This window comes from Peromyscus leucopus, chromosome 18 (assembly GCF_004664715.2).
Source record: "Peromyscus leucopus breed LL Stock chromosome 18, UCI_PerLeu_2.1, whole genome shotgun sequence".
In the NCBI taxonomy this organism is placed as follows: Eukaryota; Metazoa; Chordata; class Mammalia; order Rodentia; family Cricetidae; genus Peromyscus; species Peromyscus leucopus.
Genome location: NC_051078.1, coordinates 3,321,597 through 3,460,190, shown reverse-complemented (window position 1 = coordinate 3,460,190; position 138,594 = coordinate 3,321,597). Strand labels below are relative to the sequence as shown.

The 138,594-nt window shown below is 49.6% G+C and overlaps 6 protein-coding genes, 2 long non-coding RNA genes, 1 other non-coding gene and 1 pseudogene across 20 annotated transcripts in view; 5 read left to right on the top strand and 5 right to left on the bottom strand.

Moving 5' to 3' along the window:
- Cdk4 (cyclin dependent kinase 4) overlaps nt 1-2,475 on the top strand; it is a 3,481-nt gene extending 1,006 nt beyond the window's left edge. For both annotated transcript variants that reach the window (XM_028886282.2, XM_037196712.1), the window contains exons 3-8: nt 56-191; nt 306-473; nt 626-735; nt 1,352-1,402; nt 1,541-1,676; nt 2,126-2,475. In XM_028886282.2, coding sequence (XP_028742115.1) covers nt 56-191; nt 306-473; nt 626-735; nt 1,352-1,402; nt 1,541-1,676; nt 2,126-2,218 — 694 coding nt within the window. In that variant the 3' untranslated portion in view covers nt 2,219-2,475. The remainder of the gene's footprint in view (nt 1-55; nt 192-305; nt 474-625; nt 736-1,351; nt 1,403-1,540; nt 1,677-2,125) is intronic.
- A 2-nt stretch (nt 2,476-2,477) lies between these two features.
- Tspan31 (tetraspanin 31) lies at nt 2,478-5,509 on the bottom strand. The gene is made up of 6 exons (XM_028886284.2): nt 5,305-5,509; nt 4,583-4,750; nt 4,153-4,233; nt 3,736-3,867; nt 3,378-3,491; nt 2,478-3,294 (listed from the first exon to the last, which is right to left on the bottom strand). The coding sequence occupies exons 1-6, from the start codon at nt 5,365-5,367 to the stop codon at nt 3,220-3,222; spliced, it is 633 nt and encodes a 210-aa protein (XP_028742117.1). The 5' UTR covers nt 5,368-5,509; the 3' UTR covers nt 2,478-3,219.
- A 4,093-nt stretch (nt 5,510-9,602) lies between these two features.
- Nucleotides 9,603-27,168, top strand: Agap2 (ArfGAP with GTPase domain, ankyrin repeat and PH domain 2). Of its 4 annotated transcripts, none has more exons than XM_037196710.1 (19): nt 9,603-9,891; nt 16,700-16,758; nt 17,512-17,599; nt 17,780-17,865; nt 18,009-18,156; nt 19,770-19,904; nt 20,204-20,313; nt 20,871-21,029; nt 21,187-21,273; nt 21,366-21,470; nt 21,871-22,033; nt 22,198-22,317; nt 23,075-23,203; nt 24,062-24,121; nt 24,362-24,510; nt 24,616-24,706; nt 24,836-25,058; nt 25,177-25,432; nt 25,558-26,590. In XM_037196710.1, exons 1-19 carry the CDS (start codon nt 9,732-9,734, stop codon nt 25,798-25,800), a joined length of 2,571 nt encoding a protein of 856 aa, XP_037052605.1. In that variant the 5' UTR covers nt 9,603-9,731; the 3' UTR covers nt 25,801-26,590. The 4 variants fall into 4 exon arrangements, with proteins under 4 accessions (XP_037052605.1, XP_037052606.1, XP_028742114.1 ...); XM_028886281.2 differs by lacking the exon at nt 9,603-9,891 and adding an exon at nt 13,214-15,112 and having other exon boundaries at nt 25,558-27,168; XM_037196711.1 differs by lacking the exon at nt 24,062-24,121 and having other exon boundaries at nt 9,604-9,891; nt 25,558-27,168.
- Nucleotides 27,169-30,067: 2,899 nt separating this feature from the next.
- Os9 (OS9 endoplasmic reticulum lectin) lies at nt 30,068-63,246 on the bottom strand. 2 transcript variants are annotated; one of them, XM_028886278.2, is made up of 15 exons: nt 63,047-63,246; nt 62,442-62,618; nt 61,643-61,706; nt 61,440-61,516; nt 61,126-61,224; nt 34,700-34,910; nt 34,491-34,592; nt 34,223-34,320; nt 33,988-34,042; nt 33,062-33,150; nt 32,590-32,853; nt 32,205-32,394; nt 31,193-31,357; nt 30,936-31,048; nt 30,068-30,802 (listed from the first exon to the last, which is right to left on the bottom strand). In XM_028886278.2, exons 1-15 carry the CDS (start codon nt 63,206-63,208, stop codon nt 30,677-30,679), a joined length of 1,992 nt encoding a protein of 663 aa, XP_028742111.1. In that variant the 5' UTR covers nt 63,209-63,246; the 3' UTR covers nt 30,068-30,676. The 2 variants fall into 2 exon arrangements, with proteins under 2 accessions (XP_028742111.1, XP_028742112.1); XM_028886279.2 differs by lacking the exon at nt 31,193-31,357 and having other exon boundaries at nt 63,047-63,245.
- On the top strand, nt 35,604-35,707 carry LOC114704832. The gene has a single exon (XR_003736318.1). It is a non-coding gene; the product is annotated as a U6 spliceosomal RNA (small nuclear RNA).
- Nucleotides 43,469-43,962, top strand: LOC114704812 (annotated as a pseudogene).
- A 20,722-nt stretch (nt 63,247-83,968) lies between the features above and the next one.
- On the bottom strand, nt 83,969-108,508 carry LOC119086182. Its single transcript, XR_005089403.1, has 4 exons — nt 108,467-108,508; nt 102,579-102,638; nt 93,220-93,328; nt 83,969-84,322 (listed from the first exon to the last, which is right to left on the bottom strand). It is a non-coding gene; the product is annotated as an uncharacterized LOC119086182 (long non-coding RNA).
- A 12,996-nt stretch (nt 108,509-121,504) lies between these two features.
- Nucleotides 121,505-123,685, bottom strand: LOC119086183. The gene is made up of 2 exons (XR_005089404.1): nt 123,611-123,685; nt 121,505-122,296 (listed from the first exon to the last, which is right to left on the bottom strand). It is a non-coding gene; the product is annotated as an uncharacterized LOC119086183 (long non-coding RNA).
- Nucleotides 122,290-130,218, top strand: B4galnt1 (beta-1,4-N-acetyl-galactosaminyltransferase 1). Of its 4 annotated transcripts, XM_028886268.2 has the most exons (11): nt 122,472-123,150; nt 123,633-123,851; nt 124,410-124,574; nt 124,672-124,778; nt 125,168-125,208; nt 125,352-125,532; nt 127,459-127,557; nt 127,684-127,874; nt 128,504-128,644; nt 128,809-129,049; nt 129,533-130,218. In XM_028886268.2, exons 2-11 carry the CDS (start codon nt 123,634-123,636, stop codon nt 129,748-129,750), a joined length of 1,602 nt encoding a protein of 533 aa, XP_028742101.1. In that variant the 5' UTR covers nt 122,472-123,150; nt 123,633; the 3' UTR covers nt 129,751-130,218. The 4 variants fall into 4 exon arrangements, 3 of the variants coding, with proteins under 3 accessions (XP_028742101.1, XP_037052604.1, XP_028742100.1); XM_028886267.2 differs by lacking the exon at nt 122,472-123,150 and having other exon boundaries at nt 123,383-123,851; XR_005089402.1 differs by lacking the exons at nt 128,504-128,644; nt 128,809-129,049; nt 129,533-130,218 and having other exon boundaries at nt 122,290-122,546; nt 122,948-123,150; nt 127,424-127,557; nt 127,684-127,775.
- Nucleotides 130,219-130,291: 73 nt separating this feature from the next.
- Nucleotides 130,292-137,926, bottom strand: LOC114704804 (solute carrier family 26 member 10). 4 transcript variants are annotated; one of them, XM_028886262.2, is made up of 18 exons: nt 137,548-137,926; nt 136,973-137,083; nt 136,000-136,157; nt 135,661-135,825; nt 135,264-135,416; nt 134,466-134,548; nt 134,173-134,320; nt 133,956-134,069; nt 132,647-132,724; nt 132,460-132,555; nt 131,906-132,012; nt 131,737-131,806; nt 131,536-131,652; nt 131,415-131,448; nt 131,253-131,335; nt 131,113-131,167; nt 130,896-131,002; nt 130,292-130,454 (listed from the first exon to the last, which is right to left on the bottom strand). In XM_028886262.2, exons 1-18 carry the CDS (start codon nt 137,894-137,896, stop codon nt 130,416-130,418), a joined length of 2,067 nt encoding a protein of 688 aa, XP_028742095.1. In that variant the 5' UTR covers nt 137,897-137,926; the 3' UTR covers nt 130,292-130,415. The 4 variants fall into 4 exon arrangements, with proteins under 4 accessions (XP_028742095.1, XP_028742092.1, XP_028742093.1 ...); XM_028886259.2 differs by having other exon boundaries at nt 131,415-131,445; XM_028886260.2 differs by lacking the exons at nt 130,292-130,454; nt 131,253-131,335 and having other exon boundaries at nt 130,911-131,002.
- Between the last annotated feature and the right edge of the window lie 668 nt (nt 137,927-138,594).

The following is a 138,594-nucleotide window of genomic DNA, read 5'->3' as shown; positions in this document are numbered from 1 at the left end:
GGAGCGGGGGGCCTGAGAGAAGACTGACCAGCTGGGGACCGCTTATTTTTGTCAGGCTGATGGATGTCTGTGCTACTTCCCGAACTGACCGAGACATCAAGGTGACCCTGGTGTTTGAGCACATAGACCAGGACCTGAGGACGTACTTGGACAAGGCACCCCCACCGGGATTGCCTGTTGAGACCATCAAGGTGAGTGGGGCGGACATTGAGAGGCGGACTGGGATCTTTGCAGCAGAACTTGTTGGGATTTTTGAGCATGTGATTAGGTTTCCAGCGTTACGTGCTTTCTTCTTCAAAAACCAGGATCTGATGCGGCAGTTTCTAAGCGGCCTCGATTTTCTTCACGCCAACTGCATTGTCCACCGAGACCTGAAACCGGAGAACATTCTGGTGACCAGTAACGGCACAGTCAAGCTGGCTGACTTTGGCCTCGCCCGAATCTACAGCTACCAGATGGCCCTGACACCTGTGGTCAGTACAAAGATGGCAGCCCAAATAGTTTGGGGTTGTGGGTGGGACTTGATTTCCCATGGCGGCTGAGGGGTCTCGTTCTTGATGTGTTCAGAGCCACGCGGCTACGATTGGCGAGAAGGACCCTCCCTCCTTTCTCCTCTTCCGTTTAGGTTGTTACGCTCTGGTACCGGGCTCCTGAGGTTCTTCTCCAGTCTACCTATGCAACGCCCGTGGACATGTGGAGCGTGGGCTGTATTTTTGCAGAGATGTTTCGTCGAAAGTACGTGACTTGAAACGCGCTGTTTTTGAGGCTACAGGTTTCTCCTTGTCGCCTTAGCTATCCTGGGACTCCTCCTGTAGACCAGGCTAGCCTTGAACTCGGAGATCCGCCTGCCTCTCTGCTCCTTAGTGCTGGGATTAAAGGCGTGCGCCACGGCCACCACCCCCGCCCCGGCTCAGGTCTTGGAACTCTTAAGCCGCTCAGTTCCACAAATCTTTTGCTGTAGTTTATGGTGGGAGAGCTTGGAATCAGAACTACATGTACACTGGACAAATGCCCTAAACCACCAAACTACACTATACACCGGAGTCTTTAATAAGATGTGCCTTTTTTGATCATTCTTGTACATATGGCGCTTGTACATATGACTCCCAATTTACACCCTCACGTGTTAGGCGTGTGCCCTGCCACCCAGCCATCCTCCCAACCTACCCTGTTCATCTTGACCCTCTTGCCTAAAACCAGAAATGATACAGACAGGCAAAACTCCTGAAGTGTCTTGGGATTAGGAACTTCACATTCCTTTATCCTCCGGCCTCTCTAGTCTGAGCCACTTCATGGTTATCGTCCTCCTGTTTTTGAAATAATATAGACTTGGAATATTTTTCCGCCGCAGGCCCCTCTTCTGTGGGAACTCTGAAGCCGACCAGTTGGGCAAAATCTTTGAGTAAGTATCCAATGAGGAGGAAGGAAACTTCCCGTTCTGGATCGTTTCTGCCGAACTCCAGGTGGCGGCTGGCCCTCGCCCTGGACGTGAAAACTAAGGAAAGGCCCCCCCCTGACCAGAGTTGTCCTGTCCCCACAGCCTCATCGGCTTGCCTCCAGAAGACGACTGGCCTCGAGAGGTGTCTCTGCCTCGAGGGGCCTTTCCCCCCAGGGAGCCTCGGCCGGTGCAGTCGGTGGTGCCGGAGATGGAGGAATCTGGAGCGCAGCTGCTGCTGGTACTGGGCGCGGGCCAGGATTGGGTTAAGACACAGCATGGGCTGGGGAGGTGGCTCCGTGGGTAGAGCATAAGTGTGAGGACCCGAGTTCAGATCCCCAAAACCCACGTAAAAGCTGTGTGTGGCGGCAAGCTCCTGTACCACTCTCAGAGCAGGAAGGGAGGTGGAGACAGAACCCCACGGGCCAGATACCCTGGTAAATACAGCACTGACGGCTCCCAAACAAGGTGGAAGGGAAGGGCCAACAGACTGTCCTGACCTCTGTGGGCACTGACGTACGTACGTGTGCATGCCCACATTTTCATACACAAAGACAAAACACAACAGTTGTTCATGGCCCAGTCCGTTGTGGGACCAAGCTCTGGGTGGTGGAGGTTGTAGTTCTCACAGCTGTGTCGGGGTGGGCATCACCCGCTCCAGCTGTTGCTGACCTCTGCCTCTCCCCTCAGGAGATGCTGACTTTTAACCCGCACAAGCGGATCTCTGCCTTCCGAGCCCTGCAACACTCTTACCTACACAAGGAAGAGAGTGACCCAGAGTGAGAAGAGCGGCCGCCTTTCTTCGCCTCTGGACACGTGGAGTGGCCAACACCTCAACCTCTGCCTTCCTCTGGGGCCGTGGAGAGTCCTCCACTTTTTTACAGAGAATATTTTAAGCCTTAATGACATTCCCCCCTCCTCTTCGTGAGGCCTGCCCTCTTGCCCTCCCGTTTCTCTACACTAAAGGGTGGGTACCTGTCTCCTTCCCTCCCTCATTTATATTGGGATCTTTTTTATACAGCAAAACAAGACAAAAGAAATATGGCCTTCTTTTTTCTTTAATGTTTTCCTGGTTGGCTTTGCCTTTGGGAGACTGAAAGCCTGCTTGAAAGGTTTCCTGCAACCTCTGTAGACTCTCACACAGGACCTAGACAGGCAGCTCAGCTCTTTGGCTGACAGGATGGGAAAGGCCCTTTCAATTCCTTTCTGAGTACTCAGTTAAAATGGCTTCAGTTTTAAGTTTGCTGCTTCCCTCCAGATCCTGCCTTGACTAGACTTCTGGGTGAGGCTGGGGCTGTAGTTCAGTTTGTCCTTGGAGCCAGGCTAAGGTGTCAGTCAAAAGGAAGGAAAAGAGTTCTGAAAGGCTTCCAGCCCCTGTCCATGCGTCTAGGAGTATGTATATTCTATTCTCCTAGGGAGAGGTATAAGGTTCTTCTTTCTATATCTTGTTCCATCAAAATATGTAAAGACAAAAATCTAACCATCACTTACTTGATCAGTTTTGGGGAATGAGGCACAGGGGCTCTTTTTCTTTAAAACAAAACAAAAACCTGATGTGGGGTGGGAGGCACCCTAGGTTTTCAAGAATTTAGGGAATTATAAAAAGGTGGGAGAGCAAAGCCGAGTCAGAAGGATCCAGAGACTTGAGTGTGGTGACACACACCTGTAATCACACCGCTTGGACGCTGTGGCAGGGGGATCCAGAACTCAAGGTCATCCTCGGCTACATAGCAAGTTAGAAACCAGCCTAGGACTCATAGATCCTATCTGGAAGATCAAAAGTCTCATAGAAAGGCACTGGGGTTTGCGCGGGGGTCTTTTTGATTCCGGAATCTCATTGCCAGCCAAACACCAAGGATCTACAGGAAAGAGAGAGAACACGTTATTTTTGAGTCTTCGGGTTTATTATGGGTGTCCACATACAAGAAATGGGAATAATTACCTCCGTGAAGCTAAAGAAAAGGCCAACACCACCTAGGATTTTCAGGGCTTTGTCCGAATGCTTAAGGAACTTCTCACCACACAACTGGCACACCGAACTCCTGGTCTTGCACATCTGAGGATAAATGGAATAAACAGTGCAAAGCTGCTAGTCTGCCCCATCCAAGCAGCTACAACGGATGTCCCTAGACATTACTAAGTGAACAGTTCCAAGGCTGGAGTCCCAAGTGGCTAAACCCTTGCAGCCCCTGTTTCCTTAGCACAGCCCGGTTCAAGACCGACAGCTCGCTAAGGCCACGTCTTTGGGCATGGCCCTTAACCCATTTCCTCCCAGCTGGGTTCTCCGCCCTTCAGCTTACCGCATCGCAGGAAGTGTTGTCCTGTAGGTATGGCGCTGTAAGGTTGAACAAGCCACAGCAGTCAAAACTTCTCTCCAGTTCATGCTGGGTGCTGTTGCTCATGACCCACCAGGACGCATTGATGACATCTATCTAGAGCACACAGGCAGAGGAACCTCAGTCTCCCTACATCTTGCTCTCAGTTCACATGCTTCCACGTCCCTATTCTAGCAAGGGCAGTCAGCATCCCCCAGGAACAGGATGGCAATGTCATGATCACAGACAATGTCAGGTGTCTCAGATTCTGACTACATCTTGGAGAATTAACTATACACGTCAGAGGAAACATCTCTGAAGTAGTGGACCTAAGGATGAAGGTACGAAAGGGTCAGATTAATAGAGCTTTAAAGGTACCTGAAAAGGGCATCATCGCCGTACCTGTTTGTTTCGGTTAATAGCCAGACAGGAGCAGGAGATTCCAAACTGGAAGACGAAGACCAGACCAAGGATGATCATGTACTGAGAAGTTATGGCAAAAAGACCTGGTTTCCATTTGAGATATCTCACCCAGGGAGACAGGCAGGCAGGTCTGGGTGTGAGGGCCAGCCTGCTGTGAGTTCCAGGCTAGCCAGGATTATGTAGCACGACCCCATTTTTTTTTTTCCTTAAGATCTCACCCAGTGTAATTTGTAACTGTATTGTGGCAGAGTCCAAGGCCCTTCTCTGTTCATAAAACTAGTTTTTTACCAAGTTGCGAACAAAAACAACTTCTGTGAGTTACAGAAGAAGAACAAAGGCATGTCTGAGGTCCCCTGCCCTTTTGGGAAAAGCCTGCCCCCGGGACCCCAACCCCTCCAGGTCAGGATACAAAGAAGAGCAGCACTTGGTGGTGGTTAACGGCCCCCACCAGCCCAGCCACTGCGATGAGGAGGAGGAAGACCCCCACGGCGATGACTCCTCCGATGATGTGAATGCTGGACACCAGACCCAGGCCCTTGCCCCAGGCGGCCACGCCAATGAGCAGTAAGCCCACAAGCTGCAAGAAAACACAAAATAGAATACACTTCAGCCAGCCGGATGTGGTGGTTCACGCCTGCAATCCCTACAACTGCAGCAGAGCGAAGCTCCAGGCTAGCCTGGGCTAGCTACATAGACCTTGTCATCGCCAACGAACTCGAGCATGCAGCACGGCTATTCCCCGGGACGTGGACTAAACAGGGCGGCCCACGGAGGTGTGCATTCAGAACTAGTCATCCCTGTGCGCTCTTCCCAAGTAACTGGGAATAGCTGGCCTGGGGGGCCATGGCAGTAGCGTCTCAAGACAGACACTCCCCAGGCTTGTCCAGCATCTCTACTGTGCGAAGAAACCAGAGCCTAAGTGAAGACTGAACGACAGGCCTGCGGTCTTCGACCCACCCTCCCCACCCCCAAACAATCCCCCATATCACCGGAAGTCTCTCCTCTTCCACGGAAGAAGGTTCTGGGAAGCTTCCCGGAACCCCCAGTAAACCCCCTCTCCCACCGGAAGTCCCCTAGAAATTCTCCCCATTCTTTCCGCCCCCGGAGCTTTCCCCACCTCCAAAACCTCACCATATAAACCACGTTGAGAGCGCACAGCGCATTCTTGGAACAGGCAAATCCGCCGCAAACCATCTCCCCAGTTCTGGGGACCCAAATGGTCCCAAGGACTGGAGGGGAGGGTCTTGGGGACCGTCTCGTAGGACTCCCAACAGCTTCTATCGCTTTAAATCCAAGCCAGTCAAACCCGGTCTCTGCGCCTGCACCGTCCCACCCCTGTCTCTGGATTGGCGAAACTCGTGGCTAATCCAGGACAGCTAGTATTTCAGTGCCAATCAATCTGCATTACGTCACCAGCCCGCCTCCCAGTCCTTCCCTCAGTTTCTTCATTGGACAAAACTTAAAAAAAACCTGAAGACTGGGTTTCTAGACGGTTTTTTAGGGATCAGAGCCTAAACTTCAAAAGCCTGGATTCCTGTGCTCCGAGTTGCGACATCAGGAATCCGAGGAGAGACTCGGGACTCAGGTGAACAGACAAGAAAGGGCTTGTAGAGACCGGGGGAGGGGGCTCCGCCCCTCCAAGGATGACCCTTCCCCGCCGTTCTCTCCGAGTCTCACGATGATCTCACGAGGATGCCATCCTTTTGGTTGTTCGTGCGTCATACTCTGGAAAACCAAGAGGAGCCAAATACTGAGCTGTGTGGCCCCGCTGGGGAGGATCCAAGTCAGGCATAGCAACAGCCGGCACTGTGAAATGTGTCTACCAGTACGCATGTTCTGTTCACACTGTCCTTCCTCTGCAGTGTGAACATGCCAGAAAGTCGAGTGCAAACAGTGACTGGAGGCCAGTGCATTCCTGTCTGAGACAAAGCCGCAGGCGCGGGTGGACACGGGTGTACTCCACATCTCTAGAACACACACGTACCTGATCCTGGGCTGGCACAAAAGGACACGAGGTGTGGGGGCGGCACTGGAATATGAATAGAATAAGAGTATCCATACTGCCTTTTTAAATTTTATTTATTTTTACTTTATGCACATTGGTGTTTTGCCTGCATGTGTGTCTGTGCGAGGGAGTCGGATCCTCTGGACCTGGAGTTGCAGACAGTTAGTTGTGAGCTGTCGTGTGGGTGCTGGGAATTGAACCCCGCTCCGTCCTCTGGAAGAGCGGTCAGTGCTCTTAACCACTGAGCCATCTCTCCAGCCCTGACTCTTCATACTTTCACTCCAAATGGGGGAAAATGGATGGCTAGTCAATAACGGTATTGCATAAGTGTTTGGATGCAGTGCCCTTTGAACCGGAGTAAGAAATGGCACAATCCTTCCTTTCCTCCTGGACAAAGAAGTGGCCTCCTCCACCCCACACACCCCACCCCCATCAAGTCCACACCGGTGATTTGAGTCTGTGTGTGCTCACATCCTGTAACTGCCCACAGTCTAGTTTTGCAGCTTGATTCAAACTGCATGGGTTTTAACTTTGTGACTTACTATCTGTATGGACCAGGTAGCTAAACCCTCTGTACCTACTGCTTCATCCATAAAATGGGCATAGATGGCAACGCGTTTACCTCTACCAATACTTCGCTAACAACTTCTGTATTGTTGTGAGCACTGAATGAGCTAGACTATATAAAATGCTTGAGGGGTTGGGGATTTAGCTCAGTGGTAGAGTGCTTGCCTAGCAAGCACAAGGCCCTGGGTTCGATCCTCAGCTCAAAATAAATAAATAAATAAATAAATAAATGAATGCTTGAGTCAATACCCAGTACCTAACAAGACTCAGTTATTACTGTTTAGTGCATTTTTTATGGAGTCCAGTAATAATCCAAATTCAACCCCTTTATCTCCAAATATAAAAATGTTCACAAAGTTACCCTTCATAAACCATCCTCAAGAAAATATGCATGAGAGTCTAGAGAGCTGGCCCTTGAGTTCAGTCCCCAGCACCCACATGGTGGCTCACAACCATCCATAGCTTCAGTTCCAGGGGACCCAATACCTTCTTCTTACCTGTGGAGGCACCAGGCATGCATGTGGCACACATACATATGTGCAGGCAAAACACTCATACACAGAAAATAAATAAATTTTTAAAGAAAATAAATACTGGGGCCTGGAGAGATGGCTCAGAGGTTAAGAGCACTGGCTGCTCCTCCATCGGTCCTGAGTTCAATTCCCAGCAACCACATGGTGGCTCACAACCACCTGTAATGAGATCTGGCGCCCTCTTCTGGCCTGCAGGCATATATGCAGACAGACACTGTATACATAATCAATAAATTTTAAAAAGAAAGAAAGAAAATAAATACTGGCTGGTCCCTAATGGCACACACACCTTTAGTTCCAGCACTCGGGAGGCAGAGGCAGATGGATCTCTGTGAGTTCAAAGCTAGCCTGGTCTACAGAGTGAGTTTCAGGACAGCCAGGGCTGCACAGAAAAACCTCTGTCTTTAAAAACAATAAAATAAAAACAAATACTTCTAAAATAGTTTTTTTTTAAAGAAGCTATACAAAAGATAATTTGCTATCTCCAGATAGGTTCAATCTGATTTGAAACAAAACAATTAGGCCAAAGCTGCAGAGATAGGCTCGGGATGAAGTACTTGCTCAGCAAGTGTGAGGACCAGAATTTGGACCCCAGAGTTTACATAAAGGCCAGGCAGGTATGCTGCTGCCTGTAACCCTGGCACTCTGGAGATGGAGACGGGAGGTCTGCATGGCAAGCTGGCTAGCTAGTTTAGCCTGTCAGAAAGTTCTGGGCTTGCTGAGAGACCCTGCCTCGATGAGTAGATGTGGAGAGGAATGAAGGAAGACACACTGTCAACTTTGGAGTAACCCCCACAAAGGCACAGTGTCCACACACACCCATACACACGTGCTGTGAAGGGTGGGTAGTTTTAACTGTCTTGTCAGGGTTTAGAATCATCGCGGGAGAGGCTCTCAATGAAAGATTTTTGTCTACATGGGGTTGGCTTGTGGGCATGTCTCTGTAGGGGTGTCTTAATTAAATTAATTGATGTGAAAAGAACCAGTCCACTGTGGTGGCCCCATTCCCTAGGCAGGAAGTCATGGACCGTATAAGAGTGTCAGTGGAGGGTTCAACACCAGCAAACGGGTGAGCATATGACGTTCCCACAGCAACGGGCTATAACGCAGAACTGTAAACTGAGATAATCCTTGTGTTGACCAAGTTGTTCTTGCCAGGGAATTGTATCACAGCGAAAGAAACGAAGCCAGAGCACTCGGGAGCACACACGCCTCTGCGCACCATACACACATACACGTGACAAAAAAATAATAATTGAGCCAACTACCACTTACGTACGACCCACCCCCTCCAACTTAATCTCCATTTTCCCCTTGAAATCCTCATTTCTCTTCTCTATCAGGTCATGAATCAAGAGCAGAACCATGGTACTGAGGGACTAGCTGGCAGGTACCTCCACTGTGTGTGTATTAAATTAAAAGTACAATTAGGGGCTGGAGAGACGGCTCAGAGGTTGAGAGCACCGACTGCTCTTCCAGAGGTCCTGAGTTCAATTCCCAGCACCCACAGGGTGGCTCACAACCACCTGTCATGAGATCTGGCGCCCTCTTCTGGCCTGCAGACATACATGTTGTGTACATAATAAAAAGTACAATTAGCTCTTTGTTCACCTGTTATGGGCCTTTCTGAGCAACAGTTTGCACTTCTGGGTAATCGTGGTAAATTCTCCTACCCTTTGGGCTTGTCATTAATATATATGAAAGCTTGTCGTCGTCGATGATTAGTGTTATACACATGCTAATTACGAGGATAGGAACTGAACTTGGAGCACATAGTTTTATCTGGCTATAGGTTGTTTTCCTCCCCTAGAACCCACTCTTCCCATAACTACTTGGGTCCTATAAACAGGAGCCGGTTACAGTGAATAACCGACGAAGGGAAGAGAGAGGGGCAAAAAGTGGGACTTGAACTCTTGATGTTTAGAAGTGCGAGCCTTAGCTTTAATGGCTGAGCGATCGCAGCAGTCCAAAGTAGTGAATAACCGCACACTAGCATGCAGGCCTCTGGGAGGACAGGCCGAGGGCAGGTGGATTTCTGTGTGTGATTCTGAGACAAATTTACAAATCACCCAGAGTATGGGATCCTACCTGTGATCTCTGCTGGCCACATTCTCCCAGAACCAACACCCATCTTAATTAGCTACCTCCCACAGAGGCTGTGAGAACCCTTATTAAGGTCGCTCCCTGCACCCGACAGCAATCATACCCGGGGCTGGCTGTCAGAGCTGAAAGACCAACACTAGAGGGGGCAGGAGGTGTAAGAGGTAGTACCGTGTGGGTTGTGGGTTTGAAACTCACCAGCCAGGAAGTGAGGCCGACAGACGGAAGGGCGGGCAGGGTTGACGAGTTCTGGGGCACAGCAGAAGAGGCCTTCTGGAGTTTGGGGGGGCTGCGGGGTCATGGGCTTCGGGGCCAGAGGTGGTTGTTAGTCCGGGAAGGCAGGTCTGTGCAACATGCACGCCCAGAGGCAGCTGGCTCTCGCCACAGTAAGAGCAGAAATCAGGCGACATGAGGTGGCCAAGCAGGCTCTAAGCCGACTCAGGAAGCTGGCGGAGAGAGTGGGTGACCCTGATCTCCGAGATGGGATCCAGGCCTCGCTGGACAACATACGAGGTAAGAGCTGCATGGTCCCTAGCCTGGCTGTTTGGGGGACCAGCAGGGGACACAGAAAGGCTTAACTGTAGACATAACTGCTTGCTGCTCAAGCAGCCACTTCCTAGTTCTTAAGATGGAACCGAGACCCGGGAAAAGGACATTGGGGAGGATGGGAAAAGACCTGGAGGGAGGTATTATTATTTTTTATTTCTCTTTCCAAAATCACCTCTGAGCAGAATTCCAGTCACTGTGGAGCTGACCTTCTTGGCAGCAGAGAGTGGCAAAGCGCTGGAAAGACAGATCTTAGCAGGCCCTTTAGACGTCGTATTCCCTGTCTGGGGAGTCCAAGAGCAGGAAGCAGCCAGGGGCAGAGGTCCTGGGACTTGATAATGTGTTCATTCCCAGGACCCACTAAAGATCAGTGACCTCTTGTTCTCCAGCTGAGAGAAACACACACACACACACACACACACACACACACACACACACACACACACACGAGGAGGCGTGATATGTCAGGTTCCCGAGCACACTAACCCTCACAACTCCACGCTCGCTTTGTATAGCTGCCCTGCAGCGAGGTCCCCGGGACTTGCCCCGGGCCCCTCCCCTCCTGTGCCCCCGGGCTTGTCTTCCCCTCACCTCCTCAGCGCCTTCTTCCGTTCTACCTCCTCCATTAGAGCAAGCGATGACAACACAGAGAGGAAGTGCTGCCATGGCAACACCATCCGCCACATCCTCCTGGCCCTCTGTAGCCTTGGATCCTGTGGTGGGGCCCTGGCAAGCCTGTCCCTTCATCCCCGGGGCCCACCACTGAGGAACTGGGGGACTTAGGGTTCATCCATCTGCGGACGCCCAAGAGACTCCCAAACGCAGGCTCTCTTGCTTGCGAAGTGTGTCAGGTAGAAGCCCGTCTTCCATCGCCCCCTGATCATTCCAGTTATCAGTCCTTTCCGCTCTTAGCTACTTCTCCAGGGAGGGAGATGTCAAAAAAAAAAAAAAGAAAGAAAGAAAAATTTTCCATCAAGGGCACCACCTGACCCCATTTGGAGGAAGGATCGGTTGGTTTAGGTTGGTAGTAGAATGGTCCCCATCCCTTCCCATGCCCCTCTCTTCTCCTTACTCCTTCGGGGCTTAGTACTCTTAAAGTTCCAGCACCCAACCCTTTGAGGGAAGAACTACAGCAGCGTCTTCTCTGATATCCTAAGTGATGAAAACGGGGACTTCGTAGGGAGGAACTCTAGGTCCCACCACTGTCTGAGTCAGTGGAGTTGGGACCAAGCAAAGAAGCCCCGTTTAGTTCCAGAAAGGGGGAGAGAGCTGGTGTGATGGGGCACCCTAGTAATCCTAGCACTCTAGCCCCACAACTCAGGAGAATGGAGCAGGGCTGAGAGTCCTGGGGCAGCCTGGATCACATAGCAAGTCCCCAACCAGCCCCAGACTCAACTATATAATGAACAGGCATTTTTTAATAATAAAATAAAGTCTCAAAAGGAGGGTAGAGAGAGAATGGTTGGAGGCAGAGTAGACCTTTTCTCCATGTTTTTGTGTGTGGTGTGTGTTGCCGGAGATGTCGGGACCTAGGGCCTCCAAACCTCCTCCGTGCGTGCGGGCATGCTCTACCATTCACGTCTCAGCCCAATGCTGGTTTGTTATTATTGTTGTTGTTGTTTTGAGACTGGGTTTGGATCCTGCTGTCTATCTCAGGCTGGCCTCGAACTCACTGTGTAGCTCAGGCTGGCCTTGACCTTTCAGCAATCCTCCTGCCTCAGCTTCCTCAAAAAGGTGCACCACTCCACCTGGCAAAGCTCTACTCCAAGTAGTCTGTTGTACTCTGAGCGAGACGGAATTCTGCTCCCACTGAACACGAAGGAAAACCGAGACAGGCTCTCTGAATATTAAAAAGCTAACAATTCCCCCTTATCTTCTCCTTCACGATAGACTAGAGTGTTTCCTGTCCTGGTGTGTCATCCTAGTTCTGAAGGGCACTCCCTAAGAAACCACTGACCTCCAAGATAGGAGGATCTGGGAGAGAGTGGGTATGGGCCTCTGGAAAACAAAGGCTCCCCGCATGCCGGTTCAGCCCCCAACCCTTACCCCCACCGGGCCGAACACTCTGCTGGCTCCTGCCTCCAAGAGCCGCCCACGGCCCGCACTTATTATAGTCTCGGCTGCGTCAGGAGGGTGGAAAGCCGAATCAAAGGACCGCCGAGGCTCTCCAAACCCCGGGCAGGGGTCTCCAAGGCTTCAGGGAGAGACTTTCTTCCTTCCAGCCCCCCCACCCCCCTCCATGGGGACTCAGTCTGCCTTCTGCACGGACTTAACTGCTCGTGTGTCCCTGCCCCTCTGGAGGACAAAGCCTTGAACTCCAAAGCCCCTCAAGGGGTGGGGACCCAGTGCAAATACTGTCCATTCGCTCTGGCCTCCCCCTTTAACCTGCTCTGAGAGCCCAGCTACATAGACCTCAGGAGACTGAATGGACACACCTAAGAGGCCGGCTCCCGCTGCCTCCACTGAGGGGGTTCCTTGTGTCCAGATCCCCCGCAGGTGGGTAGCCAGGTGTGAGAGTAGCGCCTTCACTAACCCAGCGTCCCCTGATTGGTCCCCCACCCATCCTACACACTGATCCCTCCTCTCCGCTTATCCCCGCCGCAGCTTCTGAGGCACTCTTGGAGCTACGGTTGCTATGGAGACTAGATGCATTTTGGAATAGGGGGGTGTCAATTGGTAGATGTATTTCTTCCACCTTGAGCTGGGGCCTTTGACTCACGCTGCAGCTTGGGCTCAGGAGCTCTCTCCAGTCTCTCTCCTCTAGAGGCAAACCCCCACCCCCCACCCCCCCACCCTACCCCCACCCTACTAAGTTCCTTGTTTGTCCCCATCCCTGGGGAACAATTTCCAAGTTCACTTTGGGACAATCAGTTCCAGTCGCAGTGCTGCGAAAGTACTCAGTATGGGGTGGGAGTTGGGGTGGAAGAGGGAGCTGGGTGATGAGAACGGAAACTCGCCCAGGTACCCCGAGAAAGGAAAGAAAAGGGGTCCCAAGAAGGAATGTCAGGGCTCCTCATATTCCCATTTCAGTTCCCCAGAATTGACAGAGACCAAAGGAGTCCTGTTTCCTGTATCTGTCCAGCAATAGATCAGTGTTTTTACCTCTGTCCCTAAATGTCACACTCCACTTTCGTGTTCCCTAACCGTGGTGTGAGAAAGGAGGGGGCCGGGCAGTTGGCGGAGGTGAATCCAAGCCCCAGGAAATCCAGTCCAGGTTTTGGAAGGGAAATCCAGTCCTGGATTTTGTACCGCCCTAGCAGACAGCGGTGCTGGTGGAGGGGGGGGGGAGAGATGGGTTGGGGGGGCCCGCGGGCCGCCTCCTCCTCAATGTGAGGGGAGCGCCCGGACACAACGCGCATCCGGACCGAGCCGATCCCGGGCGAGGCCCCCCGGACTCTTCGCCAGGATCCACGCCCCTCCCCTCCCAGACCCCAGACCCGTGGGTTCCTACCCCCTCCCGTCCCCTCCTTCCTCCCCCACCGCCTCCAATATCTCCATCCCTAGCATCCTCCCCGTGCTCCTGCGAATCCCCCGCACAGACAGCCCCACGAGTCTCCTACCCTCAAGACCCCCCTTTCCCACTGCACCCGCGGCCTCTGCCCACTGAGTCCGCATTCCCGCCCCTGCCTTCCCCGCTCCCGTGCTTCTCCCCCCCCAGTCCTCTGTCCCCCTTTCCCTTCTTCCCCATTTGCCCCCACGACTGTCCTCGCCACCCTCCTCCGCCCATCTCCGCGCCCCCACCCAGGCCGGGGTGCACGGTCCGGCGCGCCTCCCCGGAGCAGCACCAAGGTCCCGGGGCTCCAAGGGGGTGGGGGCGCAGGGCGGGGAGCATGGGGAGGGGGCGCCCCATGTGATGGGAGGGGGCCGCAAGAGGAGGCGGCGGAGGCGGCGGCGACAGCGGAGCCGGGCTGGGGGCTCAGCGGGGTCCGGGGGCTGGGGGCAGCGAGCAGGGCGGCCCCATGGCCGGGCCCCCCTGAGGCAGTCCCGGGGAGTCCCCTCCCCTCCCCAGCTCGGGGGTCTCCGGGCCCCATGAGCCGGGGCGCGGGCGCGCTTCAGCGCCGGACAACGACCTACCTCATCTCGCTGACCCTGGTCAAGCTCGAGTCGGTGCCGCCGCCGCCGCCTTCCCCGTCTGCAGCCGCGGCCGGCGCCCCCGGGGCCAGCCGAGGCTCCGAGCCCCGAGATCCTGGCAGCCCCCGAGGCGCGGAGGAGCCCGGCAAGAAGCGGCACGAGCGTCTCTTCCACCGGCAGGATGCGCTGTGGATCAGCACCAGCAGCGCGGGCGCCGGGGGCGCGGAGCCCCCGGCGCTGTCCCCGGCTCCGGCCAGTCCGGCTCGCCCGGTCTCCCCGGCTCCGGGCCGCCGACTGTCCCTCTGGGCCGCCCCTCCGGGACCCCCGCTCTCCGGGGGGCTGAGCCCGGACTCCAAGCCGGGGGGCGCCCCCTCTGCCTCCCGACGCCCTCTACTCAGCAGCCCGAGCTGGGGGGGTCCGGAACCCGAAGGCCGGACGGGAGGCGGCGTCCCGGGCTCGTCCTCCCCGCATCCTGGCACCGGTAGCCGAAGGCTCAAGGTGGCGCCTCCTCCACCGGCTCCCAAGCCTTTCAAGACCGTGACCACTAGCGGAGCCAAAGCCGGCGGGGGCAAGGGCGCGGGCAGCCGCCTGTCATGGCCCGAAAGCGAGGGCAAGCCCAGGGTCAAGGGGTCAAAGAGCAGCGCCGCCGCGACCGGAGCTTCTGCCACGGCGGCCGGCGGGGGAGGGGGCGCTGCAGTCACGACCTCTGGTGGGGTCGGGGCTGGGGCCGGAGCGAGAGGGAAGCTGTCCCCTCGGAAAGGCAAGAGTAAGACCTTGGACAATAGTGACTTGCACCCAGGACCCACTGCCGGCTCTCCTCCTCCGCTCACCGTGCCAGCCACCCCAGTGCCAGCCACTTCGGTCACCGCCGCCTCCATGCAGCCCCTCGGGCCTGCACCCCCTATCACTCTGGAGCCACCGGCTCCGGGGCTGAAAAGGGGCCGGGAGGGCGGCCGAGCGTCCACTCGTGACCGCAAGATGCTCAAGTTCATCAGCGGTATCTTCACCAAGAGCACAGGGGGGCCTCCTGGCCCCGGTCCCCTTCCCGGACCCCCAGGCTTGTCTTCCAGCAGCGGGTCCAGGGAGCTGCTGGGCGCAGAGCTACGCGCCTCCCCTAGTGAGTAGGGAGGGTCAGGGCCGGAGACACCTGGACAGTTGATTTGGGGGGTGGGAGGACGCTGGGCAAGACCCAGGGAAGCTCTTCTCTGGGGTGGATGGAGGAGCTGGGCTCGCTCCTCGGCCCGGGGCTGGGGCAAAGACTAGGAAGAGGTCCTGGGGCCGTGAGACGTGACAGGAGTGGTTTTGGTACTTCCTGGGGGATGCTGGCCTTGGTTGATGCTTTAACTGTAGGAAATCCTCCCAGAGAAGCCTCAGTCAGACCCCAATCTCGGCCCTGGTTGGAGTCTAGAAGCCAGGCGATAGGGACTTGGCCTTGTGTGGAGGGACACTTGGAGGCGCAGGGGATGTGGACGCCTCAGTTTCCCCCGGAGTCATGGGCACAGGTGGTGTGGCCGTGACCTTGCAGCCGGGTTCCTCGCCAGAGACAGGTTTCCTGGGTTGAGAGCCGGCTGGTGGCTTTTCCATGCACTGAAGGTGGTGGATTGGGCGTTCTTGAGTGAGCGGGGGCTGGAACGCGCAGATTTAAATGTGAGCTGAGAGGGGGGCAGATAGGAAGCCTGGCTTCCCGCACTACCCACCCCCGCCCCACAGCGGCGTCGAACCCCGCTCGGGGCTGACCCCGGAGTGAGTCAGGGGGCGGAACTGCTGTAAAGACAATTCTTAGCCGTGGAGACTTGGGAGGCCATACAGGGAGGGAGCTTTATTTATTTTTTTTATTTTTTCCCTCCCGAGGGGTGCTTTTATTATTTTCTAACTGGTAGAGACAGGCGCGCGGGGGTGGGGGGTGGGTAGCGACCCGCGACTGGGTTCCGCTCACATTCCCCGGAGGGGAGGCGGGTCTGGAAGCGGGGGCGGCCCCGGGGGTTTGGCTTCTGAGCGGGTGGGAGCAGATGGCTCCGGATCCCCGAGTTCCCGCCGCAGCTGCGGCGCCCCGGGAACGTCCGGCCGGTGTCAGGCGCGGGGGCTGGACCCGGCAGGCGCAAGGAGAACCTTTTCTCCCTAGGCCTGTGGTTTCTCTCTGCCTGGGGATGGAGCCTTATAACCCCACGGTTCTTTCGGAGGCCATGGAGAGCTAGGCAGAGGAAAATCCAAGTTCTGTCCCCCCTGGGCGGTGGACAGGAGTTAGAACTACCTGTGCCACTGACCTTGAAAAAGGGCAGGGAAGCCCTCATCTTCGCTCCTGTGAAATGGAGATTGAGGAAGACCCACTCCATGCCAGGACTCAGGCCTTCCCCTTTGGATCTGCCCTGAGAATGTCAGGGGGACCCTCTTTCTCTGTGGTGGGAGGACAATCATTACTAGTTAAGTCGTCCTGATCTGGTCTGGGGCAAGGACCCGTGGTTGAGGATGTGTTTTAAGGGAGATGCCAACTGAAGTATTTTCGTCTTGCTGGCTCTGTTGCTAAGCAACCACTGAGCGGTGGCAACAGCTGTGGAAAGAGCGGCTGGGATGGGAGGACTGGGGACCACTCTCCAGTGCAGGCAGGGTCTTGCAGGTTAGGCGAACCCCTCAGAAGAGAGTGGCTGAGGGCTGGGAGTCCTCCTGGGCCACATCCTCCCTTCTTACTTCACTTTTCCCTTTGCAGAGGCTGTGGTCAATAGCCAGGAATGGACTTTGAGCCGCTCGATTCCCGAACTGCGCCTGGTAGGTAACCCAGGCCCTTGGCTTGCAAGCAAGCTTTACCTCCCGCCGGCACGCCCATTCGCTCCCTTCACCTCTCTCTTCTCGCTTTGAGAGCCAATCCGAGTTTAGCATCTTAGCGTCATGGCAGGATTGGGGGGGGGGCGGGACGACGTTGCTCAGTACATCCTCAGGACTTGAGCCTTCGTCCAGTCTCTTTCCATTTGTCCAGGCTTCCCATTTCTAGCATCTTAAGATTTTATTTACATTTATGTGAATGAACGTTCTATCTGCATGTACTCCTTTATTCCAGAAGAGGGCATCAGATCCCCACTATAGATGGTTGTGAGCCACCATGCGGTTGCTGGGAATTGAACTCAGGACCTCTGGAAGAGCAAGCTAGGACTCTTAACCACTGAGCCATCTCAACAACCCAGCATTTTTTTTTTTTTTTTTTTAAAACTCTTGGTGTTCTGTTGCTTAGAACAGGGTAAAACTTTCAACTAATGCCTTGGCCTATGCTCTACTACACACACAGGTTTAATGTGTTTACTAAACAACACACACACAAATGAACATTACTTACTTTGTGGTCTGTTTCAGCTTTGGGATCATTTCTTACCATACCATGCCCTGCTCCTCCCCTGGAGGGCCCTTTTGGGTAGCTTGACACTCCAGTCCCTGTGGGTTCCCTGGCATGAGCAGACCCAGCATCTTGCCCTTTCTTAACTCTTCTATCTCCGCTCACATCTCTCCTTTCTCACATCTCTCCTTTAGGGTGTGCTGGGTGATGTCAGGAGTGGGAAGTCATCCCTCATTCACAGATTCCTCACAGGTTCATACCAGGTGCTGGAGAAGACTGAGAGTGAGTTCTCGGGAGCCACAGGAAGCTAAGAGTGGGGGCCAGGGACCCACCAGTAAGATCAATGCCTGAGCAGGCACCAGGATGGGATTCGGGGGCATGGGAGCTAAAGTTAAGGGAATGTGGAAAGGTTTGGTGACCTGGCACCTCTGACCTATTAAGCTTTTTAACTCTTCTGGACAGGCGAGCAGTACAAGAAAGAGATGTTGGTGGACGGGCAGACTCACCTGGTGCTGATCCGAGAGGAAGCAGGAGCACCCGATGCCAAGGTGAGGGACGGAGGCAGTACTAGGCTGGCCAGGGTCAGCATTGGACATGGAAGCCTTCTCTGGCTTGCCAGGACCCCCTCTGAATGGTACCCAGAGTGGTGGGGCCTGTATGACCCTCTGTTTGCCCTCCCATCCCCTGCAAGTTCTCAGGCTGGGCGGATGCTGTGATCCTCGTCTTCAGCCTGGAGGATGAAAGCAGCTTCCAGGCTGTGAGCCGTCTCCACGGGCAGCTGAGCTCCCTCCGGGGGGAAGGACGAGGAGGTCTGGCCCTGGCTCTGGTTGGGACCCAAGGTAAGGAGGGGATATGGAAGCCTTGCTTTTAGGGGAGGGTGAAGGGTGCCTGTAAGTATTGCCCACTATGGTTGATAATTGGGCAAGGTGTCGAACTGGCTGTTTCGATTCCAGCAACCCTCTAGAGGGAGCCTGATGTCCAAATAAGGAAGTAATGAGCCAAACAAACTTCCCAAGGTCTCGGCAGAGAAAAGAGGACAGCCTGGGAGGAAAGGACAGCTGTAATGACCATCTCTGGAGATGTTGACTACCCTGTGTTCACTCTGCCATTTCTGACGACACTACCGTGGCATACACAGAAAATGTCAGGTCCTAGTGTGGATAGAGAGCCTTTCCCTTCAGCTGGGCGTCAGGCTGACGCTGTTGGAAAGGAATTTCTCTACAAGCAGGAAACAAGGAGATACTGGAGAAAGGAATAAGGAGAGAGCAGACAACTTTCAGTTCTTCTGGTAGGAGCTCAGACTGTACCACGACAGGAGGAGCGTAGTCACTGCCGTCTCTGTCCAGCTGGCAGGGCGCTCTCTGTGGCTGCACATGCTGCTCCAGGTGCAGCCTCCACCTGTCTCCCCTCCTGGTTTCTCTGACTGTAGGATGAGCAGCCCACCTGTTACATTATAGGCATTCAACTGTTCCCTGCTTCATGGCCCGGCTCTCCTCTCACACAGCTCGCAGGTTCAGTGAGTTTTCAGGGTGTTTGTCACCTGGGAGTCACAGCCCTTGTCAGGAACCTCCCCTCAACTTCGGGAGCATTGCCTGAAAACACAGACAGACACACACAGAGAGGCAGACAGACAGAAACATACAGATAGACAGACATACACAAAGACAGACAGACAGACACACACACACAGATACAGACAGACACACACACACAAACACACACACAAAGACACAGAGACACACACACACACAAAGACAGACACACAGAGAGACACACACACAGACACACAGACAGACACACACACAGAGGCAGACAGACAGAAACATACAGATAGACAGACATACACAAAGACAGACAGACACACACACACACACAGATACAGACAGACACACACACACAAACACACACACAAAGACACAGAGACACACACACACACAAAGACAGACACACAGAGAGACACACACACAAAGACACACAGACAGACACACACACAGAGGCAGACAGACAGAAACATACAGATAGACAGACATACACAAAGACAGACAGACACACACACACAGAGATACAGACAGACACACACACAAAGACAGACACACAGAGAGACACACACACAAAGACACACAGACAGACACACACAGAGAGGCAGACAGACAGAAACACACAGACATACACAAAGACAGACACAAGACACACACAAACACAAAGACAGAGAGAGAGAGAGACAGAGACAGACAGACAGACACACACACACACACACACACACACAGAGACTTAACTGGGCCCAGTACTCACAAAGGGGCCTATACACTTAACAGTCTACTTGAGGACAGATCTTCTCCCATACTCGATGACTCCAGGAGGTCTAGCCTGGGCTCCGAACACATGGTAACGGGAATCACGAACAGTGGAGGAAGGGCACCTCGCCAGTCCTGCCCCTTTGCTGTCCCCCCAGACAGGATCAGTGCTTCGTCTCCTCGAGTGGTGGGTGACGCTCGAGCCAGGGCGCTGTGCGCGGAGATGAAACGCTGCAGCTACTACGAGACCTGCGCCACTTACGGGCTCAATGTGGACCGGGTCTTCCAGGAGGGTGAGTGTGGCCGTCCCCAGCAGGCAGAAGGCCAGAGGTCCTGTGACATGGGAGAGGCCCAGCATGCAGTTCTGTGTTTCCCAGGGACAGGAAACTGGCCTCTGGGAGGGAGGAGGGGTCCGGGAGCCTATGGAGGGTTTGGTTAATTCAGAGGGTTTCTGGGCTGCTGGATCTGGCTAGGCCATAGGTGGCATGGAGGCTCTGGTGACGAGGAAGTTGGGGCTTTATTATCTCCTGGGGCTTGGTCTTGGGTATCATCTGTCCTGCTCCTGACTCCCCCCAATTCCCCTTCCCTCCAGTGGCCCAGAAGGTGGTGACTCTGCGCAAACAGCAGCAGCTCCTGGCAGCCTGCAAGTCCCTGCCCAGCTCACCAAGCCATTCAGCTGCTTCTACTCCCGTCGCTGGGCAGGTGAGTTTGGGGTGTCCGAGACCGATGTCCGGTTCAGAGGAAGTGGGGAAGTGAGTGGGAATAGAAAGCAGCAGTGAGGCCGGGCAGTGGTGGTCCACGCCTTTAATCCCAGCACTCTGGAGGCAGAGGCAGGAGGATCTCTGAGTTTGAGGACAGCCTGGTCTACAGAGTGAGTTCCAGGAAAACCAAGGCTACACAAGAAAGAAAAAGGAAGGAAGGAAGGAAGGGAGGGAGGGAGGGAGGGAGGGAGGGAGGGAGGGAGGGAGGGAAAGAAAATAACATTGAAGTGGAAGTTGGCCAGGCATGAGATGTCATTTGCAATGTCTAAGCAAGTCACCCTCTCTCTCTCCTCGGGTTATCTGCACCGCTGTATGGCCACCAGTACTCAGGGAGTCATACTTCGTAAAACTTAAAGCAGCTGGGCAGTGTGAGGGGAGACTTGTGTTGCTGGTGGCAATGAACGAATAATAATGACGTAGGGGATGCCACATCCTGGACGTCAGCTTAGCTTGGTTGGGTGTCCATGTTGAGCTCTGTTGACTCCTCTGTGCCTCCAGGCTAGTAACGGCGGCCACACTAGCGACTACTCTTCCTCCCTTCCATCCTCACCCAATGTCGGGCACCGGGAGCTCCGAGCTGAGGCGGCCGCTGTGGCTGGGTTAAGCACTCCAGGGTCCCTGCACCGAGCAGCCAAGCGAAGGACCAGCCTTTTTGCGGTATGGGACATGCCGGCCCCCCTTTTTTTCTCCTCTCCTGTGGCCTGCCTGTCGTCCTGAGTCCCTGGACTTCTCTGTGGGCTCTTCCTCTCTCTTTTCACTATTTCCCATCATTGCATCCTACTCGTCCTCTGGCTAATGCCCATAATCGTTCCAGAACCGTCGTGGCAGTGATTCTGAGAAGCGGAGCTTGGACAGTCGGGCGGAGACAACGGGGAGTGGGCGTGCCATCCCCATCAAACAGGTAAGGGGTTCGCTCGGGAGCTGGAGAGAGGTCTGAAGCGGCTGTTCTTAGCTGGCTTTTCCTCCCACACATCTTCCTTTCTGATCTTCCAGAGCTTCTTGCTAAAGAGAAGCGGCAACTCCCTGAACAAAGAATGGAAGAAAAAATACGTGACTCTCTCCAGCAATGGCTTTCTACTCTACCACCCCAGCATTAATGTGAGTAGTGGAGATGGTCCACCCTGGAGAACCTTGGAAATCCTTCTGGTTTTTCTTCCATGTCTCCGACAAGTCCCAGCATCATTTCTGGGGAGCGTTAGCCCTGTTCTCTTAGGCCCGTGAAGTTTATCTGTCCTGGGGACAGGAAGGTATCCATTGCCCCAGGAACTTGCAGTCTTGTGGGAGAGTACCATGGAGGGGCCTGTCCCCGGCCTGCCATTCAGGGAATGCTTCCTGGCCAACTCTGGCAGGTCTGCCCCCTACAGGGTCTTCCCAGTCCAGTCAGCTCTCAGGGCCCCTCTGTAGCCTGTTATTACTGCCTACTTCTCAGCGCTCTCAAAGACCGGAGGCCCCCCACCCCACCCCCCACACCCAGTCTCTCAACCCCGTACCTCTACAGGATTACATCCACAGTACACACGGCAAAGAGATGGACTTGTTACGAACGACGGTCAAAGTCCCAGGCAAGCGGCCCCCCAGGGCCATCTCTGCTTTTGGCCCCTCAGCCAGCATCAATGGGTTGGTCAAGGACATGAGCACCGTCCAGATGGGTGAAGGCCCTGGTAAGTGGGGCCCATGCCAAGTGGGCGGGGAAGGAGACCAGGACAGAGGAAAGGGCTGGGGGAGAGAGGAAGGAGTTGGTGCTACCCTGGCGGTGTGGGGGTGGGGGCTGATAGAGAGAGGACTGGAGAGGCTTCACTGATCCCTCTCCCTCTCCTTCCTGCAGAAGCAACTACTCCTATGCCCAGCCCCAGCCCCAGCCCCAGCTCCCTGCAGCTTCCGACAGACCAGACATCTAAGCACCTGCTGAAGCCAGACCGGAACCTGGCCCGGGCCCTCAGCACCGGTTAGTGGGGCCTACTACCTACCCCTCCATCTACTGGCTTCCAGCCCCAAATGGGATCTGGGTGGGAAGTGTAAGAAAGTGGAGGCTTGGAGCAGGAACACGTGTCTGAGGGAACACAGGGATGTCTGCTGGTGACTGGCACCGAGCCTCTGTGCTGTGTCTGCCGTGGCAGTGAAGACAGCTAGACGCCAGAGCCAATCTGTCTGCCTGAGCTAGGAGTCTAGTGTGCCTTGAAGCCACATGGGCAAGTGACTTGACTTCTCCATGCCTCAGTTTCCACCCTATCGGAAGTTTCTCCAAGGTTTAATTGAACAAACTGGGGACTTTGACCAACATATACATAGTCAGCTGTCAGTGTTTGAAATGTTTGGAAATTATATCTGTAAATTATATCATTTATATATTACACAGACATAGACATGAACAGAAAGTAGCACTGTAATGAATGTGTCTTAGAACAACTTATTGGGTCAAGATTATTATCCCCATTTTAGGGATGGAAAAAAAAAACTGAGGCTCAGAAAATAAATCGACTTGCTCAAGGTCTCCAGGCCAGTAAGTTGCAGAGACCAGAGCTGAGTAGAGATCTGATTCTAAAGCCCTCCTCTGCCCACCTCCCAGGAATGATCCTGGGGTGCCTTTTGGACAGGGACAGCTGAGGAGGGATACCCTAAAATGCCAGTTAGTTCAGGGCAGGATGCAAGCCATAAGGGAGTCTATGGAAGGGCCACTGAGGCACTGTGTCCCCCTCCCTAAGACTGTACCCCATCTGGAGACCTGAGTCCCCTGAGTCGGGAGCCCCCACCTTCCCCCATGGTGAAGAAGCAGAGGAGGAAAAAGCTGACCACACCATCCAAGACGGAAGGCTCAACGGTGCAGGCCGAAGGTGAGGTCGTGGTGGAGGTCCCACTCCCGCTCCAGACCCTCACCCCCTGAATACGAACCCCTGACAGGCTCTTGCAGAGCAGGGTACGCGCCTGAACTGAGTGCTTGACGGTCACCCCCACTGCGCATAACTGAGTGGGGGAACAGATGGCCACCACCCAGCTCCTGTCCCTCCCTCGCCCCCAGCCCCTGTTCTTTTCTCCTGGTTCCTGCCCTTATCTGCACTTCTGACCCCATCTTCTGCACCCATATCTAGCACCGCAGACCCTGAACTCGGTGTCCCCATCGACGCCCCAGCCCCTGCTCTTGATAACCTATGATTGGCAGGTTCCTCCAAGAGCCCTTGACCCCTGATCCCTAGATCTACCCCCCCCCCGCCCCCGCCCCAGCAATCTCTACTCCCAGTTCTACTGACTTCTGAGCCCCAGGGCCCTCATCCCAACCTCTCGGCCCTTTCCTACTGTTCACACAGATTCTGACACCCCTTCCCCCACAGAGACGACCAGGTTTCTTTCTGGTCACAATACCTGCCCGTCCCCGTCCCCCCCCCATCGTCCCCACCCCCGCCGCCCCATTCTTTGCCTGGTGCTCAGACCCGGGTTCCAGATCTGCCGACTCTCATGGCTCTTGGCTTCCGCTCCACTCTGCTCCGGGGCCACTGACTTTAGTTCTGCTTTCTCTCCCCATCTGTCTGTCCTGCTTTGTCTCTGGCACTCTGTCACTGTCTCTACCTCTCCGTCTGCCTCTTTCTCTTTCCTTGGTCTCTCTCTCTCTCTCTCTCTCTCTCTCTCTCTCTCTCTCTCTCTCTCTCTGTTGTACTCTCCACTCTGTCTCTATCTCCTTCGCTTCGGGAAACCAGCCAAGCGCAAAATGTGGAAACTAAAATCCTTTGGTAGTTTAAGAAATATTTATAAAGCAGGTAACACGCGGGAGCCGGGAGGGGTGCTAAGCTGGGGTGCAGAGGGGTGGGGGTGCCCCCCTGCTTCTCCCTGCATGTGCTCGGGCTTCCTGCTGTTTCCCACCTTCTGCTTCCCCCCACCCCCCACCCCACTATCCCACTCCTAGGGGCTCCAAGGACATCAGGGAGGAAGGGTTTGGGGAAGGCCTCCCGGCTTGAACTCTGTCCCTCACGACCTCTCCCACCCGCCCACCCACCCAGAGGAGAACTTCGAGTTCCTGATCGTGTCCAGCACCGGCCAGACGTGGCACTTCGAGGCGGCCAGCTTCGAGGAGCGGGACGCCTGGGTCCAGGCCATCGAGAGTCAGATCCTGGCCAGTCTGCAGTGCTGTGAGAGCAGCAAGGTCAAGGTAAAGGTTTGGAGGCTGCTGACGGAGGCTAGCAGGAGTGGCCGAGGGTCCCCCCCACCCCCACCCCGAGGTGCGGCTCTGAAACCTCACTACTTCTCTCTGCAGCTGCGCACGGACAGCCAAAGCGAAGCCGTGGCCATCCAGGCCATCCGAAACGCCAAGGGGAACTCTGCCTGCGTGGACTGTGGCGCGCCCAGTGAGTGCGGGGCGCGGGGCGGGGCGGGCGCTGCTGCTGCTGCGGGATCTGGGAGTCAGCGGGATGGAGAAAAGTGGAGCGCCAACCTCAGCTCACCGCTTACCGTTTCATCCTGCCCCCACCCCCCAGATCCCACGTGGGCCAGCTTGAACCTGGGGGCACTCATCTGCATCGAGTGTTCTGGCATCCACCGGAACCTGGGCACGCACCTGTCCCGCGTGCGTTCGCTAGACTTGGACGACTGGCCGCGGGAGCTGACCCTGGTGCTGACGGCTATTGGCAACGACACGGCCAACCGCGTGTGGGAGAGCGACACTCGGGGCCGGGCCAAGCCCACGCGGGACTCTTCGCGGTAAGGATGGAGGATCAGTGTGTGTGTGTGTGTGTGTGTGTGTACGGTTCCTGGGAGGTCCTGATTAGAAGTCCCCTACAACTCTTTCTCTTGGTGCCCCTGGTCCCTGGTCCTGCAGGGAGGAGCGTGAGTCGTGGATTCGCGCCAAGTACGAGCAGCTGCTGTTCCTGGCGCCTCTGGGTACCACGGAGGAGCCACTGGGCCACCAGCTGTGGGCCGCTGTGCAGGCCCAGGACGTGGCCACCGTTCTGCTGCTTCTGGCCCACGCGCGACACGGGCCGCTCGACACCAGCGTGGAGGACCCGCAGCTCCGCTCGCCGCTGCACTTGGCGGCCGAGCTCGGCCACGTTGTCATCACGCAGCTCCTGTTGTGGGTACGTAAGCGGAGAGGTAGGGGACGGGAGGCCAGAGGGTGGGCTTGGGGGCATAGAGTGGTCGGAGCGCGGGCGGAGGTCCCCTGGATGGCGCTGGGTCCCACAACGGCCTGTCCCTCCTGCAGTACGGCGCGGACGTAGCGGCCCGTGACGCGCAGGGCCACACGGCCCTGTTCTACGCTCGCCAGGCCGGCAGCCAGTTGTGTGCAGACATCCTCCTCCAGCACGGCTGCCCGGGAGAGGGCGGCAGCACAGCCACCACACCGAGCGCGGCCACCACCCCCAGCATCACCGCCACGCCCAGCCCGAGGCGCCGGAGCAGCGCTGCCAGCTTGGGCCGCGTGGACACCACGATCGCGCTGGTATAGTTGCCCAGCCGCGGGAGAGACACCACCTCCCCCTCCTACCCACCCCCCGCGCGCGGGCCGGGCACGACCACACCGGGTGGACCGCTGGACAGATGGCACCCACTCACCTCTCCAGTCCACACCCCGTCCCACGGGAGCACTTCCTACCCCCCACGAGGGCACAGCCCCGCACGCCTCCCAGGAGACACAGACTCACCTCCCTCTCCCCAGCGAGGCACGGAGACCCTAGCTCAACACGCCCCTACTCCACTGTTTCCACACTTGGATTGCCCTGGGTCTGTCTGCCCGCTGCCCTTGCAGCTGTACGCGCTCCAGGGCGCTCGGACTTGCCGGCTCGGGCCCGCTAGGGGCGGGTCAAAGATCCAGCCCTGCCTGCGTTCTACAATCTGGTGGCCGGAGCCCAAACCCAGGCTGGCTCCTGGGGCGACGCCACGCCAGAGGGAGGGGTTAGTAGTTGGAGGACTAGCCCTGGGACTTGGGACCAATATGGGGACCCCACCCCTTCCATGCTGACCTCACTGCCCAGTGAGGGGGAAGGGCAGCGAGGGGCAGGACCCCTGCTGCCCATGGAGGTGGAGGGGTCCCCAACCCTTTCCGTGAAAGGGTCCATGAGAAGTGGAACTCAGCTATCCCCTTCTGCCTGTCTATGAATGGAAGCTGAAGAGCCAGGGGGAGCCGAGAGCCTGGGTCCTTCCCCTTACGATCCTGGGATGGGGGAGGATGGGAACAGGAGGGGCCAGAGAGGGGTCTTGTAATTTATTGCTTTGTTCCCCAACATGGGGATGGGGTGGGTAGGGGCGAGGGGAGGGCATTTCAGGGTAGGGGAAGCCAGGGGTGGGCAGGGGTGGGGTGGGGTGGGGGTGCTCTCGGGTTGTGTCTGTGACCGTGACTGCGTACCTGTGACTGTGCAGCGCCCGTGGTGATCTGGGGTAGGGGGCCCCCTCCAGTGGGACCCCTCCCCCATAATCCTTTCTGTCCAGCCCCTCTCTCACTGGAGCAGCTCCAGATCCGTTTCTCTATCCTTTGCTCCCTCCCAGCCAGGGCTGAGAGGGTGTGCAGTGGCTGGGAGGGTGTCAGGGTCCTAGCCCCATCCCCAGAAGGGGGAGGTGGAATGGACTGACCTAGCCTAACCCTGCCTCCCTTAGTCAACCCAGGCTTTGGGCCGTCTGTGTCAGTGGTTTCCAGTTTTTAGTTTGTTTTTTTGTTTGTTTTTGTTTTTGTTTTTGTTTTTTTCCTGGCTAAAATATTTTGCAAAAGACCAGGTAATCGGGGAGTGGGGTGAGGAGGGGGCAGGGGGTTGCCCCCCTCACCTCCAAAGCAGGTGATGTGAATCTTAACAGCAATTAAAGAGGAAGTGATTTTTGTCTAGGGGGTGAGCTGCTGGTCTGTTATTGAAGAGGCAGGTGAGGGTACGGTCTTGGTGGATGTTGGGGGACTGGAGATGGGGAAGGGCCAGGCAGAGGTCCTTTCTGGGCTGGGGTTAGGACAGTACCCACAGGCACAGAGGTAGTTTCAGCTTTGGGATAGCCCTAGTAAGAGCAACAGTGGGGGGTCTGTGAACGAGTCAGGTGCATGAGAGATGCCAAACCTGGCAAAGAGTTGGAGCATGGTGTTGGGAGAAACCGAAACCGACAGGCCTGGGGAGTTAAGGGCTGAGAAGGTGGGGTGGTTCTGGTTCAAGAATGAGATTTAGTTTGGAAACCTGGCCCACTGTTCCCTAGCTGGGGGACACTGGACACGTGACCCCAGAGCCATACGTTGAAAGGGCACCTGTGACCCTCGAGAAGGTGCTGGATTAGTCTGCATACCTTGGTTAGTCACTAGGCGTCAGAGCTAGTGGGGGGTGCTAGGGACGGCAGGGGCGCAAGCTTTCCCTACCGTTTGCAGTGCCCTGGTGTCCACGCGATCCATGCCAGCATTTGCCCGCTCCTATTATGGGGTCACCCCAGGTCATGGTGGCTTGAGCCACAGTACCACCGCTGATTGCATGAGCAGCCCTGCTGTTTTTGTGTGTAGGAGCTGTAAGCATCAGGCCTGATGAAGGCTAGGCCAGTAGCCAATGCAGTTGGGTCCCCACGTGCTGTTATCTATCTTACAGAATCAGTGGGTGGTGTCAGCGTCTTTGGGTAGCGTTGATTCTAACCCCCCCCCCCGTGTCCTCTAAAGTTCTCACCTGTAAATGTGTCAGGGAACTGAGAAGGTCTGTCTGGTCATAGCTCCGGAGGCCGTTCTGCAGATCTCCAGGCTGGGTAGTCACCTCACACATCAGCATGGCCCCGGGGCGCGGGGGGCGCGGGGGCAGGGGGGGGAATGGACTTGAGGGCAGGGACAGACAGATGGACTTGTGTGGTCTGGGCAAAGGCAGGAAGACTGGCAGATGTCATTGCCTATCAGCTGAGATCCTTGGTCTGCTTTCCTCATCTCCACTTTCCTTCCTCATAGCAAAACTCACACCCTTCCTCAGAAGCTCGGAGTGTTAGATATGGGGAGGAACAAGGCCCCCGGACAGAATGAAGTCCCTTGTCAAGGGATCTGCAGGCCAGGGAAAGATGGTCAGGGTGTCGGCAAACTCTACCGCCAAGTAATTGATTCCTTTTAATGGGTTACGTCAGTCTCGTGGGACGAGAGGTGACGAAGCGCTCCAGGCTGTGGCAGAACAGGAAGGACATGCCTGGGTGGGCACGGGCAAGAGTGCTGCTGCCCTGTACCCAGGCAGCCCCACAACCAGCCATGAGCACTTGGGTTCTTCTTGTTCCCGAACTTCCCCACCCCCTTCTGGATGCCATCTGCCACACACCTGCTGTTCTAGTCCTTTTGTTTGCCTTAGCACAGCTGAGACGCGCTGACCTTCTTGGGAACTCTGCCAAAAGGCAGAAGAAAGGGAAAGGGGAACTTATTGAAAGTTCAGATTGGTCCAGTGCAGTGAGGGTTCTGTGGTTTCTGACCAAGCTGAGGTACCAAAGGTAACCTGCCCAGCTTCTTCCTCCTTCTCAGTCCAAGGGTGTCCCCTGTCACCCGACAGAAGCTTTTAGGATCCCCTAAGACTTTCCATATCCTCATCCCTTCCGAGCTCAGGCTGTGACAACCCCACGCTCACTACTGCCCCCTGGAGGCCAGTGCCGGATCAGCATCAGAAGGGCAATCACTCACTTAAGGGTCTACTGATGAGGTGGGTACTGGATTGAATGCAGTGCCCTGCCTACGGCCACTCAAGACAGCTAAGTTCTCACCCAGCTGCAGCATCTCCCCTCTCAAGACATTCACGGGGATGTGGGAAGCCGGACTTGTCTACATTTCAAAACGATTCAAGCATAGCACGCACAATCGGCCCTCATCCACATTCAGAAGAGGGCCAGATCCATGAGCTCCCTCAATAATCAGAGGCCTCTTCTGGGGATGGCAGTGTCCTCTGTCCCTTTCCTATCATGAACCTCCTTTGCCTCCAGCGAAGGCTACAAGGTCCCCTCTTGGCTGGGGACCCAAAGGAGAGACTTGACCATGATTGTCCCGAGGGTTCTCTACCCTGGGAGAGAAAACTGGGTGAGAGGTACCCACAGCTGTCCGCGGCAGTCGGGAAGAGATGAAGACACCAGGCCCCCACCTGTCTCTGGAATACTCTGAGGCTGGCATGTGGGCAGCCGCCCTGTCACTGGCTGTAGGTGGAGTTTTCCAGGGAACGGTAAATAACGGGGGGGGGGGGGGGGGGGGAGCTGGCTGGCAAGTGGAATGTGGAGCATGCTGCAGGAAGGAAGATGCCCTGTGTGGGCGTGGGAGGGTCTCTGCGGCACACCGCTTGACTTTCAGGATGTAAAGAGGGAGAGGAGAGGATCGCTACGGCTCAAGTGAAGCACCTGGCGGGCGCAGGTCGGCAGCCCGATACTGGCCAATTTTTATTTTCTAGAAATGAAGGGTAGGACTAGACTATGAAAGGAGGGATCGGGAGTCAGTTTTGCCGCAGCTTCTGGGACCCTCTAGGACTTGCCTCCAGATCCTCATCCTTCAGAGCTCTGACACTGGTGTATAAGTGCTGTCCTGCACAAAGCCTTGGGCTCCTCAGGCCTCTGGAGGCCCCTGCCTGGTCAGTTTACCAAGAAGGGAACAACGTTTCTCTCCAGGCTGGTGGCCTTGTCGGCTGGCCTAACCTCTGCCTGTGTAACCCAGGCACACCGATGCTCTCTGGGGGCGGGGGAGGTAGAGCAAACAGGGTCAGAGAACGAGTCTCCCATCCTGAAAAGACACCGAACCTCCCCTACAAAGGACTCCGCACTGGTGGTCCAGTTCTTTATTTAGAAACCTGAAGAACATGGTGGGTGGCTCCACATCCAGCCCTTTTTGCTGGGATTGTGTGTGTGAGGTGAGACGTAAGGTCTATTCCCTCAGTGACAGAGGTAAGGGCTCCTGACTCAGAAGCACAGATATCGGGACAGGGAGGAGGGGGGAATCCAGGGGAGGGGGGTGCGAGCAGCTCTCATCAGCAACAGGGCATCGAGGTAGGGTGGGGTAGCGTGGGGCCTGCTCTCCTGGAGTCTGATCAACTGCTTTTCCCACCATGCCCCCGTCACGAGATCTTACCACATCTCTGGGTAAAATGGGGTAAGAGCTAAGAAGTCGGGGACAGGAAAAGCCGAAGAGGCCAAGGAAGGCATGTTTGGGGCCTGGGGCCCATAGGCCTGGCGAGGCCTTAGGGTGGCTCTCCCTTGTTGGGCCCACACACACCCTCACACCCTCGGGGGCTGGGCCCCTGAAGTCCAGAGCTGGGCTCCAACCGGCCCGTTTGCCTCTGGGGACCCCCACCCCACCCCGAGGTGGGGGAGGAGGAGGAGGCGGAGCCAATCAGGACGATTCTGAAATCCTTGGAAGGCTGGCAGTGCTGGTTTCAGAAGTCCAACTCCTCCAGGTCCCCGGTGTCCTCGCCGCCTGGGGAGCCCCACACGCGGCGGTAGTTGGTCTCCAGCTCTTTCTGCCGCTGGCGCTCTTTATTGGCCTCCTCGGCTCCCTGCACCTGGGACGGGAGGGGGGATGAGCCGGAAGTGCTGCAGGATCTGGGGGGTCCCCACGGCTGGCGTAACCAGACCTTGACCTCAGCAGCACAGTGCGGGGAGCTGGGGGCCCAGGACGTGGGCGGGGTGCCTCACCAAGATGTTGAAGAAGATCTCCTTAAGGTTTTTTGTGTCTTCATCCGTCAGCCAACGCGTATCCTCCTCGCTCCCTTCAGCCCCGGGGCGCACAATTTTGATTTCGATCTTGCCTGGAAAGGTGCAGCATGGGTAGTGAGGAGGGGAAGGCTGGGCGCTTGTTAGAGGGTCCCCTGCCCTCCAGGTCCCCAGCCGGAGGTCACCAGTCCACCTTGACCCAGCCCTTCGGACAGCTGAGCCCCTCCCTCAGGGCCCACCTTCGGCGGCGAGACCCTCCCTCTCCAGCACGTCTGTCACCAGCCCCTCGATCTGTTTCAGCTGTGGGTTTTCCCGGTTCATCTCCAGGACAGTCAGATCCTGATTGGGGCCTCCGGGACGGAGCTTGGTGATTCGGACCCGGACTCTGTGCTCAGGCTCCTCCTCTTAGAGGGGAAGACACAGGGAGACACAAAGCAGAGCTGTGACTCCAGGGTGGAGGGCTGGGGGGGGGGGCGGGGGCTGCCTCTCTAAGCCGTGGGCTGGTGTGGGTAGATGCTCGCTCTCCCAGGAGTGTGATCCAGGGTTAAAAGACACGCCTTGCCCAACAGCAGCCTCCTCACACCATCCTCTCTAGGAAAGCAGTGTTTTGCTCGAAGGAGCAGGTTGGGAAGCCATGGTTTTGCACATGCTGAGACTTGAATCTTTTAGTGTTTACCAAAAGGTGGGATGGGAGGGTTTGAAACTGGAATGCTCTATCTGGAATGCCTTCTCTCTCCACACCAGTAGAATTCCATGAAATGAACATGAGGAGACGCAAGAAGGAATAACTGAAGTGTGTCCGGGCTGGGGGCAGGTGGCTGACGCCAATGGGCTTGCACACTCACACCGAGAGCTGGAGCCTTTCTTGGTGCTACCACACGCCACTGTTTGTCCACCCCCACCATGTTCGCTATGGAAACCCCCACCCTGGCTGCCTCCTGTTCCCCAACCTCCACCGACAGGGAGGTGGTGAAGCGCCCCTTCCTCACGAATGAGCGTTTTCAGCTTCTAGGCTCACGGTCGTTCAGTTACTGCCTGCGTGCCCGGCAGGAAGGCAGGACGCTAGACAGTGGGCACCAGAGCACACCAGAGACCAAGGCAGCCTCTTCTGAAGGAAGACTCTGAGGTGCCCGGGCAGAGAGGACCATGGAGGGAGGACGTTAACCCTGAGAGCAGGGCTCCCAGAGGTGGGAGGCACGGAGAGTTGTGCCCCCTGGAACCAGGACTCAGTGTCCCATGGACGGCCCTCACCTGTAGGGGGCGGTGACGGGGGAGGCTTCTGAGGGACAGCTCTCTTTTTCTTGTGCTTCTGCACCAGATCTGGGCTCTGGTTTTCCTGCAGCCTCTTGATGAGTTTGTCGAGAGTGGACGTCAGAGCCAGTATCGCCTGCTCCCGTTCCGACTCCTTCCTCAACCCGTCTGGGTCCAGTTCCTTCTCTGTCTGGAAGGCCCAAAGAAGGTGCCAGTTAGTGGTCTGGGGACGGGGATTAGGGGCACACTCTGCAGGGGAGTCCTTTCTGTCATTCACCCCCCCTTTTAGTTGAAGGAACAGCCACCACCTTGGGAGGTCCTGCCCCGTACCACAGATACAGGCCTCTGTGGCAGCCGCAGGAGTGAGCGAGAGAGAGCCGCTCACCTCCTGGATGATGTTTTCTAGTTCTCGCTCCATGCCAGCCTTAACCTCTGAGCGGAGCCGCTCTCGGTCTGAGGGAAGTAGCATCCCTTCCAGCTCCTTCTCGAACTCTCCTAATAACTGCCGCTCCTCTTCCTCCTCCTCTTCCTCCTCCTCGTCTTCCACCGCAGCCTGAGGTTCATCCGCCTTTTCCTTCAGCTCTGCTTCCCTCTGAGGAGTCTCCGCGGCGTCATCTCCAGGCTGCTCCTGGGCTGTGCTTGGCTTCCCCTGGGTCAGGGGTGGGGAGGAGATGGAAAGTTTGGAGGCTTCAGTGGTAACAGGTGCGTGTGGCACAACTCCACAGTGGCAGAACATGGTAGTGGCGGCCACAGGGATGCCAGCCCTGCTGGGCCCAGTCTGTCCCGGGGAAAGCTATCTCTTCCAATGCTCCCGGGCGGGAGGCAGGTCCCACCCGCCGCCGTGAGCAGGTCCTTACCTTCTTCGCTCCGCCTTTCAGTTCCTCTATCAATCGAATCAAGTCTGCAGGGCTCCGAATGACTTTGACCTGCACATTGTTCTGAAAATCTGAGACGGGAGAGAGAGGAGCTATGGGGCCTTTTGCATTTTAGGTCCTCTCTTGAGGCCTGAGGACAGGCACCACAGGCAGCGACCACCGTCTCCGCCTCAGGGAGGGGCTGGCCGCTGAGAGAAGGCCAACAAACCCCTCAGGTGGCTCATGGCAGCCGCATGAATGCCAAAGCACAGAGTCCCCTCCTTCTCCATGAACACCTGAATCTTTTTTTTTTTTTTTTTTTGCAAAACTCTATTTTTTAGGACCATAGAGGAGATTCAGGGCTAAGGGCTCCTTTTTAGTGGATCCTGCTTTCTTTTTTATTTGTTTGTTTTTTGAGACAGGGTTTCTCTGTGTAGTTTTGGTGCCTGTCCTGGATCTCGCTCTGTAGACCAGGCTGGCCTCGAACTCACAGAGATCCGCCTGGCTCTGCCTCCCGAGTGCTGGGATTAAAGGTGTGCGCCACCACCCTGCTTTCTACGATACTCGGCGTCTTCTCAGTTCTAGGCGCTCTACTGTGAAGTACAGATCCATTTCCATTCACCCTCCCAACTCTCTGGGGCAAACTGACATTACATGACACAGCCTGTGAGTGCAGAGTGAGTGAGCAGTGGGGCCCCAGTGCCCTTTGACCTCTGTACATGGTCTTCCTGCTGCTGCTCAGGAAGAGGCTGACGCAGCCAAAGTGAGCTCACGGGGCAGGGGGATGGCTAAGTGGTAGAGCATCAGTGTGCAAGAGTCTGGGCTCAGTTCTGGGCACCATGAGAAACAGAGAGAGGGAGGGATGTTGACCTCTGAGTGTTTAATGTCACTCTACCCCACCTAAGGACTAGAGGAGACAGTTGACTGACCATTAGGAGGGTTGGGAGCTGGATCTGCTGCAGCCTCAGGGTTCAGGTCCTGCTCCTGATGAGGAGAAAGGGCAGACTCAGGCATGAAGACTTGCTTATACCCTCCATGCTCCTCAAGCAATGTCCTTTCGTCCCTAGACACAGAGGTCGCCTCGTAGACCTCAGCTCGAGGGACCCTACCCCTCCCAAAGCCTGAGTCCAGGCTCCTCAGAGGTGGCTGGGAGGCCCTCCTCACCCCTGCCCGTGCCTCCTCTCCTCCGGCAGCCTGTTCCTCTGGCTCGTGTAGCGTCTTCCAGAACTCTGACTCCTTATCTTCCTTGGTTGGGCTGGCATCTGGGGCATAGAGAACAGAGGGGATGTAAGAAAAGGGAGAGAGGAGGAGGAGGAGGAACACTCCCTCTTTGGGTGCCAATGGGTTGGAGTCTACCCACAACTGTCAGCAGAAAGATCGGGGAAGGAAGGTGGGCGTGGCCAGTTCCTGGGAGGTCAAAAGCACACCCTACCTTCTTTCTTTGGGGGTACTCTAGCAGACTTGGTCTCACTCCACACTTGGTGATCTGTGTCTTGAGCTTCGTCTGTCATTTTCTCTTCCCGCTGCTTGGACTCTACCAGAAAAAAGTGTGCAAACAGAATAGGGGTCCGTTCCAACTCTGCGCCCGCCTGCCCCCATCCCCGTCTCTCCCAGGCTTTCCTCACGCCTGTGTGCACTTACCAGCTTGCTTCTGGAGGTAGGCCATGTACTCATCAGGCTGCAGGGCCGGGTGACAAAGAATGGCCTGTGGAGCAGCACTGGCTGGCGGCCGGAGGAGAGGGTGGGGGCAGAGCCGAGAAGTCCGAACGGTCAGGACGTAGGAGCAGGACAAGGGCTCGTCTACGCGATCGATGTAGTCCCCAGATAAACCCGCGCCCTCATCACACAGGAACTGCGGCAGGACAGGAGGGAGAGTCAGTCGTAAAAACCACCAGGCGACCTTCGGTTCCCGGAGCAGCTACCTTCCGCTAAGCGGTTCTTACGCCAGACACTGGGCATGTGACATGCTACACAGATTCGATTATTTGGTTGTCACAAAGACCCAGGAAGAGAGGCATTAGCATGCTAGGCAGTGGCACACCTTTAATCCCAGCACTCAGGAGGCAGAGGCAGGTTGATCTGAGTTCGAGGCCAGCCTGGGCTACAGAGCAAGTTCAGGACATCCAGGGCTACACAGAGAAACCCTGTCTCAAAAAACAAACAAAACAAAACAACAGTGAAAGGCATTAGCACCCCAGCTTTGTGGCCCAAGACATGAAAACTTATCAAATGATGCAATTAAGACATTTGCTCAGGTGACCAGCTGGTAAGAGGCGAAAAATGGAAGAGAAATTAGGCAACTTGACTGCAGACAGGCAATCAATCTCCATGTCTCTTCCTTGCCTTGTACAAACATGGCGTGTGGGGGCTGGCGAGAGGCTTGGTGGGTCAAGGTGTCTGCAGTCAAGCCCAACGATTTGAGTTTGATCCCCAGGGTCCCACACAGCAGAGGGAGAACCAGCTCCTACAGACTGTCCTCTGACACCCGAGTATGAGCTGAGGCACGGACTCGCACTCACATAATAGTAAATTAAAAAAAAAAGTGGGGCTCAGCTCAGCAGCATACACACTAAGACTGAAAGGATGCAGAGATTAGCACGGCCCCTGAGCAAGGACGATACGCAGATTCATGAAGTGTTCCCCATTTTTTTAAGTGTGTTTAAACATGGTAGAGCAAACCTATAATCCCATCACTCGGGAAACTAATGCTGGACAATTGCTATGAACTCAAGGCCAGCCTGGGCTACAATCCACCAAGTGAGCTCAGAGACAGGAACTATGTATGTGAGCTGGCTGCTGTGACCACAGCCCCGGGGAGGCTGAAGCAGGAGATTCTAAGGTTCAGGGCCAGCCTGGGCTACAGTGCAAGATCTTGTCACAAAAAGGAAAAAGAGAAGGGAAGAAAGAACATTTACACTTTAGTAATAAAAGATAAATAATCCAGTTTGAACATGTTAAAAGAGTTAAACAGACATTGCTTCAGGGAAGAGAAATCATCAACAAACAGACAAAAACACACTGTCAAGGAAGTGCCGATCAAAACCACAAGGAGATGCCACTCCACACTCACTACAAGGGCTCTGGTAAGGAGGTGACGCCAAGCCCTGGCCAGGATACAGAAATCGAAAATCTCATGAGCACTGGTGGGATTGGAAAATGGTTAAACCTCGGAAGGTTAAACAGGGATGCATGTAGTTCCTGGGACAGCACCGGCCGGCAAGCACAGGACCGACGTTCAGTCCTGAGCAGGGAGAGAAAGTCCCAACACTTAGACACCGTCAGAGCTGGGTGGTGGCGCACACCTTTAATCCCAGCACTTGGGAGGCAGAGACAGGTGGATCTCTGTGAGTTCGAGGCCAGCCTGGTCTACAGAAGGAGTTCCAGGACAGTTTCAAGAATACACACAAATAAACCCTGTCTCAAAAAAAAAAAAAAAAAAAAAAAAAACAAAAAAAAAAAACAACCAAACCAAAACAAAGACACTTTCAGACTAATTAAAAAAAAAAGATGAACAATATACTGCTCAAAGAACACATTTAAAACATAAAAACAGGAGGCTGGGTGGGGGCGTGTGGGTGAAAGATGAAAAATAAAATAACAGTAACTCAAAGCAGTTACTGTACTGTATCAATATCATACAGACAAAACACAGAATGTCACTCTAGAACACAAGCCTGTGGGGATGAAATTAATTTTAACATCCAAATTCTATATCTTGCCATTACCTGTCTCTCACAACTTACTGTGTGAATTATTATCTGTTCTTTACTGAAATATCACTAGCAACTAGCAAAGTCCATGGCATAGGGGATTTCATAAATATTAGTGAACTAGATGAATAAAGAGCCCATAGATCAGAGACTAATTAAAAATGATAAACAAATTGATACAGCAGGAGACAATCAATATGGACACAAAAGATCGGAAGAACACATCTGAAAATCATGACCTAGAATAGTAGGCAGCATGACCACGTGTCCTCTGTGTGCGTGTCCAGACACTGATGTATGTATACTGGACCACAGAACCAGACTCCGCATGGCCACGTGTGTCCTCTACATGCGTGTCCAGACACCAATGTATGTATACTGGACCACAGAACCAGACTCTGCATGACCACGTGTCCTCTGTGTGCGTGTCCAGACACTGATGTATGTATACTGGACCACAGAACCAGACTCCGCATGGCCACGTGTGTCCTCTACATGCGTGTCCAGACACCGATGTATGTATACTGGACCACAGAACCAGACTCCGCATGACCACGTGTGTCCTCTACATGCGTGTCCAGACACTGATGTATGTATACTGGACCACAGAACCAGACTCCGCATGACCACGTGTGTCCTCTACATGCGTGTCCAGACACTGATGTATGTATACTGGACCACAGAACCAGACTCCGCATGACCACGTGTGTCCTCTACATGCGTGTCCAGACACCGATGTATGTATACTGGACCACAGAGCCAGACTCAACACACCTAAGAGGACTCAAAATTAAACGGTGCACTTTTCTGACTGCAAGGTATTAAACAAAAAATCGATAAAAGATAAGCCACACCTGTAATCCCAGAGCTTAGGAAGTGGCAAGAGGGTCAGGACGTCAAGGATAGTTTGGGCTACAGGAGAAGTGTCTGAAAAAGCTCTCCACATCCCCCAAAACAGATAAATCGTGAACCTAGACATTGGAAGAAGAACCTTCTGGCAGAGCTGGGCATAACTCGGAGGTAGGATTTGGCCCTGGTTTGATTCTTAGTACAAGAAAGGAAGGCTGGTGGGTGTGTGCGCGCGTGTGTGCGTGCGCGCTCGCGCACACACACACACGCGCAGGAAAGAAGGGGAGAGAAGCCTCTTTTGGAAGGCATTAAAAACGGTGGTGTAGTGGGCCATGGTGGCGTGCGCCTTCAATCCTAGCACTCAAAAAGGCAGAGGCAGGAGAACCTCTGTGAGTTTGAGGCCAGCCTGGTCTATGTAGTAAGTTCCAGGCCTGCCAGAGCTACACAGTGAGACCCTGTTTCAAAAATAAGTAAATAAGTAATCAAAAAATTAAATAAGTCAGATCATACTTAAGTAGTTATAGGGAACACACATATGAAACAGTCTTTTGTCATGACAAAGGCTGGGGACAAACAATTTCATCTAGCACAGTAACGGAGGCGAGACAGTGGACCCATGTGCCCTGGGGTATTTACTACATAACTGCAAACTCATGGGAGCACTGGATACATTGCGTGGAAAGAGCTGTAAGGAAGAGTCAGGTGTGGGCTCACACAGCTGCGACTCCATCAGGACGGGGACGGGGACGGGGACGGGGACGGGGGTCCAGAACTCAAAGCCAGCCTGACTCAAAAGACAAGCCAAGCAACCGACAAGTATCCTGAACAAAGCACATCAGAACAAAGGACGAGGGGTTTCCTCACTGACCCGTGTGGGCAGAGGAAGGGGGAAGGAAAGAATCTTCACAACTAAAGAGGAGGAGGAGGATGGAAAGGGTTCCCACGGCGCGGGAGCAGAATGGGGTCTGAGCAGGTGTGAACAGCTCAGCAGTGCTGCCCAGGTGTGAGAATGTGAGTTCGAATCCCCCGAAGCCACCAAAAACCTGCAACCGGCTAGAGCGGCTGCTCAGAACTACACAGAGAGGCCGACGTGACCCAGGAGGGACGGCGGGATGAGCGACGACAGAAGTCAACATGGTTACCCTGGCACCTGACCTGCGGGGTGGAGGTCAGAGGGTCAGGAGTTAAGGCCATCTTCTCCTACACAGTGAGTTTAAGGAGGGCTAGAGCAACACGAGATCTTGTCTCAAAAACCAAACTAAAACAAAACAGAAGAATATAATTAACAACTGTACATTAACAAATCCGAAAAATCTAATGAAATGGAAAAATATCAAAAAACGTATCAGTAAAACTGGCAGCCAGTCGGTGGTGGAGCACACCTTTAATCCCAGCACACAGGAGGCAGAGAGAGGCAGCCAGATCTCTGTGAGTTTGAGGCCAGCCTGGGCTACAGAGTGAGTTCCAAGAACGGCGCCAAAGCTACACAGATAAATTCTGTCTCAAAAAACCAAACCAAACCAAACAAACAAACAAAAAAAACTAGCCCAAGTTGAAGTAGAAAATTTAAATATTCCTAGAACTAGTAAAGAAAACGAATCAGGAACTAAGTGTGGTGGCATACACATGTAATCCCAGGACTCAGAAGGATGAGGCAGGAGGACAATAGTGAGCTCAAGGCCAGCCTGGGCTGCATATCTAGACCCTATATATATAAAAAAAAAAAAAAAAAAAAAAAGAAAGAAAGAAAGAAAAAGAAAAAAAGAAACCGAATCAAGGGCTGGAGGCATTACTCAGAAGTAAAGCACTTGCTTCGTCTGCAAGCATGCGTGCTCAGGACCAGGGTTCAATCCCAGCCCGGGGTGGGGGTGGGAACCCAACCCAGTAGTTCAAAGTCTCCCAACAAAGGAAACCTCAGACAAAGAACACAACACAAACATCATTAGTCTCATCAGGAGACAGATCTCTGTGAGTTTGAGGCTAGCCTGGTCTACACTGCAAGCCGCAGACCAGCTAGCACTGTATAGTGAAACTCAATTTCAAAACAAAACACAAAGCAACAAAATCCTCGGTCAAGACTTTACAGATTAATTCTAGAAAACATTCAAAGAGTAAAAAATTCAAATCATACATGGTCTTGAGAGTATAGAAAAAGTGAGAGTATTTGAGTTTATTAAAAAAATTTATTTAGCTGGGCACTGGTGGCGCACACCTTTAATCCCAGCACTCGGGAGGCAGAGGCAGGTGGATCTCTGTGAGTTCGAGGCCAGCCTGGGCTACCAAGTGAGTTCCAGGAAAGGCACAAAGCTACACAGAGAAACCCTGTCTCGAAAAAACAAAAAAAAAAAAATTATTTAATGGAGAGATGGCTCAGAGGTTAAGAGCACTGGCTGCTCTTCCAGAGGTCCTGAGTTCAATTCCCAGCAACCACATGGTGGCTCACAACCATCTATAATGAGATCTGGTGCCCTCTTCTGGTGTGCAGACATAAATACAAACAGAACACTGTATACATAATAAATAAATAAATCTTAAAAAAATTCATTTAAAAAAATTTTAATTTTTTTACTGTGTGTGTGCATGATGTTGTATGCATGTGGGTGTGTGTGTGGAGGGCAGAGGGCAAAGACTATGAGAGTTGATTTTCTCCTTTGTCATGTCTTGGGGACTGAACCCAGCCTGTCAGGTTTGGCAACAAGAACTTTTTTTTTTTAATTTTTTTTTATTAAATTTTCTATTCATTTTACATACCAACCACAGATCACCCTCTCCTCCCTCCTCCTGACCCCCAACCTCTCCCCACAACCCACCTCTCATTCCCACCTCCTCCAAGGCAAGGTCTCCCATGGTACAGAGCCTGGAACATTCGGGTGAGGCAGGTCCAAGCCCCTCCTCCCATAGGCACTGGACACTGAACCATCTCACAGCCCTGACCTTTCTTTCTTTCTTTTTTTTTTTTTTAACTTTTCTGAAGTTAGCATAATTTTATCAACAGAATGGTAGAGGGACACCTGGAAACTTACTTGGAGGTCACCAGGAAGGACTACTACAGGTCAGAATTGCTCCTGAGCAAACCCACAAAAGTCCTGAAGAGACAGATCAATGGGTAAAGCATTTGCCATACAAGGGTGAGCACCTCAAATGGAAATCCCCAAAACCCACACAAAGCTCCTACAGCAAGATGGGAGGTGGAGGTCCCTGGAAGCCTGTGAGCCAGCTAGGCTGACATGCAAAGCATCAGTCAAAGGTAGCCTGTTATGGAACAGAATTTTAACTAGACAAAGATGTGTTACATTTGTTTCTGCTACCTTTGTTAATGATGTAAAGATGTGATACATTTGTTTATGCCGCCTTTGTTAAGGTCGGAAACATGTGTTACATTTGTTTATGTAAAGGTGTGATACATTTGTTTAAGCTACCTTTGTTAAGGACATAAAGATGTGATACATTTGTTTATGTAAAGATGTGATACATTTGTTTATGCTGCCTTTGTTAAGGACATAAAGATGTGATACATTTGTTCCACCTTGCCTGCCTAAGGCACCTGATAGGTCTAATAAAGAGCTGAACGGCCAATAGCTAGACAGGAGAGGGATAGGCATGGTTGGCAGGCAGACAGGATAAATAGGAAGAGACCAACGGAGAAAGAGGGACACGCCAGAGGCCAGAAGCCAAGCAGGAAAGCAAGGAAAGCAAGACATACAGAATGAAAGAAAGGTTAAAAAGTCCCCAGGCAAAATGTGATGAAGAGAAACAGGGTAATTTAAGTTATAAGAGCTAGCAAGAAATAAGAGCTACAATAAGGCTGAGCATTCAATACTAAGAAGTCTCCAAGTCATGATCTGGGAGCTGGGTGATGGCTCAAAAGAAATCCTGTTACAATGCCCTATTTCAAACAAGATAAAAGATGAGGACCAAGACCTGAACTTGCCCTCTGACCTCCACACACACCCCATGGCAAGTGCACATCCACATTCGATTAACAAACTGAGATGCATGTCCGTCATCACAGCCTTTGGAAGGCTGAGGTTGGTTCAAGGCCAGTATCCCCTATATATATTGAGATTCTGGAATGTGGGGACAATGCATGACCAAATTGACTGTCTCAAGAATGAAAGGTTAGGGCTGGAGAGATGGCTCAGAGGTTAAGAGCGCTGGCTGCTCTTCCAGAGGTCCTGAGTTCAATTCCCAGCAACCACATGGTGGCTCACGACCATCTGTAGTGAGATCTGGTGCTCTCTTCTGGCCTGCAGGGACACATGCAGACAGAACACTGTATTCTGATAAATCTTTAAAAAAATAAAAGAATGAAAGGTTGGTTCGATATTGGAAACCTATAAATCACGTAAGTTCAAACTAAAATAGCCTTAAAACATTAGGAAGGAGGGATTACCATGACCAAATCTGATACGGTGTGGGAATTTTCCCCTTGGGATAATGTGTGGCTAACTTGGCATGAAATTAGAAATGTGAACGATATGAGCGGAGCTTTGTTTTGAGATGGTAACTTAGACTAGGGATGTGGGCCAGTGACTGGCCTGGCATGGGTATGATCTCCCACACTGCATGACATCTCATTATGCTTCCCAGGCTGGCCTTGAACTCCGAGGCTCAGTGATCTTCCCGCCTCAGCCTTCCAAATAGTGAAGCTACAAGTGACCAGTCACTGCGCCCAGTACTGGTGAGAATACCCAAGTGAGTAACCAGAGAAACCACACTTCAAACACAAACATCCTCTAAAAAGCAACCGTGTGTTGGTACACACTTACAGTCCCAGCACATGAGAGGTAGGAGGAAGATTAGGAGTTCAAGGTCATGTCTGGCTTTATAACAAGTTCAAGACCAGCCTAAGCTACATGAGATCCTATGCTAAAAACCGCAAAGAACCAGTAGCCATTGCATGGGGTCATCCTGGAAGCCTGGGTGCCCAGGGCATCCACTGTGTCTCGGGTCTCACACTGAAGTGAGTGTGCCTGTCCGCTTAACCTAAAACTCAAGCTTGTGCTGTGTGGTGTGGCCTTGGGTTCTTTAGTGAGGCCTCAGTGTGCAAGCCTGGACTCGGGTCGCACAAGGAGGTTCCCTGCTGGGCTAGCCTGGTAATTCACCAAACGGCAAACACAAAGGGAACGAGGAGAGGCACCCACTACAGGTCCTCCAGACTTTTTAAGAACACACAGAGTTGGTTTTGGGCCACATATATGTGAACCTACAGGAAGGGTCGTAGAGACACAAAGGAAACAAGCACTGTTCAGCAAGGAACACTCCATACAGGTCCCCACGGCAAACCTGGGTCTACCATGTCACCCAGCATGCTGTTGGTGTTGTAAACAACAAGACAGACGAGCTTTTTGCCAAGACTATGAACCTGCAGATTGAGCACGTGAAATGTAATAGGCAGCTTCCTGAACTGGAAGGAAGAAGAAAAAAAAGGCCAAAGAGTAAGACACCTGGGTTCCACAGCAGCGCCCAAAGCAGCTCCTGGACTGACAGGAAGTGGCCAGTTCCTTGTCACTGTGGCTCACTGCGGGGAACAAACAACCCATATTGTAAACAAAGGGAAGCAAAAGACCATGGTCAACCCCACACAGATACCCAAAGTCTCAACAGAAAAAGCCATTCATGCCGCAAATAACTTAGAAGAGAACATCGATCTTGATCTTGCCGCGTCTCTGATCCCAGCACTGGAGGCCACGGTGACACAGTGAGATCCTGTCTCAGAGAAACAAAAACAAACAACAGCCTCTCAAACCAAGGCAAAGACATCAAAAGCAAAACACTCGTGTTTAGACAGACACTAAGAACCGAGTTCCGAAGCAAGGTAGAAATGGTACTGAAAATGCTTTTCGACAAGATGGCGCCAAAAGTGAGGAAGGAAGCCCCTGCCAAAGCCAAAGCCAAGGCCTTGAAAGTGAAGAAGGCGGTGTTGAAAGACGTCCACAGCCACAAAAAGAAGATCTGCACGTCACCCACCTTCTGGCGGCCCAAGACCCTGCGGCTCTGGAGGCAGCCCAGATGCCCTCGAAAGAGCACACCCAGGAAAATTGAGCTTGGCCTCTATGCATGCCATCACCAGATTCCCCTGACCACCGAGTCATCCATGAAGAAGAGAGAAGACAACACACTTGTGCTCATTGTGGGTGTCAAGGCCAACAAGCACCAATCGAACGGACTGTGGGGAAACTCTGTGACACTGATGTGGCTCAAGTCACCACCCTCATCAGGCCTGATGGAGAGAAGAAGGCATATGTTCGGGTGACTCCTGATCATGACGTTGCCAACAAAATTGGGATCATCTAAACTGAGTCCAGCTGGCTAATTCTAAATATACTTTTTTACCATAAAAAATTAAAAAAAGAAATAAAAAGAAATTATACTGAAAATGTACATACTAGGCATTGAAACTGGAGGATGCAGCCAAACAGTATTCTGACCAAAATGAATAGCTTTAAGTGCACAATTAGGAAAGAAGAGCCTGGAAATTAGTGAGGGACACATTCTGCTCAGGAAGTTACAGGTGACCCGGAAGTCAAAGCCACAGATTCAGTCCTCAGGACCACGGTGGGGAAAAGTTACAAAGCTAACAAGATGGTCTCTGACACACACACACACACACACACACACACACACACACACACACACACACCAGTCACCAGGAAAACGGGCAAAGAAGAAAGGTGTAAAGGAGGCGGGTGGTGGTGGCGCACGTCTTTAACCCAGCACTCGAGGCAGAGGCAGACTATGAATCTCTGGGTTCGAGGCCAGCCTGGTCTACAGAGTGAATTCCAGGGCAGCCAGAGCCACACAGAAAGACAAAAAACAAAGTGTAAAGGGGATACAAGACTCTTGTTTGCTTGTTTTGAGATGTAGCCCTGGCTGTCCTGGAACTTCTAATTTAAACCACTGATCTTCTTGCCTCTGCTAAGTGACTCAGACAAGAGACTCTTTTTGTTTTGTTTTGTTTTGTTCTGTTTTGTTTTTCGAGACAGGGTTTCTCTGTGTTGTTTTGGTGCCTGTCCTGGAACTTGCTCTGTAGACCAGGCTGGCCTTGAACTCACAGAGATCCACCTGGCTCTGCCTCCCGAGTGCTGGGATTAAAGGCTTGCGCCCCCACCGCCCGGCTGACGAGAGACTCTTAAAGACAAGTAAGCTTACAAATCTTTTCTTAGGAGAAAAGCAAAATGAAACCATTCTAAGAAAGAATTCTTTATCTGATGCATAGTCAATGATTAGCCAAACTCCAAAAGTTTAAAAATACAGCAGGCTGGCAGCAGGGCTGTGTAGACAGACCCTGGCATTCTTACTCGCCGAGGAGAGCAGTGCTCCTAAGTAGGGTAATTTGGCAGCACATATCCAAACCACACAAGTCTCCTTCCAGGAATACAATCTGCATCCACTCTATAGGTACAAGAAGACTGCTCACTGCAGCAGCCCCAGGTTAATAACAGGTGGAGGACAACCCACAAATCCACCCATAGGGAACCATTTAGTTAAATGATGATGCAGACGCATAACAGAAAAACAGTGTGTGGAGGGAGTCGCAGATACATGCCTAGACGCACAGTTTAAAATATGGCTGGAGAGATGGCTCAGTGGTTAAGAGCACTGGCTGCTCTTCCGGAGGATCATTTCGAACCCAGCATCCACATGGCACCTCACAACCATCTGTAACTCCCGGTCCAGGGGACCTGACCCTCTTTAAGCCTCTGTGGGCACTGCACACATGTGGCGCACAGACACACACACAAAACACCCATACGCATAAAATAAAAATAAAGCCGGGCGATGGTGGCATGTGCCTTTAATCCCAGCACTTGGGAGGCAGAGGCGGGCAGATCTCTGTGAGTTCGAGGCCAGCCTGGTCTACAAAGTGAGTTCCAGGACAGCCAGTGCTATACAAAGAAACCCTGTCTCAAAAGAATAAAAAATAAAAATAAAATAAAATCTTTAAAAAAAAAAACAACTCATAAAATAAGCAAAAAATATCCTGGGCCCAGCAGTAAAGAGCACTTACTACTCCAGGCTGTCTCCGTGGGCATCTGCACACACGCGTGCATGTACACACATAAATAAATTTTTTAAAAAAGGAAGTAAAAAATTATCCCCATGGGTTTTGTTGCACATTTGTTGAAGGAAGGGGGCCGCTTTACAGAATTCCACTCTTTAAGAATATCTATCTAACAAACTGTTCCAGGGAATCAAAGGCATGGGGCGGGGTCACTCAGACCCGGGAAGAGGCTTCTACAGGAGAACTGGACCAGTCAACCTAGAACAGCAGCAAAGCAGCAAGAGAGAGATGGGGGGGGACAGAGAGAGGGAGGGAGAGAGAAAGGGAGGAGGGAGAGAGGGAGGGAGGAGAGAGAGAGAGGAGAGAGGAAGGGAGGGAGGGAAGAGAGGGAGGGAGAGGGGGAGGGAGGGAGAGAGGGAGGGAGGAGAGAGGGAGGGAGGGAGGAGGGAGAGAGGGGAGAGGGAGGGAGGGAGGGAGGGAGGGAGGGAGAGAGGGAGGGAGAGAGGGAGAGAGGGGAGAGGGAGGGAGGGAGGGAGGGAGGGAGGGAGAGAGGGAGGAGAGAGGGAGAGAGGGAGAGAGGGAGGGAGGGAGAGGGAGGGAGGAGGGAGGGAGAGAGGAGGTCTCCCTCAAGAAGGTGGACAAGCTCCAGCTCCCAAAGCCGTCCTCTGACCCCCACATGCATGCATACTCTAGATCAATCAGTTAATTCATTTTTAAAAATCAGGTGTGCTCCTCAAAAGAGTTTCTGAAGTTAACATACATGGATGCCAAAACAAGGACAATACAAAAAAAAGAAAACTAAAGACCAATTTACTCATGAAAACTACACAAAAGTCAATTAAAATACACCATGCCATCAGACGGAATCGTCTGCCGGGTGAGGTGGGGCCAGCGAGAGGGCACGTGATCCAGGCCGACCACCTGAGTTCACTCCCGGGGGGTCCACAGTAGCAGGAGTTGTCCTCTCATCTCCACATGTGGCACACACACATATGTACGCACACACAATAAATAAAATGTAGAGCCGGGCGGTGGTGGCGCACGCCTTTAATCCCAGCACTCGGGAAGCAGAGGCAGGTGGATCTCTGTGAGTTCGAGGCCGGCCTGGTCTACAGAGCGAGATCCAGGACAGCCAGGGCTGCACAGAGAAACCCTGTCTTAAAAAAAAAAAAAAAAAAAAAATGTAGTTTAAAAAAAAACAGTGAAAAGACGACCCTCAGAATAGGATCTGTCAAGAGGTTAATATCCGAATATACAAGGAACTCACACAACAACAGCCAAAACCAGACGACTTGGTTAAAAATGAGCAACAAATCTAGCAGCATCCCCTAACTAAAAAAGAAGGAAAAAGGCAACAGGGCAAACTGACTATTTCACAAAAGCAGATAAACAAATGGCCAGCAAGTGTTTTTAAAAATGTTCATCGTCGCTGGGCAGTGGTGGCGCACGCCTTTAATCCCAGCACTCGGGAGGCAGAGGCAGGTGGATCTCTGTGAGTTCGAGGCCAGCCTGGTCTCCAAAGCGAGTTCCAGGAAAGGCACAAAGCTACACAGAGAAACCCTGTCTCGAAAAACCAAAAAAAAAAAAAAAAAAAAAAAAAAAATGTTCATCGTCTCTAGTTATCAGGGAAAGGCAAACTGAAACCACAGCCAGATGTCACCTCACTCCAGACGGAACCGTTTTAACAAAAGAAAAGGGGCCAACAGCTGGCCAGCTGTGGAGAACAGGGATCTTACACACTGCTGATGGGAAAGTAAATTACTGCAGCCATTACGGAAATTAGTGTGGAGATTCCTCAACAAATTACAAACAAGGCTGTCGTACGATCTGGTGATCCCACGTTGGGAAGGGAAGGTGCGCTGCCCATGGCTGCGGACGCAGCACAGGTAGGAGACCATGCCCAGCGACACAGAGCCGTACATTAGTGCCCAGGCCACATAAACAGGGCGTGGTGGGTCACACACTTGGGAGGGAGATGCAGGAGAGTTAGGAGTTCAAGGCCATCCTCAGCTATATAGTAAGCCTGAGGCCAGCCTACGCTACATGAAACCTGTCTCAAATGAATAAATAGAGAGAGAAAGCACGCTGAAGAGACACGATACAACACAGTCCTAACAGTCATGATATGGGTGTAGTCTAAGTGTCTATCAAATGATAGATGGACAAATGTCTGGCGTGAGGGGCTGGGGAGATGGCTTGTTTGGAAAGGTGCCCACACCCTGGGGGTTTGCTGGCCAGCCAGGACAGCTGAACCGATGAGCTGCAGAGTCAATGGGAGACCTGTCTCAAAAAACAAGGTGCAGGGGTCTGACGAGAAGGCTCAACAGGTCAGGATGCCTGTTATCAAACCTGACCATCTCAGTCCGGGCCCCAGGACCCCAAAGGTGGAAGGAGGGGACTGACTCCTGCAAGTTGTCCCGACTGCACATGCACACTGTGGCAGAGGACCTGGGTTCGGCTCCCAGCACCCACATGGAGGTCACAACCATCTGTAACTCCAGCTCCAGGGGATCTGATGGCCCCTTCGGATGTCCTTGGGTACTAGGCACACATGGTACAAAGACATACTGTAAGCCAAAACATATACATAAAAATGAAAATAAAGTTTTAAAAAACTGGTACAGAGTGATAGAATAAGACACTCAATATGGAAGCCAGACAGTGGTGACACACATCTTTAATCCCAGTACTCAGGAGGCAGAGGCAGGAAGATCTCTGTGAGTTTGAGGCCAGCCTGGTCTACAGAGTGAGTCCAGGACAGCCAGGGCTACACAGAGAAAACCTGTCTCAAAAAATAAAAATAAAAAGACAACCTACAAATACACTCACACACAGACACACACAAACGCACACATATAAGAATATTTTCATATGTATATACCACATACACAATGTAGCTAAATTGTACAACAGAATGCTATCCTGCCATAAAAGCCTAAAATTTTGTTGCTTGTAACATTGTGGATGAACTCCAGTTATTCTCCTAAGTAAAATAAACCAGACACAGAAAGACAGGTACCTCATGATCTCACTCACATGTTTAAAACTTAAAAAACAACGACAAACAAACAAAGAGAAAACACTGTAAACTGATCTTACAGAGGTGAGCATGTTAGAGTGGTTTTCAGAGGCAGGGGGAGCAGGGCAGAGGCAGGGAGATAAGCTGAGTAACAGCCATGGCGCTACGCTCAGGAGAACCGGGGTCTGTGGTCCACCGCGCAGCAGGCGGTACCGGCAGCAGCGATGTCCTGCGTTTGCTTCTGCTTTCTCATTTTGAGACAAGGTTTTCACTATGTGAATCACATGCCTACGTCTAATTTCCTCACTCAGACACCAGGCATGGACATGGCACGTAGCTACACATGCAATCAGAACACTCATACATAAAACAGGAAAATAAGTAAGTCCCAGAGGGCCACCTGCATCTTAGAAGTCTCTGCACAGCCAAAGAAACAGTGAGTGACGAGACTCAGAAAAAAGCCCACAGAGAAGGAGGAAATCTTTACTAGCTGACTATCCAACAGAGGAACAGTGGTGTCTACATTACACAAAGGACTCAGGAGCTACAACAAGAAAATCTAAAGCCTGGTGGTGGTGGCGGCGCATGCCTTTAATCCCAGCACTCGGGAGGCAGAGCCAGGCGGATCTCTGTGAGTTCGAGGCCAGCCTGGGCTACCAAGTGAGTTCCAGGAAAGGCGCAAAGCTACACAGAGAAACCCTGTCTCGAAAAACCAAAAAAAAAAAAAAAAGAAAAAAAAGAAAAAAGAAAATCTAAAAAAATGGCTAATGAGATGGGACGGTTCTCAAAAGATAAGGTTCAAATGGCCAGTGAACGTGAAAAAACATCCACCCCGGCAGCCCTGGGGAGCTGCAAATCAAACTCCACAAGACTCCATCCGACCCTACTCAGAATGGTGCCCATAAACAAGCGTCTGCAGAGGACTGCTGGTGGGAATGGAGACATCCAGTCACCACGGAAGTCAGAACGGAGGCTCCTCAGACTCTAAAAACAGCCGGGCGGGGTGGCACACGCCTTGAGCCCCAGCACGCAGGAGGCAGAGACCTGCAGATCTCTGTGAGTTCGAGGCCAGCCTGGTCTACATAGTGCGTTCTGGGTCAGCAAGGGTACACACTGAGACCCTATCTCAACAAACAAAATGTGTAAGTAAAAAATATATTATCTATGACCTAACCACACCACTCCCGGGCATTCGCCAGGACTCTAAGCCAACACACACTGAGATCCTTGCAGACCATGCTTGCTTCAGCTTAGTACACTACCGCTAAGTCCAGGTGTCCAAAACACTAGAGGAGTGGATAAAGACAATGTGGTTTGTACACACACGATTGAATTACTTTTCAGCCATAAAAAAAACAAAGATACAGGCTGGAGAGGAGGCTCAGAGGTTAAGAGCACTGGCTGCTCTTCCAGAGGACCCAGGTTCAATTCCCAGCAACCACATGGTGGCTCACAACCATCTGTAATGAGATCTGGTGCCCTCTTCTGGCCTGCACACATACATGCAGGCAGAACACTGTATACATAATAAATAAATCTTAACACACACACACACACATACCTGGCACACACCTTTAATCCCAGCACTCAGGACGCAGAGGCAGGACGATCTTTATGAGTTGGAGGCCAGCCTGGTCTACAGAGCAAGTTCTAGGAAAGATGCAAAGCTACACAGAGAAACCCTGTCTCTAAAAATAAAAACACCAAACCCCCAAACAAACCAAACCAAAAAACCAAACAACAACAACAAAGACATGCTGTGTCTTAGTCACTGTCCTGTTGCTGTGAAGAGACACCATGACCAGCGAAACTCTTATTACAGAAAGCATTTAACTGGAGGCTTGTTTGCAGTTTCAGAGGCTCCGTCCATCATGGCGAGGAGCATGGTGGCGTGCTGGAGCAGGGGTCAGGAGCTTCGCATCCTCATGCACAGGCAGTGGGCGCGTGGGCCTGGTGTGGGCTTTTGAAACCCAAAGTCCATCCCCACTTCCTCCAACAAGGCCACACCTCCCAGTCCTTCTAGTCCTTCAAGTAGTTCTACTCCCCGGTGACTAAGCTTCAAATACACGAGACTTTGGGGACCATTCTCACCTCTCATACCCCCACCCAGACAGGGTTTCTCTGCAGCCCTGGCTGTCCTGGATCTCACTCTGTAGCCCAGGCTGGCCTCGAACTCACAGAGATCCGCCTGCCTCTGCCTCCCGAGTGCTGGGATTAAAGGCGTGCGCCACCGCCGCCGCCGCCGCCGCCACCACCACCACCACCCAGCTGGCCATTCTTACTCAAACAACCCCATGCTGTTTATAGGAAAATGTATTCAACTGAAAGTAATCATATTAAGTGAATTAAGTCAGTCTCAAAAAGGGCAAATATCCCATATCTGCAGATCGCGGATTTTTATACGATACATGCGCTCATGTACATGCAGACATAACAGGAAAGGAGAAGAGGAACTGCCTATGAGGACAAAGCTGACTGGAGAGAGGCAGGCGTGGAAGAGGAGGGGAAGAGGAGGGGATAAAACACAGCGATGTCCTATGACACCTACCACGCACAACGAGTGTGTCAACTTAAAAACTGACCTCAATGTAGACCAGGCTGGCCTCGAACTCACAGAGACCCGCCTGGCTCTGCCTCCCAAGTGCTGGGATTAAAGGCGTGCGCCACCACCGCCTGACCCTTTATGTGTATTTAAACACGATTATGACCGTACATTACTACAGAAATGTAGCGAATAAACAAAGAGCTTTAGGATACAACTCAACTCACTATAGAAAAGAATCAAAGATGAAAAACAAAACGAACACACACGACACATGAACATGTTCCCGACTATAGGAGACGCCAGTGGGAAAATCCCACACCACCCATCAGCCAACTAGGAACAGCACTAAACCTCATTCTCCCGATAAAGGGCAGCTTAAAAACCAAACCAAAACAGCAAAAACACCTACAGGAGAACATGCTACGACTGAAACGTCCCCTAAAGTGGGCACGGGGGTTAGAGAGGTCGCTCAGCAGACACAAGCACTTGTCCTTTCAGGGGACCTGGATTTTGTTCCAGCATCCACATGGCAGCTCATAACTATCACTTCACCACCAGGGGATCCGGTGTTCTCTTCCTACCAGGCATGCATGTGGTACACACACACACACACACACGCACACGCACACGCACACGCACACACAAAGCATTCATACACATAAAAAAAGACAAGTAAATCTAACAAAGTCAGGGAAGGGCTGGGAGATGATGGCTCCATAAGCATGGGTGCCCGAGTGCAGACCCCCATCATCGAGTGCAGACCCCCACCACTGAGCGCAGACCCTCATCATCGAGTGCAGACCCCCACCGAGTGCAGACACCCATCTTTCACATGAAGCTCGGGCACAGCACCTATAATCCCGGCCCTTGGGACGGAGAGACAGGCAGATCCCTGGAGCCCTGACCAGCCAAATCAGTGAGCTCCGGGTTGGGTGTGAGACCCTGCTCAAAAGATGAAGGTGGGCAGCGATAGAGAAAGACGTCAACCTCTAGCCTCTCTGCCCATGCCTACACATACACACAAACATATGCATACAACATACAGCACGCACCGACACAAATCTACAAAAATATTAAATCAGGAACACGTCAAGGATGCCCACCAGGACCAGCTCTATTACTCCAGAGGCATACAAAAATGAAATGTGTAAGGGTTAAAAAGAAACCCAGGCCAGGCATATGTGGTGCACGCCTTTAATCCCAGCACCCCAGTGACAGAGGCAGACAGATCTCTATGCATCTGAGGCTAGCCTGGTCTACGTAGTAAGTCCTGGGCCTTCTGGGGGTTCATCGTGAGACCTGATTCAATTTTTAAGAATTCACAAGACAGAAATGAGACACATTTAGGTGTGGTAAACACGCCTATATCCCAGCACTCAGTAGACTGAGGCAGGAGGATCATGGGCACAAGGCCAGATCAACTACACAGCAAGACGATCTCGAGAAGCAAAGAGGTGGGCTAGAGAGAGCCCAGAGGTTAAGCACACTGGCTGCTCCTACCGAGGACCCAGGCTTGATTCTCAGGGAATCCGACGCCATCTTCTGGCTTCTCTGGGCACTGCATGCATGTGGTGCACAGATACACACGAAGGAAGAAAACTAACAATTGGGCTAGAGACAGCTCAGAGGGTGTGGTGGTTTGAACAAGAACAGCTCCCGAAGGCCTGTGCGTGGGAAGGCTTAGCACTGGGAGCAGAGCTGTTAGAAAGGACTAGAAGGATTGGGGGGTGCGGCCTTGTGGAAGGAAGTGTGTCACTGAAACTAAGCAAGGCCCCCAATTAGATGCTTCCCTGTGTCAAAGTTGCCTTGGTCACGGTGTCCTCACAGCGAGAGAGCACTAAGATACTGGGCAAACGCACCTGAAGCACAAGCCCGGCGGCCCGAGTTCAATCCCTGGGACTCCTCAAAGTGTCCGCTGACCTCCAAACACACCCACGGCCTGCCCCCCCCCCATAAGCACAACACGTATCTCACACACATATACATACCATCATAATAGTCTCTGTTTTGTTTTGTTTTTTTGAGACAGGGCTTCTTTTGTGTCGCAGCCTTGGTGGTCCTCAAACTCACTCTGCAGACCGGGCAGGCTTCACACAATGTTTTCAATTAAAGAAGGATCCCGGAAAGTAGAGGGAAGTCCGGCCCCTCAGGACTGCCAGAGGGATGTGAAAGGAGGCGGCTGCTGTGGAGAACCTGTCAGCAGATCCTTAAACACTAAACAAATGCAGCAGTCCAATCCACTCCTAGGTAGAGACCAATCAAACCCTGAAAACACAGTCAAAGGGGCTTGTGTGCACCCACACCGCTCACAACAGCTCAGTGGTGGTGACCCTCAGGTGTGCACCGAGTGACAAATGAACAAGCAGACACGTGGGATATCTACAGAAGGTGGAACATGAAGCCACCAAAGGAATAGATCTCCATAAATACTATGTCATGGTTGAAAACAACACACTGGAACAAATATTTTATAATCCTACTTATATGATGTGCTGACTAGTTTTATGTCAACTTGACACAAGCTAAAATCATCTGAGAGGAGGGAACCTCAATTGAGAAAACACCTCCATAAGATCAGGCTGTAGGTAAGCCTGTAGGGCATTTTCCTAATTAGTGATTGATGGCGGAGGATCTAGGCCACTGTGGGAGATGCCATCCCTGGGCTGGTGAAGCCATGGTGAGCAAGACAGTAAACAGCCCTCCTCCACGGCCTCTGCTTCAGCTGCTGCCTCCAGGTTCCCACCCTGCTTGAGTCCTGTCCTGACTGCCTTCAGTGCTGTGGAAGTGTAAGCCGAATAAACCCTTTCCTCCCCCCTCAGCAATAGGAACCCTGACTAAGCACATGAGGTACTGTATGGAACTGGCATATCCACACAGGGAAAAGCAGAAGGAAGCGGGGAAGCGAGGAACGGGGAATTACCACTTACGGAGAAGTACTTCTGTTGGGAATGACGCAAAGGTTGGAAACAGCAACTGCGGGTACACAACATCGGGGATATACCCAGTGCCGCCACGCTGTACACCTGAGTGTAAGACTGGTAACTTGGGTAGTACGAATTCTTTCCCACAATAAAAATAATAAGACATTAGAAGGATGTCTCTACATGCAAAAGGCAGGTCACCAAAAAAAGGGGCAATGGCTCCGACTCATTCACAGGACATGTGTTCCTATAGCACGTGGTTCTGTTTCTTGTTTCCCCAGGGAACCTGTACATTGCCCAGTGACCCCCACGGCAGCAATGAGCCTCAGAACATCAGAGCTAAGTGTGAGGGCGCATGCCTTTAATCCCAGAACTTGGGAGGCAGAGGCAGGCAGATCTCTGTGAGTTCGAGGCCAGCCTGGGCAACCCTATCTTGAAACAAAACAAACAAACAAAAAGCCCAAACCCAACAATGTACATTTTCTGTGATGTATGTATATTTATAATAAAAATACATGGAAAAGGTCAACTGCACTCTCTAGAAGGAGGGGAGGTTAGGTTTCACTGTGCATTGGCGTCTTAACTCCCCCTCCAAACAGAACATAGACTGGATGTAGAGGTGCATGCCTGTAATTCCAGAACCCGGGAGGCAGAGACTGGAGGATCCCACGTTTGAGGCCAGGCTTGGCTATATAGCAAGGCCCTGTCTTAAAAACCCTCTTCCCAAGGCCAAAACAATGACAACAGCAAGAGGTTCAAAGCCAAGGTGGAAAATAGCAGCATCAGTCCTCTCGGAAGCAGCCTGCTCTGTTTGAGCTTGTCATAATTAAGAAGAAGAAAAACCAGCCTGTGATACTGCTAGAATCACAAATATCTGAGATCCGGATCCAACTTCATTTAATCCCATATTGCTCCCAGAGACTACATCATCATCATCATCGTTTATTTTTTAAGATAGAGTCTCACTCCATAGCCTAGGCACGCACCACTGAAACCGCTTCAGGAGAGATCACCAACGACCATCGTCACGCTCCGGTGTGCCGGCCAGGGCGACAGGGAGTAAAGGGTTCACACTTTCACCCGGTGCCCTTCATACCCCGTGCCTGCCTGGATCTTCCTAAATGCCTATGACCACCCACGGCCGTCGAGTCTTCCTCCTCTTTGATGTAGCCAGCACCATGGCCCTGTCCTTCCTTGAAATCTGTCCTTCCTGGGTCCTGTGGCACAGTATCACTTTCTGAGGCCATTTCTTAGGAAAGTCTCTCTCTACTTGCTCTCTAGAACGCTATGATGGCTTCCTCAGACATAGGCTTGTCTCCAAATCTCAATCCTCCTGCCTCAGCTTTAGGGTTAGGGTGTTGGGATTACAGGTGCAAGTCAACACGTCCAGCTTTTACCCTACTTTCTCAACAATTTCATCAGTGTATATTTCATCCACACCCATGGCTTCCACATCTACAGATGAGGATCACACCCTGGCTGTGATTTGATCTCTCCAGATCCACGGATCTCCCTCCTCTTGGAAATCTCCGCTCCCACCCATGCCCGAAAGTCACTAGAAGTATCATGGAAAACCAGACTCACCATTTCCCTTTGCCACGCTCCTCCTCTGCCCACCATCTACCCAAGAATCACTCTCAAGTCTTTCCTCTTATGCTGTTGACTTTTCTCACTAACCCCTCTCCAGAAGTCCGCTTCTCACCCCCGGTCATCTTTATTTCTCATCTGGATTACCATATTACCTAACTGGTCGCTCAATCGTTGGTTATAAGCCAGAGCGAACATGTCTCATCATCCTGTTTATTACCCACTTCCCACTGTCTCATGGCTCAGCCCAAGAACAGAGCTGGCACAGCCATATCTAGATGGAACGGCAGAAGTCACAAAGCCAGCTCAGCTGCATGACAAGGATCCAGCAGAGCTGAGCCACGTGGTGGCTGCCATGCCACCTTTGGTTATCATCTCCACCTGCTAGATACTTGGGGCACTTTTAACATTTGTACAATTTGGGGATATTGGATTGATGGAAAATGTCTTCTATATCATTTATGCCTTCTCCCAGGAGTATTGCTTTTAAATTTCCCCAGGAAGGTCCTGAGCATACTACCTCTCCTGCTTTTAGGGAGATAACCTTATCTACTTGAAGATCTTCCTTGCACCTTGGAGGTTGTGACACACATAAAGAATCCAGAACTAACTCACTCACTCTCTCTCTCTCTCTCTCTCTTTTGGTTTTTGTATTTTGGAGAAAGGGTTTCCTGTGAAACAGTTCTGGCTGTCCTGGAACTCACTCTGTAGCCCAGGCTAGCCTCAAACTCACAGAGATCCGCCTGCCTCTGCCTCCCGAGTGCTGGGATTAAAAGTGTGTGCCACCACCGCCCAGCAAGAATCCATAAGTGTCTTTATGAGGCTATGAGACACTCTTGAAACATCTGTCCCTGTACTTACTTAGGAACGACATAATCAAAACAAAGTAAACTTAAAAAGGTCAACAAGACTCAGCGGGCTAGAGAAGTTGGCCACAGATCAGACCTCAAGCCTCTTCCCACTGTACGCTCAGACAGTTACATGACATGTACAGCAACAAAGTTAGATTGGCTGGAGTTACCTCTGCCCTACACAAGACTTACATTAAAGTATGAGATGGAAAGATGATAAAAGGATGAGATGTCAAGATCTCCCTTTCTTAGAAAAGTCAGCACATGCAGAGCCACTCTGGTGTCGTATGAGCAAAGAAGAGAATGCCAGGATTCGACACATAAACGAAGTCTATAAGGATATAAAATATGAACATTGTATTATGCCAGAATTTAAATAATAACTGCAGCAGCTTTGGCCTGAGGATTTTTCTTGGGCACTCTGATCATTAAGAGTTAATAATATTCCGGTGGCGGCAGCGGCAGCGGCGCACGCCTTTAGTCCCAGCACTTGGAAGGCAGAGCCAGGCTGATTTCTGTGAGTTCGAGGCCAGCCTGGTCTACAGAGTGAGATCCAGGACAGGCTCCAAAGCTACACAGAGAAGGCCTGTTTCAGAAAAACAAAACAAAACAAAAAAACAAAACCAAAAACAACAAAAGAGTTAATAATGCACTGCTTGGGACATGGTAATCTGCCTGGGCTGGTTTGGATTTTTTTTTTTTTTGGTCTAGCATCCTTGAAGCAACCAGAGTTATTGGCCTGAGCACAGGCTGTCATCTGCCTCTAGATTCTTAAAAACTGGGTTATGGGGTTAATGAATATAAACGATCTGTTTATCAATGATGTCCGAAATTGAGGAAAAGGTAACTCTGCTCTCTCATAGTTTATCAATGACGACTAAAAATGAACAAGAGGAAGTAAAACACATGTCCAAACACAAAAATGATATGACCTGTGTTTTGGAACATGAATGCATCCCTGCTTACTGAATTCTGTATCAATTAAGAAACACTGGCTGTGAGTCAGTCCGGCTGCAGGATCCTCCCGACCACTGTACCTGGCTCACTCCTTCCCTCACCGACTCCTCACCTCCTCTCTGGGCCTGTTCTCTGGGCCTGTCACCTGTCTCTGGCTCCCAGCAAGAAGCCACTCGAAACCCACGTCCTGTCTCCTAACAGCTCCCACTCCATCTCCCACATCCTTCCTCAGGATGAGCCTTCCCATCCCTGTGACTCTCCAAAGCCTTCCTTCGGCACCTGAGGGCCCTTCCCGCCCGCCCGCCAGGGCCACCTCCTCCCTCCCTAGCCTCTACACCTGCTGACCACACTTGTGTCAATGATCAGTTCAAAGGTCACTTTCTTAGCAGGCCTTCCTTTTACCTCCCACTTAGTTCCCCTGCCTGCCTTCCTGTGGTGCGCACCTCACCTGGATGGTACTGATCCTGCCCCCCCCCGTTCCGTGAACACCTGTCTCCTAAGGACAAAGACAATGACTCAGTCACCTCTCTATCCCAAGGTACAGGGCGTGTGTTCAGTGGACAGGGAAGATGCCATACAGCCAAGTGCTAGGATACAATCCAGTGTGATAACGGATTTCACACATGGATGTGGCTATCTGCATACGAATCACTGAAGGAACAGAACAGACTTTCGGGGTGAGTCAACCAAGGTAACATTTGAGGTCAGGCATGGTGGCGCAGGCCTTTAATCCCAGCACTTGAGAGGCAGAGGCAAGAAAATCTGTGAGTTCGAGGCCAGCCTGGTCTACATAGAGTGTTCCAGAACAGCCAAGGCTACATAGAGATCCTGTCTCAAAAAGAAAGAAGGAAGGAAGGAAGGAAGGAAGGAAGGAAGCACTTGAACTCGCTGTCATTCATTCTGTTCACTGAGTGAATACTCGGGCACCATCCCAGGAACTGGGAGAAACCGGACAGGAATAGACCCTCCCTTCTTAGGGCTCTTTTTAGTGCAGATGTTAAAGCAGGAGCATCTCAGGCAATGGCACATGTTCTTGTTTGTTTCTGAGACAGCCTTTCATTCTGTAACCCAGAATGGCCGAGAACTCACGATGGAGCCCAGGCTGGCCCCAAACTTGGCAGTCATCCCCTGTCTCAGACTCCTAAGTGCTGGGATTATAGGACTGAGCCACCCCATGGCCAGTTTATGATCCTGACGTTAAAGAATATAAAACACTATAAATGCTCACCAGGATGAAAGGGGACCTGTGTTTGTGTATCCACACAAGGTATCATTCGAGCATAACCTGACTGGAGGAACAGAGCCAGCCATTTGAAGAACGCTACGCCATTCCCAGCAGAGGGACAAGGCCACTGTGACAGAAACACGATGCGTATTTTTATCTCCAGCCTAGATTTCGTTCACAGAGCTAATTGCGACTGCAGATCACCAGTGGGATGTCTGACCGGCCTCTGACCTCCATATGCACAAACCCCACCCATCTTCCTTCTCCAGCCTGCTCCTTCACACTGTCATAAACGGCAATTCCATCACTGCGGCTGCTGACGATAAAACAAACGGTCATAACCATCCTTCACTCGGCCCCATGTCCAACTCAACACCGAATCTACAGCACCGTGGGGAGCCGATAGAAGCGAAGTACAATGATACACACCGAAAATGCTGGGAGGAGCTGGGGAGACGGCTCGGTGGTTAAGAGAACATACTGCTCTTGCAGAGGACGAGATTCGGTTTGCAGGACCCAGAATGGGGGGCTCACACCTGCCTGCAACTCCAGCCCCAGGGGATCTGACTCCCTCTGGCCCCCGAGGGCGGGGCACCTGCACACACACACACACACACACACACACACACACACACACACACACACACGCACGCACACACACACCTACATATTTTTTTAAAAAGCTTTAAAACAGAAGCTGGAGAGATGGCTCAGTGGTTAAGAGCACTGGCTGCTCTTCCAGAGGACCAGGGTTCAAGTCCCAGCACCCACATGGCAGCTCATGTCTGTCTGTAACTCCAGTTCCAGGGGATCTGAAACCCTCATACAGACATGCACAGGTAAAACACCAATGCACATTAAAAAAAAAAAAAAAAGTTTAAAAGCAGTTTCTTTTTTAAGTACTTTTAAGTGTTATAATGAAACCTACTCTTTTATATAAAATTAATTAAAAAAAATTAAAATTAAAGAACAACATAAATCCAGAATTTGGCTGTTTCCCACCCTTCCCAGCACCACGCAGTCACTGCAGAAGCACTGACTGATTTCCGGGACCCGGCAGGGGTGGCAGCGGATTCGTACGGCAGCACAGTGGAGCCAGCTCACCCCACCTCACATGGAGCAAGACGGTCCACGTCATACCGAGCTTGACTGGGCCGGGAGGGAGTACCCATACAACGGATAACTGCTAACACTGAACCTTCTTCCCACTCTCGGGGTTGGGTGTCCAATGCTAGTGCACAATTGACTGTGCACATCTATTTTACACAAACCCAGTGCTGGCAGGTGTCTACGATGGTGCAGACGGAGCGGCTTTTCTGCACACATCTGCCTGTCTGCCCCCTGCCTGTCTCCACTCAGCGATAGGCCGGGAGGTAAGGACCATTGGTCAGGAGGCTATTGGCCAAGATGGTGAGAATTAAGGGTCCCAACCACAGGACGAAGGAGGGTTTTCTTTTGTTTGTTAGTTTGTTAGTACAATATTTTGTCATGTAGTCCATGCAAGCCTTGAGCCCACAATGCTCCTGCCTCAGCCTCCCAGCTTACTGAGATTACAGGTATATGCTACCATACCCAACTGAAGAGAGGTTTCGGTTTTTTGAAGCTATCCTGGAACTCACCAGGTAGATCAGGCTTGGCCTCAAACTCAGGGATCGCCTGCCTCTGTCTCCAGAGTGCTAGGATTAAAGTCGTGCGCCACCACGCCCCGCCCTGAAGAGAACTTTAATAGATCCTTAGAAGAGAGAAGAGACGCTTCCCTTCTCATCCTCACCCCTTAGCCATGGTTCTCAACCTCCCTCACGCTGCAACCCTTTAATACGGTTCCTCGTGTTGTGGTGACCCCCAACCATGAAATTATTTTCGTTGCTACTTCATAACTGTAATTTTGCTACTGTTATGAATCGTAATGAAAATATCTGATATGCAGCCTATCTGATATGGGACCCCTGTGAAAGGGCCAGTCCATCCCTTGAAGGGGCCGCGACCCACAGGTTGAGAACCACCGCCTTCATGACTTTCTTCAGACTCATGTCTTATGTTAGCGTCGTCCCCTACTCCACCCAGGTCCTTCCACCCATGAAGGCGCTTCCTGTTTGCTCCCACTTTCCCAGAAGAGTTAAGACCAGCACCTCAATGCTACCTCCAGAGCTTGAGGAGTCAAAGACAGACACTAACATTAACAGCTCAGGTGAACGTAAGGAGAAATGCTGGAAAGATTAAATACGGCTGGAGGCCCTGAGGGTAGCATATGGGAAATGCAGAATTAAATTACCTCTGAAAACCCAGACAATGGCATCTAGCTGCCAACTAGATCTGGGCCTGACACCTGACTGCCTCCCTCCCAGAGAAGTTAGACTGTGAGTTGGGGACCCTTTTCCTGCCTTCTTTGGAGTCTTACCCGAACTTCGGCCTCTCGGGGCCTCCCGTTGAGATCACACTTGGACCCGTTGCCATAGGTCTGGCTGTGGTAGCGTTTCAGCCGATGCTGCTTGGAGGCCTGGAGGGAACGCCAGGCAGGGTGGAGAGGGTATGAGAAAAAGAAACCACACGGAAGAACAGCACTAGCCTCCCGCAGGAACCTGGGGATCGCAGGACTCCAGGTCCCAGGGGAACGTGGTCTTGATGGGCGCCAAACCCCAGGAAACACTCCAGCTAAATCTGACCCTCCCTCGTTGCCTGGGCAGCTTGGCCTGACCCCACACCCCTTGTTACCTTGGCGGTTTCATCATCCCAGTTGAAAGCTGACTGATAATAGCCGAGGTAGAGGACGTCACCTTTGACCTCGGAGTCTGGAAGAGAAGCCACGGGTAAAGTGCATTATTCTCACTATGAAGTCTAGAAGGAAGAGGACTGGGAGGGAGATCACCTTCCACACCTGATGGTGAAGGCTCGGGGGAAATGTAAGAGTGAGTCACCTTCCATATGGTACTGCTGGATATGGCGTCCATAACAGAATTCATACGTCCACCAGTCCTTGGTCTGACGAATGAAAAACAAACAACCATGGGGCATGAACATCCTTCTTTTTGAGACCACAGTCCCCTGGCTCCCAGACACTTAAACTGCCATTTAGTCCTTATCCCCTCTGCCCTCTCATTCCTTCTCCAGACTCTGTGAGAAGGGCAGCTGTCTTCCTTCCACGGCTGGAGACGCACATCTAAAGTATGACTGCTTTCCACACCTGCCCTTTCTTTCCCTTTTCTTTTTCTTTTTGTCAGGGGAGGGATGAGGCAGGACCATGCTATGGGGTCCAGCCTGGGGTCACAGACAAGAGTCCCTCCCCGCCCTCCATAAAGGTAAGAAATCATGGTATCCTTGAAGCTCTCGGATGAAGACTCCCACAGGTTCAAGTATTAATTGAACGTCCCCAACTACAGTGGACTCCTGAGATGAAGAGCGACAGGGGCAGACGCTGGCATTCTGGGTGGGCTCCTGCTTCTGCAGTCCCACCACGGCCCCTCTTTATTACTTTGATCGTGGTTCAACCTGCTTTGAGATCTTTTATTGTAACCCTTCCCCACATCCTGCAAATGGGTCATTTGTGGATGCACACGAGTCTCTCTGCTCCCCCACGCTTCCTGTCCGTAAACATATCTAGTACACCAGTAGCCCCTTAACTTCCACAGTCCCCCCACCCACCCCCACCCCAGGACGCACTCCTTCCCTAGCAACTCCAGCTCAAGACTACCTTCCACCCACCCCGGGTCCTTTCACCTTCAACAGACAGGGAGCATCTCTCATTGGGCTCAACAACTCCGGAATCCCGGGCCCTTGGTAAGCAGGTGCCTCCTCCTCCCTTTCACGCTGGAAGTGAATAGCTCCAGCTGGCAGGCGGCACTCATAGCGCTGCTTGTACTTGGACGACACCACCACCACGTCCGAAGCTTGGCTCTGGGAAAGAAGGGTCGGGGAGGGGGGCAGGGAGGCAGAGGCTGGGATCGAGAACAACGAGATCCCTCTTCAGACCCTGGGGAAGTGCCCAGTCGGAAGAGAGAATAAAGCCGCGAGCCCTCCAGCTGCGTGCGGGGAGCGGGGAGGGGGGGAGGTTAAGGGCGCTCTCACTTCCCCACCGGGCAGCCCGGGCTGCTTTCACCGTGACCCGGGAGGGACGTCCACGGCGGGAAGCCCCACCCCTGCCGGTGCCTGGTCCCCAGGGGCGCGGGTCTGCCCGCGATCCCCGGCGGTCCTGGGAGAAACACCACCTCCTCTTCGCCGTCCCCTTTCCATCTCCGGCGCCGGGCTCGCAGCTGCCCTTCCTCCTTCACCGTGCGCGCCCCCTTCCTCTTTGCACAGGACCCTCGCCCCCACGCCCCCCTCACCTGCCCTCCCATGACAGGCAACGGCAGGATCTGGATGCCATAGCGCATCTCGCTCAGCTCCTCCAGATTCAGGCTCCCGACGCCACCCGTCAGGGGCGCAGGGAACAGGAGCCCCAGCAGCAGCAGCCCCAACAGGCTGGACAGCAGCGTTTCCGCCGCCATCTTTCGTTCCGTCTTAGCCGGAGACGTTCCTTCCGCCCCGAACCTGGCAGCGGCCTCACCCGCCCATGAGCGCCCCGAGCTCTCATTGGCTGCCCGGCCCATCTCTCTTACGTAACCGATCCTCATTTGTAAACGTGGCGTCAAAGCCTCTGGGGAGGCGGGTCATCACTGTTTAAAAAAAAAAAAAAATCAATCGCTGCTCATGATTGGCCAGGGATAAGAGCCAATCATCAACGAGATTAAACGCCCTCCCCCTCGCTCTTTATTCCCAGAGAGGCGTGGTCTCTGGCTGTCTTCTTCTGCCCCGTTGTCTCTGCCCTCGCCCAGCCTAGCACTTCTGATGGCTTTTTCAGGTATTTCTTGCAATGTGTGGCGCCCCCATCGGGCAGAGTATTGAGGCGGATGGTGGGGAGGGGGTGGATATCTTTGGAAGTAACTTAATTCCCTTTGCAGAACAATGACTATACAGAAGCATGCTATACAGAAGCATACTCTATACAAAAGCAAGTATATATACACACACACTACTGTAGGCCAACGAAATAATCCGTACCCAAACCGGAATTTGTCCTTCAATAAAATTGTCTTCAGGGGCTAAGTGTGGTAGTGCATGCCTGTAATCTCAGCGCTTGTGAAGTGGAGGCAGAAGGATAATTCAGGGTCATCCTCCTCCATATGGTGAGTTCCAGGCCAGCCTGGGATATATGAGACACGTTGGTAGATGACTTGTTTAGCATATGTGAATCCCTGGATTCAACACTCCCCCCCCCCGCCCCACTCCCACCCACACACAGTATAAACCAAACATGCTGGTGTACACCTGGAATCCAAGTAAGTAGTCATCCTTGGCTACATGGAGTTTGGTCCAAGCCTGGAATACACAAGACTCCATCTCAAAAGGAGAAGAGAGAATAATGGAGCCAAGAGTGGAGGTGGATGCCTGTAATTACAGGCTGAGGCAGAAAGATGGACAGTTGGAGGCCAGCCCAGCTTATACATAGCAAAATCTTGAAGAAGAAAAAAACAAAACAAAACAAAACAAAATGGGCATGAGAAAAGAAGGAGAGCAAGGGAGAGGAGAAAGGAGAAAAAATAAAATAAAGGGGACTTCTAGTTAAAGTTGGGGCAGGGCCTGGGATCTTTTGTCCACATCGTAAGGGAGAAACCTGTAAGAACAACGAGAAGAGGAAATGAAACGGTGGTAGGAGCATTTTGGAAGGTGGAAAGCAAACAGAATAGTAGCTGGTTTAGCAGCCCTGAGAATATTAATTCCTAAATAATGGCAAATAAGAGCAATGATATACCTTTGAGGGGGAAATCCCAAAGATACTCTCATCAGGCTTCTGTTAATGAAATAGACACGAATCCTGCTATTATAATCACCCTGGCTGTCCTGGAACTCGCTCTGTAGACCAGGCTGGGCTCCAACTCACAGAGATCTGCCTGGCTCATGGTGTGCACCACCATGCCCAGCTAAGACCTCACTCTTAAATACACAGAAGGTCAAGCATCATTATCTACTTAAGGAAAATCTTTAATATACAAGAAAGAAACAAAAAACATCGAGTAAGAAAGGAAAGAGCAAATGGGAGACTAGGGAGCTGACTGGGAGTCAGGAGCAGATGGGAAAGTGTTTATAAGTATGAGGACCTGAGTTTGAGACCCAGCACTCAGAAAAGTCGGGCTCAGCCCAGAGAGTCTGTAACTTCAGCTCAGCAGGACAGAGTGCTGGCTAGTTTTACCTCAACAGGACACAAGCTAGAGTCATCAGAGGAGGGAGCCTCAGTTGAGAAAATGCCTCCACAAGATCCAGCTGTGGGCAAGCCTGTAGGGCATTTTCTTAATTAGTGATTAATGGGGGAGGGCCCAGCCCATTGTGGGTGGTGCTGTCCCTGGGCTGGTGGTCCTGGGTTCTATAAGAAAGGAGGCTGAGCAAGCCATGGGGAGCAACCAATAAGCAGCACCCCTCTGCGGTCTCTGAATTAACACCCGCTACCGGGCTCCTGCTGGAGGCAAAGGCATGCACCACTACCACCCAGCTTAGTTTTATTTATTTTTATGGGCATATTTCTTTTTCAAGAATTTCTAAATTATAAAATATCATACTGCCAGCCGGGCGGTGGTGGCGCACGCCTTTAATCTCAGCACTGGGGAGGCAGAGCCAGGCGGATCTCTGTGAGTTCGAGGCCAGCCTGGACTACCAAGTGAGTTCCAGGAAAAGGCGCAAAGCTACACAGAGAAACCCTGTCTCGAAAAACCAAAAAAGAAAAAAAAAAATATCATACTGCCAGGCGGTGGTGGTGCACACCTTTAATCCCAGCACTCAGGAGGCAGAGGCAGGCAGATCTCTGTGAGTTCGAGGCCAGCCTGGGCTACAGAGCGAGTTCCAGGAAAGGCTCCAAAGCTACACAGAGAAACCCTGTCTCAAAAAACAAAACAAAACAAAACAAAAATCACAGGACTAGGCATGGTGAATGTAGCAGTGCATGTCTGTTATCTACTCTCAAGGCAGGGGGACCAGAAGTTCAAAATCATCCTGAGGTACTGTGGTAGTTTGAATGTCATTGGCTCCCATAATCTCTTAGGGAGTGGCACTATTAGGAGGTGTGGCTTTGTTGGAGGAAGTGTGTCACTGTGGGGCGGGCTTTGAGGTTTCCCATGCTCAGGATACTGCCCAGTATCTCAGTCCATTTCCTGTTGTCTGCAAGATGCAGGACTCTCAGCTCTCATCACCCTGATGATAATGGACTAAACCTCTGAAAATGTAATCGAGACACCCCAATTAAATTTTTTTTTCTTATAAGAATTGCCATGGTCATGGTGTCTTTTCACAGCAATAGAAACCCTAAGACAGAAGTTGGTACCATGGACTGGGGTATTGCTGTGGTAGGCCTGACCGTGTTTTGTTTGAAGGAACTTGGATTTTGCTACTTTAGGTTATAAAAGCACTGGAATGCTTTAAGCACTGCTTAATGGGCCATACTAGTAGGAGCATGGAAGACAGTGGTGCTAAGAGTGATTTGAACTGTCGGGGGCTCACTCAAGGGGTTTCAGAGGAGAAGAATTTTAGTATGTTGCCTAGAAATCGTTCTTGTGATATTTTGGTGAAGAAAGTAGCTGCCTTTTGCCCTTGTCTGAAGAGTCCGCCCGAGGAAGACTGAAGAGATTTGGATTAATTCTGTTGCCAGAAGAAATCTCAAAACAGCCTAATATAGACTAGACTCTGTTGTGTGGTTACTAGTGTTCATGCTTATAGAGATTTATAACGAAAAGGAGCAAGCTGAGCAGGGCAAATTACAAAATGTAAATTTTGAGGAGAAAAAGAGCATGGAGCATTAAGAAATGGAATACAGGCAAGCTGGGTGGCGGTGGCACACACCTTTAGTCCCAGCACTCGGGAGGCAGAGCCAGGCAGATCTCTGTGAGTTCGAGGCCAGCCTGCTCTACAGACTGAGACCCAGGACAGGCACCAAAACTCCACGGAGAAACCCTGTCTTGAAAAACCAACCAAGCAACCAAATAAACAAAAATGGAATGCAGGGAGTGATGACCTCAGTGTGCAAGATCCCACCCAGCTAAGTTTCCAATGTGTGAAAAGGAACTAAAGAAAAGCTTAGAGTCTGGGTCACATCTTTAATCTCAGTACCAGCAGGTAGATCTCTGAGTTCCAGGCCAGCTCTGATCTACAGAGCAAATTTCAGGACAGCCAAGCTTAGACAGTGAAGGACAGAAAGCTGATGACGATGTAATTGAAAGAGGAGGCCATGTTCCAGTCCCAGCAAGCAGCAGAACTTGGCTGCTTCGGGCCATGTGATGCTGGCTTTAGAGTTAGGAATAGAAGAAATGTATTATGGAATGCGCCTCCATGCCTAAAGAAAGCTGCTGAGCCTAGGCATGTGTCAGGGGTGTCCCTAAATGAGGGCCTAGTAGAGAGGCCGTTGCACGAAGCTGTGAAGTTGAAGCCTGGATTGCCATGGAGAACGCAAGATGTTAGAGATGCCAGAGCCATGGGACACCTGCCAAAGAGAACTGCTAACAGGGAGTGGAACCAGCCCAAGAGAAAGAAGTGTGTTGCAGTCAACAAAGCTGAACAGAGTTGGAGATCTGAAGAGCATTTAGACATCAGACATGGAGATGCAGAGTTTGGAGTTTGCCCAGCTGGTTTTCGGTCTTGCTTTGGTCGGGTATTTCCTCACTATGCATCCTTCCCTACATTTTGGAATGGTAATGTATAACCTGTGCCATTATATGTTAGAAGTATGTGGTCTGCTTTTTGATTTTGATTTCATAAGGGGATTACAAAGTTAAGAGACTGCATGAATCTCAGAAGAGACTTTGAACTTTTTGACATTGTTGAGACTGTGATAGACTATGGGGACTTTTGAAGTTGGACTAAATGCATTTTGCATTATGATATTGTTACAAGCTTATGGGGCCCAGGGAGTGGAATGTGGTAGTTTGGATGTAATTGGCCCCCGTAATTTCACAGAGAGTAGCACTATTAGGAGCTGTGGCCTTGTTGGAGGAAATGTGTCACTGTGGGGCAGGCTTTGAGGTCTCCTATGCTTGGAATACCGCCCGGTGTCTCAGTTGACTTCTGTTGCCTGAAAAATGTGGGAAGCTCAGCTACTCCTCCAGCACCACGTCTGTCTGTCTGCCTGCACGCTGCCATATTCCTTGCCATGATGCTCATGGACTGAACCTCTGAAACTGTAAGCCATCACTTCAATCGAATGTTTTCTTTATAAGAGTTGCTGTGGCTGGGCGGTGGTGGCACACACCTTTAATCCCAGCACTCGGGAGGCAGAGGCAGGCGGATCTCTGTGAGTTCGAGGCCAGCCTGGGCTACAGAGTGAGTTCCAGGAAAGGCGCAAAGCTACACAGAGAAACCCTGTCTCAAAAACAAAAGAAAACAAAGCAAAATAAACAAACAAACAACAGCAACAAAAACTAAATAAGATGGCTACATAAGAGTTGGTGGCTAACCTGGGTTACATGAGCTTCTGTTCCAATAAACCAACAAAAAGGCAGCAGCAACAAGAACAGAGAAGACCGGCTGAAGTAACTCTGTTAGCTTAAGAGGCATTATTTTTCATAGGAAAGGGATATTTACAGGCAATTACATGCAAAACGATAATGTACGAGCTGAGTGTCCCTTATCTGAAATGCTTGGGAATAGATGTATTACCAATTTCAGATGTTGAAACGTTTGGAAATATATAATGGGATATTTTGGGCATGAGATCGGAGTTGAAACATGAAATTCACTATGTATTACATATGCTTTATTTACATGTCTCAAGGTAATTTTCTACAACGTATTTCTGCACCTCTGTTTTGTTTTCTTACTTTTAAAAGGTGTTTTGGGCTTTGTTTAGAATATCTTTTAGTATTTTTTAATTGTGTGTATGTGTGTGGGTATGTGCTCGTCTGTGCTGGTACCCAAGGAGGCTAGAAGAAGCATGAGATCTCGTGGAGATGGAATCACAGGTGGTTGCGAGCTATGTGATGTGGGTGCTGAAAACTGAACTCTGGTGTGTGTTCTCAACTGCTGAACCATTTCCTCAGCGCCCTGTGAAGGGCTCTAACAGGCACTTACATGCTGAGGCCAGGTCCTGCTGTTCCCTCTTGGGCTAAACCACTAGAATCCTGTTTGGCCATTTCCTCATGCCTGACTCATTCCTGAGGTCCAGCTATCAAAATCCCCCATTTGGCTACCTATTTAGCACGCCCAATCAGAGCCCCTCATTTGGCTGCCCTAACTAACATGCCCAATCAAAACCTACAAACCTGTCCTAGCCTGGATTTCCTCTTTTTCTCCTAAAAAAATCACTCCTGCTGAGTCATGTGCTGCTGTTTCTGACCAATTCAGGTTCAGCCACCCTGTTTATCTTGCTTAATAGATAAATATTCTTTCTGCTGAGAATTTGGTGTCTGGGTGTGGTCTGTGCCAACTCCAAAGCCCATTCACCCCGTTTTTATTTATTTGTTTAAATTATGTGCATATGTGTGCCTATGTGTGTATCTGCATATATCAGCTCAGGTGCCGCAAAGCATAGGTCCCTGTAACAAGTTTAAAAATGACAAGCCATGCCGGGTGGTGTTGGCGCACGCCTTTAATCCCAGCACACGGGAGGCAGAGGCAGGCGGAACTCTGTGAGTTCGAGGCCAGCCTGGGCTACAGAGCGAGTTCCAGGAAAAGGCGCAAAGCTACACAGAGAAACCCTGTCTCGAAAAACCAAAAAAAAAAAAAAAAAAAAAAAAAAAAAAAAAAACAAAATGACAAGCCATGACAAAACTCAGTATCAGAGCTTTATTAGGAGGAAGAGGAGGGCACAAAAGAACCAGGTCTGGGGAAGAAGCACATACAAGCAGAGGGGGGGGGAGAACAGAGAGAGAGGAGGAGTTTGTGTCTGGCTTTTTCAGGATTCCTGTGAGCATGCTTAGGTGGGCTTACAGAGCTACATCACGCATGCGTGATCATGCAGCGCACTAATGACGTAAGACCCCCTTGCTTAGCTGCTGAACTGCGCATGTGCAGGTGTGTGGCCGAATCCTAACAGCAGTCTCTTGAAACAATTCTTTGAGCTGGGCGGTGGCGGCGCACGTCTTTAATCCCAGCACTCAGGAGGCAGAGGCAGGTAGATCTCTGTGAGTTCGAGGCCAGCCTGGTCTACAGAGCGAGATCCAGGACAGGCTCCAAAGCTACACAGAGAAAACCTGCCTCGAAAAAACCAAAATAAATAAATAAATAAATAAATAAATAAATAAATAAATCCCTGTTCCACAGGTTCCACTGTGGAACCACATAGCGTGATAATTCTGCCTACTCCCATACATATACTTGATAAATAAGGTATATTTGATAATCAAGATTTATAAATTCCTAAGGTCTACTCAGGTTCACACTAGTATTTGTCTCACTTCGTCTTTGCTCACTTTAAGCTTTAGCTATTTGGACTGTTGTGCCCAGATCGTGACCCCCAGAGAGACCACCAAAGACGAGCATGCCGGAATGCAAAAGCAAGGTTTAATTCTGGATATCCAAAAGCAATACAAGCCTAGGCAGGGACTTCGTCCAATACATCCAACGCAGTGGAGACTGGAGGAAGCGCCCACCTGTCTGCAAGCTCAGTTTTTAAAGGGAAAAGTCACAAGATTGACATCATTTAGGGGTGCTAGTATGGATACAATTTTGATTGGCTCGCTTCTAGGGACTTCTAGAAATTACTTCTAAGGGAGTGGTTGCCCACCACCATTTCTCAGGTGGGGGCATTTCTGTGGTCAGTTACCCTGGAAACCAGGGAGAGGACATTCCATAGTCTGGCAGGCATTACCTTGTGACTATCTTGTGACTCTGTACTTTTACACTTCCTGGTTTCTGGAATCTGAACTGACTGGTTTCAGTAACTAATGGCCTATTCCCAAAAGGAGAAATCTTAGGCCTTAATTTTAGGGTGAAAGCATTTTGGTCTTATTTCTAAGATGGCTCATTTTGGTCTCACAGGACAAACTAAGCTATGCAAGAAACCACAACATTCCATAATGGAATGTCTGATCCCCTAAGAAAGTCCTTTTCCCAAGGTCAGGCATTTAAACAAAAGTCCCCACTCCCTCGGGGGCTTGAAGAAAATTCCTGTGTGCAAAAAAAGGGACTCCTGTGGCCCCTCCATTAACATATGACTGGTGCCTGTTAACTTGTCAAGGTCAAGGCTGGCCTCCTCAAACACACTCCAGCTCCCTCGCTCCCTTTCTCCCATTCAATCCTATGTGCAACTGTAGAGTATAAAATGTGTATTCTTTTCCCAACAAATTCTGTAAGCAGCCATCCCGATTCACACTCAGCTTGTGTCGGGCTCCCCTCCCTCCCCATGACTCCACACATCTTCTTCGGGACCAATTGTGGGATATTTGTGCACTGTGTGAAGGCAGGAGGTGTAGACAGGGTTTCCAGGGAGAGAAAGGAAGAGGAGGCGGAATCTAGGCTTGCAGGAAACACCAGGAGACACAGAGAGGAAGCAGGAGATGCAAGATGGAACAGAGGTAATGCCACGTGATAGAGCATAGATTAATAGAAGTGGGTTAATTAGTTATAAGCGCTGGTTAGGAACAAGCCTAAGCTATAGGCCGGGCTTTCGTAAGTAATAATAAATCTCTGGATTATTATTTGGGAGCTAGCTGTAGTACAGAAAAAGACTCGTATTAGTATTTTTAAAAATGATAAAGGAAAAAAAAGCCACTTATCATTTTTAAAACAACATTGGTGCTGTGATGAAACAGGCTGTCTTGGGTCTCTGTGTCCGGGCTCTGCGTCCGGGACCCTGCGTCCGGGGCTCCGCGTCGGGGCTCCGCGTCGGGGCTCCGCGTCGGGGCTCCCCGTCCGGGCTCCGCGCCCCGGACCCTGTACTTTATTGGACTTACAACTGCCCGCTCCCGATTTTTTCACTTGCCCAGCTGCCAGGACCGCTACACACAACACGCCGGCCGCCAAGATTGGTGAGTTTTCCCCTTTCCGATTTGTTTCCATTTCCTGTGACTGTAGCCTGAGATATGCATACCACGACACATTCTCTCTTGACAAAGAATTGAATGCTGTCTGGACTCCTGGGGAGGCCTCCAGTACATAGGTCCCCCCAGCCCTTGCCCCTTCCATGACAACGGTCCAGGTAACTTGGGCTGATCATTTATGCCAGTCCACAGATTGCCCATCCTCGGGGATGCTTGAGATGGGGGTCTGGGGTCTCGTTTGTTATTTTAATGTTTTATTTTTTTCTCTCAGCTGCAGTCATGGGACATGGAGGCGTCCTCCTCATGGTTCCGCTCCTCCTCTGACAAATGCCTTAAGTATTCCCAGGTACCAGTAAATTTGTCTGTGATAAGGGCTCCTTGAACCCTGATATTTCACAGGAATTATCTAACTTTTGCCAGTGAATCGGCAAATGAAAAGAGTTACCATATCTCCACGCTTTTACCTAAGCTCTAAACCCTCCCTTTCTGATCCTCTCTCTCCTGCCCACTTACATTCCTGAACCTAAGGAATCTCTGACTCCAAAGAACCTTATCTGTTCCCCCCTCTGTTCTCCAGTACCGGATGGTCTGCTAAGCATGGACAGGTCTGGAAGCAGGCTAGGATGCATGCAGATAAGTTTACGATCAGGACCCACATTGGGATCGTAATAATCCAGATGGCTCTCTAGCCAGAGATCAGTTTACAACCTGCCTCCTGGCGGGTCTTCCTAAAGCTGTTCTCAAGCCAGCAAACGATCAAAAAATAAAAATAATAATAATAATAATAAAAAAAACCCTTCAAGACCTGGAATAAAAATCTGTCTCTTGTTGGCTGGGCGGTGGTGGCGCACGTCTTTAATCCCAGCACTGGGGAGGCAGAGGCAGGTGGATCTCTGTGAGTTCGGGGCCAACCTGGGCTACCAAGTGAGTTCCGGGAAAGGCGCAAATCAACACAGAGAAACCCTGTCTCGGAAAAACAAAAAACAAAAAAAAAATCTATCTCTTGTCTCCCAGAGCTCCCTGACATTAGGACCAAAACTTAAGCATCTGGAGAGCGAGGCTCCTGACCCCACAGGTGACTGTGGCATTTAAGTAAGGTACCGTGGGGGAGATGAGAAAGCCTGTGAACAGAACTGCCAAGTGCTGGCACACGCCATCCGAGCGGCTGCATGAGGGCTTCCAGGTCTGTTTTAGAAGGCCATGGGGGCTAGAGTGTGCCCTACTGGGCCATCCACTGAGCCTTGTCCAAAGTGCCACCTAGAGAGAGAACTGGTCAGCTGGCTGCTCCCGTGCACCCAGGGGCATGGGGACGTCAAACTAAGACCTCCAGCAGACCTCCTAGGCCTGGCCACGGGCTCACAGGGAACCCAGGATGCAGCATGGGGTGATCTGCTTCCTTTCTTTGGACACTGAGCCACTTACTCAGTCCTGAGGGAGTTTTGGGGTCTCATCTCCCCTCATTTCCCTATTGTCAGGGTAGGAGAATAGTCTTACCCACCTCACCAGACTTAATTGTGCTTTCAGGGTTACTTAACGGAAGAGATTTTCCAGCTAAGGTAGGAGTTTTCGTTTCGTTTGCTCCCTCCATGTGCCTCACTCCTGACCTTCTCCCTCTCATCTACAGTGACACAGACAGGCCCTGCTCTCTCTCTCAAATTCCAGAGGACATCAGGATCCACTGCCTGGTCACCAATTCCAGAAGAATGAGGTCTCACCCCACAAGCTTTTCTCTTCCTGGTTCCCTCTTCTAATTAACTACTCAGCTAATTGTTACAGGATCACCGTAGAGCTGGAATCTAAGGACCATCAGATATACCCAGGTGGTAAGGAACAGTAGTAGTCAAAAGGTATTTACACCCCCAGACCCAAAAGTGTCTGGGCTCTGCAAAAAAAAAAAAAAGACTTTAATATAACAATTCATTACTGTTAAATGCTCTCAACAATTGATCACCTATGTCTCCTGGATGCTAAACTAATAAAGGAAACAGGTGCTTTAAAATAATCTGTCTCAGATAAGGCTCATCTCAGGTAAAAATAAAAACATTTTCCAATCTCTCTCTCTCTCTCTCTCTCTCTCTCTCTCTCTCTCTCTCTCTCTCTCTCTCTCTCTCTCTCTCACACACACACACACACACACACACACACACACACTAACCAATGTAAGCGGAATACCAAACACTACAATGGTCACTAGCTCAAGACTTTAATTTTCTCATGGCTGCTTCTTAATATGTTCAAAATTTTTCCAAGCTCCAGAAAAACCCACCTGGATAGGTCAGCGAGTTCTGGAACCGGCTTGAACCCACCTGGACAGCACTGAAAAGCATCAGAGGACCCCAGGACGGCTGGTTACCTCAGTGGCCCCCTTCCCTACCCCCCAAGAGTCAACTGATGCCCACCAGGTCAGCTGGAAGCAGTTTTTCCAGGAGAAACGACGTCCCTATTCCTGTTCACCCGCTTTTTTTTTTTTTTTTTTAGACTTATTTATTTATTATGTACACAGTGTTCTGTCTGCACATATCCCTGCAGGCCAGAAGAGGGCACCAGATCTCATTACAGATGGCTGTGAGCCACCATGTGGTTGCTGGGAATTGAACTCAGGACCTTTGGAAGAACAAGCCGTGCTCTTAACCTCTGAGCCATCTCTCCAGCCCCCGCTTTTTTATAATAAGCAAAAGTTTAGAATGTTAGGATTCTGCCGCCACTCCAGCTGCATGACCGCACATGCACGGTTCAGCAGCTGAGTAAGGGGTCTTATGTCTTGCAGCTCAGTGTGCTGCGTGATCATTCAAATGTGTACAGCACAGTCATGCAATCAGCACATGCATGGCATAGCGCCATAAGCCCACCTGCGCATGCGCACGGGAATCCTTAAAAAGCTGGACACAGACTCTTCCTCTCACTCTTCTGCTCTCTCTTCCCCCCACCATATCTCCCCCTTCCCCCATCTCTGCACATGCTTCTTCCTTAGGCCTGGTTCTTTTGTTGCCCCCCCCCCCACATACCTTCCTCCTAATGAAGCTCTGATACTGGGTTTTGTCATGGCTCATAACCTTTCTCAAACGGTAACCAGCACCAATTAACATTTTTAAAAATAGCAGATGTCCTAGAGTTGGAATTACCCGCAGCTGTGAGCCTCCCCCCATGAGTGCTGGGAATGGGATTTGGGTGCTCCTCAAGGGAAGTCCATACTCTTTCCAGCCCCTCGGGTTTGTTTGGTTCGGTTCAGTTTGGTTTTGATTTTCCTGGTTTGTTTGTTGAGACAGGACCTCACCATATAGTCCTGGCTGGTGTGTAAGAGCCTAGCAGGGCTACTGTCTCTGGGGTGAACATTAGAACAGTTGTTTTCTCTCCCCTCGATGAAATCGTGGTAGAAATCGGTGGTTGTTTTCTGTGATTTACAGAGTGGTTTTCTTTTCTTTTTTTTTCTTTTCTTTTCTTTTTTTTTTTTAAAAGATTTTATTTATTTATTATGTATACAGAAGAGGGTGCCAGATCTCATTACAGATGGCTGTGAGCCACCATGTGGTTGCTGGGAATTGAACTCAGGACCTCTGGAAGAACAGTCAGTGCTCTTAACCTCTGAGCCGTCTCTCCAGCCCTACAGAGTGATTTTCTGAAGCAGCTCTACAGCCTTTGCCTGGCTTTGGTCACCAGACACTTCCGGCACTCCTGAATCTCTTGGGTTATTGGGTACTGCAAACAGTTCACAGTAAAAGACTAAAGTAGGGGTGTGTGTGTGTGGTGTGTGTGTGTGTGTGTGGTGTGTGTGTGTGTGTGTGTGTGTGGTGTGTGTGTGGTGTGTGTGTGTGTGTGGTGTGTGTCTGTGTGTGTGTGTGTGTGTGTGGTGTGTGTGTGTGTCTGTGTGTGTGTGTGTGTGGTGTGTGTGTGTGTGTGTGTGTGTGTGGTGTGTGTGTCTGTGTGTGTGTGTGTGTGGTGTGTGTGTGTGGTGTGTGTGTGTGTGGTGTGTGTGTGTGTGTGTGTGTGTGTGTGTGTGTGTGTGATGCTTTCCCTCAGAAAACCGTGCAGATTAGATCAGGGACTCAGTGTGAGGAACTTGTTTGCCAAAAAAGCAACTCTGTGCAACAATCAATAAATATACACCTTTGTCCGGCTGTTCGAGGTTCAGTCCATCAGAGGCTGGTTTGGGTCTCCCTTGTACACCAGGCTGGCCTCAAATGCAGAGTTCTGACTACCTTTCCCCAAGTAATGGGATCAAAGATGTATGTCACCACAACTGACTGCATCTGCATTTTGACCGAAATTCCTCACAAAGTGTTATTTGTGGCTTTTCTTTTCTTTTTAAAAAAAATCCATTTTTTTGTGTGTGAACATTTGCTTATATGTATGTCTGTGGTGCCAGCAGAGGCCAGAAGAGGGCATTAGAGCTCCAGAAACCAGGAGTTACAGCCGGCTATAAGTGCCCATGTGGGTGTTGGGATTTGAACCTGCATCCTCCACAAGAGCAGCCAGGGCTCTTAGCCAGTCCCCATCTGTAGAGTTTTTCAATTTGACAACACAGATTTCAGACACAGAAATTCGTTATGCTTTACCTGTACTTTCCAGTCCTAATGCAAGAATTGACCTAGCAACAGTTACCACTGCCTGCCAAAAACATTGAGTAAGAGGCTCAAGGGCATGTGAAACAGACACTGTGTAGAAACAGTGTTTGCACAAATACATTAAATAACAGAACCAGGAAAGGAACAGCCAGGGCTCCCTGATGTGATACTAAAGGAAGTTAGGGTTGTCTGCAAAGATCCCTTCAAAAAGCAAAAACAACAACAACAAAACCCAACTCTTAAAATAACTTATCGGTTATTTTAAGGTCTTCTGACCTCCAAAGACACCAGGCACTTGTGTGGTGCACATACGTACATGCAGGCCACACACATACACACACACACTCTAAGTTGAGGCACATGGACAAGTGATTATAATCTGTTTCATTCTGTCATAAGTGTAATTCATACTTAGCTACTTTACAAAATATTTTAAACTTTTTTAAAAAAAGATTTGTTTATTTATTACATAGACAGTGTTTTGCCTGCATGTGTCCCTGCAGGCCAGAAGAGGGCGTCAGATCTCATTACAGGTGGTTGTGAGCCACCATGTGGTGGCTGGGAATTGACTTAGGACCATCTGGAAGAGCAGCCAGTGCTCTTAACCTCAGAGCCATCTCTCCAGCCATAATATTTTAAACTATTAACTAGAATATGACCCAGAAATCCCCCGTGATTTACATGGGAAGGCAGTGAAGGTACCGTGCAGACATCTGCATTCCGTGGTGGTTGTAGCACTGTTCACCGTAGCCACGATACCGAATTAATCTACGGTTCTATCATCCGATGTAAAGCTGGTGGGAAATTTAGTGCATAGCATTTAGTCATAAAAATAATGAAAGTATCGGGGAGGGGAAAGCATGAGAAGAGCATATTGTATGAGCTGGGTGTGGTGGCACATGTTTTTAATCCCAGAACTCTGGAGACAGAAGAAGGTGGGTCTCTGTTAGTTCTAGGCCATCTTGGTCTACATAGTGAGGGCCAGGACAGTCAGGGCTGTGTAGAGAGACTATATTTCAATATATATTAAGAAATATATGTGTGTAGTGTTTATATATATTATGAAAACATTTTCAAGAAAAGGAAAAAAAGAACAGTCTGTCATTTGTAGATACTTGGAGGGAACTGGAAGACATTATGCTAAATGAGATAAACCAGACATAGAAAAACAAACATTATATGTTCTCACTTAAATATAGAACCTTAAAAAGAGCCTACAGAAGTAGAGAATAGAGATGAGGTGTGCTGGCTCATACATATAATCCTAACACTTGGGAGGCTGGGGCAGAAGGATTATGGCAATTTAAGGCCAGCCTGGGCTACAGTGAGACATTGTCTAGAGGAGGGAGGAGCCACTGGAGGGAGAAGAGGGGGATGGGGGAAGGGCCGAGAAGAGGACATGCCTGTAATTTCAGTGCCTGGGAGGCTGAGCAGGGAGGTCAGAAGTTTGGGGGCAGCCTGGGCTATATAATAAAATTCTATCTTAAAAACTTAAAAAGCAGAAAAGAATAATGTTTTCAGAGCCTGGGAAGGGAGACGGGAGGGGGAATTTGGAAAGGAGATGGGTAATGGATGAATTCCTTCCAATAGTGTTGACAAGAATTACTCAAACATTACAAAATAATCAGTAGAGAGGATTTTACATGTCCCCAATACCAGTGTCAATGTTTTCAGTAATGGATACGACCATTAACCCATCTGACCATCAGTGTGCCACACTCTACCCCATAAATATTTCCGGTCACACATGTCAATTAATTTTCTCAAAAACAAAAACGGAATAAAATAGAACATTGGAAGGGGAATAGTGGAAAATGTTTCTAAACAGCAATGGCTGAGTATGAGCTGTTTTAGTCATATTAACATAGAAAGTTAGGATTTATATTTGAAAGTATTAAACTCGGGGTGGTTTATAAGCATCCACTTTTTAGAAAGACAAAACTGAGCATAATTACTTACCTTGGCTGTAATCTGACTCTTCCAATTATTGAAAGAATTCTCCTGTTTGGCTCACTGGAGTATCCCCTTCACCTAGAATATTATCTGATACACAGCAGGTGTTTGCATTATTAGTTTTCTCCAGAGAGTGAGATCCAGGACAGCCAGGACTGTTACACAGAGAAAGCCTGCTTTGAAAAAACAAAACAAAACAAGAAAGAAAAGCTGGCTAGAAACAAGCCAAGCTAAGACTGTGCATTCATAATTAAGAACAAGTCTCCGTATATTTATTTGGGAGCTGGGTGACAGGCCCCCAAAGAGTTAAAAAAAAAAAAACAACAAAAAAAAAACAAGCAAAAAAACCCAGAACCAAAAAACTACATCTTCCCACCTCAATTAACGTAATCTAGAAAATCCCTCACAGACACGCCCAGAGATTTGTCTCCAGGGTGATTTTAGAACTAGTAGACAATATAAGGAGTCACAAATTCACCACTCATCAACTTGATTTCCAAACATGTCATTCTTTTTTTTTTTTTTTTTTGGTTTTTCCAAGACAGGGTTTCTCTGTGTAGTCCTGGATGTATGGTGCACACTCCGTAGACCAGGCTGGCCTCGAACTCACAGAGGTCCTCCTTCCTCTGCCTCCTGGGTGCTGGGATTAAAGGCATGTGCCACCACCGCCCGGCCAAACATGTCCTTTTTAGGCCATTACTTTCCACTCCCATTATCATAGGCTCATAGCCATCTCATAATTAAAAAACAAGTTCTGTTCGGTTTCAAAAAATCTCGAGTCTTTTAATAGTTCCAAAACTTTAAAATTCCAAATTTTAATCTCTTCTGAAAGTCAAGGCGATCTCTTCACTGTGAGCTCCTATAAAGTCAAAAGTTATATAGTTCCAACACACAATGGCACAGAATAAACCTCTCCATTTTAAAGGAAGGATTTGGGGGCACCGCAAGAAATGTTCAGACCAAAGCAAGACCAAGCCAGACAAAATGCCAAACCCTGAAGTTCCATGTCCACCTGCAGCTCCTGATGACATCATCTGGGCTGCAAGGGACTCTGTCTCTGCCTTCTGAAGCACGGATAGCCTCTCTCTCAGGCCATTTTCTCTCTGTGTCTGCAACCGACCTTAGGCCTCCTACGAGTCTGGCCTCTTCAGCCTCCCGGGGCTACATTTCCACTCAGGGTTTCGTCTTCACAGCTTCATGTAATGATCCCTCAGGACCTGACCACATGTCACTTGGTCTCAGAGCCCCCTAAACTCCTACTATAAATCTCCATGGTATCCTAACACTTATACCTTTCATGTCCATGAAACCGGTACTAGTTAGATGAGGTTGCCAAGTAGGATGCACCCTGGCCACCCGGGACCAGAGGTGGCTGTGGCTTCTGTATACATAGACTGTTCCTTTCAAATGGGTCTATATCCCTACACATTAGAGCCTTTAATGAATTGGTATTTCTTGAGGGCTCTTTTCCTGTTTGCCATAACATTAAGTGCACACATGTTTCTTCACCAATCCTCACAGCTTTTAATCTGTTTTTGCTCTTTTTCACTGAAGATCTGGACAAAAACAGTGAGCAGCAGCCCTGACACACACCGAATGCTGTCTTAAAATTTCCTGGACCAAAGACATTAATCCACCGCTTTCTAATTCAGCCTCACACAAGTTCTCAGGACACAGGCAGAAGGCAGCCACATTCTTTGCCTCTAACACCCTTCCCAATAGAATCCCTGTTCCTCTCTGTCAGTTTCTGCTTTTTCAGTGTTAGGTTGAACACAGAGCCCTGTGCGTGGAGGTCGGTGTTCTACCACTGAGATGCATCCCAAGCCTTTCCTGTGCCCTTCTGAAGCCTCATGGTGTTCACCTTCCTCTCAGCATCCTGGTCTTCTAGACTCCTACAAGAACCACCCATTAAACCCTACTACAGAGGGAGGCTTGGGGGAAATGTGTCGCCTTTATTGACGGACAAAAGCCACACACCATAATTACAGGTCAGAAAGAAGAGTCCAGCCATGCAGCCGTGGTCCTGCTGAGAGCTGGGGCACAGCTATCAGCTGCCCCCTTTGCTCGTTCCCAAAGGACAGTAGAGAAGATCACCAAGTGTCACTTTCTCCACGGCTTCAGCAAGTCCCTCCACAGTCCAAAACAGCGTGCCCGAGTGGATTTTTATCCCTGTATTCAGGCCATGCACTTTCTAATGAAGACTCCGTCCATTTGGCCAGGCCGCCCTTGACTGTTTGGCTAGGGAACCCAACGGCAGAATTCCCACAACACTCTACACACAGAGTTCTGGGGATTTTCGAGCTCAGTTAGCAACTTTTTCCCCATTCCTTCCAGGAAGCAGTTCTAAATGCTTAAGGAGCACATGGTGAGGTCGATCACGTCAACAGGTTCACTTCTTGATACCATTTTCGCGAGTAGCTCATTTTCTCACTGCTGTGACCAACTTAACAACATGCACTTTAAAGGAGAGAAGACTGATTTTGGCCTCTAGTTTGAGGGGATACATTTGACCTTGGTGGAGCGGACATGGCCGCAAAGCAGGAGGCTCCTCAGTGCTGGAATTAAAAACCTATGCCATTGTGTCCAGATTCAATTGTGTGTGTGTGTGTGTGTGTGTGCACTTGTTCAAGACAGAGAGAGAAAGACAGAGACAAAGACAGAGAGACAGAGATAGCAGAGATAGAAGCAGAGAGAGAGAGAGAGAGGCAGAGAGATGCTGATCACAGAAGGGTAAGGGAAGCCACTTCTAAAGAAGAGCCAGACAGGAGATAGGCAGGCAGCCCATCCAGCACAAGCCACGGTCCTTACAATCCTCTAACCCCCTTGCAGATTTTGCTGAGCTATGATTCCCACAGACAAGCAGAGAGAAGAAATCCAATTTTAATCACTTCCTATGACCCAGGGGCCAGTCCTGGCTGCTCTTCCAGAGGACCTGGGTTCAATTCCCAGCACCTACCTGGTGGCTCACATTTGTGCGGACTCCAATTCTAGAGGATCTGACTAACCCTTCTAGCCTCCCGGGGCACCAGGCACAAATGTGGTACACAGACGTACATTCAAGGAAAACACACATAAAAGGAATAATCACATCTTTAAAAACCAGGCTGCTGGTGGGATGGCTCAGTGGTTAAGAACACTTAGGGCTCTTGCAGAAGGCCCGTGTACAAATCCCAGAACCCACATTAGGAGGCACATAGACACCTGGAACCTCAGTTTCCGAGCATTTGATGCCTTTTTCTGGCCTCTGTGGGCTTTTGCATGCACACGGTACATATAAACTCAGAACTAAACACACACACACACACACACACACACACACACACACACACACACACTTTAAAACACAATAAATCTTAAACAGACCAAACTCTGACCTACTGCAGGGGCATGAGACTAGGGGACAATCACAGGTCACGGTGCCTCAGCTTGACCTCTCCCAGCGTCTGGCTGAAGGAAGACCAGGAAGGCGGTTGTGGAGGACATGAGGGCCTGGTGCTGACAAGTCTCGGGGTACAGGCATCCAGAGGCTCAGCTGAGGCTAAGGAGCACATGGGGAAGGTAGCTGTGCCCATGGTGGCTAGGCACAGAGACCATCCGCTGAGAACAAAACTGGAGTTTGAGAGCTCAGACCTGAGCGCGGTGGCATCGATGTCTGGAGCTGCCCATCTGTCTTTCTGTCTTGGTACATGTGGAGTCTAAAAGCTCTGGTGTCCCAAGAGTGTTCACTACACTCACAGCAGCATGGGATGACTAATACTTAGCAGGTCACTAAAGTCCCGAGTCAAATCCTGTAATGGGATATGGTTTGAAGGTGTGTTACATTTGTTTATGCTCTGGAACATTTGCTTAATGACGCAAAGCTGTCTAAAGCCTGTCTAAAACACCCGATGGTCTAATAAAGAGGCTGGATGTCCAAGAGCCACTTCAGGAGAAAGGATAGGTGGGGCTGGCAGGCAGAGAGAATTAACAGAAGGAGAAATCTGGAGGAACAGAAAGAAAGAGCAAGAGAACAAGGAGAGGAGGACTTCAGTGGCCAGCCACCCAGCCACCCAGCCACCCAGCCACCCAGCCACCCAGCCACCCAGCCACCTAGCCACCCAGCCACCCGGCCAGACAGCCAGACATGGAGTAAGAAGAAAAGAAATGGATACAGAAATAGAGAAAGGTAAAAGCCCAGAGGCAAAAGATAGATGGGCTAATTTAAAGTTCAGAAAGCTGGCAAGAAACAAGCCAAACTAAGGCCAGGCATTTATAATTAAGAATAAGCCTCCATATGTGATTTATTTGGGATCTGCGTGGTGGGCACCCCAAAAGAGCAAAAACAACCAACAATAAAATCCTGTACCAGTTTCAGCCCTGTGGTTATTTCACACTCCCAATGCATTTGGACCACACCCCACCAGTTAAAACACTAGATACCTACGTGGTATGATTCAAGGAATCGAGAATACACCCAACCCACAGCTTTAAAGATTAAGTGTGGTGGGATGGTGAGATGACCCAGAAGGTTCTCACCAACGAGCCCAACGACCTGAGTTGATCCCTAGCACCCCTCTGGCCGCAGAACAGAAAGAACTCCTGCATGTTGTTCTCTGACATCCATAGAAGTGCTGTGGCCCTCATGAAGCCCTCCAATAGACAGACAGACAGACAGACAAGATGAATGGAAGGATGGGTAAACATGTAATTAAAGCTATGTGTAGCCAGCACAGGCCCTTGAGATGGGGGTTGGGGAGGGGAGAGAGAGAGAGAGAGAGAGAGGGAGAGAGAGAGAGAGAGAGAGAGATGATAGATAGATAGATAGATAGATAGATAGATAGATAGATGATAGATAGATAGATAGATAGATGATAGATAGATAGATAAGTAGATAGATAGAGATGATAGATAGATAGATGAAAGATAGATAGATAAGTAGATAGATAGATAGATAGATAGATAGATGATAGAGAGATAGATAGATGAGATTGATGGATAGAGAAGAAGCACTGGAAAGGTAGCTCAGCCATCAAGAGCACTTGCTGCTCTGGCAAAGAACCAAAGCTCACATGGTCGCACCAAAAGGGGCACTGGGGCCTCTTCAAGTCAAGTCACTGACAGCGCGGAGTCACTTCCCCAGTGCTAAATTCAAAACAGGCGCTACCTGCTTTAGGTTCCTTCCTTTCTCTTCTTTCTTTCTTTCCTTTTTTTTTTTTTTTTTTTTTTTTTGAGACAGGATTTTTCTGTGTAGTTCTGGTGCCTGTCCTGGAACTCACTCTGTAGACCAGGCTGGCCTTGAACTCACAGAGATCCACCTGCCTCTGCTTCCCGAGTGCTGAGATTAAAGGCGTGCGCCACCACCGCCAGGCTTCTTTCTTCTTTTTCGAGACAGGGTTTCTCTGTGTAGTTCTGGCTGTCCTGGATCTCAGAGATCTGCCTGCCTCTGTTTCCTGAGTGCTGGGATTAAAGGCGTGCGCCACCACCGCCCGGCCACAAACTTTTAAATAGCATGTTTTCACATGTTCTTTTAAAGGAACTCCAAGCTATATGTGTCTCGTAAGAAGGTGGTCTGCGTTTCCATGAGTACAGTATAATCCTTTTCTTTCAAAAGATTTTTATTATTTGTGTGGGGGGGGCACACGTGTGTCTCATTATACACGTGGAGGTCAGAGGACAACTTTGTAGAGTTGGTTTTCTCTTTCCATCTTTAATTTTTTCCCTTTTTAATTTTTAAATTTTTTAAATTTTTTTAGTTTTCAAGATTTTATTTTAGTTTTTCCGTTTTACATGCCATCCCTTCTTTTATTTTCATTTTATGTGTGTAGGTGTTTGGTCTGCCTGTAGGACTTTGCACACACGCATACAGTGCCCGAGGAAGGGAGGACAGGGCATCAGATTCCTGGGGACTGATGTTATCGGCGGTTGTGGGAATCGAACCTTGATGCTCTGGAAGGGCAGTGAATGCTTTTCATCACTGAACCATCCATCCCTTCAGCCTCTTTCTCTCCCCCTTTATGTGGGCTCTAGAGATTAAACTCAGGTGTCCAGGTTTGCTCAGCATGCACCCTTACCTACTCAGCTGTCTCATTGGCCAGCTTGTAGAATTCCTTTTCTGTTAAAAAAAAAAAAGTTTGTAAATAGAGGCTTTATTTATACTTAAAATGACTGCAACCAAAAGAAAACTTCCCATTTCTCCAAGGAGAGAAAATTGCAATTAAAATACTCCAAATGCATATTAAATAGGCATGCCTTGTTTAAAACACAAAAACGAAATAAGCACCTCCTTGAACGGCCGAGGATTTATGACAGCTGAGGGCTGAAGTCAGCAAAGCAGGCCACTGGGCAAGCAGCACCAGAATCGGCTTCTTCTGAAGCTAACGGGATGCTCTGTGGCAACGGCAGGTGGCTGGGTGATGTTTTGACACCTAGCTGGGTTCTTCCCGTTAGCCAGTGCTGGCAGGGCGGGTGGACACCAGGCTGGCCAGCCCACCGGGCTACCATGCTGAATGAGAACAAGTCTGCAGCACGCTGGAGAACAGATCAGCCACGTTCCCCGCCAAAGTCAAAAGCAATTTTTTTTTCCCAAATCTCTCTTGCCCTCTGAATGCAAATTGTGGTAATGGACTATTTGGACGCTCTCAAAATCGTTCAGTGGAAAGGACAGGGTAAGGAGACAAGGGATCTTCCAAATTGGATGTGCACTGGTGTATGTAGCAGCTACGACACAGCCTTTTCCTAGTGATCTCTCTATCCTTGTGTAAACCAAAGTTCTCTCTCCGGGAGAGACATAAGCAATGCCAACGGCTCCTCCTGTGGTCCCCGTGAATGGCAAACCAGGACACGAACCCACCAAAGTTCACCCTGGGGGCCAATGGGTTTATTGGCTTCCTTACAGATGAAGGGATCACTTACTGGAGTATGGGAGCTTCCCCTACCGGAAAGGCCAAACCACAAAGCCCTTCCTGGGGGTGGGGGGGGGGAGTGATGGTTTCCCCACAGTTGTGGGATGGAGGCCTCTCCACTGGTTTTTCCCATCCTATATATCTAGCCCCTCCCTAAGGCAGCTACTACTGAGCACACAGGTGAGGGTCTCGTGACACCCCCCCCCCCCCCCCCCCGCCGCCCATCTATGAAAGGGTGGAAACAGTCCACAAAGTCAGCTAGGTTGCTCTTTTTCTTTTTCTTTTTCTTTTTTTTTTAAAAAGAGTTATTTTGTGTACAGTGTTCTGTCTGCATGTATGACTGCAGGCCAGAAGAGGGCACCAGATCTCACTACAGATGGTTGTGAGCCACCATGTGGTTGCTGGGAATTGAACTCAGGACCTCTGGAAGAGCAGACAATGCTCCTAACCTCTGAGCCATCTCTCCAGCCCACGTTGCTCTTTTTCAAGTGGTCACAGCTGAACTCTCCAAGATGGCTGTTGTTTGGTTCCCTCCTGTACAACATCCATGGCGGAGGGGGGAAAAACTGTTTACCAAATTCCCTTGTCACTAGGGTTCTTGTGTCAGGCAAACGTCCGTCCGAGAAGTCTGATGAAAGTAACGTGTTCCGCTGGATCTTTGCGCCACACCGCACACCCCGCCTCCTGACAACCCTTAGCTACACTATGACCAACTGCGTCCTGAAAGGGGAAATCTTCAGTCCCTCCCCCTCTTCCCCTTTTCCTGCCCTCCCTGGTTACGGATTGCAGGCTGCCGTGCGTGCGGAGGTGGCTGGAGGTCCCCGGCAGCCTCTTCTCCAAACAAAAGCCTGTGTGCAGTCCACCAGTTGCTCACCCCATTGTCAGCCTTTTCTCCTCACTGTTTGGGGTGTGGACCCCCAGGAGCTTGTCCCCCTCTTTTCTTTCCTCACCTGCCACCCCCCACCCCACCCCACCTTGAGCAACACCAGCAAGTACCGTCTCCATTGCCTTCCTGCACCCACCACCGGCTGACTTGACATTGGATGAGTTTTGAGAGAGTTTTCTAGAAACTCCTTCCTGACCACGTGCCAGGTGGCCCCCCGTGCTGGCTAGTTTTATGTCCACGGGACAAGGGCTGGAGTCATCGGAGAGGAGGAAGTCTCGGTTGAGAAAGTGCCTCGGTGAGATGGGGCTATAGGAAAGCCTGTAGGTCATTCTCTTAATTAGTGATTAATGTGGGAGAGCTCAGCCCACGGTGGGTGCGGTCACCCCTGGGTTTGCGGCCCTGGGTGTTCAAGGAAGCAGGCCCACCAAGCCGAAAAGGCGGCAAGCAGCATTCCTCCATGGCCTTATTGGCCCTTGCCTCCAGGTTCCTGGCAGGTTTTGAGGTCCTGACCTGACGCCTCGATGAACTGGGATGAGGAAGTGTCAGCCCAACAGAGGCCCTTTCCTCTTCAAGCTGCTTTTCGATTTCATCACAGCAACGGTCACCCTAAGGCAACCTCTTAGACACCTTGGCACCTGGTGGAGAATTTCCCTGCCAAAGTAACTGTGGGTCCCTTAAAGGCGATAAGTGGAGACCGCCCCCTCGCTGTCCACGGGGCCCCTCACCGAGCAGGGCCACTCAGTTGCAGGGATCTGCCCTTTGTCTCCTGAAGAACGCTTCCATCTTGGGACTAACCGGTTCTAGTGAGCCAAAATGTCACGTGGTCTACTCTAACCCAGGGTGGAACAGCGCCCCACAGCCGTGGCCACGGCAGGGTGGTGAAGCTGGGGGGTGGCCAGGGGGCATCCAGCGGACATCTTTTGGTGTTTCTGGCTACAGCTGGATTTCTTCCTCTTTGGTGGTAAGATAAGAACTCCTCTTCCTTGTGAGGAGACAATGAAGTTACTTTCTCTATCCTGTTTCTTTACTCTTTGGGGTCCACTTGCCTCAGGGAACTTCCTTCTGCCCGTGTGTACAGTCTTAGGCTACAGCACATTTCCTATATCAGACCAGGGAGCTGACACCAGACCGCCATGGTGGGTCCTTTTGAGGTGTATTTTACAGAATGCACCCACTGTGTTCTAAAGAGAACCTCGAGTCCCCTGCGGCCATAAAAGAGACCAGAGGGTGACCCTTCAGAGTCAGGTGTTTCTCTGAGAGCACTCAGATGTTTTGGAAAAGGACTTTTCTTTCTCTTGTTGGCCTGTGTTCCCTGTGTACAACCCAGCGGTGAATAGGATTAGTCTGAGGATATTTACATGGCTGATAATGATGAATAAGTGCTCTGGGTCAGGATGTCAATGGACTCAACAAGAGTCTCCAAGTAAGTCGGTAAATATTTTTGCTTCTGTTACTAGGTCTGATGCTATTAAGAAAGGAAAGAGTGGGCTTAAGAGGTGGTTCGGCAGTTAAGAGCACTCGCTGTTCTCACAGAGAACCCCAGTTTGGTTCCCAGAACACACACGGCGGCTAACTACCATCTCTAACTCCAATCCCAGGGGATCCAACACACTCTTGAACTTGCTGGCATCAGGCATGCACTTGGTGCACAGGTATACAGCAGGCATGCACTTGGTGCACAGGTATACAGGAGGTATACACATGGTGCACAAGGTATACAGCAGGCAGGCACTTGGTGCACAGGTATACAGGAGGTATACACATGGTGCACAGGTACACAGCAGGCAGGCACTTGGTGCACAGGTATACATTCAGGCAGAACACCTATACACATAAAATAAATAATTCTAGAATTAATTTTGAAAAAGGAAGGAAGGAAGTGGGGCTGGGATTTGAACCTGGGTCCTATGCAAATGTAGCCAGGCCTCCTAAATGCTGAGCCAAATAATAGCCGGGCGGTTCTCCTGGACCAGCCCCCTATCTGATTCCGTAAAACTTCAGCCAGCCAGCCTCCCGCCCGATGATAACCCAGCAGAGCACCCACCTTCAAGGCAGCAGCTCAGTTAGCGTTATCGGACTCTGCCAGCCTGTGGGGCAAGGCAGGGTGTAACTCCGTGATTACGCCACGGGTGGCTCCTTAACCTCAGCCAGAAAAGAATATCAAGGGGCAGGACAGCTGACTTGGCCGTCCGTGGCAGCCCTAGAACCCGTGGGCCCTCTCCAGCCGTGGGCCACACCGCCCGAACCCGGATTACTCCAGAACCCAGCCTACACAACGAAACCAAGTATACAGACAGAAAGGACTCCAAATGGAGGCAAATGGATGGCCGTTCTTGCCGTTATCAGAGGACAGATGGTCGCCAAACTTCACCAGGCCACCCGTCCGGGGGCAACTAAAACTGCTGAGTTGATCAGACTCAGGTATTACTCCTAGATTTGGGGTCTGACAATTGTCTGGTCTTCATGGTCAAAGTTTCCCTAAATCTAATGAAAGCCCTAACTGTTGATTAAAAACTCCACTGTGTCTGTTGGCCACAAAGCTCAGGACAGGTTAGAGGATAAATACAATTTAAAAAAAAAAAAACACTTTAAAATATACCTTTGAGACAGGGAGAGCTGGGGCCAACCAGACCAGCTGCACCCCATATCGAGACAAAAATGACTAACCATTCCCTCCTCGAATCCTTACAGGCCATACAGCAGACCAGAGGGATATCCATCAGATGGTTCAAGGTTGAGCCCTTGCCTGTGTCTGAACTTACCCACCAGTTCCAGCCTGGTGACCTTACATGGGCAGAGAAAATCCCTACCCAAAACATCAATGAAGGTCACTGATGTCACCCCGTGGACTCGGCACACCCAGTTGAACAAGGCCACCGAAAACAGTGACAGGCTGACACAGACCCTATAAACATGGTTGTCCTGTTTTGTCTCATCTGTCTCCCCCTGGAAAAGGCCCCAACCCCCCCTAAAGCCAGGGTCTTAGATATGAGAAAAACCGGAACCAGGGAGCTCACAGTCAACTGATCCACTGAGACCCAACCCACCTTCCAGGTAGAATTCTGCAAAATATTACATCCGGAGGCTCCTGGGGGATGGTTTGCTCACTGGTGGGGAAGAGCATGCCCCTGGGGCTATGGGTCCACCAGTAAAGAGAAGGGGCTCTGATCCATCCAGTACTATCCCTGCCCGCCTGCCTGCCAGCCTCCTGAGCTGCCAGGGGGAGACTGTTGCATTTGGTGGAGTTAGGAACAGAGTCCTCCAGGGGGGCACACTGATGCCTTCATAGCACGTACCTGTGGTCACAGGCAATGAAATTCCATATCCATACAGGTTAGGGACTGGTAGGAAGCCAAAAATCATTTTTGGAAAATTGGTAGAAGCTGGGGAGTCGGATTCTATCTGAATAGTCCAGAACCCAGGCAACAAATTCACTACCCAAAAGAAACACGCACCTAGAGTGATTCAGCCCACTGGCCCAAACTGACCCATCTTGGTTCTCCTGTAATATGAGCCCTCTAAGATGGCAAACCTCAAAACACCAATTTTCCCAGGAATTCCTTTGGCAACCTCAAAGATAAAGGTCCAGGAGGCAGCAGAAGCCAGCCCCTCAGGGTTCAGGATGCTAGAAGGAATATATCCATTCCTTAACCACTCTCTAACGGACATAGGTCAGAACAGCTGGCTATGCCTGGACCCCAAGCCCCCATATTGAGTTGGAACTGAACAGCTTCGATCAGACAAAAAGCCGTACTTCCAACCCTAACAGCTGTAAATGGGCCCAACCTGAGCTCACCCTGGGGGACCTCCCGGGAAAGGATGCCTGTTTAATGTCACCAAAATTCCCCCAGTCAGTTCCCCTATGCAGGTTCCTATAGCCATACACAGCAGGTTGATTCCAAGAATGTTGGTCAAATGGATTTCCAGGCCCCAGAGACTACCTGGCTGGCTTGCACTAATGACTTTAACCAAGTATGCATCTTCTGAATTGCTTATTCTGGAGGCGAACCCACTCCTTGGGGTCCTCATGCATGCTACACCACAGATGTTCATCTCCAATAAAAAGAGGCCCGGCCCACCTACACCTAGTCCCAGGCTTCCCTGTGTACCGTAAGCCGTCCCCATTCTCATACCTCTGTTGGTAGGGGCATGTGGTGATATATTGTGTACCCTAATAAACTTGCCTGAGGATCAGAGGACAGAGCCAGCCACTAGATTAGACACAGAGGTCAGCAGTGGTGGCACACATCCTTAATCCTATCACTTGGAAGACAGAGAGCCAGTCTGGATCTTTGTGAGTTCAAGGCCACACTGGGAACAGAGCCAGGCAGTGGTGGCACACAGCCTTAATCCTATCACTCGGGAGGGAGAGATCTGTCTGGATCTCTGTGAGTTCAAGACTACACTGGAAACAGAGCCAGGCAGTGGTGGTACATGCCTTTAATCCCAGGAACTGACATGGCTGGGCAGAGAACAGTATATAAGGCGTGAGGAGACAGGAACTAAAGAGTTCAGCTGAGATCCTTTCGGGTGAGGCCTCAGAGGCTTTCAGTCTGAGGATTCGTGAAAACAGGATCAGCTGAGGAGTTGGCCTGAAGTGAGGTTGGCTGTGGCTTGCTCTGCTTCTCTGATCTTTCAGCTTTCACCCTGATATCTGGCTCTGGGTTTTTTATTATAAGACCATCTTAGATTCGAACAAAAGGGGCAGGTATCATGGACACCACAGCTGGAGCTTCAGCCTTAGTCATGGGGGACAAAAACTGTAAGAAACTCAGTGCTCAAGCAGACATAGACTGGAGCCATCTAGAAAATTCTGCTTCCCATCTCGAAGCCCAGTTAGATAGATTTTTTTTTTTAATTTTTGGACCTAAGGATCAAACCCAGGGCCTTGGGCTTGCTAGGCAAGCGCTCTACCACTGAGTTAAGTCCCCAACACCCCAGTTAGACTCTTTAGCTGTGGTCGTTGTTCAGAATCATAGAGCGGGGGACCACTTCTTTATGAGACAAGGAGGTCTGTGTATGACATTAAGAAGCTTGTTGCTTCTATGCCAATCAATCAGGGATAATTAGGGGGGAAAATTGAGCCATAGTAAAAAAATAACCCTCAAAAATAATTTTAAAATGTCACAAATGTGACAACTGGTACGAATCTTGGTTCTCTAGCTGCCTTGGTTAACCGTTCTGCTTAGCTGGGCCATGGCTGGGCCCATTCTTCCTTTTGCTCTTAGCTCTCACGATCGGACTCTGCTTTCTCAACTGCCTGCTTATCTTTGTAAAACAGCGAGTAAACTCTGCTAAGCTGCTAATGCTTAACAGACAAGATAACCCTTTGCCCCTAGATGAGTCCATGATTTGATCCATGCCCATAGAACCAGTGGGGCACATAACGGAGCCCCAGACCTTAGCACAACGGACTCCGTGATGGGAGCACCATTCATGCCACAAAACTCAGCATGGAGACAGCACCACCAGCCAAAATGAAAACAAAGACCTAATCCACCAAAGTCCATAGTTCTGGGAAAGTCTCTAAATGTACTAGCCTTGCTTTTTGACTTCTTTCCCACTTCTGGCTGACTGTTCTTGCTAACTGAACTACATCAATCCAGGATATTGTTTTTGTGCTTAAAGCTCACCCTGAGAAAGGCTCAGGGCTACCCTGGGATCACCCATGCCCAGGGCAGCCACCAGTTGGATGATAAAGACTTTTCTATTGGCTTAAACTCATGTCCAAGCAGTCTTCTCTGGTGAAACATCTCACGGCAAAAACAACTTCATATCTCTCGGCAGCAACACTAAATGCCAAGAGATGGGCAATGAGAAATATGTAATGGTGTGTTTTTCAAGTCCTGAAACTAAATAGCCACCAACTAAGATTGCTACATCCAGCCAAGCTACTTTTCAAATTTGATGGAGAAGCAAAGACATTTCAAAACACTTGCAAACGAAGGCATTTCCTGAATCAGCATTGCAGAAAACACGTAACGAAGGAGTCTATACAGAAGACGAAGAAAGATCCTCCATCTCACAACAACATGAAAGAGAAATCTCATGAAAGGATAGAAGAACACAGGAGAGCTAGGAACCAAACGTGCTCAAAGTAGAGCATCAAACCCCTGGCACTCAGAGGAAAGTGAAAGACAGGAGCCCAGGCAATCAACAGAACCGCAGACATTAGCAAACACCTCTCAGTGATGACCTGAAATGTAAAAATGTCTTCAACTTACCAATAAAGACCTAGGGACTGATTGACTGGGTTTAAAAATTAGGTCCAGGATCTGGGGGTGTAGTAAAGTTGGGAGAGTGCTTTCCTGGCAACGTGGGATCTGGGTTTCAATCTCCAGAAAAACATAAAACAAGGCATGAGCCAGGCACCTAGTCCCTGCATGCAGGAGGCTATGTCAGGAGGATCTCTGTGGCTTCAAAGCCAGCCTGGTCTACATAGCTAGTTTTAGGCTAGATGGAGCTAAATAGTGAGACTTTGTCTCAAACAATAACGACAAAAACAAAAGCCAGACATGGTGGTGCATGTCTATAATCTAAGTATTTAGGTCAAGGAAAAGGGATCAGAAGTTCAAGGTCACCCTCAATTACAGAAGAAATTTGAAGTTAGTCTGGATACCCCGATACCCTGTCTCAAACAAAGAGCAATTACATGGAATTAATCAAACAGAATTGGTTATTTGGTAAATTAAACAAATTTAACAATTTAACAATTCCCTAGCCAAAAAAAAACAGAGAGAAGACTCAAATTAATAAAATTAGAAACAAAAAAGAGATGTTACTACAGATTCTAATAAAACAAAGAATCTAATGGAGTACTTAAAAAAAACTTGTATTCCAAATAACTGGAAAACTTAGATGAAATAAATAAATTTCTAGACACATGAGACCTACCAAAATTAAATCAAGAAGAGATAAAAAGTTTCCACCCAGCTGAGAAGTGGGGGGCTGCTTGCAGGTAGATCTCACCAGCACTCAGGGTCTCTCTCCTTTGATAAATGGGAAACCCAAAGTAACCTCAGGCTACCCTGGCTTTTGGAAAATAAGTAGAATTGTCCATGAAGTGACTGAGGCAATGGGGTGTGTATTAACCCAACTGAGCAGAGCCACGTACTCCGAGCTGCAGTGGGATGCTAACAAAGAGGACCCTAAAACCCGAACAGGTCTGCCAGATGTGAAATTGCCTGGGTGGATTCTTAATACAAGATCATTCTTACTTACCTGTGGGTTTGCCAGAGCAAGGTCCATCCGGTGTACTGAGGATGTGCTGACCCTGACGTTTCCCCACAGGCAGAATATGTGGTAGTGGGAAACTGCCTGACCTCTCTCCCTAAAAAAAAAAAAACAAAACAGGATACACTCCTGTGGTAGTATTCTAATTGTACTGAAATGTGATTTTGATTGTATGTTAATAAATAAAGTTGCCCGGGGGTCAGAGCTATTAGAGCCATAGAAAGAGCATGGCGGTGGTGGCACACATCTTTAATCCCATAGATCTCTGTGTGTTCAGCCAGCATTGGAGACATATGCCTTTAAGACCTGGGGGGCAGTACATACAGACAGTGACAAGGCAGTCACGTGTTCGGGTTTACAACCAATGAGAAGGCAGAATGACTTTGAAACGACTGACACACAAGGAAATAGCTCTCTTTCGGGAAGCTGGAACACAGCAGGAGGAAGGGTGAGATTTTAGCTCTGAGCTCTGACCTCTTGGCTTTCTCTTTTACATTGTTTCTGTGTTTCTTATTTAATAAGACTGTTGGTTACATCAACATCTGGCGCCCAACGTGACAAGAATCCATTAAAAACTGCTTGGCTTGGAGGCAGGTTCGCTTTCCCGCAAGGGCTTCCTAGTCCGAGCGGTGGCCCCCTAGTCGGAGCGGTTGGCTTCCAACCCCGGGCTTAGGTCTGCTTGGCCTCAGGCCGGACTAACTGAGCTGCTTGCTTAAAGCCGGTGCTACAAACAACTCAGACCTGCCCTGCCGAACAGGGCCCTGCCTGTAAAGCCAACGCACGTGGTCGGAACTTAAGGAAGCCAGACCCAAGCCTTGACTCGGCACAAGAGGGAACACGTGGCTGGATTTAAGCTTTAGCCGGCTACGCTTTCTTGTGCGTTCTCTCTCTCTCTTTCCTTCCTCTCTCTCTCTCTCTCAATCTCTCTCTCTCTCTCTCTCTGGATTTACACCTCGTACACTAGGTGACTGTTTTGAAAATCCCCTCGGATTTCTACTGTTCTACGCAGATTTGGTAAGTCATAACATATCAGATATTTTAAAGGAAACTATCTAAAAGAGATTTTTTTCCACATTAAAAAGAAAATGGGTTTTATGTGTACATTGGAAGAAAATTGGGTTTTGTTTGAAATTTTAGGCAGTCTGACAATGGAACAACTATATGAGAAGATTAATGTTGATTGAATTATGCAGTTTATTACCATGCTTATCCTCATTTTACTATTTAAAAAGATAGTCAATTTAAGTGCCAGGATGACAGCTTTAGAACAACTTGTTAAACCTGTAAAAATTCAGACATAAGAAATTAACAGCGAAGTTGTTTCAAGTTTGGATCATAAGGTTATAGAAAGAAAGCCTGTTTTCACACAGTCACCCTTAATTTATCCTGTAACCATACAGCAGATGCCTGATCAAATGGCTACACAAAATATTTGGGCTCCAGGTGAAATGTTGGATTTAAAAAGGTTTAAGGAGGCAATAGTATCTTATGGCATGCATTCCCCACATGTAAAACAAATGTTAAACTCTTGGTCAACATGTAATAGGATTGTACCACAGGACTGGCGGGACCTTGCACAAGGTGTTCTGGAACCCAGCCAGAGACTTCAATTTCTGACCTGGTTTAAGGATGAGGCTAAAAACATAGAAAAACAATGGAGGGATAAAGGAATACAAGTTTGCCAGGATCAGCTTATTGGAGAAGGCCAATATGCTTCAGTACAAACACAATGTTTATATGATGTCCAAACCCTAATTTTATGTCGAACGGCAGCCTTGAATGCATGGGACAGAGTTGAGGAACCAGGAAAAAAATCTGAGTCATTTACAAAGGTGATGCAAGGCCCAAAAGAGTCTTTTACAGATTTTTTACAAAGACTGGCTTCAGCAGTAAAGAGAATGGTCTCGGATTCAGAAGCTAGTAAGGCAATAATTGAATCTTTGGCCTTTGAGAATGCAAATGCAGCATGCAAAAGAATAATCAGGCCATTAAGGGTAAGATCTGCACCTTTGGAAGATTGGATTAGAGACACAGTTAATGTTGAAGCTGATGAGCATGATGATATGTGGGTAGGAGAAGCAATTTCAAAAGGTTTGAGAAATGTTAGATGTTTTGGATATGGAAGGCAAGGACATTTGAAAAGGGACTGTAAACAGGTCATTCCTAGAAGCAATGTTTCTTCAAGGAACAATGGCAACAGAATGCCCCTTCCTTCTGGAGTATGCAGAAGGTGTGGTAAAGGAAAACACTGGACCAACGAATGTAGATCAACAAAGGACAGACAGGGTAATCCTTTGCCTCAGTCTTCGGGAAACTCCCAGAGGGGCCTCACACAGGCCCCCATAGCAAATCCAGTTCAAACCTTTCCTGCAGCCATAGAGGAAATCCCTGCTCTGAGCGATTAAATAACCAAATGCCTATTGGAATAAATCATGCTGCTCAGGATGATGAAACAGAGAGAATAGAAAATTCAGGAGAAAACATAAAGAAAATTTTTTGGCAAACTTCTATTAATGAACAAAGACCAAAATTAACGATAAAAATAAATGGTGTTTTGTTGTCTGGTCTGGTAGACACAGGTGCGGACGTTACCATAATTGCACCAGAATTTTGGCATCCAACTTGGCCTCTTCAGGAGGTAAATGTTCAACTGTTAGGAATTGGGACATTATCTCAGGTGAAACAGAGTGCAACAGAGATGGCTCAAATGTATAGGTCCAGAAGGACAGAGAGGAAAATTAAAACCATATGTGGCTAACATAACTATGAACCTGTGGGGTCGAGACTTGTTGCAACAATGGAATACTCAGATTAACATCCCTCCAATCTCAGAAACAAATCATAAACTAGCACATGTTACTAAGAGAAATATTAGAAGATATTGTTCTAATGAGTGGTCACCAGCCATCCATATTATACAAGAACAGGGCACAATAACTGATGATCTTCCAAAGACACCAACATCTCTACCTTTAAAATGGTTAACAGACAAGCCTGTATGGGTCCAGCAATGGCCTTTAACAACAGAGAAACTCCAGGCTTTAGAAGAGCTGGTAGAAGAACAGTTAAATGCTCAGCATATTGAAGAATCAACCAGCCCTTGGAATTCTCCTATATGTTATTAAAAAGAAATCTGGTAAATGGAGAATGGTAACAGACCTTAGAGCAATTAACAAAGTAATTCAGCCAATGGGCTCTCTACAATCTGGGATGCCTTTGTCTACTCTGTTACCAAAAGGATGGCCTCTCATAGTTATTGATTTAAAAGACTGTTTCTTTTCAATACCCTTACAAGAAAAAGACAGAGAAAGATTTGCTTTTACAATGCCTACTTATAATAATTCTCAACCGGTTAAAAGATTTCAATGGAGGGTCCTCCCACAGGGAATGTTGAATAGCCCAACTCTGTGCCAATATTTTGTACAACAGCCATTGGAAGTGATACGTAAAAAATTTCCTAAATCTATAATTTATCATTATATGGATGATATTTTACTAGCTGACTCAAATGCAGATACTTTAGAAAGAATGTTTGAAGAAGTAAAGAAAATTTTGCCTTGCTGGGGATTACAAATTGCTCCTGAAAAAATACAAAGAGGAGATTCTATTAATTATTTAGGATATAAAATAGAGCTACAAAAAATTAGACCCCAAAAGGTGCAAATTAGGAGAGATAGACTACAGACACTTAATGACTTTCAAAGGTTATTTGGAGATATTTCTCATCTACGAACTATTGTTGGGGTAAAAAATGATGAACTGACTAATTTGTTCAAAACCTTAGAAGGTGACAAGGACTTAAATAGTCCAAGAGAATTATCACCTGAAGCTGAGAAAGAATTAGCCTTGGTAGAAAAGAAAGTGCATGAAGGACACGTGGATCATATTGATCCAAAGTTGGATTGCATTTTGGTCATTTTACCTTCTAGGCGTTCTCCTACTGGAATATTAATGCAGAGGGAAGATATTATATTGGAATGGATATTTTTACCAAATAAACCAAATAAAAAATTAAAAACTTATGTGGAGCCGGGCGGTGGTGGCGCACGCCTTTAATCCCAGCACTCGGGAGGCAGAGGCAGTCGGATCTCTGTGAGTTCGAGGCCAGCCTGGTCTCCAAAGCGAGTTCCAGGAAAGGTGAAAAGCTACACAGAGAAACCCTGACTCGAAAAACCAAAAAAAAAAAAAAAAAAAAAAAAAAAAACTTATGTGGAAAAAATCTCTGACTTGATTTGCAAAGGAAGATTGAGACTTCGTCAATTAGCAGGAATAGACCCAGCAGAAATTGTCATACCATTAACTAAGGAGGACATTGAAAAATTATGGACAGAAAGTGAACCTTGGCAAAGAGCTTGCAGTAATTTTTTTGGGAGAAATTAACAGCAAATATCCCAAAAGCGATAGAATTGATCTTATAAAGAGAGCTGATTGGATCTTGCCTCGAATTGTATGGCAAAAACCCATATCTGGAGTTCGTACATTTTATACAGATGCCAACAAAGAAGGAAAGGCAGGTTACAAATCAGAAAATTTAAGTAAAGTGGTTCAAAGTCCGTATAATTCAGTTCAAAAATCAGAATTGTATGCTATTCTGTTGGTATTAATGGATATTTCAGAACCTCTCAACATAGTAACTGACTCTCAGTATGCTGAAAGAGTGGTGTTACATATTGAGACTGCAGAATTTATCCCTGATGCTTCAGAATTAACTTCACTATTTATTCAATTACAAGATACAATCAGGAAAAGGAATCATCCTTTATATATACCTCACATTCGATCCCATACTGGTCTGCCAGGCCCTCTAGCACAAGGCAATGATGAGATTGATAAATTATTGATAGGAAATGTGCTGGAGGCCTCAGAATTTCATAAAAAACATCATGTCAATAGTAAAGGTTTAAAAAACGATTTTTCCATAACCTGGCAACAAGCCAAAGAAATAGTAAAGAAATGTCCTACTTGTTCCTTCTACAATCAAACGCCATTACCAGCAGGATGTAACCCAAAGGGTACTCAGAGAAATGAAATCTGGCAGATGGACATGTTTCACTTTGCAGAATTTGGAAAACTGAAATATGTACACCACACCACCGATTCTTATTCAGGATTTCAATGGGCAACTGCTTTGAGTTCTGAAAAAGCTGATTCTGTAATCACTCTTTTGCTAGAAGTTATGGCCATCATGGGTATACCTGCACAAATCAAAACTGACAATGCTCCATCATATGTCTCTGTTAAAATGAAACAGTTTTTTGCTTATTCAATATAAAGCATATTACAGGCATACCACATAATCCTACAGGTCAAGCAGTTATAGAAAGATCAAACAGAACTCTAAAGGATATGCTAAATAAACAGAAAGGGATAACAAAAACCCCCAGAAATAGACTGCATAATGCTCTTCTAACGTTGAATTTTCTGAATGCCAATGAGAAAGGAACAACAGCTGCAGAGAGACACTGGATAGTAGAAAAAACTACAGAATTAAATCATCCTATATACTTTAAGGATGTGCTGACCTCAGAATGGAAACCAGCCTATGTATTACATTGGGGATGAGGTTTTGCTTTTGTTTCTACAGAAGATAAGCTGTGGGTACCATCAAAATTGATAAAGGTTCGATTTGAACAAGAGAGACCTCTTAATTAGAGGAGATGATAGTTCATCAACCAGCATGAACATCCAATTTAAACTAACTTGTATCAATAACACATGCCTTTTCATTTAATCAGATAATAACTTGCCAAAAAGGAACAGCCCCAAAATTAGTCTTGGGGAAAGGTTTTTGTTTTTGTCTTTTAGGAGAATGAAGGTTAAGGAATCTGAAGAACACTGGACAAATGAGACAACTGAAGAAAAGGGACAAATCATCTATCCCAAGAAACAGAGTGAAACGGTGTATGGGTATATATTATCTAAAAAATTTTTATGTCTTCCTAAATGTTTGTTTCTGCTTTTCTCCAAAGATTTAACACTATTTGTCTTCTAATAGTCCCAGTTCAATTAAAATTTAAAGCTGACTTTGGAAGTGGAGAATGGCTCTCTCCTTCTTTAAACTCAAGCATGGTGTTAAAAGGAAAATGCAAACTCCCTGTATCATGCCAGAATAAAAGATCCATCTTCTGCTATGGGACAGGACAAAAGCCAAATTAATTAAGGGACTATTCTATTACTAATCTCAACTCTTTGATTCTATTCTTATTCTTTAAACTCTTCTTAAAGTATGAATTTTATATCAAAATTTACAAGATTAATATATATATATAGATATTTATACATTTTTAAACTTTGTTAAGATATGAATGGTCATATAGAGTACTAACTAATTCTAGAAAAAAAAAAAGGCTTCAATTACCTGCATATATATGTCTTTGTGTTCGAGTCTCTTATCAGTTTTCTGCAGGAAATCACGGCCAGGCCTAACATCAACTGAAGTCTCCAGAAGGAAGATGGGGCCCCACAACAACAACAATTCCACGTGGACAATAATAATATCATTAAGCTGACAAACATCATCCACAGATCAGCTTTGAACTACAAGGTGCTCAGAGCAATTTTGAGATGACTAGCTGAGATGATCCAGTCTCAAAGACTACTTGAATAAGGACTTGAGATAAACCGTGAACTTTGGCATTATACACAGACTGGATAATGAAGGATATAGTTACCTCTCCTAGAATTTGACAATTAACCTAAAATTTTTCTTTCAGGATAAAGAAAACTTCGCCCATACCCAGCAGGAAGCAATTTTAAGACTAGGACGCCCACATTCCCAAAGAGGTGGTGTGGGGCGGGTGTTTTTTTGGTCTTTTTAATGGGTTTTGGGTCTGGGATAATTTTCAGTCTTTAGGGGGGTTGGTTACAAGTTATTATCAAGGGTTAGGAAAAAGGCTAAGCAAAGGAGATTAGATTTAAGGTTCTTATTAAAAAAAAAAGAAAGAAAGAAAAGAAAAAGACAATTACAAGTTTTAAATACTTTACATTGGATTGGATTGTTTTATATTGTAAACAAATTTGAAACTGATATTGTTAGAAAACGCTATATGTATATTTCTAATTGTATTTATACCATTCATTTAAAAATGTAATGCGATTTTCTGATCCTTGAATGTTATTGTTACCAACTATTAGGATATAAAGAAATGAAAGTTAGTAGTTAGACATTACAATAGAACTTGTAGTCATATTAGATATGTTTTAAAAATTGAGCAGAGATGTTTTAGACAGGTCTTCAAACCCTTCAGAGATCTACAGAATATGGCATTTAAAATGTTTTAATAACTTAGAAAATTTTTCTTTTTTGAGACATGTTGGCTCCTGGCAGTACCAATCTACTTCAGAGAAAATATGGGCATTGAAGAAACTGCATATGGAGTCAACTTTCATTGTGGCAAAAGTTAGCCACTGGACAACAAAGTATCCTTGAATCAACAGGACAAAATGGACAGACAGAACACAAAACAAAGGACTACTGATTCTTGCCAAAACAAGTGTGGTTATGGCTTTATCAAACGGCATCTTCTGAGGCCAGGACAATATGGCCCCATCCCTGAAGTGGCCTTCGTAATCCGGAAAAGGTACAGTGCCCTTTTCCTCGAAGGCAGCTTAACAGGCAGAGGGCCGATGGCTTCTGTTGTGCAATGGAACAGCAGCTGAAAGCTCATGCCTCTGGAAAGTAGACTGGCATTTAATAGAGGGATGTGGAGAAGAAGGGGATGCTGAGATGAAGCCATATATACACAGCCAAGAAGAATGGACAGCTGAACTCAAAAACTGTCAACAATTTCCAGAATTTAAAATCCTGAATCATGACAGGACACTAGTGGAATTCAGGCGTTTCTGGTACATGGACTGCTCTCACCCAATGTGAGGTTGAACTGTTGACCTGTGTACATCCTACTTCACAAATGAGTCTGTCAGATACACTAAGCCTATAGGCTGAAGATGATGTCCCAACACTGCGGAGAAACCTCAGGTGACTGCCCAGGCAGCTGGCTGTTTCTGTCAACTCACAAATTTTTTGGAAATTTCTTGCATGCACTTCCTGTTTTTATTTTTGTTAGCTAATATTATTTCCTTCTTGGGTCTCTGAGGGAGTTGAAGATTAGTTAGTTATGGTTGAAAATTAGTTAGTTATAGTTGAAAATTAATTAGGATAGAAAGTGCATTAGATACATCTTGGATTTACCAAAATAGGATAGATAATGGAATTATTTTCTCTGATTTGTCCAATACCTGTTTAGGTTTTCATTACTTGTATATATTGTATATAGTTATTGTACTTTTGTATATAGTTTTTCTTTTGTTAGTTATAACCTTTTGCTTTTTTTTCTTTTTATTAAAATAGAAAAGGGGAAATGTGGTAGTATTCTAATTGTACTGAAATGTGATTTTGATTGTATGTTAATAAATAAAGTTGCCCGGGGGTCAGAGCTATTAGAGTCATAGAAAGAGCATGGCGGTGGTGGCACACGCCTTTAATCCCATAGATCTCTGTGTGTTCAGGGATACAGCCAGCATTGGAGACATATGCCTTTAAGACCTAGAGGGCTGTACATACAGACAGTGACGAGGCAGTCACGTGTTTGGGTTTACAACCAATGAGAAGGCAGAATGACTTTGAAACGACTGACACACAAGGAAATAGCTCTCTTTCGGGAAGCTGGAACACAGCAGGAGGAAGGATGAGATTTTAGCTCTGACCTCTCGGCTTTCTCTTTTACAGTGTTTCTGTGTTTCTTATTTAATAAGACGGTTGGTTACATCAACACACTCCTGACCCTGCTGCTCAGAATTGTCTCCTCCCTGATTCACAGACACCACTGATAGAGCGTTTCTTTTAACAGTTTACCTAACTTGCAGTACAGTGAGTTTACATTCATGTCATGGATTCTGGCTACTGCATGTTGGAGTAAGACCTGTAGTTATTCCAGAAGGCTAATGAGGCAGGAGGATAGCCTTTAATGAAACACTCTAAGAGAGACAGGGACACTAGGGATGTTGTTATGGGAGCCTGCCAGAGATGATCAGTTTATAGACAATTGAAAGTCTTTATTCCAGCCAGCTGGGACTACACCCAGGTATTCAGGACCCAAGTGTAGCACTGAGCATTTAAAATAAGAGGTTTTTGAAGTAAAAAACCACATCCTGGTATCTGGCTCAGTAGTTGCAGGGGGAGGTCCTTCGAATGCCAGCAGTTTAACAGAAGCTAAAATAAGTTAGCTGGAGCATCTTGACTTCATGTTCTTAGAGTTGGGTAATTTTCCCTGGAGCTTCCTATCAAGGAGATCAGATTCTCTAGTCAAACCTAAAATGTCCTTAACAAGAATACAAGATGGACATACCTCTGCACTGTCTTGCCCTGTCACCATTACTTCGGGAGAAGATTTGCCTAGTATGTGATGCTGGAAAAATAAAAGGAAGAAAAAAAATCACCTGATAAGGCTTTAGTAGCTTTTGCAAAATTCACTCAAGCAAACTGCCTAAATTAGTGTCTGAATAACAGAGAACCACCACTCAGCCAAACAGATATACCAATCATATATTTCAAAATAGTACAGACGGTACAAGATTTCACATCAGATTGTCCTACCATGCTAAAAATTAATTTATCATCATAAAAATTATTAAATTCCTATAAAAATAGGATAGAAAATTAGAAGAAGGGATATCGCTGCCTGGGGGGAAGCCCCCATCAGAGCAAGCTCAAAGGGAAGCCACAGAGTCAGTGGTTACTAGACTTTTCTATCTGAAGGGGTGAAGGGAAAAGACACTCACTCTCCTGATGGTTTCCTTCAGAACTTTCTTTATTCTTTTGCATTCTCTATTTTTCATTTTCCTGGTGATTTTCTTCTCTCATTCCTGATGTTTTCCTTCTAACTCATTTTAACTCTCTTTAACTCTATCTCTATTATTTCCCTTACAGCTTATATAACCCAGCAAAATCTTTCAGGCAAAATAAAAATGACACTGTGGTTACATTTTGTTTTTCAAATGAATTATTACAATGAACACAAATAAAAAACAGCATGTTTTCCACATCCCTTACATGATTAAACATTTAACACATCACAGGTGAAAAACAAATTATCCCAAGAACCCGCATACATCCATAGCCAAGCAACTTCTTATAGATAAACCGTGTAGGCAAGCAAGATATTCTTCTCAGTCAGGTCATTTACTGGCAGGCTGCATTTTGCAGTTACAAAGAAAGGGCCAATTACTTTATTACTTGTCTTCAAAGGTAATCTTTTTTGTTTTGTTCTTTTGGTTTTTGTTTTGTTTTTCAAGACAGGGTTTCTTTGTGTAGTTTTTGATGCCTTTCCTGGAACTCACTCTGTAGACCAGGCTGGCCTCAAACTCACAGAGATCCACCTGGCTCTGCCTCCCAAGTGTTGGGATTAAAGGCGTGTGCCACCACTGCCTGGCGAAAGGTAATCTTATAAGGAATCACAAACCTAAACTTTCATATATAAAGAATCAGTCATCTCTACTTTAAATCTTTGGGGTGCACACCTACTCATCAATAGTTTCTTATAGCAGGAGATTGAGGGCAAAAACAGGTACAAGGAATTAATCATCACCTATGGTCATCAACCAGTCCTAGCAAGAAAAATGTATCAGCTGGTAATAATTGGACCACTTTGTTCTTGTTCCCTGACCTTAAAGAGTTCCTCACTCAACTATGTGCCTTTCTAAAACTTAGATTGTCTTCTTGGGTTTTTCACCTCAAAGCTATTTGACAAAAAAATCTTAGTCTAACGTCAAGTCATTTTCAAAGCTTTCTTTCAGCTGTGATGCACTCCAAAACCTGCGAACACATTTCCCAGCATTAAGGTTAAAAGAATTTAAGCTAGCTGGGCTAACTGGGACTCAATTTTTTTTCTTAATCATTAACCTAAGCCATGGTCTGTACGGCTCCTCAATAGAAACTCATGTGTTGTAGCAGTGTGACACTTCCTTGCTTATATTTTTAATCATCAAGACTATTTAAACTAACATTGTCATCATTGAGACAGTACAGCTTAGGAATAAATCATCTTCATAACAACCCACAGGCAAAAATGCCCAGTAGAACATGGATGTTTCCCTGAGATAAACACACTACAGTACAGGCAGTGGGGATCTCCCCACACCCATTCACAGCATGCCAGATACCAGAGAAAGATGGCAGCATCCAACATGTAAAGGCACAGAGAAGCAAAAGGCACTCTGGGGTCTGTGGTCTCAGGGCCTTGCCTGTCTGAGATTCACCCATCAGGGAGTTGCCTCCTGGTGGGCTGACACCTTGAACTTCGATTGCCACCTGCTGCTCCTCTGACAGGCCACCAGCATCTCCTCCCTTTTTGCTTATTAAATGAGGTGTGTGATTATCCGTTTGGGCAGAGCGTACTGTGGATCTTAAACATCTGAAGATGACTGGAAGAAGGAATAGAAGTAGAATACTTAATCCTCCAATGATTCCCAAACTAATAAAACTCCATAAAGAGTTATTTTGAACAAAATTTTTGACTGAATTAGTGAACTAACTAGCCACCTCTTTTGCAGAGGATATCTGTAGCCTAGAATGACTAATAACACTAATCTGAGAATGAAGAATATCCATATTGATTATTAATAGCTGACAACTATTTCAAACATCTTATAGGTGAGCTGTACTTGCTCCCAGGACATCTCTGATCTACTGTAAGGCAGAGGAATAACACAAATCCATTTATAGTTAGCATGACATGAGGTTAAGCATGTCTTAATATTTTGGATCTGAGTCCCCATGTAAAAAATGGTTTCTTCTAAAGCATTAGCTCTACCTGTTAATTCTGGGTCAATCCTTTCCTGAGTAACCAATGTTAATGATACATTTCTAAATAAAGAGTTCACTTGGTTAGCAGTGTGTATCTGCTGAACCAAACCTGTAACAGAAGCTGACATAGATCTCAACATTGTAATCAAAGCAATTAATAAACCATTTTGACTTTGAGAGGACAGTAGCAACCTGTTTAAATATACACACAGCAAGATCCTCATACCAGATTAACTGACAAAAGTACATATGGAGCCATTAAAATATACATATCAGGATCATGGGCGGAATTTATACAATAAGTAACAGAACATTTTTTAAGGGCAGTCCAGCCCCCGGGCTAGAGAGTTCAGTGTAGAGGGCAGGTTATGGGCAGCCATACCCTGTATCAGGTAGGGACTGAGGGAAGTTGGGAGAACCTGGCAACGAGGTCCAGGTTTGATGTGATGAATGAGTCATATGTCCCGGGTATGGAACTTAATATCCCAGCCTTTTTTGTTAATAACAAATGAGTGACAAAGGATGTTGAAATCATCCGTGATATTTCCTGCTGACTTCGGGCTATTATTGGGAACACTAAAGACTGGGATATTGACCAAGTCAGGGAAGAGCAGACTGCTTCATTTGTTTTCCAGGCTCGGTAGGACCCTCTGGGGCCAGGAACGTGCAGGCGGCAGTTGGAGCAGTCTGTAGCCTTTAACTGATCAGAAATCTGCTAGAAAAAAGGTACAGTAATGGGCAGAAAATGAAGCTAAGGGATTTTAAGGGGGAAAATTTTCTCTTAAATGTATATTTGAAATTTCCAGGTCCACTCTCCTGGCAGATGGGAAAGGGGTGTCCCCCAACCAAGGAAAGGGAGAAAAGGTCCCACCCCGTGAGGAATAGGCAGGTGGGGAAACAGACTGTTGATTGGCAGTAATCATCTGGAGATTGTTTTGACCTGGGAGAGGTGGTGAATTCAAGTTGATTTCCCAAAGCTTATAAGAACCTCTTTAAAGAGGCAAAAGTCCTAGATATGTTAGCATTATTGTTGTTTGTAGTCTGTATTGAGATCCATATTATAGGAAAGGCAGCAGACTCATACCTTTGAGTCACAGTAAAAGTTTGGAAACCTAAAAGTGATTTTGGTTAAAGGCATTAATATTCTTTCCTTTATTTAGAAGATTAGGTGTATGTAAAATAGGCAGACGTTCTCTACATAATCAGAAACATGTTTAACTCTGTACTTAGAAAACATTCAAAGGGGATTTAAAATCTTGACTCTTGATAGTAATGGTCAGTGTTTACCAGAGCTGGATTAATAGCTTATCAGAGCTTTGTCTACTAATGTCAGAACTCTGATCTTTTGAAGTCTCAATATAACAATAGCATAAAGAAGGGAAGAGATTTGAAACATTTTTACTATTTTTACATATCTTAAATAATTTTTATCGTAACTTAAGCTTTTATGTCCTCAGATCTTATATAAAAACACCTTTTTATACCTTAAGGTATTTTTTTGAATCCTCATAGCTTAAGCCTTAAACTTTACATCTTTTTTCATCCAGTTATTTTTCAGAAGACACGGGTGATTGATTACAGAAGTAGTCACAGTAAAACAAGGGAATAGTAATAAGTTACCTTGAAACCTGTTTGGTGAGTTTATTTCTTACTTGAAATCTAGCAAGGCAAATTGTTTTTGGACCTGGCATTAGCCTTAGGAAGTAAGGCCGGTCGCCTGATATTTACTTATGAAAAAAAAAAAAAAAACAAAAAAAAAACTGAGAAGGCACCTGAAGCCTCAGGAAAGGTTGTTTGTTATATTTAAAGCTACAGTCAGTCCATACCCTTAGAGCTCTGAAAAGGATAAACTATGACTGGAAATATAATCTAAATGTTCTATGTAGCAATCAAAATGAAAGAGACCCATTGACTCAGACAGGTGACCCGAGGCTCCGGAGGTCTCCACGGTTTTGTTGGGGGCAGGGGTTGGAGGTCTTCGGCTGTCATACAGAGCAGCATGGGCCTTTGGCTGTCAGAACTAGGTCGGAGATTTTTCTGTAAAGGAGCAGCTTGGGGAGCTGACCCTACCGTGACCAGGCAAAGCAGGGCAGTTGAGTTTGAACAGAGTCCTGCCAGCAGCAAGGCATGGGGCAGTTCTGTCTATTGTGAGAAGCTTAGACATTTTCAATGCCGGGGGCTAAGTAAGGAATTGATTGCATTAATACTTAGCATGACCACAAATATAGTTTTGAACATTTAAAAAAAATTGATCACTTATAAGGTGACTAGCCGTTAACTTGCATTTCTTAATTATTCTTAACAGTTCACAATATGTTAGTAGCTTTTGTCTAGGACTTTAAGTTTCATCTCTGTTAGGTGAGCCTTAAAAATAATGATTTTGTACAGAAATTCTTTTAGTATTGAAATAAACCTTTTAATCATACATACAATATATAGGGAGACTGGCAATTTTATTAATCCTCTTATAGTATACCATGAATGAATATAGGTACAGTAAAGAAATCAAAAGAGCTGTTCCATGGGCGAGAGGGAAATAGTTCATTCCAAACTGTGAAGGGGGGAGACTCTCAGGGTTAAATGAGGATTGGGAATGCAGACAGCGCTTAGGGAGGGGTAAGGAAGTTAAAGGAGGGAGCTGAGAAGAATTACAAGGAAGCAGAGAGGGTAAGTGTCCCGATAACAAGGGTTGGACGTCTCCAAAGGGACTGGAAGACTTGTCAGATAGAAACATCTCAAATTACAGAGGAGAGGTGTCCCTCTCCATATGATGGGGGCCTGCAGGGCTAGAAGAAGCTTCCTGACACAGGTGTGGTTTTCTAAACAAAGCAAGCAGCTCTGTAGTGACACTCACCCAGAGGAAGTGGAGACAAGTGCCCAGAGCAGGAGAGGAGGAAAACTGCCGGAGAGGTGAGTAAGTAGAATTATCCCCAATGCTGGTGAGGTAAGGTAGGGGGTCACCTTTTAGAATTTCCAGTTTAGTGCCAGGGCCCTGGCATAGCGCCGCAGACGCTGTCATTGAGGCCTGCTCTGTCAGTTTCAGTCAAGCTAGGACGCACGCACGTCACAAGCCTTCTGTAAGTTGACTCTTACTTTTCTTTCCCCAGTGATTCACCTTGCTGGTGGGCCTGACTACATCAGCAGCAAACCCCACCCACCCCTTTTTGAGTTCTCAGAGGGTCTCGTGGAGGGATTTACCGAGTCAGGCATTGCAGGGGAGGCCAGTCAGGATTATAAGACTCTTCTGTCTTTCTTAGATCCTGAATAAGATAGCAACAAAGGAGTTTCCTCATAAAGAGGGGGAGCAGAGGGCTCCAGAGCACGCATGTGTTGTTCAAATCTTAGGTGGTCTTTTAATAAAAAACCCAGAGCCAGATACTGGGGTGAAAGCTGAAAGATCAGAGAAGCAGAGCAAGCCACAGCCAGCCTCACCTCGCCAACTCCTCAGCCAGTCCTGTTTCCTCAGACTGAAAGCCTCTGAGTCCTCACCCGAAAGGGTCTCAGCTGAACTGCTTTTGTTCCTGTCTCCTCACGCCTTATATACTGTTCTCTGCCCAGCCATGTCAGTTCCTGGGATTAAACGTGTGTGCCACCACTGTCTGGCTCTGTTTCCAGCGTGGCCTTGAGCTCACAGAGATCCAGACAGATCTCTGGCTCCCACGTGATAGGATTAAGAGTGTATGCCACCACTATCTGGCCTCTATGTCTAATCTAATGGCCGGCTGACTGTCCTCTGATCCTCAGGCAAGTTTATTAGGACACACAATATATCACCACACACATGGGCTCTTTATCATCTGACAGTGCCTGTCTAAGCACACTCCAAATAGAAAATGCTGTAGGAGGCATGTCCTTTCCTCCTTTCCCTGCATACCAGTTCTTAACATTTATTCCTATTGTATCCCAAGTTTCCAATCTAAAGTTTCCTGGTATAGAAACCAGGGGCTGACTGTTTGTACAAACTAAGAAAATCAGTCAGCTGACCAGTGCTGATCTCAATTTCTCCATTTTTAAGCATATGTTTAATGATATCAATGAAGAGTTGTTTTTCTTTAGACCCTCCTTGACTCATTCTGAGGGACAGGCAAACACAGGGGTGTGGGAACGTAAGGGAAATTGGGGAACTCTTTAAGATTATTTCCGCTTCCTTACTCTGCCTTCAGTAACCAAGGGGCCGCAGCACTATGAGCAAGATCCTATCTGTGGAGACCGTTAGAGGACTGCCTTCTTCTTGGACAATCCCCAGGAGATGCCTCCATCTTGGACAATCTCCGAGAAGAGCTGCCTCTTCTCCCACGGACAGTCCTCTTGATTATCCCTTCAATGTCCCTGTTTGGGTGCCAGATATTGCTGCAGCCCCCATCAGAGCGGGCTCAAAGGGAAGCCACGGAGTCGGCGATTTCTAGACTTTTCTATCTGAGGGGGTGAAGGGAAAAGACACTCACTCTCTTGGTGGTTTCCGTCAGACCTTTTCTTTATTCTGCCTTTGCATTCTCTGTTCTTTCTTTTCCTGGTGATTTCCATCTCTCATTCCTGATGTTTTCCTTCTAACTCATTTTAACTTTCTTAACTCTATCTCTATTATTTCCCTTACAGCTTATATAACCCAGCAAAATCTTTCAGACAAAATAAAAATGACACTGTGGTTACATTTTGTTTTTCAAATGAATTATTACAATGAACACAAATAAAAAACAGCATGTTTTCCACATCCCTTACATGATTAAACATTTTACATATCACAGGTGAAAAACAAATTATCCCAAGAACCCACATACATTCATAGCCAAGCAACTTCTTATAGATAAACCGTGTAGGCAAGCAAGATATTCTTCTCAGTCAGGTCATTTACTGGCAGGCTGCATTTTGCAGTTACAAAGAAAGGGCCAATTACTTTATTACTTGTCTTCAAAGTTAATCTTACAAGGAATCTTAAAGGAATCACAAACCTAAACTTTCATACATGATAAAGAATCAGTCAGCTCTACTTTAAATCTTTAGGGTGCACACCTACTCACCAATAGTTTCTTATAGCAGGAGATTGAGGGCAAAAACGGGTACAAGGAATTAATCATCACCTTTGGTCATCAACCAGTCCTAGCAAGAAAAGTGTATCAGCTGGTAATAATTGGACCACTTTATTCTTGTTCCCTGGCCTTAAAGAGTTCCTCACTCAACTATGTGCCTTTCTAAAACTTTAGATTGTCTTCACGAGTTTTTCACCTCAAAGCTATTTGACAAAAAAGTCTCAGTCTAACTTCAAGTAATTTTCAAAGCTTTCTTTCAGCTGTGATGCACTCCAAAACCTGTGAACACAGTTCCCAGCATTAAGCCTAAAAGAATTTAAGCTAGCTGGGCTAAGTGGGACTCAATTTTTTTTCTTAATCATTAAACTAAGCCACGGTCTATATGGTTTCTCAGAAGAAACTCATGTGTTCTATCTGTGCGACACTTCCTTGTTTTTATTTATTTATTTATTTATTTATTTATTTATTTATTTATTTATTTTTTGGTTTTCTGAGACAGGGTTTCTCTGTGTAGCTTTGTGCCTTTCCTGGAACTCACTTGGTAGCCCAGGCTGGCCTCGAACTCACAAAGATCCGCCTGCCTCTGCCTCCCGAGTGCTGGGATTAAAGGTGTTTGCCACCACCGCCCGACTCCTTGTTTATATTTTTAAGAATCAAGGCTCTATTTAAAATAACATTATTGTCATCATTGAGACAGTACAGCTTAAGAATAAACCATCTTCATAATAATCCACAGGCAAAAATGCCCAGTAGAACATGGATGTTTCCCTGAGATAAACACACTACAGTACAGGCAGTGGGGATCTCCCCACACCCATTCACAGCATGCCAGATACCAGAGAAAGATGGCAGCATCCAACATGTAAAGGCACAGAGAAGCAAAAGGCACTCTGGGGTCTGTGGTCTCAGGGCCTTGCCTGTCTGAGATTCACCCATCAGGGAGTTGCCTCCTGGTGGGCTGACACCTTGAACTTCGATTGCCACCTGCTGCAACTCTGTCATGGCAATCGCTAAAGGGGGAATTACCTGGGGGAGAGAGGAACAGGAGAGGACAGTCAGAGGGAGAGAGAATGAATAAGGACAAAACATAATGCCACAAATGTGTGAAAATGCCACACTGCATGTTGTCTTACATCTTCAATCCCAGCACTCAGGAGGCAGAGGTTGGTGAATCTCTGAGTTTGAGGCCAGCCTGGTCTACAGAGAGTTCCAGGACAGCCTGGGCTATCCAGTGAAACTTTGTTTTTTAAAAAAAGGGTTTTAAAAAAAGGAAAACGCCACAATGAAGCTATTTATAAACTGAAGGAGGAGGAGGAAGAGGAGGAAGAGGAGGAGGAGGAGGAGGAGGAGTAGGAGGAGAAGAAGAAGAGGAGGAGTAGCATATTCTGGGTTTGTTGCCTCAGTTTTGCTGAGAACAAGAGCTAAGTGTCTCTAGAGGCCAGGCACTGTCCACCTGTTTCTCAGCTGAGTTCGGTTGCTGTCTGGGTGTGTTCTAGTGCGTAGCTGGCCCACATCTGCCCACCCACTAGGTGGCTCCCCCTGTAGTCACCCTCCTGCCTCTGGAGTGCTGGGATTTCAGGTGTACAGCGCCACACCCAGAGAGGAGTGACTGGTAAATAGTTTACTTTGAAAGAATTCCAAACTTAGAAATCAGAAGAATTATCCAGAGTGCACTCGCGTATCTAAAAGGAATGTATTACGTGGGTATGATTGCTCAGTGTGGAAGGCGCCAACATTGGTAAGGAAAGACATAACTTGAAAATAGAAATGTCCAGCTTTATTGTTATGTAGATATTTGACTAAAAGTTACATACAGAATGAATTTGCCTAGCAGCACCCCTGTTCTGTGGCATTTATCTCTTAGCACTACTAAAAAGTTCAAGTTCAGTCAGTGACAGCAATGTCTTCTTGAATCACCTTGACCAGCCTTTGCCAAATTTATTTATTTTGATAATTCCCCTTCTTCCATTTTTCATATTTGTTTTATTATTTTTCTATAATTTTGTGTAATTTAGTACAATATTAACAATCATTCAGTTATCAATAAAATATAAAATGCGCCTGTTACAGTTGACAGTCGTGTCCTATCTAGGTCACACCATATTACTATTTTTTTCTGAACAGTTTTTTTTTTTCTTAAATTTTATTTTTATGTGTATGGTGTCTCACCTATGTGTACAACTGGCGTCCCTGGTGCCCTTGGAGCCAGAAGAAGGTATCGGATCTCTGGAACTGGAATTACAGGCAGTTGTGAGCCACCATGTGGGTGCTGGGAATTGAACCCAGGTCCTCTGCTCTGAGCCATCTCTCCAGCCCTGTTTTGAACAAGTTGCACACATCCTGCTACCTTACTGCCTTACATCTTAGAGTTCCTTTAAGTTTAAGGACAAGGAAATAGTCTTAGATACCAGTTATCAATTTTCGAGAAACCTAACATTTACCCTTTAACATTTATCTTTTAACCAAATTAAACATTTACTAATCTACCATTCTCCTTCTAGCTTTCTCAACTGCCCTCAGCCATTTTCCCCAACTGAGGACCAGGATTCAATCTAAGATCACACGATATTTCCCACTCACATCTCTCTTGTTATAGGATTCTTAAAACCATTTTGGCTCAGAAGGAGGTTTAAATAACCCCCATGATGACCTGTAGTTTGAACAGACTGCTGACCTCCAAAAGAGCCAGCATTTTTAGTCATGATTTGCTTCGATGAACTGATCCAGAGCTGAGACCTCATGTTCTCTCTCTCTCTCTCTCTCTCTCTCTCTCTCTCTCTCTCTCTCTCTCTCTCTCTCTCTCTCCTCCTTTCTCCTCTCCCTCTTTTCCCATCTTGAGATTTATTTAGTTATGTGATGTTTGTTTGTTGAGACAGGGTCTCACTATATAGCCTTGGAACTCATTATGTAGACCAGGCAACCTTGAACTCACAGAGGTCTGCCTGACTCTGCCTCCCACGTATTGGGATTCTGCTGGTGCCTGTGTCCATGTCAGAGTAACAGCAGGTAGCAATTGAAGTTTAGGTGTCAAGCCACCTGAAGAAAAACGGATGGGTATGTCTCGTTCAAGCAGAGCTCCAGAGAATACAGACTCCAGGTTGTCTTCTGCTGTGCCTACATGCTTTTCTCTGGTACCTGATATAATGCATATGTATGTGGGGATCCCCCACTCCCTGCATTGTAGTGTGTTTATCTCATGAATATATCTTGATCTTTTGTCTGAAAGATGAGTCCTCCTTAAGCTGTATTGTCTAATTGACACAGAGTTTGATGACTATAAATAAAACCAGGATATGTTTCATAACAAAGACCTGTTGTTCCACGAGGCCTGTGAGTCACACTTAGGAGCTGCTTTAGACCACAGCTCAGATTTATGCTTTAGGGAAACATTTGTGTCCAGGAGCCAGACTGGCTCAAATTCCTTTAATCTTTATGCTGAGATATGAAGTCAAAGGTTTCTTGTACATCATTAGGTGAAACAAAGATTCAAAAGAGCTTTAGATTAGACCTGATGCCTTGCTAATGTTTTTTTTTTTTTTAGATAAATGTTTCCAATTTTTAACTCATGAGGACACACAGTTATTCTGTCTGGCTAGGTTGTAAATACAAAGACAGTCCAATTATTGCTAGCTGGCAAATGATTAAGTCCTTGCACCGATTCCTGACCTCAATTTGTGAAAATATAATCTGACTAGTCAAGGCTACAGAAAATAACTTGACTCTGTAGCCCCAAATGAGGGCTGCCGGTGTTAGATAATCAGGAGCTACACACAGGACAAAAAGTACATCTTAAGATTTTAGTATTAGTATGCTGTAGTATCTTTGAAAGTACAGGCTTGAGCTGATGCTAAAAAACATACGGTTTGTCTCAGGAAGGTTGGCTTGGGCTTTAATTAGAGGATATACGGACTCCTTGCCTGGAGACTCAGCACTCGCCAGTTACCCTCTAATTGCAGGGAGTTAGTTCAAAAACGTTTACACAGTCATGGTTTCTATAATCATTCACTTAATTATGGAATGTGCCCTTTGTGTGACTCTGGGATTGCCTCAAAAGGTTTTGTTGGAATATACAAACTGTAAAACGGCTGGAGAGGCAGGAGCAACAAGAGGATACGACGTGAGGAAGCAACAGATCAGTGATGTTGTTTGTTGGTCTTTTTGGGGGGCCCGGCACCCAGCTCCCAAATAAATCATACATGGAGGCTTATTCTTAATTATCAATGCCCGGCCTTAGCTTGGCTTAGTTTCTAGCCAGCTTTTCTTATCTTAAATTATCCCATCTACCTTTTGCCTCTGGGCTTTTTCCTTTCTCTAACTTCTGTAAATTTTATTCTTATTTCATGACTTGCTGTGTGGCTGGACCCCGATGGCCTCCTTCTTCTCTGGCTCTAGCTCTTAGACCTCTCCTCCCAGATTTCCCCCTCTACATATTCTCTCTGCCTGCAGCCCATCCTGTCCTTTCTCCTGCCTTGCTATTGGCTGTTCAGTTCTGTGTTAGACCATCAGGTGTTTTACACAGGCACAGTAACACAGCTTCACAGAGTTAAACAAATGCAACATAAACAAAAGTAACACACCTTAAAATATTCTACTACAGAGTAGTACAACATGATGAGAACAAGATGAGAAAATAAAAAAATAAGGAAATGAAACCATCGAGAGAATATGTGTGGGTGTTTCCGTTCCCTAAAACCCCTCAGAAAAAGTCTTAGTTTTGCTACGCTGTGGACTTTCCCTTTCAGCCCTGGCTGCCGCCTGGAAGCTTGCTCTTCCCAGGCTGTGGTAGGATTCAAGGTGTGTGACACTATGCCTAGCCTACTTTTGTTCTTAGTTATGAGCTTGTGTGTGTCTGTGGATAGCACCCATGAGCAGGTGTCCACAGAGGCTAGAAGAGGATGTAGGATCCCCTGGAATTGGAGTTACAGGCAATTGTAAGCCACTCAGCCTGGGTTCTGGGAGCCCAATTCCTGTCCACTTGAAGAGAGAGAAACAAGTGATCTTAATCCTTCCTTGCTGTGGGATGTTCTGTATGTTAAGTGTGTTGCTCTGATTGGTTAATAAATAAAACACTGATTGGCCCGTAGCCAGGCAGGAAGTATAGGTGGGATAAGGAGAGAGGAGAATTCTGGGAACAGGAAGGCTGAGTCAGGGAGACACTGCCAGCCTCCATGATGAGAAGCAGATGTTAAGATACTGATAAGCCACGAGCACGTGGCAACTTATAGATTAATAGAAGTGGGTTGATTTAAGACATAAGAACAGATAGCAAGAAGCCTGCTACAGCCATAAAGTTTATAAGTAATATAAGTCTCTGTGTGTTTACTTGGTTGAGTCTGAGAAGCTGCGGGACTGGCGGGTGAGAGAGATTTGTCCTGACCTTGGGCCAGGCAGGACCAAGAAAATTCCAGCTACACTTCCTCGTCTCTCCAGACCCTCTCCTGTCCCTTTTCCCTGCAGTGTGCTCTGGGTGTAAGGTTTTAGTGCAAACACAGCCCATGTTGGTAGGTCCCGGTAGAAGTAGTACCTTAGCCATCTTTAATCTAGAAGTTTCTCAGTCTTCCTTTGAAAAATGAATGGCATTTAAAAAAATACAAGTTAGTTTATATTTATACAGATATGTATATACATCTATTTCCCCTCATTAAGCCTGTCTTTATCTTCCTACTTAGAATCAAGCTAACTACCCCCAGACAGAACTCTGTACTACACTATGTCTTTGTCAGGGTAGCATGTCTGGAGTTACACTGTGTCCCTTCAGTCCTCCTAAGTGATGTGTCTCCTAGAGATGCTGTCTGTCATGCACTGGAAAGTTCGAAACTAATAAGGGTACCCGGCTGTTTCTTTGGGGCCACCAACCAGCTTCCAAATCCCGACATGGAGACTTATTATTAGTTCTGAATGCTCAGCCTACCTTCGGCTCATTTCTGGGTAGCTCTTTTAACTTAACCTCTTTCTCTTTGTCTATGTTTTGCCTCGGGGCTTTTTACCTTTTCTTCTTTCTGTGTATCTTACTTTCTGGCTGTCTCTATGTTTGGCTGACTGGCTTCTGACCCTGGATGTGTTCCCCGTTCTCTCCTCTCTTCTTCCTCCTCCTCTGGAGCCTAGATTTCCTCTCCTATTTATCCTCTCTGCCCGCCAGCCCCGCCCATCCCTCTCCTACCTAGCTATTGGCCATTCAGCTCTTTATTAGACCAATCAGGTGCCTTAGGCAGGCAAGGTGAAACAAATGTTACACATCTTTGCATAGTTAAACAAATGCAGCATAAACAAAAGTAACACACCTGTACACAGTTAGAGTAATAGTCTGTAGTATAAACAAATGGAACACATCTTTGCCTAGTTAAAGTCATATTCCACAACAAATAAGCCAATCAGAAGGGGCTTTCTGGAGCTGGGGATATGGTACTTGCCTAATGTTCTAGAAGCCCTGGGTTTGATCCTCAATGCCACAAGGATTAAAACATCATAAAAATGTATAGATCCTGCTCTTAATCAAATTTCCTCTTTAATTAACATTCATTTATTCATCTTACTGTAACTGGTTTTTACTGTGGTAGTTATAAAGTAGCCATTCACAACTCCACCCACTCCACACTTATCAGCCGGCATCCACCCTTTCCCTACGCCTAACTGTCTCTCTGGTGCTAGACTTACAGTGGCACTGCCACCACGCCCAGCCAGATTCTTAATTTTTTCCTTCAGTTTAGGCTAATAGATTCATATTTTCCAATAATTCACATTTCATTCTTATTGTGAATTATTTTATGCTAAAACTGTCATAATATCCAACTAGTACCAGTCTCTTGAAGCTGCCTTCACACTGAGCCATATACATATGTACATATATAACCATTATATATACATATATCATAATACATATCATATATAATCATTTTTAGTTAAAAACTTTTAGCTTTTTTATTTTATATATATAGATATTTTGCCCATGTTATATAAGTGTACCTCTTGCATGCCTGGTGTCCTCGGAGGCCAGATGAGGTGTCAGATCCCCTAGAACCACAGGGGATGTGGTGCCTGCCATGTGGGTGCTGGAAATTGAACCCGAGTCCTCTGGAAGAGTATCTAGTGCTCTTACCCCACTGAGGAGACTTTCTAGTCCCTCCTATCATTTTTTTAAAAGATTCTCTTCTAAGTTTTAATAATTGTGTGTGTGTGTGTGTGTGTGTGTGTGTGTGTGTAGGTCAGATGACAATCTGCAGGAATTATTTCTCTCCTTCTACTACTCTGAGGGACCTGGGGATCAAACTGGAGTCATCAGGTTTGGTTGCAAGTGCCTTTAGCCCACCAGGCCACCTCTAGACCAACCTGAATAATTCTTCTTCATCTACTCCTCCTTTTCCTCCTCCTCCTCCCCCTCCTCCTTCTTTTCCTCCTCCTCCTCTTCTTCCTCTTCCTCTTCTTCTTTTAAAGATGTTTTCATGTGTCTAAGTGTTTTGTTTACACAGATGTTTGTGCACCCACATGCACACCTGGTGTCCAAGGAGGCAGAGACCCCGTGGAGCTGGAGTTACAGATGATAATTCTATGTGAATTATTGGAACTAACCCTAGTCCTCTGCAAGAGCAGCCAGTGCTCTTATCCACCGGGAGCCTCCGCTCTGGACCCTCTTTCTTTCTTTCTTCCTTCCTTCCTTCCTTCCTTCCTTCCTTCCTTCCTTCCTTCCTTCCTTTCTTTCTTTCTTTTAAAGTAATCATTATTTTCTCGAATTCTAGGTTCATATTTAACTTTTCCTGTCTCAGTCTTTGACTAAAACCTGGAATGAGTCCAAAGAACTTGTTTGTCTTTATGGGAAATATAATGCAGGGCCTGGAAAGATGGTTTGGTTTCCGGCACCCACATGGTGGCTCACAACCATCCAACTCCAGTCCCTGGGATCTGACACCTCTTCTGGTCTCCACAGGCATCAGGGACACACATAGTGAACAAGCATAGATGCAGGCAAAACATCCCGACACTAAAATAAAGTAAAATAAAGCCTCCGAGGCCAACGAGACGGCATGGTAAAGGTACTTCCTGCCAAGCCTACGTTCCATCCAGGGAACTCAAGTAGAACAGCAGAGCAGACATTCTCAGCCTGTCCTCTGAGCTCCACGTTGGTGTGCGGCACACTCACAGGTGTGCCCACATGAGCACACACACTAATGAATGTAAAAAGAAAAATCATGTGCCCTTTAGAAAAGCCTGTTTATGACAATTTATCACCTGCAGACGGAAGTCCAATAGTTAAAAAGTCAGTCTTTACAATCTTGAGTCCAGCCTGTGCTTACATTTGTCTTAGTCCAAATAATACTTCCTCTCCCTAGTGACTAAATATTTAACTCCAGACTCGATTGCTTGATCCAGTTGTTTAGAAAGGAAGGCTGTGCATGTCACTGGCTTTACTATTACAAGCAGCGATATTCTTACGGAACAGAGAACCCTAAAAGTAAAATCCTTCCAGGAGTAATGAGCACACAGACCTTCCACTGCCTTTCTCCCATTTGATAAGAATTTTATGTCTTCTCTGATATAAATCCCCTTCTTGTTGTTTAAAAAAATTATTCTGCCAGGGTGGGTGGTGCACACCTTTAATTCCAGCACTCAGGAGGCAGAGCCGGTGGATCTCTGTGAGTTCGAGGCCAGCCTGGGCTACAGAGTGAGTTCCAGGACAGCCAGAGCTGTTATACAGAGAGAAACTCTGTCTCCAAAAAATGATTCATTTTATTTTATGTGTGTGAGTGATGCCTACATGTGTGGCTGTGCCCTAATGCAGCTTGGTACCTGAGGACAGGAGAGGGCATTGGATCTCCTGGGTCTGGCGTTACTAAGAGTTATAAGTGGCCAAGTGGGAGCTGGGAATCAAACTCAGGTCCTCTGGGAGATCAGCCAGTGATCATAACCACTGAGCCACCTCTCCAGTGCCCTCAGGAGCATTTTTTTAGAGCATATATTTTGCCCAGGCTGTTGCTAAACTCTGAGACTCAAGTGATCCCCCTACTTTACTCTCTCGAGTAGCTGGGAACCCAAACACTGTAGATTTTATTGTCTTTGATATCGTTAGGTATGTTTTGTGGCTGAAGGCACTCATCGCTGAGAGATGTGTCCAACCTCCTGACATTTTCTTTAAAGTTCACACTTGAGATCCATAAAACTGAATTACAAGGAAAAAAGTTTCCAACTCTTATGTTTTAATTAAGCTTACGATTTTGTATTGGATGGCATTCCTAGCCATTTGTGGTGCGTGGTGCTTGGAGACAGTGTCATATACTGGCTACCTGGCTGGACACGGAGGCAACCTGTCAAGTTCTAATCTTAATCTTGCCCTTTCTCAGCGAAGCAATTCCTGTTTCCTCGTTTAGAGAATGAGACAGAAGCGCTTTCATTGTGGGATTGTTAGTTGTTACTGCATAAATAACCGAATGCTTACAATGTTTGGCACAAGGAAAGAGGCTACTGTTTAGCTAGGTGTTGTTTATAATTCAAAACAACATCATTGTGTGTGTGGTGTGTGTGTACACATCTGATCTGTCTCTCTGCGTGTCTGTGTGTGGGTATGTGCACTTGCAAAGGAAGACATTGAATGCCCTGGAACTGGAGTTACAGGCAGTTGTGAGAAGAACCACATGGATGATGGGAACCAAACTCAGATTCTCTGCAAGAGTGACAAGCGTTTGTGTGTGTGTGTGTGTGTGTGTGTGTGTGTTGTTTGGACTCACAGAGGTCCTCCACCTCCTGAGCTCTCAGATTAAACATGTGCACCACGACCACTCCAGGGAGCCAACAAGGCATCTCCCCAGCTCCAGCTTCAGTTTGCTTACTTGTCTTTATTTAGGTGGCCTGGGGGATGGAGCCTTGTGAATGTTAGGCAGTCCTCCATCGGAGATCTCCGTCTTCCGTTCTCTTTACTTTTGATTGACGGGGCCTCACTACATTGCTTAGGCTGGCCTTAAACTCACTGTGCAGCCCAAGATATCCTCCAACTTCTCATCCTCTTGCTTCGGCCTCCCGAGAAGCTGGTGGTGTTCTAGGCCTGTGACATCAGGGCCAGGGCATCTTTTTAGTTTAATCCTGATTTTTGTTACAGTAAGCGTAGGTTGACTATATTAGGTTGTGTATCAGTGATGCTGCCAGATGATACACAATGAAGCATGTAATTTGACATGGTTAAAATCTTTTCAAATATATATTTAATTACTAAATATGAATACATAACACTTACTAAAAGTAAGTACAAGCTAAGCTTTAAAGAGATTTTGGTTGAACCGGGCAGTGGTGGCACACACCTTTAGTCCCAGCACTTGGGAGGCAGAGCCAGGCCGATCTCTGTGAGTTTGAGGCCAGCCTGGTCTACAGAGTGAGATCCAGGATAGGCACCAAAACTACACAGAGAAACCCTGTCTCAAAAAAACAGAGAGAGAGAGAGAGAGAGAGAGAGAGAGAGAGAGAGAGAGATAGATAGATTTTGGTCACTAGTCATCATGGAGGATTAGAAATTGTCACAAATTCTTTGAACCCACACTGACCAAGGAGTTTATTTTTATTACTTATTAGAGAGAGAACATGGACATCTAACTCACATGATCACACCTGAGTAGCAAGTGCTTTTACTGGCTGAACTACCTTGCCGGCCCCGAAGGTGACATTTAGTGACTTATTGAATCCGGGTTAGCCAGTGTACCTGCCACTTTTCTCTTGCTGTGATAAAATGCCATGACTAAGAATGACTTAAGAAAGGGCTTATTTGAGCTTGCGGCTTCTGGGAAATATGAGTCCATTGTGGTGGGTAGGCATGGTAACAGGAGCAGGGGGATGATCACGCCTCAACCAAGAAAAATGAAGCAGAATGTGATCTGCAGACGGGGTGAGGCTACAAACCCCCCAGTGAGGGGCTTCCTCCCCAGAAGCCGCACCCCCTCCCCAGACAGGGTCATCAGCTGGAGACCAAGTGTTCGAATACCTGAACTGATGGAAGGCATTCCTCGTCCAAACCTCCACAGCCTAACCAATTGTTTCAACACATAAACATAGGCACATGTAGGCACATGTATGAGGAACATGTGTGTGCTTTCTATGAGATTTTCATATGTAGGGAGAAACTATGAAAAATCTCAAAAGAACAAACATTCTATCACTGAGCTTAACCCTCTACCCTCGTGTGTGTGTGTGTGTGTGTGTGTGTGTGTGTGTGTGTGTGTGTGTATCTATGTGAGTGTACGCCACATGTGTCTGTACCTGAGGAGACCGGAAGGGGGCAGCAAACCACTGAACCATTTCTCTAGGTATTGTTTTTTTTTTGACAGGTCTCCCTAATGTGGCCCAGACCAAAACAACTTGCTAATCCTCCCGCTTCTGCTGCCACAGTGTTAGGAGTACAGGCATGGACCACTAAGCCTGTGTTACTCCCACTGGTTGAGAATAAGACCGCTACAGTTTTTTGTTTTTGTTTTTTTTTTTGAAATTTGTAGTAAGCTTTAATTAAACCCTAGCCAGGATGATAAGACTCTGACCAGGTCCATTTCCAGGGTTCCCAGAAAATGGCCACGAGCTACATCGTCCAGGCAAACCCACAAGGCTTTGTACTTCCCACCTCCGTCCAATCAGGGGCCAGCATACATCCTGAGGCCCTTCCTAGGTGCCTCTCGTCTAGGAGTGATCGAACACATCCTGCGCAGTTGGGTGGACAACCAAATTTGTTTAGGGAAGTGAAAACATGTGGCTTGTTATCTCACGTAAACAGCAGGCTCCAGCATCTTGGGGAGTATCAGGCCTTGGGTGAGGGACTTACAGGTTAGAGGCATTTTGTTTGTTTGTTTTATGGATCTCTTGGGCACAGTGATTAAAACTCAAAACATAACTTTGGTTCTCACACCAGACGACTATCAAGTATTTTTTATATAGGCAGTATGTTGATATTTCCCTTTACCGCTTGCTTAGGGGAGGGCTTCCAGCTGTAATAAAAAAAAAAAGTCCTTGATTTATTTTAAAGTTTTTGTCATTTAACTTTTGATCTGGAAATTTTGGTTTAAGAGGGGTGGAATTTCCCATTTTTCCCCAGCAGACACACACGGTTCTTTCAAGAGTCCCCTATCTTACATTGTGTGTGTGGTCAGGACAGGAAACGTCCGTTTGCAGCACATTTTTTTCATCAGGTTCTCCCCGTTTTTGCATGAAATTTCGATCCTTCTGAGAACCGTAGGCTTTTAATTCTGGTCAGGGTCAGGAGTCCACCTATGGCCTATATGTGAAAGGACCCCTTCTCGCCTGACCCTTTCCCGAGGATCCCCTTCAAGTCTGTACCAAGAAGCAGTTAGTTAGGGGGAGGTAGGCCAGGCAGAGCATAACGGCTTACCTCAGTTGGTTGCTCGGAATTCGGAGAAGAGGGGCGGAGGGGGGGGGGTGACCATCTTTGTTAACGTAGGCAGTGTTTATCTCCAGGGATGTCTGGTTTCCTTAATCCCATCCTACCCACTCAAGTTTTCCTTGAGGTTAGAACACACGGCCCCACCTCCGGCCTGCTGTACCCAATTGTTGTCCCTAGGCTACACTCAGAGCGAATGGGGAAATGACGGGGACCATGAACCGTTACGGAGACGTAGCGGTTTGGGGGGCCAAGGGATGAGGGCCAGAGAGACAAGGACCTTCCAGCCAGGGCTCCCGACCCGAGCAATCTCCTCCGCGCCCGCCAGAAGGCGCCGCGGCGCTCGCCATCCCCGCGCAGAGCCGGAGCCTCTGCCGCATCCATCCCGGGAGCCGCGCTGCGGTGGTGCGAGCCGGGGCGGGGGCCGGCGCCCTCCGCTGCCTGCGAGCGCGACTCGGTGCCAGGGCTGCCCGGCTTTGTTGCTGGGGCCGGGGCGCGGCAGATCTACGATTCGGTTCTCCCCGGCAGGAAACGTCCAGCGCCACCCCCACGCCTCGGTCTACAAAGCCCCGGTGTCCGCAGGCGGGAGGAGCCGGATCCCCTACGCTGTCAGGCTCCAGCCCGGCTCCCGCATCAGGCCGTCCCCGGCCTCATGAGGACCCCCCGGCCGGGGCGGAGAGCCGGGCGCCGCCCGGACCGCGATCTTGCCGCGGCCTTGGAGCGTTAGACAGGTCAGTGCGCTCGAGCGCCCCGCGGCCAAGGTGTGGGCTGGAGCGGCCCCCCGCGCGTCGTCCCGGTGGCGCACCGAGGCCACCCGAGGGTCACCTCGGCCCGGGCACCCGCAGGCACGGGCGCGATACGATGCTTTCCCCGGCAGGCCAGGTGTGCAGCCGTTCCCCCCCACCCCCGGCAGCACCCCAGCCCGGGTAAGGCGCGTGGGAGTGGGGGTGGGGGTGGGGTCCCCAGGGGCCACGCGCCCAAGGTGTGGCGTGTCACCACGCCGGACCTCCGGTGTGTGCGGAAGCTCCGATGTGAGAGAGAAGCGGAAGAAAGGAGGCCCCGGAGACCCCAGCGTAGGGAAGGGATGTGCGCCCTGCCGAACGGAGATGGGGGGCCTCGGAAACCTGCGCCACCCTCCGAGGCAGCGGAATGGAAAGACCCAGGCCTCACCTTCCCCCAGCCCCTGGTCACCTCTCATCCTCCCCTCTCTCAGGATGCGGCTGGGCCGCCGGGCCCTCTGTGCGCTGGTCCTGCTGCTCGCCTGCGCCTCGCTGGGGCTCCTGTACGCCAGCACCCGAGACGCGCCCAGCCTCCCGAACCCTCTGGCTCTGTGGTCGCCCCCGCAAGGTCCCCCGAGGCTCGATCTGCCGAACCTTGCCCCTGAGCCCCGCTACGCGCACATCCCGGTCAGGATCAAGGAGCAAGTGGTGGGGTGAGTGCTGATCGCGGCGAGGTGGCGGCGGCAGAGCAGAGCTTGCTGGAGGGGAAGAGGGGGGGGTTGCCTGGGAGCTTTTGTTTCCTCCAGGGCTGGACTTGGATGCTGCTGACTGGTGGGTGCAGTGAAGCGGGAGGTGGAGAAGGTTGCCGAGGCTTGAACTAGGGGGACGGGGGGGGGACAGCAAATCTATCTTCCTTGAACCTTGTCACCGCCATTGGGGTGTGGGAGGATGTTCAGGCAGGGGAGCACCCCAGAGACTGCCTGCTTCTTGACTTAGACTTGAGATGACGGAAGGGTTCCTGAGTGGCGGCTAGGTCGACGTCTCAGTAATTGGCCCTTCTCCACACCTCTATAAAGCCCAGATACAAGGGATAAGCCTCTCGTCTGTGGTCCCCCCCCCCTTGGGGTCTATTTGAAGAGCAGTGTTTAAGGGGAAAGACACCACATGGGAAGAGCTGAGGGATCCAAGTGCGGGGGTGCTTTGCGTTTTGTGAGGCAAACGGAGCCGGAGCCGGGGAGCCTCGCTCTCAAGACCCTTTCTCCTCACTCCAGGCTGCTGGCTCATCACAACTGCAGTTGTGAATCCCGGGGAGGGAGCTTTGCCTTCCCATTCCAGAGACAGGTTCGAGCCGTCGACCTCACGAAAGCCTTTGACACGGACGAGCTGAGGGCTGTCTCTGACGCCCGGGAGCAGGAGTACCAGGCCTTCCTTGCAAGGTGCCAGTGAGAAAGTCTTCGGGAGGGTGGGTGTGTGTGGGGGGTCGTTAGTGAGATCTCTCCTCCTGACCCCATTGTCCCTCCCTCTCTACTGCAGGAGCCAATCCCTGGCCGACCAGCTGCTCATAGCCCCGGCCAACTCGCCCTTACAGTATCCCCTGCAGGGCGTGGAGGTCCAGCCCCTCCGGAGCATCTTGGTGCCAGGTAGAGAAGGAAGGTCTTAGGGGGTGAGCCGGGCTGGATGAAAAGAAATGGGGGCGGGGGTGAAGACCTCTGATAAGGGAGCTCAGGAGGTGGGAGGTGAGGACAGACTCTGTCGGGAATTGCAGAACACCCGGGACATTTGTGAAGAGGAGTCTCTTCTTTGGTAGCTGAGCAAGGGCTAGAGAGATAGGCAGGACAAGGCCCGGGAGAAATCTCTCTGATGGGAAGGAGTTGAAAAAGCAGTCCCTCTAGGGTGCGCTGTACTAGGCCTCCCCAGGAGAGGTGGGCATGAAGTTCTGTGCGGTGGGCCACAGGGTGGGAAGGAGAGAGTAAACCATCAAGAATACAGGGCAGCCTGTGTAACCCCAGCTCCCCATCCTTCCTCCCAGGCCTAAGTCTGCAGGAAGCTTCTGCTCAGGAAGTCTACCAGGTGAGAGCAAACAGCGAAGGAAGAGGCTGGGTGGGCATGAAGGGTGACAGACCCGCCCAGAGAGAGGCAGAGATCAAAAAAGGGGGGGCAAGAGGTGGGTAGGTAGGGGGGTCTAACCCTGCTCTCTCTCAATCCCCGGCCAGGTGAACCTGACTGCTTCCCTAGGCACCTGGGACGTGGCAGGGGAAGTGACGGGGGTGACTCTCACTGGAGAGGGACAGACAGACCTCACCCTTGCCAGCCCAGGTCTGGATAGACTCAACCGGCAGCTGCAGCTGGTCACCTACAGCAGCCGAAGCTACCAGGCCAACGCGGCGGACACAGGTGCGAGGCCTGGGGAGGGGAGGCTGAAGGAACAGAAAGAACCCAGGGAATCTTTAGAGAGCAAATGATAGAGGGTGTGGGAGGCACTCCAGCAGTGGCTAGAATTGCGAGATCGGCGGTGAATGTAGCGAGTGGGCCAGCCGTGCCAGGGCCGGGAGAAGGAGCCTTTGTGTGTCTGGGGCCAAAACAGGCCAGAGGGAAACCAGAGCCCCAGGCGTGGCCCAGCTTCTGCCCATCATTCCACCATTGTGGCTCCAAGAAGTGACTGACCTCTGCATCTGCCTGGAACATTCTTCCCCAAGATTTTGTCACAGCTGGCTCTTTCCCAACGTCTGCATCTGGGCTCAAATGCCTCCTCTTTGCTTAAGGCAACGTTCCTTACCTCACTTAGCAGTACCAGAACTAGAACTAGACTTTTCTTTTTATTTGACCTAAAACTAGAATGTTGTTGTGTAATATGGGCAATTTATTTTGGTTGTTCAAATCTTAGATGGTATTTTAATAAAATAAAATAAAATAAACCCAGAGCCAGATATCAGGGTGAAAGCTGAAAGATCAGAGAAGAAGAGCAGCCAGCCACTAGTTCTTTTTTTTTTTTTTTAAGATTTATTTATTTATTATATATACAGTATTCTATCTGCGTGTATGCCTACACTCCAGAAGAGGGCACCAGATCTCATTATAGATGGTTGTGAGTCACCATGTGGGTGCTGGGAATTGAACTCAGGACCTCTGGAAGAGCAGCCAGTGCTCTTAACCTCTGAGCCATCTCTCCAGCCCCAGCCACTAGTTCTTACCTCTATGATATCCTCAGCCTAAAGAGAGTGAGTTCCTGTTTCCTCTGGCCTTATACACCTTTCTCTGCCCTGCCACATTACTTCCTTTTCTGCGCCTAAGTTTCCTGTCCTAGGAATTTATGTAATGGAGTTACCATGAGGATTAAGTGGCTTCATCGATTTAGAACACATTTTCAATTTTTTTTGTTTCGTTGTGGAAGCCATCTCCTTTCATGTGGCTATGGCTGGCCTCAAACTCACTGTTGACTCCTGGTCCTCAAGCTTCTATCCCCCCAGGATTACAGGTGTGTGTGCCACCACCTCCAACGTACAGAGGATTTTACAGCTGTGTAGCACAGAGCCAAGTATAGTGGTCCATGCCTGCATCTTAGTGCTTGGGAAGCCTCGGCGGGAGGGTAGAGAGTTCAGGGTAGACCATGCTACCCTTATAGTATGCATATATGTATATGCACGTAGCAAATGCTTAGTAAAGATTAACTTTTAAAAACGTTAGCTTTTACCTAGACACAGCAACGCTCCCCTATAATCCCAGCACTCGGGAATCTGAGGCAGGCTGGAGAATTGCCTCAGGGTTGAAACCAGCCTGGGCTATGAAGCAAGTACCAAACCAGCCTGGGCTACATAAGCAGGGCCCAGTCTCCAGAAGCCAAAAAGGGAAAAAGAAGAAGAGGAGGAAGAGGGGAAGGAGGAAGCTGTTCCATTGTCTTTGTCCCACCTCCTAAACTGTCAGTTTCTGGGCAGGAAATGTAGCTCAGTGGGTAGCGTGCTTGTCTAGCATGCACAAGACCATGGGTTCAGTCCTCAGCATTGCACAGAACTCTGCTGGTGTCTCACTGGGAGACGCCTGTAGGGAATAACACCTGTAATCTCATTCATCAGGCAGAGGCAGGAAGTTCAAGGTCATCCTCGCTCGGTGGCAGAGTACTTGCCGAGCATGCCTTAGGCTCTAAATTCAATTCCCACCACCACAAAACAACAAAACGTAGGTTCCACGGAAGTCAGAGCTCTATGTTCTTGCCCACCAAGGTCTGGAAAGGCAGAATGCAGAACAGGGATTTAAATCCTGGTCCGCTGAAAAGCGAATGTTCTTGTAGTCTTAAGGGCCCAATTGCACGTCCTCTCTTCCCAGTCCGGTTCTCCACCAAGGGACATGAAGCCGTCTTCACCATCCGCATAAGACATCCCCCCCAGCCCCGGCTGTACCCGCCTTCATCTCTATCCCAGGGAGGTGAGGCTCGCGGGATTAGGAAAATAAAGAAGGGGTTGGCCCTGGGAGGGGCTGCGTTTCCACTTCTCCTTCCCATTTTTTTTTTCTTTTTTTCTTTCTGCTCCCACCCCTGCGTCTTGCTTTCAGCCCAGTACAACATCAGTGCTCTGGTTACCATAGCCACCAAGACCTTTCTTCGTTATGATCGGCTGCGGGCGCTCATTGCCAGCATCCGACGCTTTTACCCCACGGTCACCATTGTCATCGCCGACGACAGCGACAAACCGGAGCGCGTTAGCGACCCCCACGTGGAGCACTATCTCATGCCCTTCGGCAAGGTGCGCAGCCTGCAGAGCTGAACCGGGGCGCCAGGGGACTCTGGGAAGGGGGCGTGCCCTCAGACTCCTGCAGCTTGCTGGGTAGTGATTAAGGACCACCTGCCTCAGAAACAAGTGTGCGCCTATAGTAAGGGACCCTGGGGTCAGGAACCTTGCCTGTCTTATTCGCTCTGCGTTCTTGAAATGGTGCTTCATACCTATAAAAATTAGAACCAATCGAAGGAGGCACGCAGGAATTAAATGCATTTCAAGACCCTTCCCCAAAAGACTCAAGATCTTTAGGAAGAGAGGTGGGAACCTGCGGATTCAAAACAAAACTAGTTTCTGGTCACCCGAAAGTACTCAAAAGTCTAGAGAGGAGGCGGGCCGTGGTGGCGCACGCCTTTAATCCCAGCACTCGGGAGACAGAGCCAGGCGGATCTCTGCGAGTTCGAAGCCAGCCTGGTCTACAGAGTGAGTTACAGGACAGGCTCCAAAACTACACAGAGAAATCCTGTCTCGAAACACCCCCCCCCCAAAAAAAAATGGCTAGCGGGGCACGGGCTGTTTAGAGGGCCAGGGGAGAGGGAGAGAGACGGCGGACTTTTCCTGCTTCTACAGACTCCCCAACCATAATCCAACTCTCCTAGGGTTGGTTCGCAGGTCGGAACCTGGCGGTGTCCCAAGTAACCACCAAATACGTGCTGTGGGTGGACGACGACTTTGTCTTCACGGCGCGCACGCGGCTGGAGAAGCTTGTGGACGTGCTGGAGAGGACGCCCCTGGACCTGGTAGGGAGGGGCGCGGCGGGTGGGGCGGGAGAGCGGCCCGGTCCTCCTGGGGTGAAGCAGGTCTGGGGGGGGGAACAGTCCTGGGTCCTGTGGTGCCGGGGCACGTAGGGCCAGGGTGGGGCACGGGGCGCAGACAGGAAGAGCATCCTCTCACTTCCCGGCAGGTTGGGGGCGCCGTGCGGGAGATCTCGGGCTTCTCTACCACCTACCGGCAGATGCTGAGTGTGGAGCCGGGCGCCCCGGGCCTCGGGGACTGCCTCCGGCAAAAGCGCGGCTTCCACCACGAGCTCGTTGGCTTTCCGAGCTGCGTGGTCACCGACGGCGTGGTCAACTTCTTCCTGGCGCGCACAGATAAAGTGCGCGAGGTGGGCTTTGACCCGCGCCTCAACCGGGTGGCACACCTGGGTGAGTGGCGCCCCCTCCTGGCAAGGCCTGGGAAGGACCTGGCGCGGCTTCTGGGCGGGGCCCCCGCGAGGCTGCACCTGCCCACCGCCCTCCCCCCCCCCCCCGGATGCTAGGGCAGTTCTGGGGGACTGGGGTGTTACCGAGGTCTGCATCTGAGCTAAAAACAAAAAAAAACCCGAAACCTCCACTTTCTTCTGCCTGACATCGCGTTTACGCCTCAGACGGCACAGATGCAGGTCGGCCTCGACCTCCCCTCCACCGCCAAGGTCACCCTCACTGCGGGCGGCGTCCCCAGGTTCAGACCCGCTCCGCGGAGGGGGCTCTGGGGTTGATCGAAATGCGCTCCCCTTTACAAGAGTCCTTCGTGACCGAGTCTTTGCACCGCCGCCCTCCGAGCCCTGGGCTTCAGTTCTCCCTGGGAGCCGGCCTTTGCCGCCCTCGGGAGCCTTAACCGCCTGCTCTTCCCCCCCACCCTCACCCCAGAATTCTTCCTGGACGGACTCGGTTCCCTCCGCGTGGGCTCCTGCTCTGACGTGGTTGTGGACCATGCCTCGAAGGTGAAGCTGCCGTGGGTGTCCAAGGACGCGGGGGCTGAGACGTACGCCCGCTACCGTTACCCGGGATCCCAGGACCAGAGTCAGGTGGCCAAGCATCGTCTGCTCTTCTTCAAGCACCGGCTTCAGTGCATGACCGCCGAGTGACGGCCGACTTGGGCCTTCCCTCCGTCAGGCTGGGCCTGCCTCCTTGTCCCCCGCCAGGACATTTCCAGCAACCCCTGACCCCTGACCCTCCCTTTCTACCGACCTGATCCCTAGCAGGGGCTTGTCCTGGTGACAACCCTTCCTTTCCGTGAGTGACCAGAGGCCTGATGGAGCCATAACCTCCCCCCACAGCCAGTGCCAAGTCCTCCCCCAACCCCATTCCTATGGGGCGGGAAATGGGGGCGGATTTACCTTCCAAGTGCCAAAGAGCCCAGAAGGACTCTAAGACCCTCAAGTGGAAACACTCTCACCTCCTGAGGGGGCAGGGAAACTCCCAATGTGCAACCCCACCCCAGCTCCGGATCCAGCACCGTGTGGGCCGGCTTCAACACCCCCCCACCCCCACAGAGAGCGCTGTGGCTGGAGTTTCTGTGGAGCTGGTGAACACACGGTGCAAGCCATTTTTTACTCATGTCTCTGCTGTCCTTTGGGAATGAATGGTGGGGCTTGGGGGAGGGGGACGATATGCAGACACCTAGACCCATTTCATGGGCGGCAGAGGGTCTCAGCTTCATTTTATTGGTTGCATTTGGCGGGGGGCTCAAGGGCCGTGGCCTTCCTCACACACATACTGTCGGGGTCTCTCACACTCCGGGTGACCTCGGTCAGACCCATACTGTGCAGATCTTTGGGCCAGTGGGCTTCTGGGGAAGAAAAGGGCAGTTCAGGAATATTAGGTTACCACCATCCGTATCCGAGACTCGGCGCTCTGGGAGCAAATTGGCCCTTAGGAGACCTTAGTGCAGGTCTTCACCGTTGGTGAAGGGTGGTCCACACTCCTTAACTTGTGTGTTTGTTTGTTTGGAGACAGGGTCTTTCTGTGTATCTCAGGCCGTTCTAGAACTCACTATGTAGACCAAGCTGGCCTCAAACTCACAGAAATCCTCCTGCCTCTGCCTCCCACGTGCTGGGGGATTAAGGGTATGCCCACCCCCACCCTCCAGTCCACTGGTTAGTTTCTCCCTACTTCCCTCTTGGTCTTCCTCAGTCCTCTCTCCCAACCCCTCGTCCCAGATTTTCATCTCTTCCTCCTTACCCTGGCCCAGCACCTCCTGGCTCCTGCCCCTGAGGCTACTCGCCCTTACCAGTCTCTCCAGCGCATGCGCGGCTGCGTCCTGGACACTCACAAAGAGTTGTTCCGGGGTCATTCTATCCAGGAGTCCAGCCCGGGTCAAGGTCTCCAGCACCAGGGCTGTGTGGGAAAGGTGTCAGGTGCTGGGGGGGCTCCAATCCCTCCCCAAGTGTCCAGTCAATCCCTGCTCCCCCATCTCCCCCCCCCCCCCCATTCTTCATGCCACACACCATTACACTGAGCCAGGAGGAGACAGATCCCGGCATCCTGGCATCGCCTGGCGAGCTGCGGGAACCAGACAGAGGGGTTAAACCCAAATCAAGGGAGTGGGGTGACAGGGAGTTTTTCCTTAGCTTCCCTGCGCCCTCACCTGCACCACTTCCCTGGCCCCCGCAGCATCTGCAAAGCTGATGCCGCTGAGGTCTAGGATCACCACCCTGATGGGCTCGGCACCTAAGATGGGAGAAGGCAGGAGCACCCAGACGCCTCTGCGGTTCACAGGCAAACCTCCCTCTCTGTCATCCCGACTCACCTGGGTCAGGCAGACCACCCAGCTTTGGAGACTGCTGTAAACAGAGGGAAACAATGTCACCACCTCCAATCCCAGGCCTCCCCATCCCAGAGGGCCACACCTCCTTGACCCAAACCCTCACCTTGCTTCTTTCTCCGAACCCCAGATGCCACTCCAAGGTATGGCGGAACTGCCCACGGGTCGCAAAGTAGAGTGGGGTGGGATAGCTCAGGATACAGAGACCCGGAACCTGGAGGAGCTAAAGGGCGAGAGAGTCAGACGCCCTGGCAAATGACTGCCTCCTGTGGCTGTGCCCACCCACCTTGTGGCTGTGCCCACCCACCTTGTGGCTCTCTCTGAGCGGCCTGTAGAGCTCAGTCCCCTCAGCCAATCCAAGCGCCAGGCACTGCACCCTGGGGAAGACACTGGGGTCAGATTCCGAGCCTAGCCTGGCCTGGCTGTAGTCGCCCCCAAAGTATCTCATTTCAACCGTACCCCGTCTCTGTGCTCACCTCTGAGTTCGGCAGACCACCGTCATCATAGAGACGACCACACCCACAGCCAGGCCCAGGTCCACATTCAGGGTCACTACTGCCACCCAGGTGACCATCCACACAGCCTGGAGGACATGGATATGGGTGGATTTCCCAGGAGAAACACAGGTTCAAGGACAAATATGAGTAAGGATGACCCAGGAGAAAGGAAGCGCGGCAGAGAAAGAAAGGGGAGGACTTCCTTAAGAGTGTACACATTAGCTACAATAATGTCAGACCCTGTGTGGGTTGGGAGGTCTGGACTGGAGGTGAAGTTCAGTGGTAGGGAACTCTGCTAACATTCATGGGGTTCTGGGTTCAATCTTCACAATCACCAAAAAAAATGCCCCCCAAACAAACCCTTGGTCCCATGAGCTCAAATCTCAACCTTTCCCTTTCCTGACATATGCGTGAGGTCTGTGGGTCGGAGGTTGTGTGGATTAATGAACTTAGGACCAGAATGATCAGCTTCGGTCCAGGGCAGAAGCCAGGGATGCTGGGGAGTGGCAACCTGGGGCAAAGTCATTTCTCACAAAGTCCACGCGGCTGATGTGCCAGAGCTGTGGCAGCTCCTGCATCTGGAAGAACATCTGGCGCATGCTGGAGATGTTGATGCACGCCAGGACAGCCTGGAGACGGAGAAGGATGGGCCTTTGTCCAGAGGCTCTGGGCTCCAGCCGGTTCCACCCGAGCGCACGGTGCCTCTCTTCCCCTCCCTACCTTGGGCAGGTAATAGAAGAAAGGCCCCAGCCACAGGAGCACGGAGAGAACCACTGTGCAGGAGAAGAGGCCGGCCAGCTGCGGGGAAGGAAGGACAGACAAGCGGGAGGAAGAGCCTCCTCCACCCCCACCCATGGGAGCCGGTCTCCCTGCCCAGCCTGTCCCATCTTCAGGAGTCTCCCTCCTCCCAACCCTTTGGCACATACATGTCCTGCTCACCCACTCCCTGAGGCTCTGCCAGTCACACTTAGCCCCGCCCCCCCAGTTAAAGCTCTCTCAGACGTCTGCAGGTCAACCTCGCCATTGCAGCCCAACTCCATCTTAAAAGGTCCTCTTGGTGCTGATGGTGTGGCAAGCAGGCTACCCATCTGCTCAGGGTACCAGCAAAGTAAGGAAAACAAAAAATACTGGGGGAAGGGTGACGTGTAATTTTTTTTTTAAGAGGTCCTTATGGAAAAGGTCAGCATTTTATCGTGTGCGTGTGCGTGTGCTTGTGTGCCTGTGTGTAGCAGTACAAGTATGTGCAGAGACGACACACCCCTGTCCCGGTTCTTGTAGAATTTGACACTGAGGCAGGGTCTCTCAGTTGAACCCAGATCTGGCTGTTACAGGTAGCCTAGCTAGTCCCCTTGCTCCAGGGCACCCCATCCCCCATCTCTGTCTTCAAGACAGGTCACCATGCCCATGGAGCTGGGATTTGAACTCCTGTCCTCACACATAGGCCGTCTCCCCAGCACAGATGTACCCTAGACAGCCTCGAGCCCCAGATTCCCCCTGCTTCAGTCAGCCTGGAATTCTGGGTATGTAATACAACATTCAATTATTATATATATGTATGGTATGTACTCTGTTCTGCCTGCATGTATCCCTGCAGGCCAGAAGAGGGCACCAGATCTCATTACAGATGGTTGTGAGCCACCATGTGGTTGCTGAACTGAACTCAGGACCTCTGCAAGAGCAGCCAGTGCTCTTGACCACTGAGCCATCTCTCCAGCCCATATACTGGGTTTTTCAGGACAGGGTTTCTCTGTGTGACAGCGCTGGTCTAGGCTGGCCTAGAACTCACAGAGATCTGCCTGCCTCTGTCTCCCAAGTTCATCGGAGGCACCATAGCTTTAGTCAGTGCCTACAGCCTACAGAGGTCCTTGTGGGGCTTGACTACTGTCTACTCCCGCTCCTTATAACCCCTTCTCTCGTTCCCATCCTCTAGTATGTAGATGCTATTGGGGCATCCACCTCTGTCCCCATCCTCTGTTGTCTCCTCTGCCTGAGCACCCCATCTTTTCTCCCCACCCAAGGACTCTCTTACCTGTGTGTTCCCACCAGCGTCCACCAATAAGCTGGTTGTAGCCAGTGTGGCCGAGTTGGGGAAACAAGAGAAGAGAGAAGAGACAAGGTTGGAGACACCATGGGCCAGGAGCTCCTAGAGGAACGCAATGGGGTGAGGAGGAGGAAGACACGGGCTCGGGAGAGGAAGGCTAAGGGGTCCCTCTGGGAAAGGCTGGCGTCCTCAACCAGACTCACACCTGGTTGGGGTCAATCGTGTAGCTGTACTTGTCTGCGTAGATGGAGGCCAGGGAGGTGGACACCGCGAAAGTAACCAAGGCGATGGGCAGCGCGTCGGCCAGTATCCTGGGCAGCTCATCCAGGGCGGGGAAGAGGGGCTGGGGAAATCTAGAGAGGGAAGGATCCGGAGTAAGGATGGGCTGGGTGCTCCGGGGAAACCGAGCAGAAAGGGCAGATAGGATGGGGCAGGACGGGGGAGGGCGGTCCTGAGGGAGAGGAGGGAGAAGGGAGAGGCGTCTTCTCTCTCTCTTACCCTCCAGGCAATAGTCCCACCACCTGGACATTGTATCTTGTGTCCAGGGACGAGGCAAAGCACAGCAGAGTGGCCAGAAGCACCTGAGGGAAATAGCAAATTAGGGCCCAGAAAGAGAGGGGGGCTTGTGGAAGGGTCTGGAAGAGGCTCGAGAGGAAAGGGAATCCCAGTGTGGGGCTGGGTGGTCTCAGCAGGTGAGGCCACGGAGTGTTTGGAATGGATGCCTAACAATTATATCTCACCTACCATGAAGGACGGGGCATAGTGTTTGCCTGGAGAGAGACAGAGAGAGACAAAGAGAGACAGAGAGACAGAGACAGAGGATCTAAGAGGAGGTCCTTTGGAAATGATGGACCCAAAAGATACACTTGAGCCATTCTGAGCGGAGAAGCTGGACCATATCTAAGCACGTCGGGATTACCTGTGGAAAGCTCTGACATTTATTTACACAGGAAGAGAGTTACCTAGGTGGGCAGTGAAAGGAAGATACAGTGGATTACGGTGAGAGAGGCCCGTGAGGAGAGAATAAAACGTGCGATGGGAAGAAAGGAGTCGGCTGGACCCGGGAAGTGGGACAGGACAGGTGGGCGGTTCCGGTGGGTCGATTGCTCCTCCCGGAAGATGCTTGGACAAGCAGCACAGGTGTCCACGAGACGTCTCGCTTGTGACTCCCGTGCACTCCACAAGGGGGCATTCTACAAGGATCCGGTAGCCTCTAGATCCCACTGGATGGGTTAGATGGGGGGGGGGGGGGGGGGACACAGCACGGGGCAGGCAGGGACCTAGGGTGGCCCTCACCATGACTACTTCTCCTGGGATCGGAGTGGGTAACCTGTCCCGGAACCGCACGTTCAGCTCCTTGACCGGCACTAGCAACGCCAGGCTGAGCGCGGAGATGGTCAGTTCCGCAGGACTGCTCCGGGCCAGGGCCGTGAGCACCGCGGCCAGCGTCTGCAGGCAGGCAGGGACCGTGAGCAAAGGCCGGGTGCCGGCGTTAACCGACCCCGCCGGACTCAGCACCAGCCCAGCAGACCCGAGCCAAGCTCGCCCCTCCCCTGCGCCCTCACGCCGCAGCACCGTGCGTCCTTCCCCTCCTTCCCCGGGGCGCGCCATCCCTCTGCCCTCCGCCCCTCCCCTCCCGAGTTATCCTTTTCCCGTGACTTCTAGAAACCTCTTTTTTTCCTCCCACTCCCACCTTGAAGAGAGAAAAGCAGCCGATCTGGCGTGGGAGAGACAATCCCAGGAGGCTGGGCAGCTGCGACACGAGCACGTGCAGCGCGGCCCCGCTGGTCAGCGCCTTGACCACAGGCTCGGAGAGAAAGGTGGACAGGACACCGAGCTGCAGCGCGAACATCGCCAGCTGCAGAGAAGGTGGAGCGGGGTGGACATCTGCAGCTCGGGACCTGTTCCTAACACACACACACACACACACACACACACACACACACACACACCCGCCCATCCTCAGGCCCAATTGTTCCGGTCCCCTTCGGTGGATCCATCCCCTAGGGGTCAGCCCTGGGTCCTCCCTTACCATCAGCGCCCCACTCCCGAAGGCCACAGCCGCTGCCGCCCCAACCCTCCGGGCTTCCAATTGCTCCCTTTCAACGCCGCTGAGGTTCCCCGCCAGGGGTTCGGGCACCAGCCGCTCGACCACAGAGCCGGTCATGAGGCTGAGGACTGCGAAAGTTCCTGCAGCCGGGGGCCAAACGCAGAGGGTTAGCAGCCGTGCAGCCCGGGCCAGAGCAGCAGCCCGGACTCCCGCAGTTCTAGAGCCTCGGGGTGCTGCTGTCTGATCCACACCCTCTTAGAAGCTAGCTGCTGCGTGCACTGAAGAGGTGCACGGGGTCCCGGGCTGGTGCTGCAGCTGAGAACCGGTGGGCAGGGAGGAAAAGAGTGCGCCCCCTGGCAAAAAAAAGCGCCCCCTCCCGCAGGCTCTCAGCGGACTGTGCACCTCTTCTTTCCCTTCAAAGCCAAATTTAAGCAAATTTCACAGGGGACAAGGAGATCTGTGTAAACTCCCGCCTCTGTATCCACATCAGCGAGTCTTGGGAGGGTGGGAGGGTGGGGATGGGTTGGGGATATAATGGGGTAGCAATTAGGTGAGGGACAGTGGCAGAGGGGAATAGAGACCCAAAGCTTTCAAGTAGCAGCCTTTAATACCCGGCAAGAGGGAGGCAGAGGCAGACAGATCTCTGAGTTGGATTGGAGACCATCTGGTCTCTGGGGTAGACTCAGACCAGCTAAGACTATGCAGGGAGACTCTATTTCCCCACCCTCATTAGCCTCAACCCCCCGACCATTTTGTTTCTAGACAGGGTTTCTCTGTGTAGTTTTGGTGCCTGTCCTGGAGCTCGCTCTGTAGCCCAGGCTGACCTCGAACTCACAGAGATCCGCCTGCCTCTGCCTCCCGAGTACTGGGATTAAAGGTGTGCGGCCCCCCTCCCCCGCCGCCCGGCTGACTATTTTCATCCTAAAGAGAAGTCATGGGCAGTCTGGCTGCTCACCAGTGGACAGGTGTCTCCCGGTGCCCAGCAGACTGTAGATGAGAACCGGAAAGAAAGAAGTGTAGAGTCCGAAGACCGGGGGCACCGAGGTCAGGAGGGCAAAGGCCATGCCTAGGAGGAAGTAGGAGGAAAGGCACGTGTGTGTGTTGGGGGGGTGACTATAGCCTCCAGGTACTGCCCTTCACCACACTCTTGGGCTGGCATCAGGGACTCTAACTCTGAGGGAACAGAGAGGTTAATGGGCCTCAGTGGGAGGTCGTGAGGCTGACAAGGTCACAGATCCTTGCCCACGTCCTGGGTGGCAGGTTTTGTGCCTCTCTTCGATTCTCTGAGGTGGAACAGAGTCCTAGATGTCTCACAGGATTGCACAGAGGAGGAGGAATGGGGGGGGGGAACATGATGGAGTCTCACAGTCCTCCTCCCAAACTGAGCCTCAAATTCCCCTTCTCTGACCCGGCAGGGACTCTCCTAACCCACCCACCACCTTACCGCTCCGCTCTCAGCTCCCCGGGGCTCCTCCCTGGACACCTCCCATAGCTTGGAACCCCCAACAGGCCGCCGCTGGGGCCTCTCACCCTGGGGCACGTGCACGACGCCCACGGTCACTCCGGCCACAGCATCCCCTAGCAGCCAGGCTCGCCAGCGGTAGTGGGGTACCCAGCGCAGCGGGGGGACCCGTGCCAGCAGCACGCGCCACGCCCCCGGCCCAGAGCAGAAGCCCCAGGCTCGCCTCCTCCGCAGCCTGCACAGCCAGGGTAGGCAGGGCTCCGCCGCCGCGGGTAGCTCCGGCTCCTCTGCGCCCCCGAAAAGCTCCTGGAACCGAGCGTGGGTGAGAGGTTCCCTGAACCTAGAGCTCAGCGGAGACTTCAGCTCAGAAACCTCTTCCGGACCTGAGCAGGGCCCGGAGACGAGTGGCCCACTCATTTTTTTTTGTCCTTGGCCCCCTGCAGTATCTCTCGGTCTTAAATACCCCTCTGTCCCCCACCCCTACCCCCCACCCCCTCTAGTCCTGAGCCCGCCTCCATAAGGCAGGGTCCAATCCGGACCTGCAGGGAGTACTCTCCAGAGTACCTCCTTGGGTCAGGCTTGGGTGGAAAAAGTCCCTGTTAGGCGCCTCCTCAGACATCCTTAGCCGGATCTGACTGCCTGGAAGCCCGGGGGCGTGCTGTGAGGAATGGTAGAGTGATAAGAGACCCACAGCCACTTCCGGGGATCCTCACCTCTTCATTGGGGGGGGGGCTTTCCTCATTTACACTTGGAGCAACAACAGCTGGTTTCTTTGGGTCAGTGGTCTTTTTCCTGCAATACTCCCACCACGGGGGGACAGAGCTCATTGCCAGTTGGGATCCCCCACCCAAATCCCATTCCCCATGTGGCAAGCTTACCCCAAGACAGGTGTTTCATAACAAGAAAGCAGTCGTATAAGCTAATACCCAGTGAACAAGGACAGGGACAGAGAACTAACTACCCACCTCTCTGCTAGGTAGGGGTGGCTGGGCCTGGTTTAGGGGAAACATTGAACTAATTTGAAATTTTTATTTTATAGGAGCCGCAAAGCCCTGAAATCCTGTTCCTGACATCCAGGTTTCTTCTCAAAGCAGGCATTCAGCAGTACCCGTTTA

Excerpts from the sequence above, each read along its gene's own strand:
- Tspan31 (XM_028886284.2), bottom strand. The coding sequence starts at position 5,367 with ATGGTTTGCGGCGGATTTGCCTGTTCCAAGAATGCGCTGTGCGCTCTC. Across the intron at positions 4,234-4,582 it reads ACCAAGTGCTGCTCTTCTTT|TACATGATCATCCTTGGTCT; the intron begins GTATCCTGACCT and ends ATAACTTCTCAG. Across the intron at positions 3,295-3,377 it reads TTTTCTTTAGCTTCACGGAG|ATCCTTGGTGTTTGGCTGGC; the intron begins GTAATTATTCCC and ends TCTTTCCTGTAG.
- Agap2 (XM_028886281.2), top strand. The coding sequence starts at position 13,954 with ATGAGCCGGGGCGCGGGCGCGCTTCAGCGCCGGACAACGACCTACCTC. Across the intron at positions 24,511-24,615 it reads GTGAGAGCAGCAAGGTCAAG|CTGCGCACGGACAGCCAAAG; the intron begins GTAAAGGTTTGG and ends TTCTCTCTGCAG. Across the intron at positions 24,707-24,835 it reads CGTGGACTGTGGCGCGCCCA|ATCCCACGTGGGCCAGCTTG; the intron begins GTGAGTGCGGGG and ends CCCACCCCCCAG.
- Os9 (XM_028886278.2), bottom strand. The coding sequence starts at position 63,208 with ATGGCGGCGGAAACGCTGCTGTCCAGCCTGTTGGGGCTGCTGCTGCTG. Across the intron at positions 34,911-61,125 it reads CCCGAGAGGCCGAAGTTCGG|TTCCTGTGTGATGAGGGCGC; the intron begins GTAAGACTCCAA and ends GTCCTGCCGCAG. Across the intron at positions 31,358-32,204 it reads CCCGTCACCGCCCCCTACAG|AGGAGGAGCCTGAGCACAGA; the intron begins GTGAGGGCCGTC and ends TTCCCCTCTAAG.
- B4galnt1 (XM_028886267.2), top strand. The coding sequence starts at position 123,526 with ATGGGGGGCCTCGGAAACCTGCGCCACCCTCCGAGGCAGCGGAATGGA. Across the intron at positions 127,558-127,683 it reads TTCATCTCTATCCCAGGGAG|CCCAGTACAACATCAGTGCT; the intron begins GTGAGGCTCGCG and ends TCTTGCTTTCAG. Across the intron at positions 127,875-128,503 it reads ATCTCATGCCCTTCGGCAAG|GGTTGGTTCGCAGGTCGGAA; the intron begins GTGCGCAGCCTG and ends CAACTCTCCTAG.
- LOC114704804 (XM_028886262.2), bottom strand. The coding sequence starts at position 137,896 with ATGAGTGGGCCACTCGTCTCCGGGCCCTGCTCAGGTCCGGAAGAGGTT. Across the intron at positions 135,417-135,660 it reads GCTGCTTTTCTCTCTTCAAG|ACGCTGGCCGCGGTGCTCAC; the intron begins GTGGGAGTGGGA and ends GCCTGCCTGCAG. Across the intron at positions 130,455-130,895 it reads CGCATGCGCTGGAGAGACTG|AAGCCCACTGGCCCAAAGAT; the intron begins GTAAGGGCGAGT and ends TTTCTTCCCCAG.